Consider the following 144179-nt stretch of genomic DNA (forward strand, 5'->3'; position numbering starts at 1 on the left):
CTCTCCTCCAGTGACTACAATGATATGATTGTTACTTTAATATCCCATAGTCTGAGATTCCATTCATTTTATTCTAGACAATTTTATCCAGTTATTCAGCTTGAGTAAGTTCCATTGGTCTGTTCCTCAAGTTCTACCATCTGTTATCTTCACTCTGTTATCAAGCCCTTATGGTAGGTTTTTTTTATCTCACTTATATATTTTTCAGTTCTATAATTCCTATTTAATGTTTTTATAACTTCCATTTTTTTGCTGAAATATTTACTTTCAATTTGTTTCAAGAGTATTTGTAAATTATTGATGAAGTATTCCTATGATAGCTGCTTTAACATAATTATCAGAGAATTCCAACATTTGATTCATCTCATTATTGGCATCTTTTGATTGTCTTTTCTCATACATGTTGTGATTTTCTGGGTTCTTGGATGAGTGATTTTTTTTTTTTTGTATCTTGAACATTTTAGATATTAGATTATGGAGCTCTGGATTCTATTTAATCAATCAATCAATCAATCAATCAATTTTTTAATTTACTTTTAAAGCAGGAAGTTTCCTGTTGAGATTTAGCACATGGGCTGCTGGGTGTGGATGTTTAGCTTCTCTCTGAGCCCTGCCAATACCATCTTGGCAAAAGTGAAGCACTGACTCACACCGCCTGGTTGCAAATGGGTGGGGTGGAAGTTCAGCTCCCCCCTTACTCCATTGGCAACTTCACAGTGAAAGTGGGGCATCAACTCTGTCTTGTTGCATCTGAGTCAGGGTATAAACTCAGCTCCCCTCTCTCTGCTGATACTGCCTGCTGGGGAAACTGGAGCACCACCTGCTTTTGCCAGGCAGGAGATGGAAGGTCAGCTCCCCACTCCAGCCCTGCCAAAACCATCCTGCAGGGGAACTGGAATGCTGCCTTTCATGTACATCATTAGGGAGGGTTGAATGGAAAATTAACTCCTTGCTCAGCTCTGCTGAAACCATGCTAGGATTAAAGGGTGTAGTTTTTCTGTATTTGGCTGGAGTAGGACAGAATTGCCAATAAGGCTTTCCATTGTGAGGCTACTCTTTTTTCCATCCTTTGTCTAGGGAAAACAGACTTTTCTTGGAGCATTTATTGTCTGTGCCTGTTCATAATGCTGCATTGGAGGATTCTGTATTGCCCTGTTTGAGATCTGAGAGGAAATAAAGAAACCTGGAAATTTATCATTGTGTGTCATTCCTCAAGTCTCCAGATTCCTATGTAGCCCAATTTCTTTCTACCTTCCAAACTATTACTATGCTTGTTTTTTGTACTATTTCTAGGGCTTTTTAGGGACAACCTAGAGGAATGGGATTACTTCATGTTAGTTGAACTGGAAGTTTCCTTAAAAGGCCATTTTTAAACATTAGCTTAGTTTACTACCTGGAATCTCCCCAAAGTTGTCAAAAGTCATGAATCTTGTATTTTAGCAATTTACAGCCCAGACTCTGAACAGATGCATAAACAGATGAATCAAATGCATACATAATAAGAGGAAATAATAGTACCCTAAGTTCTTATAGGGCTTAATGGTTTATTTTTTTTAATTTTTATTTATTTATGATAGTCACACAGAGAGAGAGAGAGAGAGAGAGACATAGGCAGAGGGAGAAGCAGGCTCCATGCACTGGGAGCCCGACGTGGGATTCGATCCCGGGTCTCCAGGATCGGGCCCTGGGCCAAAGGCAGGCGCCAAACCGCTGCGCCACCTAGGGATCCCGGGCTTAATGGTTTATAGAGCACTTTACATATATAATGTATATATGCACATGCTCTTACATATTTACTAATGAAATGTATACATTTACTATATAAAGTATATTCATATTACTTTATAAATATATATGTTTCTCTCAGCAATGCTTCAAGGTAGGTAGAACAGATATTGTTATTAAAAAAAAAAAAGGCTGCTTGTTTAAGTTCTTGCCTAAAGTTGAAAAGTTGATAAGTAGAAGTGTTAATTACAATTTTTGTGCCTCTTAGCCCTGAGCTCCTGATACCAACCCACACAACCTAGGGTAAATGACCCTCTGTTCTAGGAGAAATCTTGTACTTATCAAGTAAGTACAAAGTGTAATTTTGGCTTTTTGAGGCATAGTGGCTTATGGACTTAGAGTCAGACAGATTCAAATTCAAATTCCAGGGACCCTGGGTGGCTCAACGGTTTAGCACCTGCCTTTGGCCCAGGGCGCGATCCTGGAGTCCTGGGATCAAGTCCCACGTGGGACTTCCTGCTTGGAGCCTGCTTCTCCCTCTGCTTGTCTCTGCCTCTCTCTCTCTCTCTCTCTCTCTCTCTCTGTCTTTCATGAATAAATAAATAAATAAATAAAATCTTTAAAAAAATTCAAATTCCAGCTCTACCATGTCTTATTCGTGTAATCCTGGAGAAATTACTTAACCCCGTCACACCTCAGTTTCTTCATCTGTAAAATGGGGACAAATATAATAATATTTACTCCAAAAGGTTGCTTTGGATAATCACATTTAAAGCAAAGTGCCTGGCATAATGTAAGCACTAAATAAATGGTAGGTAGTTACTATTATAATGAGGGATAAATAAAGCAAAAACAAAAACAAAACCTAACCAACAACAACACTGCATTTCCATGAGGAAATAATGATTCAGACTCAAAGCTTTCAAAAGTGGAGAGGGTGCATGTGTTCATTCCTGTTTGGTTGTGTCACACCTCACATGCTGCTTAATAAATCTAGGCATCTCTATAATTTTAAAACTGGAAGGACCTAAAAGGTCACCTATTGCAAGCTTCTCACTTTATAGATAAAGAAACTTAGGTTGGGAGGAGTTGAATGAATTACTTCAGTGTTAGCACCCTTCTTGCTATACCCAGTAAAGTACACACAAGAGTGAGCAGGAAATAAAGTATAGAAAGACACCCCAGATTCCAGAAGGAAAAAGATTTGGGCCAGTAAAACACAGGGAGGTGAAGAACAGATCCAAAAGCTCTAAATACTTCCATACAGGTTTGGTACCATATATGAGGGCAAAGCCTGCATACCATACTTACAGAGATATATAAGGGGGTAGCTTAATTGGTGGGCAACCAATCAAAGTGCCCTGGCCTCCAAAAGTGAGGAAGGCTACACTGGGGTTAGGTTTTGCTAGTGACAGAGAGGCTGTCTTTTGACAAACATTAGTGGGGTTGAAACACGGGAGTAGTGGATACAGAAGAAAAAGTTATTGTCACCACTGCCCATCCAATTCCTAACAGCAGGTCATAATGGCAGGCAAGTATCATCTAGCCAGCCAGCAAAGAGGCATTTAAGTGGCAATCTGCCCCAAACCACACAGGAGACATAAACAAAGTGGAAAACATTCACAGTATTTTTTTTTTTTTTTTTTTTTTTTTGCTTGTAGTTGTACTGTTACTCATTTGTTAAACTGGTCTTAGTAACAATTCCCAGAAATGTGTGGAGATTTTTTTTTATTTGAAAATGATGAAAATTGACTTAAGAGATGAGGACTACTGTTTTTTGTAATTCAATATTTCATTACACATTTTGTCAGTTTACTGACTTTTACGTTAGCTGTGAGCTAGAACAGTAAGTAATTAACAAGCTCTTTTCCTCAAGGTCTTTTTTTTATAAAGTCTTTCTTACTGTTATCAAAAATGTATTTTGCATAACAGTACATTTTTAAAGCAGTTTTTAAAATAAATTCTCAAATTGGAAAGATGAAATTTTGACTTTTTCTATCTTGCCTCTATGTAGTTTCAGATTTCAAAGAATAAATGAAAGTGAAAAATATAAATATGAGATATGTTGAATAAGGGTGAGTGCTCAGTTCTAGTAACGTGCAACAGCTATTAAACATTTCAAAAGATGTCAAAAGCAGTTCTGGGGTGCCTGGCTGGTTCAGTCAAAGAGCTTATGACTCTTGATCTTGGGGTTGTGAGTTCAAGCCCCATGTTGAGTGTTGAGATTACATTAAAAAAAAAAAAAAAAAGGCAGTCCTAAAAACTTTTGTTGCTGTTAGAGAAAAGTTGTGAAGTGGACGACAAAAGCAATTTACAAAATGTACATAAAAAGACCTAGTTTTTATGAAAATGCACATATGGGTATATGCATATACACAGGAAAAACTCTGGAAATTCACTCCAAATGTTAAAATTAATTTTTTTTCTGGTTTCTGGGATTTCATGAGATTATAATTTATGTATTATTTCTTTTTCTAATTTCCTTATGATGAATATGTATTTTAGTCATAAGACAAAGGTTTTCTTTTCCTTTTCTTTCAATTAATAGTTGCATAAATGTGACAGAGAATCAAATTTAAAATGAAAAGCAGGACCAGAGCAAAGTCCAGAAGGACCACAAATGAGAGGTTCTCCAGATTAAACAGAGTATGGGGGCAGGAGTTCATTTGATACTGGAGTGGGGTTTTGTGTTTTTGTAGGAATTCTTTTTTATTGTGTGGTGAAAATGCAACCACAGAAAAATAATTTGCAGTTGTTCTGAAAACTGATTTTTCCCCCTTTTGCTTCTAGAGACTCTCCTCCGAGAAATCATAAAGGCTTAAAGCAATTATGCACTATAGGAAGGGCCAATACAAACTATTTTACGTAATCTCTACACCCAACATGGGGCTTGAACTCACAACCCTGAGATCAAGAGTCGCATGTTCTACCAACTGAGCTAGCCAGGCGCCCTGAAGGCTCTTCTCTTATTATGCTCTTTCCTTTAACAAATACCTAAAGCACTTTTTCTATGCTGATTGTCGTATGGGAGAAAAAGAAAAGTCAGCCCGGATCTAGGAGCTAACAATCTAATTGAGTAAACTGGAGAAGTTAAACAAGAAGAGATTTAGGAATTAAATGACTTAACACAGAGGTCCTATAGCAGTGCAAGGATTGGCTGGTAACTGTACTGTGGTCACGTTCTAGATCAGCATTTTTCAAAATAACTTTCTACAGGGATGGATTAGCACAGTAGCCACTAATCACATGTGGTTACTGAGTACTTGAAATGTGGTCTGTACAACTGAGGAACTGAATTTCTAATTTTATTTAATTTGAAAAGCTACATACAGTTGGTGATTTACCATACTGAAGAATGCAGGCCAAGATTTAGAAGGTATCAAAATGTTGGACTTGTTACTTGAAGAAAGGGGAGGATTTGAATGGCTTTAGACAAAGAAAGGTATTCCAGGAGAGGAAAAAACAGGTGTGAACTATGCTCACTTCACTCTAAAAATGTGAAAGTGTCCAGTGTTTGGATGGGGGGATTGTGATGGGTTGCTACACTGGGCAGACAATCCAGCTGAGAGTTATGATTTGAAGCTGTAGGTGATGGGGGGTAATTGGTTCTTTATTTTTTCTTAATTGAGGTATAATTGATATATAACATATTAGGTTCAGGTGTACAACATAGTTTGCTATTTGTATGATTGTTTCTGATCAGTGGATAAGAACTCTTACGTCGTCAGGCATTATGTTGAATGCTTTAGATAGATTACCTCATTTAATTACTATAACAACCTTTTGAGGAGAATAAAGATTCATTTGGTGGCACTGTAGGGGTAAGAGAAGCAATTATCTTAGAAATATCTCAAAGCTACAGATGATGAGGATGCAGAAGTAAAAAGCCACATTAGGACATTAGGAAATTAGACTCAATAGAACTTGATGTCTGACTACATGTGGAAGATGAATGAAAAAGGGAGAAGATAATCTGTATCCCTAGGGATACTGATGAGGACAAAATCCTGATGAACATCAATATTCTGGGAGTGAATGAAGGCAGTTGAATTAGCAAAAGGATCTTGGGAAGGATGGAGATGGGTAGCAATGTAAACAAGTTAGTGGAGTTGAGGCATTTGATAAAGGTTTTTTGAGAGTCCTGCAGGTAAGTTAAAGATGAGGAAGGAGGGATACCCAACTTTAGTTGGTGGGGCAAGAGACTCTTGATCTTGGGGTTCTGAGTTCAAGCCCCATGTTGGGTATAGAGGTTACTCAACAAAAGATAAGGATGGAGAAGTGGTAGCTGTAGCTAGGAGTTTAGGTAATGCTGACAAACATAAGGTAATGCTGACAAAAAACAGAGGAGTCAAAGGGAATAAAGTCGATTTTGAAAAGAAATAATGCACTTTTTTTTAGTATGTTGCTTAGAGGTAATGAGTCCTTTGGATGATGATGTCTTGGTGGTTGGAGGGAATGTGAAGCTAGAGTTTATGAGGCAGATTATGGCTGGAGAGGGGAAATTGTAATGTGTTGTCCCAGGACAGCAGGTAAAGGAAAAAGAGGTTGAGGATAAAACCTGAGGCAAATACCCACCCACATAGATGGCTAAATGAACCAGAAAGGGAGAAGGTGCGACTGAATTATTTTACCACGGCAATGTCAAGGGAGAATTTTACAGGTGAGAGTAAGTCAGAATTTTCTTGTGTAGCAGTGAGCTCGAGGAAAAAAAAAATACTGAGAAAAGAAAGAGCTTATCAAGGAGATCAGGGAGGAAAAAGTGTAAAGGTTTGTCTGGGCAGTTTAGCAGTGAAGAGTAGAGGAAAAGGAAAACATCTGAGAAGGGATAAACAAAAACCATCTCTCTCCCAATTCCCCAGGTAGGTCAGTTCCATTCAGTCTCAAAGCAGAAAGGAAGAACCTGGTATATAGGAGGGGAAGGAGGTCTGGAGGAAGGTGAGATGAAGCCAGCAAGTTGAGGCTGGCAACTTAGAAAGTAGAAAAAACTCTCATTCCTTCAAATACTTGACAACAGTTCACAACGGATGGTAAAAATACTCTGAGAAGAATGGCAGAGGATGCTGGAGCTGGATGTTTATCTTCTCAGTGAAACAGCAATCCGGACCATCTGCCAAGAAAGAGGAGAAAGAAAATTGGTTTGGTGGAGGGGAGAAAAGAGATTTATAACAGTAATAGCTAGGGCCACTCTTGAAAATCACCAAGAAATGAATAAAATGATTCGAGACTAGATCAACATGATTCCATTTTAGGTTCCCATCTCAGATTTACTTCTGGGAACAGGCAATACTAACCACCACCATTTATCCTGTGGCTATTCCTTGCTTACTATTAATGTTTACATATATTATCTCACTTAATTTCCCAAGAATCCAATGCTGTATTATTAACTGCAATTATTTCCAAGTTATAAAAAAGGAAATTGAGACTCAAAAAGATTTCGCCTTAATTACAAAAAAAAAAAAAAAAAAAGCCCACTGTGTTGCTAGGCACCACTTTCGGGCACAGATAAAGATGGGCAAGGGGCTTGCCTTTATGGGTATTTACTGAAGAAGGGCTGGCGGAAAAGGAAACGAAAAATCGAACCCGGTTATTTCAGCTTTTAACAAATAGTGTGAAAGAAAACTGGTGATACGGCTGATATATATATATGACACAACACTGGAGGAGTGCAGGAGGTAGAGCGGTCTACCTATCAGGGTGGTCAGGGGAGGGTCCTCTGAGCGGACAAGTGAACTGAGAACTCGAGGAGGAGAAAGGTGTACGCGTTTTCCAGGCCAACGAGGAGCTAAGCGCAGAGGCCCTGCGGTAATTAACTAATGTGGCTTTCGGAGGAAAGCTAACAACGCAACTGGAGCTTAGTGCGCGAGGGGATACAGGCCAAGGCTGGAGACCGCGCGGCGGTCGGGGAAGAATTTACGCCAAGGAGGTATTTCAGTTCGTATCGATGGAATAAGGCGTCAGAGAGCAGGGGCCAGGCGGGGCCGCTCTCCCGCGCGGCTTTCCATTGCGTGGAGCTGCCCGCACACCGTGCAGCGCGCCGGCTACCGGCTGGGAGAGTCCAAGCCCTGGGGCCGAGGCGCCGAGGCCCACAGCGGGGTGGGCAGCGCGACCTCCCCGCGGCACCAGCGTCGTAGCAGCTCCGACGGCCCCGCTGGGCCCTTCCCCGCGCCCGCCCCGCGCGGCTACCGAGCAGCCCTCCTCGGCCGTCCTCCGGCATCACCCCCGCCCCGCCGGGCTCCGTTTTCCGTCCGACGAGTCCCGTCTTCCCAAACTTCGGAAAAACAGTAGTCCCAGGAGTGCGGGTGAGATGACATAAATGATGACTAGGGCGAACTCCTTCAGAAAATAGACCTTTTCCTCTGTCTCGTTCTCCCTCATGGCTTTCCCGAAATAACTTGCTTCCCAGTATGCACCCAAGTCACCCCCCTCCAACAGCGAGACCATTGGTTCGGCCCCTAGGCTACGATTGGCTGAGGGTTTACGCCTCAGTCAGGGATTGGAGGACGTTGGTCCCTTACGTACCGCCCGCGCCCATTGGTTCTTTTTCCCCGTTTCTGGGCGGAGTGGTTAGGGACGGTTTCCACCTTCTTGTTTACGGAGAGCGCAGTTGTAGCGCTCTGCGAGCGCCGGAGCTGTCTCCAAAGTTCCCTTTTGAGCTCCTCGGGCCAATTGGGTTCTTGCTCCACCCTCGCCCTCTCCCTCGCACGCATCCCGCGTGGTACTGCCCACACCTTTAGAGCGGCGGCGTGAGCGGACGGCCGTCGCGTCCTCCGCCCGCGAACGCTAGGCTGCTCCCCCTCGAGGGTGCGCTTGGTACGGCCCGCGCCGCCTCTTTCCCTTGCTGGGGTGGCTGCTCCCCCCCCCTCGGGTCGGCGGCGCTTGGTGCCGCCCGGGAGAACCAGGTCATCGGTCGGTTCCCGTGAAAACAAAAACAATCGGCGGCGCCGCCGCGGGCAGCCGAACGCGGCGAGTGAGGACCAGGGTCGCGGGGCCGGGTGGGGAGAGCGAGCGGGAGCGGCGGCGAGGCTCCGGGGGCGGGGGAGGGGGCATGGGGCAGGCGGGCACGGGCTGCACCGGGCTCCCCCGGCGCCGCGGCTAGCGCACCCGCTGCCTCGGTCGCCGCCGCCGCCGCCCGCGCCGCCCGCCTGGGGGACGAGGAGCAGGACGCGGCCTCGGCCGGGCCCGGGCCGAACGGCTGCGGACACCCGGGCGCCGGGGAGCCGAGCGCCGCCGCCGCCGCCTCCGGGATGGATCAATGCGTGACGGTGGAGCGCGAGCTGGAGAAGGTGCTGCACAAGTTCTCGGGCTACGGGCAGCTGTGCGAGCGCGGCCTGGAGGAGCTTATCGACTACACGGGCGGCCTCAAGCACGAGATCCTGCAGAGCCACGGTAGGGCGGCCCGGGTGGGCGCGCGGGGCAGGGCCCGGCCCCTCGGGCCCCGGCGGGCCAGGAGGGATGCCCCTGCCTCCCCCGAGACGCGGAGACCCCTCACCCCACCCCGCGCCCCTGCCCCTGTGACTGTTCCTTCTCCCGATTTGCCTCGAACCTGCCCCGACCTCGTTGTCAATTAAGAGTGAGCGCTACCCACCCGGAAACCCAGCCCGGAACGGCGGGGTCCAGCCGGGTTAGACGTGTGTGGGGGCTGGTCCGTGGCCCTTGCAAACTGCCACCGTCCCGGGGTGGGCGGCCCTCGCCCCCGCCCGGCCGGGCGCGCTCAGGTCCCCGCGGTCGAAGGTGCGCTAAGTGCGTTGGACCCAAGGCTCTGGTTGATAAGAGGGTCAGTGCCGGAAGCCCCTTCTTCTGCCCCAGATCCTTAGTCCGGGGACTTACTTTCCAAGTCTTTTTTTTTTTCCCCTTCTTCTTCTTTCCGTTCTTTTTTTAAATTAGAAAGTCGAGTGTTATTCTTAGCTGTGGGTTAACAGAACAGCCGTTGCTGCAACTTCACGATTTGACTCTTGTGTGGAAGCAGCTCTTAGCTCCGCAGCAGCACAGACAGGATTCCTAGGAAACGAGCCGAATCGAAGTGTTCAGCTCTCCTAATGTAGCCTGAGGAAGAACAGGCAACTTTCCTGAAGCAAATTGTGGCGCAAGTTGTTAGATACTTGTCTTACCTGGTCAAGTTTTTACTTGTTTTCCTTTTAGAAAACACGATTTTCTGTAGAAGGTGGTCTGCCTAGATTATTTCATTATTGCTCTAGGACCTGGGGGCAGATACTTTGTGGAAGTTAACTTGTGGAAGCTGGTTGGGGAGGGTTTTTGGTTTGTTTGTTTGTTTGTTTGTTTTTTTAGTAACATTAGAGGTCTGGTATCCTTAGAGTAACATATTCATAGTGGTGATTCCTCCTGCTCAAGAAATGAAGGACTTTATTTAATGGGTTCATTCAAGAGTTTGGGGGAGCCTTCTCAACTCCTAGGCTGAACAGCAATTTATGGAAAGTTTGGTAGCAGGGATGAAATGCTGTTACATAGGGTGAGGTGAAGGCAGTGGTGCAGCTGAGCCTCTCCCCTCCTTTCCTCTCCTACATCTTTCTTTCTAGACTCCTTTCGGTGGAGGGGAAGTGCTAGCCCATAATAAAGGAGTCTGAAAACCTCTTATTCTGAACATGGCAGTCACTTTTGAAGTCCAGATAAGAAGTGAGCCTGCAACCGTAGTGGGAATGGGAGTTAAAATATTAATATGGAAAAATAAGCAGACCAGTTGGCTGCCTGTGAAGGGGAAGCTGAGGTGGAGTTGAATGGGGGGTCCTGGAAAGGCTCTGGTGAATTTGATTTGGGGCATGTGAGATAAAGCTGAAGGGCTAGTGAAGACAGAATCAAGAACTTAATGTTCACTGGTGGCTAAAGATGCATGGTTAGAATTGGGGAAAGTATGATCGAAGATGGTTTCCTAGTATTTCTACAGAGGAGAGTGAAGGAGGTCACATAGGCAGCAGGGAAGAAAGACTGTAGGGTCTAACCACACCTTGAACGCCTCTTGGAGAGAGAGCTGGAGGAGCCAGCAGAAGCAGAAAAGGCAGGAGCTTAGAAAAAGAGAGGTTGTGCAGCTTGTATTTGGCTATTGGAAGTCAGTGACCCTCTGTGCTTGCAGCTTCAAAGAGTTAAAATAAACTAGATTAGTGGGTGTAAAGAAAAATGTGCGAACTGAAGTGTAAGGAGGCCCAAGGCTGTTTAAGTACAGGAATGGGAGGGGTGTGTGCGTGCCTGTGTCCCTCTGTCTCTGTCCACCTTCCTGCCCATCTGTTACAGGAAATCTTTGTCTTGTTAAAGACTGGAAGGCAGAGAATGAGTGAAGGTTCTAAACTTGGAGAGATGGAAGGAACGTTTCCTTTTTAGGTACCAGGTCAGAGATTGAGGGGTTGGATAGGCAAAATTTGAGAGAGAAGATGGAAAGTAAAATATCTTCCTACAAAAAAGGAGGGGGGTGATATTAATTAAAGGGGAATGTGATTGCAAGCCTCATTTTAGGGAATTTGGGGCCTATCTTAGATGGATAAAATAATTGGCAGAAAATGCCGAAGCAGGAGTTTGCTTTAGACAGATTGTTTTTGCTTGGTATCGGAGTTTCGCAAGGAATATATGGTGTGAGGGTATATGGTGTGAGAGTATGCCATACTATTCAAATGGTCTGACTTGGTGAATTACATATGTTCCTTTCTCAGCCACCTATTTTTTACTGTCTTGTCTACCAAGTTGCAGTTTGGGATTAGTATTTCTTTGATTTTCTTTAATTTTTTAATAATAGGATTACGTGACTAAAGGCAGTTATGAGACACGAAAGAAAAATAAATACCAGGTCTGGTTTCCAAAGTGGACTCTTTTTTTTTCTTACAGTATTCTTATGTGTGAAGGCAGACATCGTGCTTTGATATCTAGATTATAGGAATTTTCAAAGCAGGTAATTTCTGATATTCTTTGCTAGTGATGTGGTGGATATTACATTTGTATCTTAGATATACTCTTCCTAAAGTCATGTCTACTGAAATCTGAATTTAGAACTCCATTTTCAAGTTTGAATATATTTGGGCAATTGATCTTGTGAGCTCCTATGATCTGAGAGAGGGGCTCCAATTGGGACCATCTGTCTGGGCTTTGGATCTCATTCTCTGGAGTTGTGATAATATTCTTGTAAGAATATGATGTGAATAAAGTAGAATCTTGGGAACCGTATAGATCATGGTATCATACTGATGGTAACTGCCTGATTCAGAAATACCTTTTTAGCTATGGTCAAGGGATTAGTTAAATTTTTAAGGATGATTTATATTTTCTGATGTTTATATGCTTTTTTTTTTTTTTAAGATTTTATTTATTCATGAGAGACACAGAGAGGGAGAGAGGCAGAGACACAAGGCAGAGGGAAAAGCAGACTCCATGCAGGGAGCCCGATGTGGGACTCGATCCCAGGACTCCAAGATCACGCCCTGGGCTGAAGGCAGGGGCCAAACCATTGAGCCACCCAGGGATCCCCTATTTTTCTTATGTTTAAATATCTTTTTTCCAAAGTGTGTGAACAACTGTACTAAATGAGGACAGTTAGAATAGTTTATGGTGGAAACTGATCTTACTAAATGGGTTATTTAGTAAGTCTGTTGATGACCCTTGTCCACTCTCACCACTTTTATTCCAGATTGTGAATAAAATCTGGCCAAAGGGGGCTCACCTGGCAACTGGCCTACACACAGTCCTGCAGTGAGCCCTAACATTTCTTTCATCTGCTCTAAATTGCCTCTACATAGGCTGAAATTCTTTCATATAAATTTTCTGTAATTAATTATTTTAAAATGCATTTGTCTTCATTCAAATCCTTTTTGGGAGAAGGGTGATGTGGATGGTCACTCACACCTGGTGTATTAGTTTGTACTCTGCCATTTAATCTACCCCTAACCAAGTCCAGTCTGGGAAAAGGAAAATCTTTTTTTTTTTTTTTTAATTAATTTATTTTTAATGGGAATGTGAGGCCTAAGTCAGAGGAGTCCTTTGAGAGTATAAGGCTCTGACAGTTAAGTGCAGGCTTTGGCTAGGTCATAGCCATGGAGTTTTGGTATTTGAGGGGCAGCAGAGCAGTAATAGAAGAGAGAAGAGGCAGTAAAGAATCACAGCGAATACTAAAAAGAAGTTCTGAAGCCTGATCATTCTTCTTCCTGAAGACTGATTGACTTAAAGGCTTTCTTCAGGCCCAAGAGCTGCCTGGGGAACTTCAGAGTGATAGATTGGATGATGGGGGAGTGATCCAGAACCTGCTGAGTTAGGTGTCTGAAGTAAAAGGGATTAAAGAGGACTGTTCACAGCAAATGAAAGGTCTGTGCTGAGGTGTTTGGGATGGGAAAGGAATACCATTTTTAAGCTTAATTTGCTAGAAGTTCAAGGATTGTACCAAGCTCGGATTCTTAACCTTACTTTGATTAAACTTTAGATTCTCTTAATTTTCTCAACTTTTTGGAAAGAGGAGAGAGCACTGTTATTTAGTTGTACCAGCTTTTCAGTGAGTTTACCTGTGCATATGAAGTTTGGTCTAATTTAAGATGCATTGTGATTGATACTATTTGGTGATCATTCCCAGTGTGCCCTTGATCTAATTTGGGTAATGCACTGGTGCTTCTCAAACTTCACTCTCACATGTGTGCTCTTATTTTTCAGATGGGTTCATGGTTTCACTTAAGTAGATTTATCCTCACTATAGGCACTGATATTTGTGAAATCATAGATTTGGTGTATTAGATAAACTATTAAAAGTAAATTCATGACTATTAAAATACTTCACATACCGCTAAAATCACCATTCACGTCAGTAGTGTGGGAATCATTCTTTGGACAAACCTTGATTAACAGATAATATGGATAAATTTTTGTGACTTGACTTGTAATTATTTGTATGGTTTTTAGCATTTGTTTTTTTTCTCTTAGCAAATATATTTCGTTTCCCATCGGCACTTGTATGGTAGAAGGGAGAACAGAAAAGAAGTATATGTCATGTATTGCTGATACTCTATTTTCACATTTGGTAAGTGGAGATTAGACTGAAACAATAGGGTAGCATTCATAACATGTTTGAAGTGTACTAGGAAAAGTACAATCTTTGTAGGAGTCAAGGGTGTGTCGTATTTTTAAAAGTTATTTCTAGGTTAGGTGGCTACCTGGGTGGCTCAGTTAGTTAAATGTTGATTTCAGCTCAGGTCTTGATCTCAGGGTGGTGATTCAAGCCCCATGCTGGGCATGGAGCTGGTTTTTATTTTTTTTATTTTATTTATTTTATTTTTTTTTGAAACAAGCTATTTCTGGGCTGTTATAGGGAGTTGTATCTGAAAATGATTCTCAATTTTCTTTTTAGTTTTCTAAATTTAGATTTTATTTATTTTGAGATAATATGTTCAAATGGTATAAATTCAAATGACAAAAAAAGGATACCCAGTAAGAAATCTCCCTCCTACTCTCTTTTTATTTCTGGACTACCTAGTTGCCTACCTCACAGATAAATTCTAGCTTCCAGGAAAATTTTTAAGAAAATTCAGGGGAATAATAATTTGTCACTATTCATTTTTACTTTGAGGCATTGGACATGCAATTCTACTTACTGTGATTTAGGCTTAGTGTTATTGCAATTTGCAAGTTGGTAAAGACAACTTGATTTGTAGGAGTGGTCAACACATATATTAGCTTCTAGAACATGCGTGTTTGTGTGGTCTGACTCTTAGTAATACTCATTCAAACCATAATCCTCCATCTTTCTTTCTTAGGTGAATCAAAGAGAATTTAGTTACCAGTTGCAGAACTGCTTCCAGTTTTTAAAATTTGAAGGTAACAAATGAGAAAGTAAATAGGCAATTATAAGCATGAAAGAAAAAGCAAATTGTGGTGGCCACGTTTTAAAATAATTTCTGTGGTATGACTTGTATCAGTAGACAGAATATTGATTCAGGATCACATGGTAGGTGTAACTCTTCATTCTAGAATTGGAGTTGTATATATTATATATATATATATATATAAATAGGCATACTTTTATATAAAAGTGTGTATATATATATATATAATATATAATATATAAAAATTTCTGTGCTTTTCAGAGCCTACCAGGGTTGAATATATTCTATTGAATAAATATTAAAGGATCAGGATTTGGTAGACAAGCAGTTTGTTTATTCAGCCTTATTGTTTGGGGTACTTGGAGTAGGCTACAATATCTGATCTCTCAGCTTTTTACTGAATATTTAACAAGACGCTATTAAGAGAAGAAGGTCTTTAAATTTGAATTGAATAAAATTTGATATCTACATTTAACGTCTATTTTGGAAAGCAGCAGATAAGTCGGTCAGAAAAGTTGGAGTGAATAACAGTAGTCATTGTTCAGATACCCTAAGAAAAGAATAGACCAGTTAGCAAGCTACCTGGGCTGTGTTAGATGGTGAGAATAGTAGGTTAGTGTGGGTATTTCCAGTTAGGTTTAGAAGCTGATTTAACTTTGCCAGCCATTCCTTTCCAGCCTCTTAGGAGATAATTCTTTGTTATTTGGCACCTTACTTATTCAGACTAGTTTGTTACTCGGGAGTCTTTTGATTGCAGGTGACAGAATAGTTTTAATTAAAATGGACTTTGTTCACTTGTGACTAAATAGGCTAAGGTAAGGCCAGCTAGCTCCAAAGCAGAAAGAATGTCATAAAGACTAATCTTTTTCTCTTCCTCACTCAACTGTGCTTTCCATGGTTGGCTTCATTCTCAGAGGAGCTTTCTCCACATGGAGGTAAAAGTGGCCAGTGGAGTTCATATCCTATATCACAGTGATCCCAATGACAGTAATATGCTGTTTTTTTCCTGCATTTTCAAACATAAAATTACCAGGGAGTATCTATATTGTCTTGGTTTGAGTCATAAGCCTCTCCCTCAATCAGTAACTGGGGTCAGGGCATGGAATCCATTGGCTACCTTGGGCTCTGCCTGACCCTGTGTCAGGAGATGTACGGCAATGGAGAAAGCTCTAGAAAGGAAAACTTGCACCCAGACAAAAGTGATAGATGTCTGTTATAGTTGAGTAGCTACAAGTTATACCAATAACAATGTCATGAGGTGTTTTCTATTTCTATTTTTCAACTTTTGCCTTGCCTCCTAACTATAATCTTCATATAATTCAAATACTGAGTTGCTAGTGCAACTTAATTTGTAGATTTAAAAAAATACAATTTGGTTCATGTTACCTTTAGGAATTTACTTGAAATTGCTTGTATGCGTTACATAGTAAAATAATTTTCCTAAGGTTATTTTATCTTTAATGTAGTTTATAACACTGGATAATAACATTGGTGAGAGAGAAACTTGGCAACGCTTCTGTGATATGATCATATGAGGGTATATAGAGAAATTTCCATCCTTTCCATGTCTTAGTCTCTTAGTTGTTAGGAGAGTGAAAATGGTGTTTTGGTAAACTGTTCACTTGGGACATTAAAACTCTCTTGTTTTTATTTGGGGTCCTGCTTCTTCATCTGTAAAATATTTGAAAATGACCCTAAAATGCACTATAGAGGAGAATTCTAGAGCACTCTAGTCGCTTTGTACTGGAGCCCCATGGTGCTCTGTGTAATTCCTAGAAGTTGATAGATACCAGGGACATGATGCTCTCTAAACTGGAGATTTTTTTTTTTTTAATCTTCAAGAGTTTGTAGAAAAATGGCAGAAACATCTGGCCTTCCTCTTAGATTAGGTGCTAGTCTAATCTCTCAAGGAACAGAGACTATAATCTCCAGCAGGACTTGAGACTTTTAGAAATATACTTTGATCTTATTTGGGTTTGGTGATTATATGGCTCAGCTCAGAATGGTTTTTAGGGAACAGCGTTCTGGGAGTCCATATGGCTATAGTGCAGTGTCTTCTAACACTTAAGATTGAACCTGTATACTAATTTGTCATTTTGAGGCATTTGTGTCCGGCTGTGTATCATCTTTGATGAGCTTGCTCCATCTGTGGGGTCCATATAGGTTTAATATTTCATTATTGATTATTTGAAGGTATTCAGAAGGAGATAAGGAGTGACTTGGAAGAACCACCCTATGTGGCCTCATCCTTCTGGAACTTGGAGGCTGTTTAGGGAGATAAGAAGATGAGTCTGCCACTTAGAGAGTAAGCCACAACATTTTGTCCTTATGAGCTCAGGAGATCTGGGTTTGCCACTGCTACTTTACTGGTTTTATAATCTTGCTTAACCTGTATCCTCTTTAGTAAACTGGTAATTTATGTCGCAGAGTTATGGGAATTGAATGGATAATGGATATAAACTGGCTTTAAAATCTGAAAAGATATATTTGTTGTGTTTAATGTCTGTGCCTTTTTGTTTTTTAAGGTCTATGCCTTTAAGCAGTGTTTTAATTGGGATACTTTGATATATCTTTATACTGGTGTATGTTAGCTACCATTCTGTGCCCAGTGGTCTGCCTGACACCATAAGGAATATTCAAAAAGCATAAGAAAGTCTTCAAGAAACTTTAGTTGGATAATGAGATCAGACTTTTACATTTGAGATGGGGGAAAAAACCATGACCATGATACAGTATAAATAGCAGTGCTTCTTTTGGTACAAATACTAGCAGATCAGAGAAATGGGAAGAGAAGAACCTGTTAGAAAGAACTGCTGGTGTGTGTGTGTATAAGAGAGAGAAAGAGAGGTTTCAATTGAACTTTAGAGCACCTGGTCAATAGTTATTAATTGCCAATTATATGTGGAACTAGGCTAAATCTTGTGGGAGTTACAAAGGGCAAGCAATTGTTCTCATGCTCTAAGAACTTTCTGTCTAGTTAGGGAGATGACACTGGTATGTTTTTAACAAACAGTGCCTGGTAATGCAAGGCCATGTTTATAGGCTAATGCTGACTGAATGGTACAGGCAAGAAGGAGTGGGATTGGAGATAGAGAGTCCTCTAACCTGTCAAGTTTCAATAACCGAGATTGAATGTGGATAGTAGGAAGCCAGAGTGGTGGTTGGAAAGAACAAAGGTGCAGAGGAGTGAGAGTACAAGAGGCATTCTGGGAACAGCAAAGGACCAGAGCGGGGAGAAATAGGATAAAAGAATTAAAATTAAATTAGAATCAGGGTTTATACAGTCACAGATACCAGGGAAAATAGGAGACTGGGAAGATCTTGAATGACTTGGGTGCGGGGTACATTTTGAACAGGGACTGGACAGGGACATGATCTGAGACCATTTAGCAGCATTTAGGTTGATTGGAGTTGTAAGTACTGTTTGGCTAGAGGCAAGATGACTAAGTGTCAACTTAGACCTGATGAAAGAGGGATCTGTCTTTGGGTAGTAGTGGTAGAGGTGTACAGGGACCCATGCATGGGATCTCCTTAGGGAGGGAATTAAACAGGACTTGATGTTGTGGTTGTAGTCTGGCAAGATGGGAGAGAAGGGTTGGAAAAATCAAAGGTTATTCTAAGATTTGAGCACGAGTGGACAGGTAGACCATACGGAACCAGGAAGAAAAGTTTATGAGAGGGGAAGGTAAATTTTGAATTTGATTTTTAAGTGTGATTTTTATACTTAAGGACTACAAAAAACCTTATCTGGTTCAGCCCTTCCTTTCAGAAATACATAAGGATATGGCTAGAGATTAATTCTCTGTATTTTGAATTTGAAGGGAATGAATAGGCTCTCCAAAGTGGGACTGTCTAGCAGACATGTAAAAACTGGTGCTGTGTGTCCTCTTTTTCTTGTCATCTCTCTCAGTTCTTGCCTCCTCATGTATTTTTGAAGCCTTCCATTTCTTCCCTATGCCAGTCATTTTGAGCTCTCTGCACTAGAAGTGCTATTAGTCTGTACCATGTAATTTAGCCTTTTTTTTTTTTTTAAGATTTATTTATTTATTCATGAGAGACACAGAGAGAGAGAGGCAGAGACACAGGCAGAGGGAGAAGAGGGCTCCTTGAAGAGAGCCTGATCTGGGACTTGATCCTAGAACTCTGGGATCATGCCCTGAGCCAAAGGCAGATGCCCAACCACTGAGCCACCCAGGCATCCCTAATTTAGCTTTTAAATATAAATTTACTCTCTCTCTCTCTCTCTCTCTTTCTTATGGTTGATTTTGCAGCACACTAGACTATGATTTGGTATACTGCATCAGGACACACCTGAGTCTGCGTTCTGTTCTGAGAGGTCTGGGGTTGACCCCCAAAATGCTGTACTTTGTAGATTTGCCACCTCTTAATATATTGAGAAAAGTTTGTTTTGTTTTCAGTGTATACCACCTCTAGGAAAAAAAGAGTATGTTCTATTTGTGCCTTTTCCCCCCCTCCTCTGAGTGAATCTCTGTTGAACAGCTGCTGTGTCCTAGGTGCTGAAGTAGCTCAAAAGAACCCCCAAACCCCAATAGACCACAGTTTAGTTTGCTACTTGCAGTATGAAATGGTCCTTTTATTATTATTATTTTATTACCAACCTTACCTTTTCAAGTTTCAAGTTTTTCTGTTTTAATGTTTTGCAAGCATATCCATGTTCACCTTGCCAGTGACTTCTTCAGAATAAATCTTGGACCCTTTTTTTCTTTATCTGCTTTTATTCCCACCCTAAATTTCTTTTTTTTCCCCACCATAAATTTCTTAATCTGTCTAAAATATTTGATCCGTACCTTGAACATTGCTGACAGAGGCATTCAGTAAATTGACTCTAAATGTCATGGTTCTCCCTTCCTTTTGACTTTAGTCTTTTTTTCCCCTCTGTTTTGTCTTTTATCTAGTCTCATTTTGTTTAAGTTATTAAGACTTTTAAAAATAAGAGTGGGATAGGGGAGCCTTGATGGCTCAGGTGGTTAAGGGTCTGACTCTTGAATTTCAGCTCAGGTCCTGATCTCAGGATTGTAAGATCAAGCCACGTGTCTGAGCTATATGGGGGTCTGGGGGGAGGGGTGGAACCTGTTTAAGATTCTCTCACTCTGGCCCTTTCCCCCTTAAAAAAAAAGAAAAGAAAAGAAAACCAGTGGGATAATGTACAGTATTTTTTTTCCCCTTATAGCCTTCTTTTGGCTTTTCCTATTGTAATTTTTTTTTAGGAATTAATCTAGAATGCATTCTGGAGTATAGCTCTGAGGTTTGTTTTCATTTAGGTACAGTTAGGATTATGTTTACTAAACAGATTTCTTTGTAGTCTCATAAAAACTTGTGTGCCATTTTATTTTCCACTTAATTCTAAATTTAAGACTTCTGTCCATTTTATGAAGCAGAGTTAACTTTTAATAATGCAGATGAGCTCAAATGCAATATATGTAGTATTTATAAACTTGAATATTTTATTTATTTATTTATTTTTAAACATTTTATTTATTTATTCATAGAGACACAGAGAGAGAGAGAGAGGCAGAGAGACACAGGCAGAGGGAGAAGCAGGCTCCATGCAGGGAGCCTGATGTGGGACTCCATCTCAGGTCTCCGGGATCACGCCCTGGGCTGGAGGCGGCGCTAAACCCACTGAGCCACCAGGGCTGCCTGTAAACTTGAATATTTTAAAATTTTTTCTGCCTCCATGATATTCATAAGATTGCTAAGTCAGGTCTTAGTGATTTCTAGGGAATACTACTATTTGCTTCTACCAAAATATTCTAGTCCTAGGTGGTGATGTTTTCAGCCATTTTGGACATCTGAATAATAGTCATCAGAGAAATGAACTTTCTGTGTTGTGCTTCACCATTTTTTTATAGTGTGCTTTTAATTATAGGGGGGTCTCATCTCTCATGTGTTTGACTCTTAGGCAGCATGTACTTCATCATGTAATTGACACCTTTACACTGACTTTTATAGACCAAATTAGAACTTTTGATTATCTGTCCATGAGAAGACATATCAGGCTATACCATTATAGTGCTGCCTACCAACCAGCTGTTTAGTTTTAGCAATATTATCTTTCTTTAACAGTGTGTACAATTATTTGAGAGTTTTTTCGTTTCTGATATCCTAAAAATAAGTGGCAAACAAAATCGAAAATGCAAACACTGAGTAGGGATGAGAACATTAGTTTTCAATCTTAATATCTTTGTCTTGATTGTGTTAGATGAGCCAAAATGATGAGTAAATCTTGTCATATAATCGGACATATGGTTGTCTTACTTAAGCCATGTGATTAGTAATGAAGGAAAATAATTGAACAAGTAAATGTACAAAATGATAGAACTATATTGAATAGTTACTTATAAAACCAAGCTATAATTAGGAATTTTGTAATTTTTCCCTTTGTGAGAACTGGGCAGTCCTTTTACTGTGTCAGTTTGTTCTACCTTCCTACATTCTGACTTGGGTACAGTTTTATAGGAACATGTTATGTACCAAAGTTGAAATGTATTTTGTTTTTTTTGACAAATCTTGGCATAGCTTTCTTTTACAAACACAGAAACTGTTACTCAAAACACAAGCCTATTAATTTTTTCCCCATGTCCACTTACATATTTTAGGTTCTTTTTTTTTTTTTAATTTTATTTATTCATGAGAGACAGAGACATGGGCAGAGGGGAAGCAGACTCCCTGCGGGGAGCCTGTTCAAGGACTGAATCCCAGGACCTTGGGATCATGACCAAAGGCAGATGCTCAACTGCTGAGCCACCTAGGTGTGCCCCATATTTTAGGTTCTTGAGGGAAGGGATTGGTCATTACTTGGAAAAGGGAAGGTACTTAACAACTGCGGGGGACTCTCTTCTAGGAGTGTGTTTTATTTGGATATTGGAGTGTGTGTATTTATTTATTCAGTATTTGGAAAATTTAGACCATAATGCTATTGCATAGTACATACTAAATATCCTGGAAGGGAGTAGAAGATCAGTGAGGTGCTGAGTGTGAAACTGCTGGTACTTCAGTGGGTATTAGTTCAGAGTGTGTTGGTAGTGCCAGAGTCTCCAATGCTGAGAATATGTAATTGATTAGGGGCCCTTGGCTGGTGCAGTCAGTAGAGCATGTGACTCTCCATCTGACGGTCGTGAGTTTAAGCCGCACATTGGGCATAGAGCTAATCACTGAAGATTAAGCAATCATATTTTCTATTTTCAAGTAATTTCATGGAGGTGATAGACAAATATTTACAATGATGTATGAAACTCTGATAGGTAAATACAGGTATGGGATGCTATGGAAACAAACGTTTTTCTAATTTATTATTTCTTTGAAACTAATGGACATAATTCCTGAAAGGCTAGGGAGTGAAGCCTTAGGGCAGAGCTTGAAGTCTTAGCTGGGCTTGCTAAAAAATGGTTTAGAGTGAACTCAGATATGTTAATTTAGTTTGTCTGATTTTGGAAGAGACTATGACTATTGCACTTTCTGAGAATATCATCCTTAAAATATTTTATGTTGTATTGAAAGACCAACCGTGTGTGTTGGTTCTTTGCTTGGATTTAAAATCTCTCATGGACGTACCAATTATTTTAGCTGTTGAAAGTGATTTTTTTAAAGATTTTATTTATTTATTAGAGAGAGAGAGAGGGAGAGCGAGAGGGAGAAGCAGACTTCCTGCTGAGCAGGGAGCCCAACATGGGGTGCGATTCTAGGACCCTGAGATCACGGCCTGAGCTGAAGGCAGATGCTTAACCAGCTGAGCCACCCAGGCGCCCCTCAAAGTGATTTTAAAAAGTACTTTTGTGATACAGCCACTTTAGAAGACAGTTTGGCAATTTCTTACAAAAGTAAACATTACTCTTACCATGAGATGCAGCATTTTTGAACCTTGGTATTTACCCAAGGGAGATGAGAACATACTCATACAAAAACCTGCATACATTGTTTATAGCAACTTTATTCATAATTGCCAAAACTTGGAAGCAACCAAGATGTTCTTCAGTAGGTGAATGGACAAAGGGCAGTATATGCAGATAATGGAATTTTAAGTGCTAAAAAGAAATGAGCTGTCAAGCCATGAAAAGACATGAAAGAGTCTTAAATGCGTATTACCAGATAAAAGAAACCAATCTGAAAATGCTACATGCTATGTGATTCCAACTATCTAACATTCTGAGGAAGGCAAAACTGTGGAGACAATGACTGCCAGGGTTGGGATGGAAGAGAGAAATGAATAGGCAGAGCACAGTTGATTTGTAGGGCAGTGAAAATGCTCTGTATGATACTATTGTGATGGATATATGCTGTTATATATACATTTGTCAGAATCCATGGGTGCAGCACCAAGGGTGAATGAACCCTAAGGTAACCATGAACTTTGGGTGATAATGATGTGTCAGTGTATGTTCATCCTTGTTTTTTTTTTTTTTTAAAGTACTGTTCTGGTGGGTGATGTTGATAACGGGAGAGGCTATGCATGTGTAGGGTAGCAGGTATATGGTGAATCTGTCCCTCCCTCAATTTTGTTGTAAACCTAAAACTCTCTTTTAAAAAAGTCTTTTTTTTTTTTTTTAAGATTTTTTATTTATTTACTCACGAGGGACAGAGAGAGAGGGAGAGAGAGGCAGAGATACACGCAGAGGGAGAAGCAGGCTCCATGCAGGGAGCCTGATGTGGGACTCGATCCCGTGTCTCCAAAGTCAGGCCCTGGGCTGAAGGCAGTGCTAAACTGCTGAGCCACCTGGGCTGCCCTAAAAAAAGTCTTAAAAAAAAAAAAAAAGAGTACATGTAGTCACTAAGTGATGAGCACTGCCTCAGAACTGTTTCTTTCATTGTTGTGTATGGGTCATGAGCCCGAGAAGGTTTATTTAAAGCATTGAAATACGCAGTTGGGGGCACCAAGTGGTTCAGACTCTTGATTTCAGCTCAGGTCATGATCTCAGTCATGATCTCAAGGTTGTGAGATCCAGCTGTGCTTTAGGTTCCATGTTGGGTGGGGAACCTTCTTGGGATTCTCTCTGTCCCTCTTCCTCCCTCCCCCCACTCTCTTTTGCTCTCTCTCTCTCTCCCTCTTGAAATAGAGAGAGAGAGGAGAAAGAAAGAAAGAAAGAAAGAAAGAAAGAAAGAAAGAAAGAAAGAGAAAGAAAGAAAGAAAAGAAAGAAGAAAAGAAAAGAAAAGAAAAAGAGAAAGAAAGAAAAGAAAGACACAGTTGGCACATGACTTCAACCTGGGTAAGGCCACCACAGTGGCCAGCTGGGATTCTAACATCTTCACATATAGTTTAGTTATGGTAAAGATGACTATCACAGTTGTTCCCCAGCTTTATTTCTAGGAACTGAATCTGTTTAGATTTCTTTCACAGAAAGGTTCTTCTAGAAGCAGTTTTTGTTTTCAGACAGAGAAATAAGAACATTAGTCCCTTTAGGACTTAGAGATTTGGTCTCAGTCAGTTTGATTATTATAGTGATTTCTAAACCTGTTTTTACCTTTGGCCGCTTTCCACTAAATCCATTTGAAATGCATTAGTGGAATCTTTCTCTTTGAGCAGGGCTTTCCCAGGGTTCTCTTTCAGATGATTCCATTATACTTTTCTTACGCTTCCAAATATGTTGTAGAAATTATTTTTCCTTGGGGCATACTGAGAATTCTCAATGTTAATTAATTGACCTTATGCTACTAGTATCTGTCATTTATAAACTTTAAAACCAAAAAGTGTGGGGTCTTATAGATGGTTAAGGAAAAAGAATATATGACAGCAACACCAAACTTCAGACCTTTAAGTTACTAAGATTTGAAAATATCAGTGGATTTCAGGTTTGGGGCATGGAAGTTCAGTTGGTAAATTCCAGATGACCTCTGTCCTCCAGTTTGGTCTTTGCTTTTTTGTTTCTTCAACTTTTTGCTTACTTTGTTGTCTACTGACTGTAGAAACAAACATGATGGAATGGGTAGGACTAATGGCTTGCATTTTTAAGATTTTTAAAATTGAGAAATAGCTCACATCCCATAGAAGTCTCCCTATTAAAGGGTGTGACTCATTGGCTTTCAGTATATTAAGAGATGTGCAGCCATAACCATTATCTAATTCCAGAACATTTTCATCACTCCCAAAGAAACCTTATGCTTATTAATATCACTCTCCATTCTACCCTTCCCCAGCCTCTGGCCTCCATGAATCTACTTCTGTCTATGGATTTGGAGATTTCATATAAATAGACTCACACAATATATGATCTTTTGTATCTGACTTATTTCAGTCAGCACAGTGTTTTCCAAAGTCTTCCATGTTGTACTACGTATTAGTGCTTCGTTCCTTTTTATGGCTGAATAATAGTCCATTGTATGGATAAACCACATTTATCCATTTGGGCTTTTGGATTGTTTCCACTTTTTGGCTAGTATGAATAATGCTGCTGTGAACATATGTTTTCATTTCTCTTGGGTATGTGTACCTAGCAGTGGTACATACCTGTGTCATATGGTTACTCTGTTTAACTTTCTGGACTGTCAAACTATTTTCTTTAGCCACTGCACCATTTTACATCCCACCAGCAATGTGTGAGGGTTCTAAATTCTCCACATCCTCCCCAAACTCTGTTGTCCATCTTTTTTCAGTATAACTAATCCTAGTGGGTGTGAAGTAGTTCTCATTGTAGTTTTGATTTGCATTTCTCTTTTGACTAATGATGTTGAACATAATTTCCTGTGTTTATTGATTATTTGTCTTATCCTCTTTGGGGGAAAATGCCTATTCAAATTCTTTGCCCGTTTTTATTTTTTAAAATATTTATTTGAGAGAGAGAGAACAGGAGGAGGAGCAGAGGGAGAGGGACAAGCAGATTTCTGTGCTGAGTGTGGACCCCAACACTCACTTAGTCCCAGGATCTTGAGATCATGGCCTGAACTGAAACCAAGAGTCAGATGCTTATCCAACTGAGCCAGGTACCCCTGCCCATTTTTAAATGGGGTCATTTATCTTGCTGGGTTGTAACAGCTCTTTATACATTCTGGATATTAGACCCTTATCTGATATATAAGCTGCCAATATTTTCTGTCATTCTGTGGGTTGTCTTTTCACTTTCTTGGTGGTAGTTAAAGCACAAGAGTTTTTAGTTTTGATGAAGTCCAGTTGAACAAATGAAAGAATTATTTATTTCTCTGTCTTTTTATTTATTTTTGTTGTTTGTGCTTTTGGTGTCATACCTAAGAAACCATTGTCCAATACAAGGTCAAGAGTACATCCATTTTCTCCTAAAAATTTGATAGTTTTGGCCCTAACATTTAGATAATCATTTCATTTTGAGTTAACTTTTGTATATGGTTTGATTCCTTTGCCTATGGATATCTGGTTATTCCAGCACCATTTGTTGAATATGGCATTCTTTTTAACTGTTCTTTCCTTGATTTATTTACCAACCATTCAAATACTTAGATTAATAGTATGTGAGACTGTGAAAGGCATATGATAAGACAGGTTCTTATTGTAAACTATATATTCCAGTCTTCCTTCAGGATGTATATATACGAAGTTGAGATTGGTGATGGAATTATCCGTGAAATTGTTGAGTGGGATATAGTTTAGTGCCAGAGGAATGGTGGAGAGAACAGAATTCATTAGGAATTGAGAGACTGAGTAAGTCTATGAGCAGAGAGGTTCATAGACGAGATGAAACCACTGGGGTTAGGTAAGACTTAGATACAGAAATGGCCAGAGTTAGAGCTACTGAAGCAGATTCTTTTGACCCAAGGTGTATGGAATACCTTTTAGACAGATTTTGGAATTTTCCTTAATTACCAAGTCTTCTCTTAGCCTCAATTATTAGAAGTTGGGAGCACCTGATACATACTTTGTGCAATTGTATCTAGAGATGAGGGCAGTGTTTATTTTGGCTACATCATATTGGGTTGGGTACCTTATGGGCACCCAATATCTTTCTCTCTTTGCTCATCTTTTTATTTCTCTCAGTGGTTGTCACTGAACTAGACTTATATTCCTTCTTCACAGTCCCTACAACCTTCGAGGTTTCTTTTCTTGAAACTTTAGAGAAACTATTTTGTTACAGTCACTGGTAACTTCCATATTGTAAATCCAGTGATCAGTTCTCATTCCACATCTTGACATAGCAGAGCATTTAGCACAGTTGGTTACTCCTTTGTCCTTGACACATTTTCTTTCCTTGGCTTCCCCAGCACCGTACTTGATTTTCCTCCTGTGTGACAGTGTTTTCAGTAGTCTTTGTTAGTCTTCTTTTCCAGTTCTACTTCATCTTGATCTCATAAACTTGGAGTTTCCAGGACTCCCATCTTTTATCACTTCTTTGTGTTTGTACCAGCTCTTTTGATGATTTCATTCAGCCTCATGGCTTTATTTATTTATTTAAAGATTCACTTATTTTAGAGAGTGAGAGACCATGGGAGGGGGGAGGGAGAGAGAATCTCATGCACACTCCTCACTGAGTGCAGAGCCTGACTTTGGGGCTCAATCCCTGAGATCATGACCTAAGCTAAAACCAAGAGTTGGACACTCAACTGACTGAACCACCCAGGTGCCCCTAGCCTCATGGTTTTAAATATCTACGTGCCAGTGACTCACATATTTGTATATCCAGCTCTGGTTTTGCTCTTGAACTCCAGGTTTATAGATCTAACTCACTCCTCCGCATGTGCACTGAGGTGACTCACATATCAAATTTAACAAGCCGGAAACTGAACTCTTTATCTCTTCCTTCCTCTCATACCTGCTCAACTTTTAATCTTTATCATTCTAATTGAAGACAACTCCATCTTTCTAGTTGACTTAAGCTTAAAAGTTAGGAGTCATCTCTGAGTCCTTTTATTCCCTCAGTCAGGAATCCTGTTGGCTTTACCCTCAGAATATATCCAGAATCCAGCCACTTCTCACCACCTCTACACTTTACACCTTGGGTTGAGTCACTGCCCTCTTATCTGGATTGCTGCCACAGCCTCCTGACTTTTTGTCCTGTTTCTGTTCTTGTACTCCTGTCTTGAGCCAGAATGACCACACTAAAATGTGTCCATTTATACGTGCTCTCTTCAAAACCTTGCAGTGGATGATATACCTTTCATTCAAAATAAAAGCTAAAGTCTTTACCATGCCAAAAAGGCCCTGCAAGATCAGGGCCCCCATTATCTCTTAAACTTTTTCTCCTCCTGTTTTTCTTTGCCAGACATCTGCTTTAGCAACACTGCCCTTTTTGCTATTCCTCAAATAATCTAGGTATATTTCTTTTCTTTTCTTTCTTTTTTGGTATATTTCTATAAGGATTTTTTCCTCTCAGCCTAGAATGCTTTCCCTGAAGAGGAGGAGAAATAGTTTTTCCTTTAATCTTATGAGTTCTTGACTGAGACTCCTATAATAAAAGGCAGATTAACAAGAGAAAAACAGTTTATTAACATGTATACCGTATGTATACATGGGAGGTTCCCAAAGAAAAAAGACTAACTCAAAGAGGTGACTTAGAATTCAGGCTTAAATATTATCTTCAGGTAAAGACGAAAGAAGGGTGTAGGGAGGCCAGTTTATCAGGAAAAGCACAGTAAACAAGACTAAGATTTTTAGGGAGATATAAGTCTAAACTTTCTTCATTGATAAGTTTCTTATGATTTAGAGCCATTCTTTTTCTGGTGTAGAGAGAGAGACACTTTTACTAATGGAAATTTCTCTCATAAATGTAAATCTCCCTTACAAAGGGAAATTTGTACTCTGTTTTCAGAGCTTTTCCTGTATCTGCTGCTTCTCACAATAATATGCTTGAAACAATCTTTATGCCAAAGAAGCATATTTTGGGGTGGCAGATTCTGCTACCCTTCATCCCCACAGTAGCCCTGTGGCTGATTCCCTCATTTCTTTTAAGTCTTTGCTCAGATATCACTTTCTCAGTGAGGTCTATTCTATCCATTCTAAAATTGCAGTTGTTCGACTCACACCATCCAACTCTTTTACTCTACTTTTTCTCCTCCTGTAACATATCATCTTTTGTCATATAACTGACTTATTTTGTGTTGTTTATCTTGCTCACCAGAAGGTAAGTTTTAAGGCAGGGATTTTGGTGGTTTTGTTCTACTGGTGTACTTGTCACATAATGAATACTCAATAAATGTTTGTTGAATATTCATTGAACATCCTAGGGCTGCTGTACTTTTGGGATTGTTCTTGTTCAGATTCTTGAGCCCCATCCCAGACCTCTTGAATTAGATACATGGGGTGGAGGTCCAACTCCTTTGTTTTAACTAGTCCTTCAGGTGCTTCTGATGTAAATTAAAGTTTAAGAAACACTGCTATATCATAGTGAGTAGGAGTTCAGAAACCAGACCTGTTGCTCAAGGGTGGGGACTTGTGATATATGAGGTAATCGATGAATGTTCGTTCTTCCTCCGTCATCTTCTCCCTTTTTCCTGAGGACATAGCATTGGGAAAGAGGCTATAAACTGTAGTAACTTTCAGTTGATTTATTGTGTGTATCAAGGTCCCCAGGATCACTTTTAGGTTCCAATGATCGCTAGGAGGACACATAGGAATCAGCATGTAGTCACATTCATGGCTAAGATTTATTACAGCAAAAGGGTACAAAGCAAAAATCAGCCAAGGGAAAAGGCTCATGATGCAAAGTCCAGAAGAAACCAGGAGAAGATTTCCAAGGGCCCTCTCTCAGTCATGCCCTGTCATGTCACAGAGACCGGACACATATAATTCCTCCAGCATCAAATTGTAATAAGTGTGAAGTGTTGTCTACTAGGGAAGCTCATTAGAGACATAGTGCTCAGAGTGTTTACTGGGGACTGGTCATATAGGTACCCTCTGCATAGCATATACCAAAATTCCAGACTCTCAGAAGGAAAGCAGGAATTCAGCATAAGCCACATTGTACAGATTGGCATAGTGAGCCACTCTTATCTGTTAGGGTGGTGGGAACCCTGATAAGAATGGCTCACTATGCCTTATAGATGGGAATATGTTAACTCTTTTTCTGCTATATTCACTCTTTTCAACATGGTATCCAAAGAAGTTTGTTTTTGTTTTCTACTTCTTTATGTAGAATATAAAGCATTTAGATTAAATCTCTCTTTAGAAATTTTAGTAACAATGAAAATGTTTTGAGAATAACTTGAGCAGTTTAAGTGGATTGAATACTGAGTTTATTCAGTTAGACATTTTCTGGAAATGCCTTGGCAGTATCACTCACAGTCTGTGCTATTTTAGTAATTACAAAAGTGGCTTATTTCATAGTATAGTTTTCTTACTTATTCCAAAAAGTAAATTAAGATAACATTTTTTCAACTGAATGCTAAGAAAGTTATCTATGAATGTGACCATCTGCCTCAAAGCAGATATTTTTCTTCACTTCCAACTTTCATGTTCTAAAGGGCCTACTTGAAACTTGCCATCTTTGAGTTTTGCTTTCATGAGTAACCAATCTTTCTTTCTTTACTTTTTTATAGGCCAAGATGCTGAATTATCAGGGACACTTTCACTTGTTTTGACACAGTGCTGTAAAAGGATAAAGGATACTGTTCAAAAATTGGCTTCAGACCACAAAGACATCCACAGCAGTGTTTCTCGGGTTGGAAAAGCCATTGATAAGGTACGGTGTTGAAGGAAGTGTTTGGGATTTTTTAACATCCTCCTTCATCTCCTATCACTGCTCTGATAACATTTGCTTTCTCCAATTTTTTATGCTGTTCTTTTTATCCTGGCCTTTCATAACTTTTGCAGGTTTGGTTTTACTATGTTATTCTGAAAGTATTCTGTTACTGTTTAAAAAAACAACAACAACAACAACAACCCACCACCATGAAAACATTTGCTTAAATGACTATAGTTCCTAGTACCATGAAGAGTAAATTTCCAAAGAAATTTTTACTCCTGTGAGGGAATGTGTTTACAGAAAGTAACTTCAACTACTTCCTGAGTAGTTCCCTAGCCGTGACTGTCTCTCTTCTGGGGCGATTAGGATAACACCCTTGCATTTGTCTCCCCTGCATCACCCTGTCGTCTTCCTGTTTGAATGCTAGTCCAGTGTTGCTTTCTCTGTGAGTGAATGGGTTGGTTGGTAGCCAGCAGGGCCAGTCCACTTCGGTTGGGTGATTGTTCCGGTGACAATGACTCTTTGACTTAGTGGTTTACTTATAAGTGGTTATTTTTTTAGCACTGGGCCAGTTATGGTCTTGGAGTTCATAGTAGGGCCTTAAAAGGGCAGGGCCTAAGGTTACCATGTGATACCTCTGACTACATCAGCCATTGCAGAGTTTGTAACTGTTTATGGATGTTTTTGTTGACACATTGTAAACTTCTGGGAAGGTAGGAAGAACTTTTAGGTGAGCTCTTTGTAGCAAAAGCAGTGTATGAGTTGCTTAATCTGAATGTAGGAGGGCTAATTGCTATGATGTAGGTAGAAACTCAAGGAATCTAGAGGGTGACTTCGTCTAACACATAGGTAAGCCTACCTGTTAGAAATAATCCTATAGAGCAGTAGTATTGATAGGCTAGACTTGAGGCAGAACTCTCCGTTTCTAAGGAGATATTGTTAACTGGTAGGTACATTGTGATCAGACTGTGTAGAGGGGCTCTAAGGATTGGGTAGCTCTGATATACAGAAGTGTTAGTAACCTTTCAGAGAACTTTCACCACTCCCATAGTGCTGAGAGTTTTAACTTGGCAAAAGAAGCCTGAGAAGTAGTCTTGGCAGCAGCAACCCCATCTTTGGATTAGTGATAGCATTTGCTAGCAAAGGCTGGGAAGGCAGTGAGTGTTCTCCAAAATAGCTTTAAGGTTGTGATGCCTGTTTGGTGACTCAAAGAGAATGAACACAGCTTTGGAAGTGGCTTTGGCATGAGACTTTTGGGGGGCCATGGCTTGGAAATCTTCAGTTGGTATGTACTAGCTTATGGGCTCACTGGAATGGTCATGGGGCATTTTAGAGAGGGTTTTAAATCACTGTGGGGGAGGGACCTTCATGTTCTCTAGGTAGTGTTTAGGAAGCTTCAGGTTTTGGTGGCTGACAGTAACCAAAGCAATATCGTGATTGATGGTTCAAACCCCTGGAGGTTCCAAGAGGCATCTACTTGATCACTAAACTGCCTGTGGTTGGGGATCCCTGGGTGGCTCAGCGGTTGAGCCTTAGGCCCAGGGCCTGATTCTGGAGTCCCAGGATCGATTCCCACATCAGGCTCCCTGCATAGAGCCTGCTTCTCCCTCTGCCTGTGTCTCTGCCTATGTCTCTCATGAATAAATAAATAAAATCTTTAAAAAAAATAAATAAATAAACTGCCTGTAGTTAAGACAGAGGGTGGAGACAGCAAGACCAGAAGATGCCGTGATAGTGGGAAGAGCTGAAGACATCCCAGATTTGGGATAGGTGAGGATGCCCACAGCAGCCATATCTCAAGTGCTTGGATTACTGGCCATTAGGATCTGGAGCATTTGGACCCATAATTCATCAGCTTTGTATTCTGCCACTGAGGGAGTGACCATGTGTTACATTTCCTGGATTGTGCCTGGTGTCCTATCAAGTTTTTAGAACTGAGGCTCCTGGGTGGCTCAGTTCGTTAAGCGGCTGCCTTCAGCTCAAGTCATGATCCCAGGGTCCTGGGATGGAGCCCCACATCAGACTCTCTGCTTGGCAGGGAGTCTGCTTTTCCCTCTCCTCCCCCTTTTCTCTCTCTCTCTCTCTCTTTCTCTCTCTCTCCCTCTCAAATAAAATCTTAAAAAAAAAATTTTTTTTTTTTTTTTAGAATCTTCTTTTTACTCTTATCCCCCTAGCTACTGATGACTTGCAGAGCATATCTTCCTGACCTAGCAAATCTTTACAGGTATTCATAATGGTTGTCTGATACATTGGCTAATCTTTGAGATAAAGTATTTAAGTGTATTTGGTACTAGAACAAAAGAATCCCTTTGACAACGGATACCAAGGGAATGCATAGTGAGGACTCTACATTCTGGCTTTTTTGGTGGGGATGTGTTGGAGGCGAATGTTCCTAATTATATATTTTATTTACTCATTTCTCTCTTGAGGACATTTTGTGATGTACGTGGAGGTTATAAGGGCTTTTACAAGTAAAAAAAAAATTTTTTGTAGTTGCTGTGAAAGTAGTTTAGGTTCTAGGTGACCTGGATTCCAGACTCTTCTGATCCATCCTACGAAACTACATTGCTAAGTTGATACTGATAAATGTTTGTTGAATTAAGGTCCCGGGGCGCAGAAGAAAGCCTGGACTTTCTTTGGGGGGGAGGGGAAACTAAAATTTTAATATGTGCACACAGTGGCCCAATAATGAAATTGAGACCTAAAGAAATAACCAAAGCAGACAATTTTTATACATTTTAGACGAAGACACTATAAATTTGTGAGGAATTGACTGGATAAGAAAACAGATGTTTGAGAGTTTTAATTAGTAAGGAATTCTAAGCAGAATTTAGGCTGAGGTAGTAGTTAGAAAAATATAACAAGGTTTGTTTATATAGCTTTCTTAGCTTTCAAGTTCCAATCTCTGGTGATAGGATGTCTTTTCACTATATAGGGTGCATATTTTTCATATGGGAGATTTATTTCCTGCTTTCAGAGGGACAAAGGAGAATCTGAATGTCCATGCACCAGCTGTTTCTCCAGTAACTTTTATTTAATTATTATGCTAATTGGGGTGGCCTGCCTTTGGCCTCAGTAGTACTTCATAGATGTTAATTCTTTTAAAGATGGGAAGCCTGGATTTTCTAGCCCAGTTCTCTACCATCTTCAAGTGCATTTTCTTCCTCCCTCCTCCTTTTTTTGGGGTGGGAGCATCTCCCTTGGCCTGAGCTGAAACAGGAAGCTCTTACCCCACTAAAACTACTAGATCCTGTGCTTCTCACATTCTTGAGGAAGTCTGTGGAGGTTCTTGTTGTACAGGATTCTACTGACTTGTCTTCCCTCTCTTTTAGTTTGGACCTGGTGAATTTGTACAAGCTCTAGGGCCACCTGTTGTAACAAGGCTGGGTGTACTCCTGTGGGCTGGTGGTGAGCAAACAGAATGAAGCTGAAGCCATTGTGGCACAGGCTTTTAAGTATCACAGACAGACTTGAGTAATAAACTGGAATGCTGTCCAGCAGCCTGTGAGCACCCTGTTATGGACACGTGTTCCCACCCTGCCGAGAGAAGGACAGAGAAGCTGATGACTCCTTTATGAGCAGGCTGGTTTTGAGTGAGGAACATTAGTAAATTTTTGACATGCTTAATGATTTTTTTCCCTTTAATGTTTTGATGCTTGTTTTAAAGTTCTTTAGTCATCGCTAATGTAAGCAAAAAAGAAGTTTGTGGTGATAGCCAAGGCACTTGCTGGCTTTTAATTATTGTGAACATAAAAAAGTATTGAAGATTTCTGCCTTAATGTGTTGGCTATTTTCAGATGTCCATGGTATGATCACTATTTAAATATCAGCTGTTGAGTTCTGTGGCAAATTATTTTTAGTAAAAATAATTGTGTTGGGCTATCTTTAATTTCCTCTCCCATTTTAAGAACATCTAGAATCCTCTCCTGCTTAGGGCATTTACTTAAGTGTTTTACTTAAATCTTTTAACTTTTTTTGAGTTCACTTCCTAAGTAAGAAAAATCAATAAAATGATTACTGCTTTAGGTGTGTTTATGCGTGTATATTAAAATACTGCCAAGATTTTAAATTGTCTAAATTTAGACATTGCTGTGGGATAGTTGAAAGCAAAATACATAGTCCATGTTCTTTTGAAGAGTATGGTATAGTCTAGTCATGTAAGAGTGCGCTTGTACACGTGAAAGATCTGGGAAGATTCTAAGGCAACAGAAAATTAATGTGCACGGGTGGCCTCTGCTTACTGTAAAGTGAAGGGAAGGGCATTTAAAAGATTACTCTTGTTTAATCTAAGTTTTGTGGAGTTGGTATCTTAAATATGACCTGTGGGGTGGTCAGGTGGCTCAATCGGTTAAGTGTCCGATTCTTGATTTCAGCTCAGGTCACGATCCTTGGGGTCGTGAGATCGAGCCCCACATTAGGCTCCATGCTAAGTGCAGGGTCTGTTTCTCTTGCTCTCTCTCTCTCTCTCTCTCTCTCTCCCTCCCTCCCTCCCCTCCTTCCTGTACCCCTACCCCTGCTTGCACGCATGCAGTAAATAAATAAATAAATAAATAAATAAATAAATAAATAAATAAATAAGACTTGGAAAAACAGGTAAGATTTAAAACAGAGTGAAGTGTGGTTTTCTGTAGGGTTGAGAAAGATTGAACAACTGAGGAATGCTGGACTCCTGTGTAAGACTCTCGGGGACTGACTCAATTGGAGTAGGTGCCTTATTGGGAATAGGGCAAGATCAGGTTGATGGAAGGCCTGAGGATTTGACTCAAGGAGATTAGGAGAAAAGGGAGTGGATGATATAAGCAGTTGAGGATTTGCTTTTCCTCGCTAAATAGGATGAAATTAGACTGAGAAGTCAGGAACAGGAAGATAATAATAACACTGATAATAATAACACTTGAGTGTTGACCATGTTCCAGCTATTGAGCTGGGTGCTGTACCTATATTTATATCTCATGATGCAGGTACATTATTTCCATCTTAGGACTCGGATATTCAGTAACCTACCTCAGTTGTACAGTTTGGAAGTGATGAATCAGGGTTTGGAGAAAGATTTCACTCATGAGTCTGTTCTTAAACACTGTGCTATACTAGGAAATCAGTTAGGCTGTTGCAGGGCTGGTAGTGTTTTAAGGAGGGAGATAAGGGTTAAAAATAGTTTTTAAAAGTGTCAGCCTAAGCTGATCTTCTGCCAGTAGATGAAGCATTTACATGGGTGACGCAAAATGCTGACTGTGTTAAAAAAAATGGAGTAATGCTATAAAAAGTGAAATAGAATATTTAAGATAATTCTGGGTGAGCCATCTGGAACTGCCTTTTATGTAGGTATGACTGGGGTATGAGAAGAGAAAAAGATACCAATGGGAGAAAAGGTATTGGATTTGGCCTTAAGTAGTAGTTGAGATACAGAGTGGGTGAGATCAGGTATGTACTAGCTCTAAAGTTCTGTTATTATGTAATGGGTAAATCCATATGTAGTAGAGAGAGGTTACTCTTGACTCAGAGTCCTCTCCTTGTATCTTTCTCATTAGAGCTCTTATGGAAAGAAGGGCTGGGAATATGTGAGCCTAGGAGTGATTAGTAGCCCTTGAAAGAATCTGGTCTGTTGTGGGAAATAAAATTCTTCTGCAGAGAGAAAGGCAAGAGTGAGGAGGGAACATATTTTGAGGTTCAGCTACCTTCTTACCTACCCTTGGTTACCTGACCCTTTCTTCACATCCAGCTTGTTTGGGCAAAGATTTCTGTTTGTAGGAACCAAGAGTCCTGACTCATACAAGCAACTAGATGCTCTGTGGGTCTCTTCACTTGTATCAGGCTCTAGTTTCTGTGAAACAATATTGGTTTTGTCTTTTTCAATCTAAAGATCATTCTCAGAAGAGGAGTTCAGTTCTGCTTTCTTTGCCATCTGTTAACACAACATCATTAGCTCTAAGCTCTGGGCCTATCTTGTTCTTATTCTGCTCTGAGCAGATAAACTACATTCTTTAGTTAATAATGATAATTGTTTGCATTATAATCTAGACCACAGAGGAAAGCCTAGACCTTTGCCACTCAGGTCTCATATTAGGATGCAGAATCAAAGAATTCCACTGGGCCTGGAGGTGGTATGCACCCACTTTTGCCTGAGGCCAGAAGATGAAATAGCTTTACTTGATCTAGCATCCAACTCAGGTTGGGTTGAGAGGGAAAAGGGACCTTACACCCATTAAGTTGTGCCACTTAATACAGGATGTAATTGTAGTCAAGTAATTTTTAAATGAATGAATTTGTTATTGATGCCTCTGTTAGTATGTTTTTTGTTTTTATTTATGTTTTCTAAAATGAAGACTCTTTTAAATGTAGAATCTCCGATTCAGCTACCGTTGTGTTGAAAGCTTACTGCAGGGTAGGTCCTGGTAGATATTTTGGTATACATTATTTAATTAGTCTTTACCAATACTTTGTAAGATAGAGATAATTGTGCACAGATACAGATGTGAAAACTTTGATCAAAGAACTAGAAAGCACATGGAGGAACTGGGTAAGTACTCAGATTTTATGACTTTGAAGAAACTTCCTTAACTGGAGTTCTTTGAGAGAACTAGCTCCTGATGCCCTTAGACATCCACTGTGTGTCTGAATTTCTCTCTTAAGTATCTAGAGCGGTAAGAGGTATGTGTCATCTTTCATAGAATTGGTAAAATAGTTCCTCAAATTTCTGTCATCTGTTCAGATAAGGAGGCAGTTGGGAAAGCAGATTGACCAGAGCAGAAAGGTATGTAAAGTAATACGTAAAATAATTGTGAGGGGTAGGGATGCAAATGTGACAGATGGTTGGATTATGGAGCATTTTAAGGATTTTTAAAAGCCCAGTGCAGTAGTTTGGCATATCTCTGACCATCCCACATTACTCTCCCCTTTGTTTATAAAGTAAAAACTTACCAACATGGCTCCCATGTCCATCCTAACCCCTTTCTTTATCTGGCACAACCTACCTCTCAACTTTGAAAATCAGAATAGAAGTATGAATATCATACAGAGTGGAACATTTAAGAAGGTCTACATCTAGAAAATGCATCTAGAAATACTGATTTTGACACACTACTGATATATGCCCAGTATGGATTGTTTCATTTAAGACCATGTGCCTCATCATCAGTTTTACTGATATATGCCCAGTATGGATTGTTTCATCTGAGACCATGTACCTCATTATCAGTTAGGTTTGCTAAATTTTTCCCTGAAGGGCTTATACTAAATTATCATCCTACCAAACATATATTAAATGAGAGTCTTATTTTCTCAGTTCTTACCTACACTTCGTATCATCAGACTTTAAATTTTCTTAATCAGATGGAAGTGAAATATTATCTAGTTGTATAGATTTACATTTCCTTCATCACCTATAGGGTTGAGCATCTTTACATGTTTTCAGTTATCAGAATTTCTCCTTTTTGTGAATTTCTTGCTCATTTTTTGTCCATTTTTTTCAGTTAGGTTTTTTTGTCTTTATTATTGATTGGAGGAGTTCTGATTGTTTTGTTCTCATGTTGGGAAGAATTAAAAAATAATACCTCTTTTATTTATTTATTTTTAATTTATTTATGATAGTCACAGAGAGAGAGAGAGGCAGAGACACAGGCAGAGGGAGAAGCAGGCTCCATGCACGGGGAGCCCGATGTGGGATTTGATCCCGGGTCTCCAGGATCGTGCCTTGGGCCAAAGGCAGGCGCCAAACCATTGCGCCACCCAGGGATCCCAAAATAATACCTCTTTTAAATGTATATAAAGTATGTATGTATATGTACGCATGTAATATAGGTATCTTTTCCCAGACTGGGTGGAACCAGAATCCAGGTCTTCTTATTTCCCTGTTAAGTATCTTTTGTGGTCTCTGTCTTTACTGCTAAAGCAGATTAACTGGGCGCTTAGAAGGGAAATTGATTCCTGGTAGGTGCAACAATAGCACATTGTTAGGTTCATACACCAATTTTTCTTCAAAAGTAGGTGGGGGATTTTTATTAATAGTATTAAAGAATTCACACTTAAGAATTAAAATAAATACTGAGTTTTATCGTGTATTGTTACCATTGTTTGCTCAGTAATTATAATTTTAGGAGCACCTCGGTGACTTGGTTGGTTAAACATCTGAGTCTTGATCTCCACTCTGGTCTTGATCTCAGGGTCATGGCCCCACAGTGGGTATTGAGCCTACTTTAAAAAATATAATTTCGTTAACTGTATATCAGAAATGTATTGGTTTTGGATGGTGAGCAGTCAAGCCAGTCCTTAAGGTCTAACCAGTTTGTAAGCAGTACATGAGATGTGGCCAAGGAGATAGGTTGATCTATTTAGATTTCATAGTTTCATAATGTTTTATTAAAGTTATTTACTCCTGTCTCAACTTCCAGATATTTATTTATTTATATTTTTCAAAAGATTTTATTTGTCTGAGAAAGAGTGCCCGAGGAGAGGCAGGGGATCTCAAGCAGATTCCTTGCTGAATGCAACCCCATGCGGGGCTTGATCTCATGACCCTGACTGAAATCATGACCTGAGTGGAAACCAAGAGTCAGATGTTTACACAGCTGAACCACCCAGGTGCCCCTTAGCTTCCAGATTTTCAAACTTAAAATCATGAAAAATATGAATTACATTGAAAGTCATGAGATAGTATATGAATTAATGTATCCTTGAATTTCTTTCTAATCTGTAACATCGTCACCAGGCAGACACACCCTTAGATGTGTGCTTTTTTGCTTTTGATTCTTGTTTGAATCCTGCTTTCACATTTAAGAACATCTTAAGTCATTTTTTCTTTAAAAACATACAAGGAAAAAGTACAGTAAGACAGAAGTACTAATAATAGATATTTCTTTTTATTAGCCACTTCTTGGCTTGTTTGCAATGGTACTGGTTTCCTGCAGCCATGCAAACGAGTTTGGTCACCTAGCAACAGAAGCTGGAACTGATCCTAACACTGATGCAACAGAAAGAACGCAGTTATAACAAAAGGAGTTCTAACACTATATTGCATTTCCTCAACCTCTTTTTACAGTTTTAACTTTAATTTTTTAACTACAGGTAAGCAGAAAATAAGCTATGAAAGTAATTTGTTTTTCTACCTTGATAGTTTAAACTGCAAAGTCAGAATGGTAGAAGGGAGCTCAGAAAATTTCATCTAATGCATTGCTTATTCATGTTTAGTTATATTTTCCAAGACTATCAAATAAGTTATAGAGTTTGAATACAGTGACGATATCTTGAGTGTAAGGATGTTTGATTTTTTTTCTTACCCGTATAACAGTGACCAAGGTATATTTATGGAAATAAAGGTATGTGGGGGCCATAGTAAAATTGTTTAAATTTGTTTAAATACTAAACTTTCATGTTTTAACACTTTCAGCTGTACGAAATTAACTTTTTTATGTATATTAAGGGAAAATTTGAAGGAATTCTTTTCTTGAGCTACTATCTGTGATAGTAGCTATTAAAATTTGGACTTAATCTATATTGCCAAATAAACTAGTCTCTTTTAACATGGTCCTTTGAGATGACAAGTGTGTCTTTTTTTTTTTTAAGATTTTATTTATTCATGAGAGACAGATAAGGAGCCAGAGACATAGACCCAGGTGTCCCACCAGTGTGTCTTTCAAAGTTGTTTCATTTCTTTCCTGAAGAATAGACAGCTTATAAATTTGTTGGAGGTTGATAAGTAGAATTCTGAAGGCTGTGTTTGGATTGGAGGAGATTGATAGATCATTAAGGAAATTTTCTTGTGTAGTCTCAGTGATTCTTGCTTATAGGGTACACTTAGACATTAGAGAAATACAGGCAGATTCCGGAGTTTGTTATATAAATCATGTCATCTTCACGGACGCCTGGGTAGCTCAGTGGTTGAGCACCTGCCTTTGGCTCAGGTCGTGATTCTGGGGTCTTAGGATCGAGTCCTGCATCAGGCTCCCTGCAGGGAGCCTGTTTCTCCCTCTGCCTATGTCTCTGCCTCTCTCTGTGTGTCTCTCATGAATAAATAAGTAAAATCTTTTAAAAAATAAAAATAAATCGTGTCATCTTCAGATACTCATTCCTTTATTCATTTGAATGGCCGTTTGTCTAGGGCAAAAATATGAGACAGCATATGTGATATCATTCACTCCTTATGGCCTCTGCTCTAGTCTGGAAGAGGAACACAGTAGCACCATCTCTACTAGTGGACATAGATGATGTAAAAATGTAATAGTCTACTCAGAAGCATTGGTGGATTATAATAAAGTCATCTCTCAACAGACAGAATCTGATAAACTGATTTAAAATTAGCCTTATGCAAGCAGTTGTGGTTTTTTTCTTCAGTGCTAGGGACAAGCCTATTTAGTATGTGTGTGGAAGCTATTGCTTTAGCATCTAGGTACTTCGTATTATTAGTTTCTTTAGGTTACATACTAGACCACAAAAGAAGTCTGTAAAAAGCAAGTAAATAAAAATTAAGACTGACAGTAATTTTACTTGTTCATTTTTGGTTTTTGTGTAATTCTGAGTCTTATTATATGTGTTTTGTTTTAGGCTACTGAATTGACATCCAAAATTAGAGTAGATAGCTCTTTAAAGAAAGATGTGCTCAATATTGGAGAGGAGAACTCTCCGTGTAGTGGTAATCGTAAATGATGGGTGCTTAGCAGTTTCTGCCTGTTCTTGTATGTACTATAAAATAATCCTATGCTTCTCGGTCTGATTTAAGTAGTAATTGTGGGATTGTAATTTCAGTTAAATCTAAATAATCTTGTCTAATTAAATTTATGTGCTAAAAAATGAAATTTATTAGAGGGTAATGCCTATGAAAGATTTAGGGAATGAAAGTAAAACTGGTTAGGGAAAGTTTTTTTAAATTTTAATTTAATTTAAATTTTGTTAGTTAACGTAGAGTGAGTGCACTGTTGATTTCTGGAGTAGAATTCAGTGATTGATCACTTACAACACCCAGTGCTCATCACAACAAGTGCCTTGTTTAATCCCCATTACCCATCTAGCCCCTTCCCCACTGATCCCCCATCAGCCCTCACTTTGTTCTGTTATTAAGAGAATCACTTATGGCTTGTTTCCCTCTCTCCTTTTTTTCTTTTCCTTCTTTCCATATGTTCATCTGTTTTCTTTATTAAATCTTTCATATGAGTGAAGTCAGACAGCATGTGTCTTTCACTGACTTATAAGTAGAGCGTAATACACTCTCACTCCATCCATGTCATTGTGAATGGCAAGATTTCATTCTTTTTGGTGGCTGAGTAATATTCCATTGTGTATACCTACCATATCTTTTTTATCTGTTCATCACTTGATGGCCATTTGGGCTCTCTCGATAGTTTGACTGTTGTTGATAATGCTAATAAAAATATTGGGGTGGGGCATTTACCCCTTCAAATCCTTTTTTGTATCCTTTGGGTAAATACTTAGTAGTTGTATTTATGATCCAGTAACTGGATCGTAGGGTGGTTCTATTTTTAACTTTCTGAGAAACCTCCAAACTGTTTTCCAGCGTGGCTGTACCAGTTTGCATTCCCACCAACAGTGCAAGAGAGTTCCCATATCCTTGCCAACACCTGTTTTCTCTAGCCACTTTCAAGATACTTTTCTTTGCTTTTAGCTTTCAGCAATTTGTGAGGTGTTTGGGTGTGGATTTCTTTGAGTTTATCCTTTTATGAGTTTGCTGAGCTTCTTGAATCTGTTGGCTTGCATCTTTTGCTAAATTTGGGAAATATTCTTCAAATATTTTTCTACATTACTCTCATTTCTCCTTCTGGTACTCTGATGACATGCATGTTAAATGTCTGTTGTCCTACAGGTCTCTGAGGTTCGGTTCATTTTTTCCAGTCTTTTCCAGTCTTTGTTGTTTAGATAATTTCTATTAATCTTCATTGACTTTTTGTGTTGTCACTTCCATTCTGATATTGAGTCCATTCAACTAGTTTTTTTTTTAATTACTATATCCTTTTCTTTGCTAAGACTGTCTTTTTTTTTTTTTTTTAAGATTTTATTTATCTAGAGAAGAAGGGAAGAGCAAGCACAAGCAGGAGGAGTGGCAGACGGAGGGTAGAAGCAGACCAAGCAGGGAGCCCGATGCGGGGCTCAGTCCTAGGACCCTGGGATCATGACAAGAGTTGAAAGCAGACGCTTAACCAAATGAACCACCCAGGCACCCAACTTTATGTCTTTTGTTTGAAATTATTTGCTGATGCTTTGTAAAGCAGTTTTATAACTTTAAGGTCTTTGATGATTTCAGTATCTTTGTCATCTTGGCATTCGTATGTGTTGAACTATCTCTTCCCATGTAAGTCTAGATTTCCTTGGTTCTTTGAATGCCAGATGATTTTTGGATTGTATCCTGGACATTTTTAATACAGCTGACCCTTGAACAACACCTTGCACCACTGAAAATCCACATATAACTTTTGACTCCCCCCAAACTTAACTACTGGTAACTTACTGTTGAGTGGAAGTCTTACTGATAACATAAATAGTTGATAACACATATTATATATATATATATATATATACATAATATATACTGTATTCTTAAAAGTAAGCTAAAGTGTTATTAAGAAAATCATAAGGAAGAGAAAATACATATACAGTACTGTAGTGTATTTATCAGAAAAAATGCACACATAAGTGGATCTGTGCAGTTCAAACCCATGTTGTTCAAGGGTCAGCTGTATTAGAAGATTCTTGGTCTTGTTTAAATTCTGTGGAGAATATTGATGTTTCTGTTTTAGCATACAGTTAACATGGTTGGATTTAGGCTTTAAGTTCTGATCATTTTTCTCTGAGTTATAGTTATAATATTAGAGCTATTCAGATATATCTTGTTTGTGTGCCATCTGATGGCCATTCTGGAACCTGGAATCTAGTTCTGTCCCCTAGTTAAGTTTTCAAAGTCTGGTATGTTGCTTAGGGTCAGCCCATGCATGTGCAACTGGAGTGAGCCCAGGAGTTCATAAACACAACTTTAAGGGGTTGCTTTTCTGAATTCTTTGCTCTCTATGAGAGGACTTGCTCTTGCTAGGACTTTATGGTTCCCTGGGGCCACTTTTTTTGTAATTTGGCCAGAAAGCTGGGGCTTTGTTACCCTATTCTTCTGTACATTTACCATGACCATGCCTGTACCTATGGTTATGGAGTGGAAAGACAGAAAGCAAAGATGCAGTACAGGTTTTTGCCCCCTCTTCTTGGGACCACTGCTCCTCTGATTGGAGAGAAAGAATCCCCTCTGCCAGAGTTTTAGGTTTCCTGCTGTAGTCAGTATTCTAAAGATATCATCCCAAGATTCTTGGTCCCTGGTTATTCAAACATTAATCTAGGTACTGCTATGAAGGAATTTTGTGGCTATAATTAAGGTTGCTAAGCAGTAGACCTTAAAATAGGGAGATTAGGTGAGCCTCGTGTAATTTACAAGAGCGCTTAAAAGCAGTAGAGCTTGGTAGAAAGAGAAAAGAAGATTCAGAGTGTGAGGGATGTCACCACTGTTATTGGCTTTGAAGATGGAGGGGACCACAAGCCAGGGAATGTGAGTGGCTTCTGGAAGCTCAAGAACAGCTCCTACAGCCAGTTAGGAAAACAGGACTCTAGTCTTAAAACTGCATGGCACTGCATTCTGCAACACCTTGAACAAGCCTAAAAGCAGATTCATCCCCTATTCCCCAGATAAGAGCCTAGGTCATTGACACCTCAGTTTCAGCTTTGTGTGGGACCTGGAGCAGAGAAACTGCCTGAGCCTATTGTACTTCTGATCTGTCAAGCTGTGAGATAATAAAATTGTGCTGATTTAAGTTGCAATAGAAAACTAATGTACCTGTATACACACTGCCTTGAGCTAGAGGTACAAGAAAACAGATAGAAAGAACATGTGATTTCCCTTCCTCTCTAGGTACTAGGAGAAACCCATTCCTGTTTCTCATGCCAAAACTAGAGGACTTCCCCTGGAACTCTGTGTCCATTTATTGGTGCCTGGTTCTCTGTTGTAGCTGTATTGCATCCAGGCTGAGAGGTATTGGAGGGAGAAAAGTAGTAAACTCCCCACTAGTCCTGTGACCCTCTTCCCATTCCACTTAGATGGTCCCTGACTTAGGATGATTTGACTTACAAATTTTTTACTTTATGATGGTGTGAAAGCGATATGCATTTGGTAGGAACTGTACGTGGAATTTTGAATTTTGATCTTTTCTAGGGCTAGCCATATTTTGTAGTATGATATCCTTGTGAATATGGGGCAGGAGCAGTGAGCAGCAGCTCCATCCAGCCACATGATCACAAGGGTAAACAGCCATGTGATCACAAGGATAAACAACCAATACACTTGGAACCATGTTATCTATTCATGAGAGACACAGAATGAAGCAGAGACATAGGCAGAGGGAGAAGCAGGCTCCCTATCTGGAGTCTGATGCGGCACTCAATCCCAGGACCCTGGGATCACAACCTGAGCCAAAGGCAGATTGCTCAACCACTGAGCCACCCAGGTGCCCCACTTAGAACCACTTTATACTCGTATCACCATTTTCACTTTCATTATGGTAGTCAATAAATTACATGAGATATTCAATACTTTGTTATAAAATAGTCTTTTGTGTTAGATGATTTTGCCTAACTGTAGGCTAAGGTAAGCATTCTGAGCATGTTTAAGGTAGGCTAGGTTAAGCTATGATGTTTGGTAGGTTAGGTATATTAAATACATTATCAGCAAATGTTATTTTCAACTTTGGATGGGTTTATCAGGATGCAACTCCATAATAAGTGGAGGAAGATGTGTAGTCAATTTTTAGTGTTCTCAAATGGCTGTTGGCCTTCATTCTATCTGGATTTTATAACTGTATTCAGTAGGATAGATAGGGTGGAATGTGCTTATTACATGATCTTACCCGAACTGGAACTTTCAACATGTGTGCTTTTAAAAAAATCTTTTATGTGGAGAGTGGGAATCTTCAATGATAATCTCTGCTAATACTTTAACGTATATTCTTTTGGATTTTTTCCTAAGCTTTTGCAAGTATTCCTTTAAAAGACAAAAATGGGGTCATAATTTTGTAAAACTTGATTTTTTTCACTTCGGTGTCATGGATATTTTTCCATATTAGTAGATAGAATAATGAGCTTTACTTTTTCATTAGGAATAGTAATACTAATAATAGTAGCAACTACCATTTTATTTAACCAATAAGGGAGTATATTAATTTGCTGGGGCTGCTATCACAAAGTGCCATAGACTGGATGGCTTAATTTTTCTACAGCTCTGGAGACTAGAGGTTCAAGATCAGAGTGGTAGCAGGGTTGATTTCTTCTGAGGCCTGTCTTCTTGGCTGGTAGATAGCCATCTTCTCCCAATATCATCACATGGTATCTTAGTCTGTTTGAGCTGCCAAAACAAAGTGCCATAGACTAGGTTATGCAAACAATAGAAATTTATTTTTCTCACAGTTCTGGAGACTAGGAAGCCTAAGATCAACGTGCTGGCTAGCCAATTCATTTCCTATTGAGAGCACACAACCTCCTTCCTGGCTTACAGATGACTGCCTTCTCACTGTGTCCTTGCAGGGTAGAGACAGCAGTCTGGTGTTTGTCCCTTGTTTTCTAAGAGTACCAGCCCTAGTGGTTAAGGCCCCTACCTTTATAACTTCATTTAACCTTTTATCACTTACTCACAGACTGTCTCCACATACAGCCACATTGGTGGGTTAGGGCTTCACTGTAGGAATTTGAGGGGGGGGGGGCGGGGTACACACAGACATTCAGTCCATAACCTATGGTCTTTCCTCTGTACCTATCTGTGTCCTTATTTCTTCTTTTTATAAGGATAGCAGTACTGTTGGATTACCCCCCCCCCTTAATGACCTCATCTTAATTTAATGAGGTGCTGGGAATTAGGAATTCAACATGGGAATTCTAAGAAGATGCAGCCCATAATAGGAAGGTACTGTTATATTCTCCACTTAAGAAAGCTCAAGCTCAAAGACCTTGATTAATTTGGCCAAGATCACACAGCTAGTAAGAAAACCCAGGATTCAAATCCAAGTAGATTGGCCTCAGAGCCTACTCTCTTAATTATCTGGCCAATCTCCCACCCCCAAACCCTCCCTTGGCACAGCAGTTGTTGGGCTGGGCCATGATTCTTTAATCCTGTGTTGGGCATATGGGTTTTCTCTCTTTTCCAGTCAGATAGTGCTGCATTGAATATGTTTTTATAGGTAGCATTGTACACCTGAAAATATTGCTATATTGCTTAGAAATCAGTTAATTCACAGAAATGGTTAAATGTATATATTTTCCCAAAAATGTACTCATTGACTGTTCCAGCACTAATCAATGAGAGTGACAAGTTTTAAAAAGGAGCAGTGGAAAAGCACTTCCTTTCATAGGCTGCAGATTATTTGAACTGGGTCCTAACTGTGAATATTTGGAGTGAAATGAAGAGCACTCTTTCTGTTAGGTGAGGTCCAAATCATATATCCTAGTCAATTCATGATTCATTTTCTTTTCAGAATTTTGATTCTGACATCAGCAGTGTGGGAATAGACGGCTGCTGGCAGGCTGACAGTCAAAGGCTTCTCAATGAGGTGATGGTGGAGCATTTCTTCCGACAAGGAATGCTGGACGTAGCTGAAGAGCTCTGCCAGGTAACAATGTGTCTGCTACCAGTGTGCCAGTGTGTGAGAGGATGAAACAAACGAGGGGACTCCTTGGGAGTTTTTGAATCTTCTACCCATAGATAGATTTTTAATATTTTAAGTTTCAGGGCTAACTTCATTTTACTAGGAAGTCTCTTTTCTTTTCTTTTCTTTTCTTTTCTTTTCTTTTCTTTTCTTTTCTTTTCTTTTCTTTTCTTTTCTTTTCTTTTCTTCTTAATTGGTAAAGACTATGATCCTAGAACTTCTTATTTGAGTTGCTTTTTCCTTATTCCTGCCCCATCACATTGGTCCCAGGTTATCAAGAAGGTCAAAAATGATACTACCTTCCCCATTTCCTCTTTTAATAGGGAAGGTAGGATAGCAGAAAAGAAGAATCTGGCCCAACTTGTAGCATTTTGTTTATCAAATAAGTTTAAAGCTAAAATTTACTTCAGATGAGCAGCTTTTGTCTTTTATTGCTAGTAGACATGAGCTTAGGGTTCTCAGAATAGTTCACCAGAATCACCTAGTCAGAATGGTGGCAGCTACCATGTATTGAGTCCACAAGCCAACTCCTGCCATTATTCTTCACTGCAATCCTGTGAGGTAAAAATTGCTTCCATTCTACAGATAAGGAATCTGAGGTCTGGAGAAGTGGCTTGCCGGAGGCCATGCAGGTTCCTTAGCAAAGGAACTAGGATTCAGTCCCAAATTCATGTCCTCAAACTTAGTCTAAGCCACCATGCGCTATTGTATTTTCTGTTTAGAAAAATGAAGGATTATAAAGACGAAATAGTTTAAAGCCAGACTGTAAACAAAACCTCTAATCTAAACCTATTTTATGATTTTTTTAAAGATTTTATTTTTAAGTAATCTCTATACCCAGTGTGGGACTTGAACTCACAACCCCAGGATCAAGAATTGCATGCTCTACCGACTGAGCTACCCAGGCACCACTTCTATTTTAAATAATTCAGAAAAACAATAACTCAGGTCTTTCTCTGTATGGGAATTTTGTTTATGTCTATTAAATCCTATGTTGTTTAGGATTAAGCTGATTTATAAGTACAAAGACATAAAATACCAGTGGCTTAAAAAAAATGAAGTTTATTTCTCTTGCACAGAAATAGGAGGTAGTAAGCCACCCACAGCATATATTGTAGCTGTGCTCCATGAGCTTTTAGGGACCTACCCTCCTTGTAGCTCTGCTGTTTCTAAGGTGTCCCTTGTCCTTATTGGGAACACCTTAGAAAAGTGTAGCTAGAGTTCTGGATCGCAGCCAGAATTCTAGCTACAACTTTTGGTATGCCAGGAAGGGATAAAGAGTACATGGTTATGTTTTACTGACCAGAACTTATATCTCTGCAATGTCATACTAAGCTTTATTCCATACATTGATGTACTCAGCTCTGTATGGAATTCATAAGGGTTCTACTACTACTGGAAAGAATGATAGTAGGGCTCAGTCTTCAGTCTGTACCATAGAAATATATGGTAAAAATTATTTTTAATGGCTTGCGCCATATTTTATAATTTAGAATATGTTTTTATTATATCTTTTAACCTGATTACTGCTAACAAAAGTACTTTCTACTTTTTCAGGAATCTGGTCTTTCTGTAGACCCAAGTCAGAAAGAACCATTTGTGGAGTTAAATCGAATATTAGAAGCATTAAAAGTCAGAGTTCTGAGACCTGCTCTGGAGTAAGTTTCTGTGTTTGTTTTCTTCCAAATACTTGGGGAGAAACTCTGTAAGAAAACTTAATTAGAAAACACATTGAGATTTTGATATATATCCGTACATCTATACATCTCACCTAGGATGGACTTCAGAGAAAGCAAGGAAAAATTATTTTCTTCCTTTTAATTAAGTAAGAATGGGGGATGTGCAAATAGGAGAAAATGGTCCGAGCTTTCTTTGCTTATCAGTTGATCTGAATTCCCAAGGTAGAAAAAGGGTTTCCTGTATCCAAGCCATTCCACTACTATAGACTAGCATTGTAACTGAAGTACTATTGTTTAGATGGTCTGAGTTTGATATTTGAACTTCCATAATGTGTGGGATTCTGTGCTAGCATTCTAAAAAAACAACTTAATTGGTTATTGGAACTAAGTGGTATGCATAAAGACCAAAAATACTGTTACAAAGGAGTTCTGTGCTAATTATCACTGTAAAATGTAATGATTCATTTTGAACTGGTCATTGATATGAACTGTCTTAAATTACTGAGTAAGCTGTGATAAATAATACCCTCGAGCAGGATCAGCAAAGTTTTTTGTAAAGGGCCAGAGAGTAAATATTTTAGGTTTTGTGAGCCACATGAGATCTCTGTCACATATTCTTTGATTTATTCTACAACTGTTTAAAAAATGTGTAAAAAAAAAAAAAATCTTGGCCATCTGGTGTACAAAATGGACAACAAGCCATATTTGGACCTTGGCCATAATTTGCCGACCCCTGTCCTAGAATTTTTTTTTTTTCATGAGAGATACAGAGAGGCAGAGACATAGGCAGAGGGAAAAGCAGACTCCCTGCAGAGAGCCCGGTGCAACACTCCATCCCTGGACCCCGGGATCATGCCCTGAGCCAAAGGCAGACGCTAAACCACTGGGCCATTCAGGCATCTCTGTCCTAGAATTTTGTAATGTGAGGATTACCAGGTTGTTGGAAAGAAGGAAATGAAGGAGGGCTATAAAATAAAGGGAAGAAACTGCTGAGGTTCTAGGCATAGAATTCTGATATTTAAAAATTGGAAGTATTTGAGATCATTGTTTTCAGAAAAAAAAAATTGGGAAGATTCTTGTTGATTTTTATGAAATGCACATTTTCTTCTTCCATTAACACACTTAATTCTTCATAGCTTAGTTTTCTATTTCTGATCATTTATCAGTTCTTTTAAAATTTGCATAGTTCTAAGACCAGCTCAGATGATCATGTAGAGACAGATTTCTGTGTAAGTTTGTAAATGATAAATTCTGCTATAAATTATAAATATGAGGCAGGTAGGTACTGTATCTTTAAAAATAAACGTCAGGGGTGCCTGGGTGGCTTAGTCAGTTATGTGTCTGCTTTTGGTTAAGTACCTGCCTTCACCTCAGGTCATGATCCCAGGGTCCTGGGATCTAGCCCCATGTAGGGCTCCCTGCTCTGAGGGGAGCCTGCTTCTCCCTCTCCGTCTGCTACTCCCCCTGCTCATTTGCATGCACATTCTCTCTCTCTGTCAAATAAGAAATTAAAAAAAAAAAAATAGACATATACCATTGTGTATGGTGCACATTACTTTTACAGTTTTTTTATTTTTATTTTTCAGCAGAGGTTAGATTTTGACACACCTGGGAGATTAAATTCTGCCAAGTACCACTAATAACTCTTAAACAGAATATGGCAACAACTCTTCTACCTACTTTCATATTTCACCTATATGATTAAACATCTATGGAGAAGAGTAAAGGAGCCTAAATAGAGAAATGTATGGGTTTCCCAGTTGTTTTATAGTGATTTAGAAATAATATTTGAGCTGTTCAAGGTAATAGTCATTTATCCATTAATTTCTCAGGCTTCTCATCAAACTTTTACCAAGTCCTTACTATGTGCCAAAGACCATACTGAGTGCATTTAGACCACCTCACCTCTCAAAGTATTCAAGCCTTCTTCCTTTTGGAATGAAGAAAATTTATAACACCTTTTTCACGTTGTGCTTTTTCTGTAAGAACTATTTCCATTTTTTTAAAAGATTTTATTTATTTATTCATGAGAGACAAGAGAGAGATGCAGAGACACAGACAGAGGGAGAATCAGGCTCCTCTCAGAAAGCCTGATGTAGGACTCAATTCCAGGACCCGGATCATGCCCTGAGCCAAAGGCTCAACCACTGAGTCACCCAGGTTTCCCAAGAACTGTTTCTTACTGATAACTATATCATATATATCAATTATTTCTATAAATGTTTTCTGTTATGTGGCACCTCAAGCAGTGCCTCTCAGGCAAACAGAGGGTTCATTCTGTCCACTTGGTAGTAATAGTGGAAATCACTACACAGAAAAAAATTTTCACTTCATTTTTCTGGGAATATTGCCATATTAAATAGTATCAGCATAGGGGAATGTCATGGCAATTATAGTTAACTCTTTTTGAGTGCTTACTATATATCTAGCATTGTTCTCAGCATTTTACATGTATTAACTTATTTAATCCTCATATTAACCCTATGAAATAAGTACTTGTTTTACAGAGGAGAAATTGGGGTCTGGAAGTGCTTTGTGGAAACAGACGATATGGAGTCAAAAGGTCACATGGGAAATGCCTCACATCATGTCCCCTGAATACTCTTCTCTAAGAGACTCACTTTAGCACATTCCTGGGGCCATCAGCAGTCCTAAAGAAACTCATCTAACTTCGCCAAACTCCTTGTTTGCCATGCATATTTGACCAGAGAACCCTTGTTCTTGTCTCCCTACTCCCAAAACACTTAAAACCCACAAAATTGGAGTTCTACAGAACAAAAGTTTTTAAATGATAGCTTAATGGAAATGCCTGATATACTCAGACTTTCCAGTTCTTGCCTATTACCAGTAGATACAATGTGGTTATTTCCTCAGCATCTTTAACATGCAGGGTACAGAGAATTTACTTCATTTAGCTTGTAGCAAAAGTTGAAAAATGTGGGACTTCAGGAATTCTGGTTCAGATACAAGGTGGAGAATAGCTTTCAGTTGTGCAGCACCTTCTATTTGTACATGCTGGGAGACTTGTGTCCTGGAACCCTCCCTGAGGGGCCGCAGCAATTCTCCCAGGCAGGCTGGCAGTTGAAGAGGCAGAGGCCAACCACAAAAATTAGTATGGATAGAGGCCATGGAAGGAACTTCGGAGAGCATTAGCTATCTCCTGCAAGTAATACACGATGGAAAGGAGGCAGAAGAAAATGATGATATGGCAGAGAGAAGTGTCAGAACAGCTAATTATATACAGAGATCTAGTTAGGACACAGCCTACTCTTTTGTTCCTGCCCCTTATATTTCTGAGTTTGTGTACAGATTTTTCTTCTCATCCAGATTGCTTTATCTATTTTTTAAGTTCTTCTTGGCACCTAGCATAGTACTTTCTTCATAGCTTACTGCATACTTCAATAAATGTTGGAATAGTTCAAAGAACTTTGAATAGATGTGACCCCCTCCTTCACGTGGTAGATAGAGGTTAAGCCAAAAGTAACCAGTGCCAATGAGAGAATAATAGTAACTTAATACAAAGAGGTGGAGAAATATTAGAAGAATAGAAACCGTCCTTGTAGGTATGTGCCAGTTATTGACACTTTGGAAGTGCTGTCTTCAGGTAAAACGAGTTGGTTGCCTTCCTAAAGGTGTTTCAAAGAGTGGTATTACCTTGGTGGATTTGCCACAGCCTAGGATCTGACTTAAAACCTCGCAGACTTGGAAACCTGGATTTTCAACGAGAAGCAGTCCTCCTAGCACTCATTTAGAAGAATTTGCAGTTCTGTTTCGAAAGCCTCAGTAGAAGGCTATGAGGGAACAGAAAATAACTGAAAGGTTATGAGACAGAGTGAATTAAAAGATTTTTTCAGAGAAGAGAGGAAAGTACTTTGTTAGTTTAGACCACACAAGATTTTAGATTGGACAGGCCATGAACAGTATCAGGCAGGCTGTCGAAAAATGAGAGGACTCCCATCTCCAAGCCTAGTGATTAGGTGGGGCTAGAAATAAAAACCACAGAGGGCTGTGGGATGAGCTTGCCATTGTGGTCTCTTTGTGGTATGAATGGTGGATCTAAGAAGAAGATCCTTGCCAGACTTAGAGAAATTATAATACCAGTGAAGAAAACATAGTTTATACATGGAGAAAGATTTTAGAAAATGAGACTGAAGGGAGCAAACTGGAGTACCTGATCAGAGAGCCTTGACTACCGCTGGAGATGAGGGTGACAATGATTAAGCAATTTCTGTATCTGTTTTCTTGTTTTTAGTTTTGGCTTCCTATAGGTGGGCAGTCTTGCTCACTCAGGCATTTTTTTAAATAACCACATATGACCACAGAAGAAAGAAGGCTCTGATAGATATACCATTGGAGGAGAGAAATCAAAGTTTGAACAAGTTGGATTTTTTTTTTTCCAGAGCTTGAGTCTTTGTTTTCATTTTTGTTCATTTTATTTTATTTTGTTTTGTTTTGTTCAGGATGGTTCTTAATCCTGAAAAGGCAGAGAGGTAAGTTAAGGGATACATTTTTTTTTAACTTTGTTTATTCATTTGAGAGAGACAGAGAGAGTGCATGCACAAAGGGAGAATGAGAAGTAGGCTCTCGGCAGAGCAGAGAGCCCAATGACAGGCTCTACCCCAGGACCCAGGATTATGACCTGAGCTGAAGGCATGCACTTAAATGAGCCACCCAGGTGCCCTAGGGAATACATTTTTAACTCACTGTGCCCATGCATTAAGTCTGGTGAAGAAGGAGCTACTCTATTAAAAAGAAGCTAATTAAAAATGGCAGGAGGTACCCAGTGGAAAAAATATAGAAGATAGCTCAGGAGACTGTAAAGGCCCAAAGGGAAGAAATACCTAGTGTGGTAACATCATTTTCTGTTGTCTGTTTTATGTCTGTTGCTAGCAAAAGTTTATATGCAGTTCTAACATAATAGGTATTCTTCAGGAAGAAGAGTAGACATGACTATCTCTTACTGGGATATATCCTCACCAAGGACTTGAGCATTATTGGAAATTAAGTGGGCAAACCATGGCTATAGAGGAATTGAGAATCTCTTAGAATGAAGGGCAGAATTGAAATAAACTGTCCCTGAGATTGTTTAAAAGAACAAGGAGCTGAACTAGGCCAGGAAAGGGAGCCAAGAGGGAAATCCCTGGAGTTTATGTTTATAAAATACTGATCTCTATTTAGGTTGTAAAATCTTTTGGGTTTGTGGTAGGAAATTAGCAGTAAATAAAGCATGTCGTGTTTAAGTCCCCCCCCCCCTTTTTTTAAGATTTATTTATTTTATTTTAGTGGGGGGAGAGGGAGGGACTCTGCTCCTGGTGTGGAGCCTGACATGGGGTTCGATCCCACAACCGTGAGATCATGACCTGAGCTGATACCAAGAGTTGAATGCGTAACTGACTGAACCACCCAGGCACCCCATATTTAAGTACTTTAAAAAATATATCACTAATCTGTAGAACTGTGCTGTCCAGTATGGTGGCCACCTCCCACATTTAGCTATTGGGCACTCTTAACCAGACACTGCATTACAAGAGGCTCAAGTTAGAAATGTGTATGTTGTTTTTTAAAGTATATCCAAATGTGTAATACTGTAGTTTGTGTTGTTTTTAAAATAGCATGTAAGAAGGACCAAGATTCACACTAGTTCCCAGGTGAGTAAAATGTTAGTAGTTCCAGTGACGGATTCAATCCATATCTGAGAAACTGCCATTTGAAAATATCTCAGAATTGAGAGGTTAGCCATTCTTTTTGGTCTCTAAAGCAGAGTTATAGAATTCTTAACTCTTTTGGCAGAACTTTGATTTTTGTCATTTTTGCCATTCTCTGAATTTTTTAAGCACTTGACTTGGTCACCGGTAACATTCAGTCAAGTCCACACCTGTGTAGTAAACACGTGTCATTAATTTCCTAGAATTTCAGCTTTTACCCCCCAAGAATATAGCCCTAAAGGAGACCATGAAAAGAAATATTTTTGTAAGCCTTTAAAAATGCTGTGAAAGGTTATAGTGGAGTGTCTCTGGGAATTGGCAAGAATTATTCTTATTTCATTATTACCAGAAAAAGACACCGACCCAGATTGGCAAAATTATGAGAGGAGAGGGGTAAATAGATGAAGCTGTCAGCTAGGTTCCTGTGGGACAGGAGCTAACTATGGAGGTGGAATCTTGTTTTAATTATTTTTGGAATAACATGGAAATTTTAAATATGGAACTAACAATGTGCCAAGTCTTCTCAGAGGCCTGGCAGTTAGGATAATTAGCGCTTAATGCTTTGTGGGATAATTGTGTGGATGTGGGTTGCTTCTGACTTAGTCACCTAAGTCAGTAGTATTGTATGAGGTCTTTTTATGGGAGAGGCACAAAAGATCTCTTTATTAGAGAATGCATTGATAGTGAATGGAGGTAATTGTGACATCAGTGACGTTACTGGTGCCTTTTGTGAGGGGGTGGTCTAACAGTGTTTTTTTAAACAAGGAATTGGTTCTAAAACTGATGGTGTTTTCATGGTCCACATTGGACATATTGAAGATTTGGGAGCAGAATTAAAAAAACAAATCACAGTGGAGTTATAATTTAATTAAATGTCTAGTTAGCTTGATTGTGATATCACACAAGTTGTTTTCTTTTAAAAATTAAAAATCGAAAGCTTTCTGCTGGAAATGCCATTATCTAGAATATAGCACTCTATTCCTTAACATTTCCAGTAGTTTTTTGTGTGTCTTAGTCATGTGTCTTCTGTTGACTTTATAGATGGTGGGTTAAGTTTTGGGGGTCAGTTATATTTTGTGCTTTTGTGGTTTCCTATGCTTTGTAGTATTTAGATTTGGTTTTTACCAGGTTAATTAAGGCTGTGACTGTCTTCTATGCTGAGAGAATCAAATACCCAAATATTCAGTGTGAGCTTCTAGCTGAAAAAACTGATTATTTTTTTTGAAGAGGATTAAATGATACATGCATATCATCGTATTCCCAAACAGTTGGTGCTATAAAAAGCAAAATAGCAGTGAGTGTTACATGGAAGCCCAAATAGCTCTTGTCTTTTAAGTATAATTTTCGTATTAAAAATAATTTCTTGAATGGGACGTCCGGGTGGCTCGGCGGTTGAGCATCTGCCTTTGGCTCAGGGCCTGATCCTGGGATCCCGCATCGGGCTCCCTGTGGGAAGCCTGCTTCTCCCTCTGTCTGTGTCTCTGCCTCTCTCTGTGTGTCTCTCATGAATAAATAAATAAATCTTTAAAAAAATAAAAATAATGACTTGGAAGAACCACAATAGAGTTTAGAGTTTATCCATTCAATGAATACAAATTAAGTAGCTTATTATTGAGTATCTGTTTGTGCCTGTCTCTGTGCTCAGTGCTTTAACTAGCCCCTTCATTTGATATTCACAACCCTTTGAGGGCTTATTTTACAGTAAGGAAACAGATATTAGATAACTGAGTAACAGATTGTCCAAATTCACACTGCAGAGCTAAGATTGAAGTTCATGCATAGCCAACTCTGTTAACCTGTACTCTTTATCCGTATACCCCTTCAAAGTAAGAGGGTGTGCCAAGATGAACAAGACAGAGTTCTTGCCTTATAAAAGATCAGAAACTGTCCTACCAAATAGACTGTGAGATGAGCCATGTGAGAGGTTCAGATAAAGACATTTAGAGTTCTGTGGATAGATTATTTAGGAAAGTTGTAGAAAATTTAGTAATTGAGCTTGGGCCTTGAGTTTTTCAACTCTATTCTCAGCTGCTCACTTTGTTTGATTGTACTTTTGCAAAAGTTAACCAGCACCTGCATTGGGAGGTAGGATCATGGCTTCTAATTTCATAAAACAAACAGATCTTCTATCTAGACCAGCTTTAATTCACCTGGACACATCACTTGATGGTAAAGAAGGTTGCTAGATTAGGTTATCTGAATATATTTGTGTTTTTCTTGGCATGCACCTCTATCTCCATTCTATTCTCAGCATGGCTATTTTCCTCCTTTAAATCTTCACACCACATGACAAACGCCTCTAGTTCATCCTGTTGGCCAACCATTGCTTTCTCCCTTGACACCCACCCCTATGTTGCATAACTTCCCTCCTGGCATAAACCTCTTGGTTTTCCCACAGAACTCCCTTCCTCTCAGGGGGAAAAAAAAAGTGGAGAGACAGGGATCTCGGTGAGAGAAAGAAAACTAATTTTATTTCTGAATCTTTAAGAGTTGTGCCACATGGACTTGCTCAGTTCCTCAAACATTGCAACTTCCTCCATTGTGCTGCTCTGGGCCTTCCTGGTGTCTATAGAGTAACCTTCTCCCTGTGAGATGTTCTTTCTCTCCTGTCTGTCTTCTCTACTAAGCCTAAGGACTGTCCTCTGCACAATTTCCGTATGCCTGCATTTCATTTACCACAGTTGAGGTAATTATTCCAGTCCACCCCTGCCACAACAGCAAGGTTCAGATTTCAATTACAACTGTATTAACTATAAGTAATTGCATAAACTACAAACTATCCTCCCAACTCTTAGAGTCCACAAATCACTACATAATAACAGATGTGCATCATGATCACAGCCAACCACAACCCTTCTTTTCAGGTCCATTAGTGATTGGTCACTGTGCACCTGTTACCTTCAGACAACAAGTGTGTAGTTGTCTTGCCTCCTCATCTCCCAGAGGTGAACCCACAATATATTACAGAAATGGAGAGTTAAAAGAGGAGCTTGGTCAGCAAAGGTGAATTGCTAGAAGTGAAATTGAATGTAATTAGATGTGAAAAATAACAGCGGCAAGGTGAAGCTAGGATGAGATGTGGGCCTACATGAAGTTATGATAGAAGCCATAGTGAAAAAGCCCTGTGATTATAAAAACCAAGGTAGAGGCATTTTGACAGCTTTTAATTTAAATTGCACTAGGCAGGTTTCTTTTCCTAGAAAAGAAAAGTAAATGGAACATTTACTTCTAGTTTGGATTGAAGAGTGTTTAAAAAAAAAAAAAAAGTCTCCCCCCCAAAAAAAACAATTCTCCATCAGTTTGGCTAACATTCAGGATGTGTTGAAGTCAGTTGGCTCTTTGAAAAAAACAGTGAATATGAGGAGGTTGAAGAACTTTACTGCCAGTCTAAGATGGTTTCATCAATTCAGAAGTCATCATGAATTGACTAATGTTGTGCTCTCTGGGAAGGCTGCTCATGTGGATAAAAATGCTGCTGTGAAATGTGTACCCAGATTCCAAAGATTAGTTAAGGCAGGTGTTATCATGATTGTCAAGGAAGGCAACCATCAAAAATTTAAAGAACAAAAGATACAGGTTCATGAAGTGATTGTGAAGGATGTAAGGGATGGATGAACTTGCTTATAGGAGACAACACAAGAGCGTAACTTTAAAACCCATGTTTACCTGGCCAGTTAACTGTGGCCAAGGACTTGGGGTCAGAAAATACAAAGGTGGGTGCCAGGGGTACAATCCTGGGGTATAAGGGAGAGGTGCTATAAGGCAAGGGTTTTACCTTAATACTTAGATGTGCTTACATGTTTGGGGGCAGAGATCCTTAGTTTAGAAAAGGACATTTTGCCAGAAAGGGAGAGCTTAGAAATGTTTAATCCCTTGCTTTGTAAGATACAGGCTTAATATAATATTCAGAAGTAGAATGAAGATAATATATTAAGAATAAAAAGTTAAGAAATATGATTTAAGAAACTTGACAACCTCTATTCTGTGAATTTGAGTTTTGCATTCTCCCCATACTCCTCCATCTCCTTTTTGTAATGGAACATCTATTTACTTCCCTTAAAATCTCTTGGTGGGGGTGGAGGTCAGGAACTAGCAATGTTAGTATTTTTCTGATTATTTTGTAGCCTTGTTTATAGCTAAACTTGAAAGTGGATAAAAAATAAATGGTAAATTGGGAATGACATTGTCTAAGTAAATACCTCTCTCAAACATATAGAGTTTGTGGAGCTTAAGTTCATAATGCATGGCTTGAATTACCTTTAGGAAGTGTAATTTGCAATTACTCTGTTAGCTCTTTGATGAAAAAAGGAAGTTAAATATTACTTTTGCATTTGCTTAAAAATTTATTACTTTCTTAACTATAAAAGTAGTATATGTTCATTATAGAAAATTTAGAAAACAAGGACAGCAGAGAGTGTGTGTTAAGTAACTGTCCTTGGACTGCCATTAGCTACTACTCAATGGTGTGTCCTGTTGTTTCTAGACTCCTGGTTCTGCTCTGGTAGTTGGTGCACTGTTCTAGGTTGTCATAGCCCATGCCATAGCAGATGGTAAATAATGTGTGCAATCCAACTTCTCTGGAGTCATTACTGTTAAAAATTCTGATAACTGGAAGTTAATTTTTCCTACGTATCCCAACTTTTCCCCCCTATAATATTATATCCTGAACAGTTGCCTGTGAAGATGAAATAGATTTTCTTCCTTTGTAAATTGCCTACTTAAGGACTTTGCCCTTTCTCTGCTGCATTTCATTGTTTATAAAAATTTGTAGGTACTCTGTTAGCTCTCTTTTTGACTCTACAAACTCTAATATACCTCATATCAGAAACAAGAAAAAGCTTGCTGCCTCTCCTTACTTGTTAGTAGGAACACATATGCATTTGTAAGTGAGAGGGGGGCAGGGTAAAATTTGGTAATAAGTAACCTGATTTAAATGTATTCCTTGGCCCAAGTGTTGTCAATAGATGAATGGATAAAGAAGATGTGGTATATATTCATAATGGAATATTATTCAGCCATAGAAAAGAATGAGGCCTTGCCATTTGCAATGACATGGATGGAGTTAGAGAGTCTTATGCTAAGCGAAGTAAGTCAGAGAAAGACCAATACCATGTGATTTCACTCATGGAATTTAAGAAAACATGAGCAAAGGAAAAAGACAAACCAAGAAATAGACTTTTGACTGTAGAGAAAAATTAATGATGACCAGAGGGGAGATGGGTGGGAGGGTTGGGTGAAATAGGTGATGGGCATTAAGGAGTGCACTTGTGATGAGTAGCAGGTGATGTATGGGATTGTTGAATCACTATGTTATATACATGATACTAATATAGCACTATGTTAACTATTCTGGAATTAAATTTAAATAAAAAATTAATGTACTCCTTGGAACTCAAAATCAAGAAAGGTGCCTGACAAACTAGAGATTGGCAAAAACACAGTACTTTTAGTACTGTTGGTTGGTGTTGGGCATTCATGAAAGATTGCTGCCAAAATTGGGGTCAGTGGGATTTATCCCTGACTTGGTGTTGCAACTTGACTGCATGCATGTTAGTGCCAGGCAAGGAGTCAAGCCTTATTTAAATTTAAGTAAATACTAACCAAAGTCCAGGTGGTTAATATTTTTAATAATAACTTTGATTTTTTGGTCAGAAAAGTTTCATGATTGGACTCTAAGATGTGAATGTATCAACGAGTTGATTAGGATATTCATTTGTGTACAACCCTTAGGGTAGGATCCTGTAAAAGTACAGTTCTGTGAAGTCTAATCCCAGTCAACTGATCCATTATGAATTAATTGAAACATTTTACTTTTGTTGTTTGTAGAGCTACTCCCTAGTTTATATTCCTACCCAGTTAGGTACCAGTAGTCCTTCGTGAAATGGGTTAGGTGGGGACTATTTGTCCAAGTAAAGATCAAATTAAAGAAGAATATGATACAGCTTCTACATCTTGATATGTTTACAGGAATAAAGTAATGCTTCCTTACCACTTGATTGCAAAGTTGATTTTTTTTTTTTCAAAGTTGATTTTAACAGCTGGCCTGGTGTACATTTTTATTCTAGTGCCCACCTGAAGTGGTGGTCCCAGCCCAGGATTGTTTGTGCTATACTGTAGAGGCTTGAGTCCCTGTACTTCAGATCATTCAGAATTGAATATTGTTCTTTTCCTCATTAGCACTGTTTATACAAATCATTTTGGCACATATATATGTAGTTCTGCCTGCTTAGAGTGAAAGCACCTTGAGGCAAACACAAGTGTTTGTTGTTTTTGTTGTTGTTGTTTTTAATCTCAAAGTGCATAGTACAAAATCTTGCACCCCCAAAAAGTCTGAAAATAGATGGTTCCCATTCAGAATCATATGATTCACTTATAAATATGCCATGCCAGTTTAATAGGAAAGGGGTAATGGTTATGGGCAATTGAGTAGTGAGTGAATCTCATGGCCAACACCTGCTTTAAAGTGTGCCCTTGTATAGTTCCAGGAATACCATGTGACTCATCAGAGTCATTTTTGTCTTGGTTGGTAAAACCTTACTAAATGTGTAACTGTCATCTGACTTAATATTTTTTTCTTAATTTCACTGGCTGAAGCGTCTCTTTGGGTGTAGTTATGTTTATTTTCTTTACAAAAGTCTCTGGGCCAAGGAATTGATGTTACCACTGATTTCCACAAGATGGCAGATCAAGCCCTTTTATTGTATTTGATAGGTTTCAAAGAATTTTTGACACTCCTTGCCTATACTCTTAATTACATTGAATCTTTTCTGCTTTTTCTTTAGATGGGCAGTATCAAACCGAGAAATGCTCATAGCCCAAAACAGCTCCTTGGAATTTAAATTACACAGACTTTATTTTATTAGCTTATTAATGGGTGGAACTACAAATCAGCGAGAGGCATTACAATATGCTAAAAATTTTCAGCCATTTGCCCTGAATCATCAAAAAGGTGAGTCTGGAGTAAGATGTTTTTGGTATTTTTCTGTTTGCTTGGGTGTGGAGCCCAACATGGGGCTGGAACTCATGACCTGAGATTAAGACTTGAGCTGAAATCAAAAGTCTGACACTTAACCTAGTGAGTGACCTGGGCACCCTGAATGTTTTTGATACTTGGAACAGACCTATAGCCACCACTGGGATTTAAATTTAACTTAAGGAGATCTAATACATGTTTGCTAATGAACTGAAACAATTATATATGATAATCACGAAGGAAAAAGGTCTAACAGGATCTAGAACAAAAGTAAAACATTGAAGCCTCTTGGATGAAAAGTCAGAGACATTGTATTTTTGGATTCCATATGTAAGGAATATGAGAAGGAGCAAGGCAGGCACTTGCTTTCCCACCCTCCCCTGCCCATGTTGCTAATACTGCCACTACAGAGTGTCTGAGGGTACTCCAGGGTGGCAGCAGTGACACTGAGCTGAGTGTGGCAGTACTGGCATATCGGCCAGTTTTACAGTCAGAGATATGTGATGACCTCATTTATGACCTCATCTTTACTCCTCTAGACAATGGTAGATATTCTGTGCTGTGTATAAGAATAAAGTAACTTCTAGAAAAAAAAAAAAAGAATAAAGTAACTTGGAGTTCATATTTAGTGTTTTCCTTTTCTTCCCTTTTCTCTCTATACCATTTCTCTAATTTAGTAGGTTGAAGGGAGAAACCAAGCTTAAGGACCAGAATTTTAAAAGACATTGTTAATAATTTAGGCTATATCAATTAGGGGAATTTTTGTCTTTCCCAGCCTCCTACCCACAAGTCAGCCTCTATTTCAGGTGTGATTATTCACACTTTGAAACTGCTGCTGTTTTTGTTTAGACATTCAGGTTTTGATGGGAAGCCTTGTGTACCTGAGACAAGGGATTGAGAACTCACCATATGTTCACCTGCTTGATGCAAACCAGTGGGCTGACATCTGTGACATCTTTACACGGGATGCCTGTGCCCTCCTGGGGCTCTCGGTGGAGTCCCCTCTCAGCGTCAGGTATGGAGATTGGTTGTGCTATTGAAATATGCATTGCTTTGTTTCAGTTTTTCTTAATGTCTTGTCTAGTTCTTGATGTTCAACTTGAAGAGAACATTTGTCTTTCTGAGAAGAGTGCAGTTGCTGTTGCAAGAGATCATCACAATTTGCAGTGAAACAATTTTAGAGCAGTATGATCAGTGAACCTCTGGGTGTCCCTGAGAGCCTTTTCCACTGTGTTGATATTTGATGACAGATAGAGCAGGAATAGTAGTGGATTAAACTGCTTGAGCCCTAGCACAGGTCAGGGCAGGTCCCAGACTCCAGAGGACTCGCTGTATCAAGGCTGTTCTTGAATACACAGTAAAAATTATTAGTTTTATTAGATCCTGACCTTTTAGTACACATCTTTTTGATATTCTATGTGACAGAGTGGGAAATTCTCAAAAAGCACTTTAGTTTCAAGCCAAAAAATCACGCTTATCTCACAAACTCTATGTTGTGTTCCATGAGCCAATAAACTAGTTTTTTTTTTTGTTTCATGAAACAGTTATTACTTGAAAGAATCACTAAAAGATAAACTACAGTTAATTACACTTAGGCTTTTGGCAGATATTTTTTCACATGTATGAAGTGAGCCTGTCATGTCAAGGAAAGCAACTTTATCTTTTTGTATCTTTTAAGTTCATGAGTTTAAGCTGAGATAGAAATTTGAGGAAACTTATACCTGCCACTGTGGGCTGACAGCTTCCCAGTACTTTTCTGATAATATTGGCAACATTAATGAATTTTGATTTTTTTTTTGATACTATATACTGAAATGTGTTAACACTTAGAAGATCTTAATTCGCTATGGTCTTACAAAATCATGCATGAGTTAAAGATTCATTCACAGTATGAGATGATTGGATTTAAATGTTGCAGGGTACGAAAAGATTCAATGATAAGGATTCAGATTCCACTTTGCAACTAACCTTTACACTATTCCTCATTGAATTTTGGTGTGGCATTAAAGACAAATATCACAATTATCTGAAAAGCCAATTAAATTACTATATATCTGTTTAAAGCTAGATTTTTTTTTTCATTTACTTCAATCAAAAGAACACACTGCAACAGATTGAATGGAAAAGATATAAGAATCCATCTGTCTTCTATCAAACGAGGCATTAAAGAGATTTGTTAAAAATGTAAAACAGTGCCAGTCTTCTCACAAATTTATTTTTGGTTTGGAAAATATAGAGGTTTTTTTTTTTTTTTATGACATGTAATATATTTCTTTTTTTAAATGAATTGATGTTTTAAAAATTTCTCAGTTTTAATTTCTAGTATAATAGTGATAGGTATAACCCACAAAAACAAATGCCTTTTGAGATTCTTAATATCTATGCATGTAACTGTGTCCTGAAACCAAGAAGTTTATAGACCTAAATTAAGAAAATAATTTCTTTAGCTCTCTCCTATTTATTTAATTCCTTAAAGTGTTTTTGAATCCCTGCTGTGTACCAGTCATTGTATGGGATACAAAGATAAATAAGGCACAGTCTGCATCAAATAAGGTGTTCCATCTGAGCATAGGAGACACTGATGCAGTTAATTATAATGCACGACTAGGCTGTAGGTCAGGTTTTCTGGGGGAACAGATTGTGAAGTGGTGGAGATTGACGTGCAAGAAGTTTGTTAGGATCAGCCCCTGGGGGGAAATGAAAGCTGCAGAATTAGGCAGAGGGTAAGTTGGACTGCAATGTTATCAAAGACCTCAGCCCCTCTCTAAGGAGCTCTGGAGCTATGATGGGCATGTGCCCCAAATTGGGGCAACAGAGCTGTGCTTCCGTATCCTCACACAAAGCAGTCATCTATGACCCTGGTCAGGTCACATGCTTCAAGTGAGGATACTTGTGAAGAGGGTCTCAGCTGAGAGTTGACTACCAGCACTTCCAGATCTAAGAAATGAGCACTTCTGCCCAGGACAGGGGCAGGGGTATCCTGGTCTACGTGCAAGAAACTGTTTCAGAATGTCATTAATGACTAATATGCAGAATCTGTTAATCTGGTGGTTTTGTAAAATTTAAAGCTTTTAAATTTTTGTAAAATTTAAAGCAGAGGGCCCTGTGTCCTGTCCAGTGACCTGGGCCCTCTGCACATGGGGATTGGAGGAGTTGACATTTCCTAGGACCAAGCTGTCTGACACATGGCCTGGCACTGACACTTCCTCTTCTGTTCTCCCAGTTTCTCAGCAGGTTGTGTGGCATTGCCAGCTTTAATTAATATCAAAGCTGTGATTGAACAGAGGCAGTGCACTGGAGTTTGGAATCAGAAAGATGAATTACCGGTGAGTTCCACTTTCTGTTGGTTATTTTTTTTCCTGCCATTAGAAGAACATGGATGTTAAGGGTTTAAAATGCCTATTTTACCTTTTAACGAGAGAGCATTATTGCAGCTGTTCAGCCAGGATTCTTTTATGTTATGTGTAGATGTGATTAAACAATAGAAATGGGAAGGTATAGTACATTTTGGAGGCACTGGAGTATGTTTTGGGGGCTTTTTTTTTGTTTTTGTTTTTAATTTTGACATAGAGTAGCAGTGAAAGCTCATGAAGGAAGACGTCGCAGGTGTGTCTGTGGTATACGCTGTTGCACGCAGTATGTTCTGCCCTGTAGTTGATGAAACCACGCATACTATGATTTCTTTTAATTCAAAAGTAGTGAGTCTTTTGTTTGAGTTTAGTTTTGTCTTAAGCATTGATCTTTATGAGATTATGAATTTGTACTTACTAAAATAAGCATATAGTTGTTGACATAAAGGTTGTCCCTGGGACACCTGCAGCCATCAGTGGCCCTCCAATGCTTGTGTGCCACTGCTCTCATGGAACAGACCATGACGAAGCAGCAGCTCCAGTCACTTGCCCACTCTGTTACTTCTCTAAGCAGTAGTTTGTCCATCTCTAAAATGGGAACCATCCTTCTCTTTATTGGACTCTTAAAGGCTAGAGATAACATTGGTGTGCTTAGAATAATATGGGATACATAGTAGATACTCTCCAGTTTTGCTGCCATAGTAGTCATGACATGGAGTGACAAAGGTCATTATATGTGAGTTTCCACCAGACCTCTGACAGTAGGCACTAAATTTTGACTAGAATTATTATTCCTGTCAAGGTTGTGTCATAGATCCTAAAAGGCTAAGTATGCATTTGGTTTTTGGCTGCTTTTCTGCCACACCTGGGCACAGGTTTATCTGCAGTTACCTTCCAGCTGGTTAACTCTGTCAGTTGGTTGCCTCAGCTACTCCTCAGAGATCTGTTTTGATTAAAGACACAGGTGCATTCCCAGTCCTGAGTGTGGTCAAGATACAGGCAGCACCCCTACTTGATTGCTGCTCATTTGAACAAGTGAAAAGGACTTGAGCCATCACTTGCTTTGCTGAGGCAGGTGCCTGTGAGAATCTGGCAGCTTCCCAGCTATGTTATGAACATCTCTGACATTTGTGCACTAGCACAGAGCATTCTGAAATCAATTTACCCAAAAAGCCTGTGTGTCAGGGTAGTAAAGCAATGGGATGTGATCTGGTTGTTTTTTCTCAGGATTATTCTGTTAACACAGAATAATTTGTCAGCTTTCTTGAATTTGGACAGTAGAATTTATATTGACAATGATTTTAGAAGGAAAGAAAACAAAGAACTGAGATTTGTGGAGCCACTGTCATGTGCCAGCCACTGTGCTAGGTGATTTCATAGCTTTTGTTTTTTTTTTTGTTTGCTGTGAAGAGAAATAATCAGTACACCTACCATGGGCTCTGATGTACAAATTGTGAAAGGTCTTGTTGAATTTGAGCTTCAGGTTCTTGATTCAGGTGGTTTCTCTGGACCATTACACAAAGAACATGGGAAATGTAGATCTGAAGCTTGCACAAAACTTTATCACCTACCTAAATGTGCCACAAAACAGAGTTTCTGGTGGGTTTTGCTCTTAGGGTATATTCTGACAAATTTTCAAGAGCATTTGATTTCTAGAGCATTGCCTTCCCTTTGACTCCTCAGACATCAGATGTTGGTTTGAAAAGTAGTGTTATAAGTAATTTTGAAGGTTAATTAGAATTATAAAGTAACACTTGGATCCCTAAGACTACCCATCTTTGAGGTAAGAATGTTGTAAAAAGTCAAGTTCAGATGAGTACACTGGTGATGTTTTGGCTGCCCAATGTTTATTAATATGTAGATGGTTTTCTGAAATACAACTTGAGCCTTTTTACTCTTTTTAAGATTGAAGTGGACCTTGGTAAAAAGTGCTGGTATCACTCTATATTTGCCTGTCCCATTCTGCGTCAGCAAACAACAGATAACAATCCACCCATGAAATTGGTCTGTGGTCATATTATATCAAGAGATGCCCTGAATAAAATGTTTAATGGTAGCAAGTAAGTGTCTGACTTTTTAAATGTTGGCAAAGACATTTTCTTTTGGAACTTAGTGGGAGGCGTGGTCTCTGAATTTTTGTTTGTTTTTTTGGTCAGTCTTTTTATTCATAAATTTGGTGATTAGATTTTAATCTTAACTTTTTTGGGTAGGCAGTACATTGTTGTTGCTCCCCCCTGCCTTTACATGAGTCATAATATACTATATATGCTTCTAAACTTTGCTTATTTTACTTATTGATATATCTTGGAGGTCTTTTATATGCTAAAGAAAGAGCCCTCATTCTTTTTTAAACCTGCAGAGTGTCCTAACATCTGGAAATATGAGAATTTATTTAGCCAATTCCTTATCAATGAACATTTAAATTTTGTTGTTTTAAAGTGAATTATCTACATGTGTTATATAAATTGTAAAATTGGAATCGCTAATTCAAAGAGTATATACATTTATAAGTTTTATACCCATAATGGACCCAACTTACTAAAAAAACCAAAAAAGTCTAAAGCCTATTTCTCTAGCTTACGGAGTTAAATACATCTTTCATTGGAGTTCATTTCACACCCATTATGGTAAAGTCTTTCTTTTAAAAGAAGGTCCTTGCATGTAATGAAGCTGTTGTGCTCTTCCCAGACCATTCAACAACCCTGGTGGTGCAGATCGATGGTGACTAGACCATACAAGTTCTGTGCGCCATTCTTGGTAGGCTCCATGCTTCGTAGGCTCAGCAGTTGGTGTCACATTTGCTGCACTTGAATGGATTGTGTGACCAAACAGTTGAAACTTGTTTAAAGACAGGAAAAATCCAAACTTTGTAGAACTGGATTTACTTTTAAAACCACAAGAGTAGTTTTCAAAACCATTGTCTTTGTTTTGTTTACAAAAACTAATTTTCCACTAAAGAAAATTAGTTTTCACTAATTTCCACTAAAGAAGAGCCTTCAGTTTTGTGTCTGGCTTGATTGGTATTTATTTGTGACCCTTTAGAGCTTGGCTGTTATATTAAGGAAAAGCACAGTTAACCCTTAAAACAAAATACAGATGTGTGTGTGTGTGTGTGTGTGTGTGTGTGTGTGATTGTTAAAGGCATTCTGTAGATGAAAATTGAATGCTCAGTACTGATCTTGTTCCTTGACTCAGTGTTTTTCTTTCTTGTCTTCAGATTAAAATGTCCATATTGTCCAATGGAACAAAGTCCAGGAGATGCCAAACAGATATTTTTCTGAAGAAATAACTTTAATTTGGAATTTGTAAGTGAAAATGAATTGTGGCGCATTTCAGAAGAGAACGTTCCATTTAATGCAGCTAACTGAGGACTCCCGTGTTTATATAAGCTAATGCTCCAGAAACTTTGCCAACATTTTAGTGTACACACTGAGGGGAGTGCTCCAGATGAATATTATCATAGGGCTTTATTATATTCTTGGTCTTCATTTTTGATCAAGTAAATACACCAGCAGTTGTCATTCAATGCAGGTTTTTGTACTTAATTATATGGTGATTTTTTTACTTTTTAAGAGCAGAAACAGAAATCAACCTCCCTGCCATGTGTTTAATATTTCTCCTGCTTTTACTTTTGTCATTTCTTGATAATTGTAAGGTTTGAGAATGTTTGTGAAAAAGTTTTACTTCCTGTTATGTATACATAATTAAATGAAAATTCTTGAGAAAAAGTTTGAAAAACTGAATTGTGGTTATAAAACTAATTTGCATTTTTTTTGCTTAAGGAAGAAAGCTGTGATAGATTCCCAATTTGCTTTTTGATGTTTTCCTCTGCTCCAGCTCTCACCGAGAAGTCAGCAGACCTGCATTTGAGCTCTGCTTGTAGCCCCAGCGGGCTGCCTGTTTCAAATTCCATCATGAATTTAGCAGGTTGGTGTGAGAAGTCTTCCACTAGAACAGAGTGGAAGGAGTACTATTGTTCCTTTGCTTTTATTGCCAAGAGGTGCTTGTTTTAAAAGTGTGTTCAATAAAATGAAATTCTGAAGTTAGAGGTGTTCTTAAGTTAATATTGCTCTCTTGGTCTTGGTAGCCCTATTCTCTGAAATTTGCCTTCAGGACTTGGCTGTTTCATTTATATATCATCGCAGACACAGTGTTTTGTGTGTGTGTGTGTATATATGTGCACCAGCATCAAACATTGTGTTTCTGGAAGGGAAGAAGCATGTTCCAGTCCTAAAATGCAGTTACCAGATTTGTTACTTTAAATCCTTCAAGTTAGAAGTTAGCATATTTTCTGTAGTGCAGAATATGTTTATTGCTGTTTTTGTATTTGAATAGTATACTGTTCAATGCCTCTCTTCAAAGTATATCATCTCATTGACTGTGAATCTGTATATTACTCTAATGGATACAGATAATGATCTTTTCTCTTGTGAGGTATCTCCATTTAATGCACTGTCCAGAAATAGCCATGTGTAAGAGTCTTTCTCTGTATGATGAACGAACTACATGGAAAGGACTTCTGTGGACATACTTCTGACTTAAATCCATTAAGTCACTTCATTATGAGAAGAATGTTATATGGAAATCACCAAATATTTGCAACTTTATTTCATCTGACATGGAACTGAACATTACTATAGGAAAACTTTGATGAGAAAACAAAGAAAGAAGAAAATAACAGAAGGAAAGAGGACCGTGACACTTTGCATTTTAAGTCTCAGATTGGTTTCTTTTGTGGGGAGGGAAAAAATAGGTGTGGTGCTGAGTTCCCTGGAAAGTGTCAGCATGTGCAGTAGTATACCAGCCCAGATAGTTTGTCCTGAAATGTTTATCTGGGAAAGCTGGGATTTGTCTCCAGGAAAGCCCTGCTTGATTGCTGTGTGGTCGGGCTTTCTCTGAGTGCTGTTGTGTGCTGCGTAGGTTAACCAGGAATGGCCATCAGCCTGCTCAGGATGCTGGCTTTGTCTGACCCATGTCTTGGCCTCACCGGGACATTAGCTCTGTGTTCTGCTTCCCTGGTGGAACCCTCCCTAAAGTTTCCTTCTCTCCACCAAGGCAGTGAAGGCAGAGAGCAGGGGGAAGCTCCTTGGACTCCATAACAGAAGGTAGAGAATCCAGGCACCTCTGGCTGAGGATGTAAACCTGGTTTATGACCTATATTTTTCTTTGAGTTCTAATCCAGAGTATTTTTTCTTACTATCTTTTTTCTCACTAGGCCACATTTAGCTTTACTCACAACTTCTTCTCATATTTCCACTTAAAAAATATTGAGGTTTCACAAAGACTTCTATAATAATAGAGGCTGGCAGTAAATATTTGGGGGGCAAGACGCTTCACGTAGCCAGCTCAGCCCATCTTTCAGGACAAGAGCCAGAGCTGCTCCGCCTTGCCCCTCTCCCGAGGTTGGGAATCCTGTTGACAGTTTTCTTTGCAGCTCATGAGACTTTAAAAAGAGCATGCATTTAACTGAAGCATTTTATTTTACAGTTTCCTATGTAGGGTCCTTATAGTCCTGCTGAGCACAGTAGGGCCAGAAATTTGAAACTCTAGATTTGACAATTTAACATGAAAATTATCTTGTGACCTTTAACTAAATGCATGGACTTAAAACATTGGCGACTAAATGTGAAGGAGAGGTGGATTTGAAAAGGCCAGACCTTAACCAAAGATGCTGAAGTACAGCATATTGTCCTTTTTACTCTAGAAATCCCTTAAGCGTGGTGTCAGGACCGTATCGCCGAGGCTGTGTATGTCAGCAGTGCCGGAGGATGCACTTTGTCACTCTCTGCCTCCATTAGCAAGAGGTCATGATAGAGCCAAGGGTTTTTTTTTTTTTAATAGACTCAGTATAATAATATACATTGAAAACAGAATTGTAGAGTGGTTTCCTCAATTTCCATAGGAACCATTCCATTTATCAGTCATGGACAAAGGCCATGGGACTAAGCTAAACCAATTAAACCTTATTAGAACCTTAGATTCTGATGTAGCCAGAGCGCCTGTGCTTTCTGTGCTTTCAAGTACAATCTGAAGTACAGTGGCTAAGTTTGTCTTTCAATCTCTTTTCTCCTTCGTGTGATCATCACAAATACCATTTCTTTTGTTTTGGTGGTGATTATGTGAGACTTCTAATACATAAATGAACGGGTATTGGTGCCTCTTGCTTTTAAAAATGTTAAAGAGAAGAGCCACCTCATATTCATAGGGTGTGTGAGTATTTTGTGAGTGTATGAGCATTTAATTGAAAATAAGAAAGTTACGAAGTTAATCTTTTGATTTTTCTGTAGCAGCTGATGTATACAGAGACACTAAAACCCACACCAAATTATGTGGGGAATGAGGATCCTTTTTCTCTCCAGGTAGTCCCACAGGTATGTAGTTTGTTCAGTATTCTTTATGCTGTGAGTTATTTCCACCTCAATGGTTCAGCCTTTGGGACAACAGATACTGCAGAAACCAAGAACTCTCTTGGTTATTCGCACAAGACAAGCTGCTGGTAGACATTAGCCCTCTGGTTTTCCAGCTCAACTTCTGATTAGTGGACTGACAGTCAAGCTGGTCAGTTTGCTTAGTCAGCAGACTCAGGTTATTTTCAGGGAAGGCATGGTTTGGTTAATTTCATCACTAGGATGTGTAAGGTGAAGACACAAACCAAATACCTTTCATTACTTAACTCTACGTACATTATCCTTGGTAACACTAGAATGCTGTGGTCTTGCAGGAATGTTAGCAAGGAACACATACATAGAAGGCTTGGTGCTCCATAAGCCTGTCCAGCTGTGGTGGGTTTTATGTGGTACAATAGTGTTTACCATAAGCAGGTACAAACTTCATGAACTGTTCTTATTGAACTATAATTGAATAGATACCAAAAATAGAATGACAAATGTATTTTAATAGCAGATGAGGCGATTAGTTTTAGAGTGAGTTTTCCACTGTTGATTTTACTTCAAGAGATGGGGAGAGAAAACAAAGACTTGTTTTCTAGACATTTCACTCTACAGTGCTAAACTGTAGTGAGCATATGCTTCATTTACTTCCAAAGAGGCAACAGCAGCTGGAATTGGCTTACAGCACATGCTTTGTTTCATGTTGTGGGTGAAGATTTACACTCTTATTTTAGCAGTCACTTAACATTCTCCAGCAAGGCAGATGTGGGGTTCACTAGGATTTAGTGCCTGATCTTTTCTTTTGGGGAGGGGTGGGAGTGAATGTATTGGGGATGGGAGGGAAGCAGGAGAAGAAAATGGGAGTGTGAGTGAGTGTGCATGTGTCTGAGACTCACCGTTCCCCCCACCTGTGTCTAACAAGGAACAGGCATTTAATGTATTTTGCTCACGACTGCAGCGTGCATGTATTTTTTTTTTTTTTATCTCCTCCATGTTTTCTTAACTTACACTAAAAAGATTCATCAAATCATCTGTTCAGATGGCTCAGGATTGTATTTCTTTTGCTTACGCTGTGCTCTTGGGTTCTATAGTATTTCTATAATTATGTAACAAGAATAGTGTTGCACTGTAATCTATCATATAGAGCTATATGTATGGAAAATTTTGATCAGTTTTTTAAGAAATGTATCCTGTTTGCAAAGGCACAATAAAGTTGCATCTTATAGACTATAGGCAATAAAGCTAACAATAAACCTTATTTAACACAAACCATATTCATACTCTCTGTTCATTTGATTTTGGAAAAAGTCCACCATATCCAGTAGTTTCAGGGATTTCATTTTGACTTAAAAAGTTCTGATATACTTAATTTATAAATTTCAGACTGATATAAGAGTTTTGGAAAACTATAACAAATGCTTTGTTAATGTGTGTATTCCTATGTAAAACACATGGCTTCTCCTGTGTATATTTTTAAAAATTAAAGAAATGCACATTTAAAAAGTGTTTTGTGGAACCAGTCTGTATAAATGTGACAGGTGACAGAGGTATAAGGGAGGGAGTATGGAGGTGTCAGTTGTAAGAAGAGAACATTGCTGCCTGCATTTGCTAAGGATCTGCATGTAAAGAATTTAAGAGAATATCTTTGTCTCCATCCCATCCTGTTTCTGCACCATCAGCAGTGTAAGAAGAGGTGGCTGGGTACCATCCCCAGTTTCTAGGAGGGGATTGCATTAGTGTTTGCCAGCTCCTGCACCCTGTGCATGCTGCATCCTGTGGATGGCAGGGAGCCCTGTGACTGGAGTGGTAGCGTATCACTGGGAAGAGGAGCCCTGAAGCAGCTCTCCTTGGGCTGCTGGTGGGGTGGCGCATGTACAGTCTGAATTGCTAGGGAGAAAAACAGGGTAATGTTTCCTACTTGGGAACAAGTGTGGATCCCACTCAGTTGCATTTGGAGTCAGGGCTCAGGTGGTATAGGTGAGGCCTGGCAGGCCTGGCCAAAGACCCCACCATCTATCCCTGCAGCATTTGGGGCTCTCTCGGACTCAAAGTGTGATCTCTGGCAGCATGAGCATCACCTGAGAGCTTGTGAGAGATGCAGAATCCCAGATTGGCTGCACGCTTGTGAGAAGACTGGCTTCCTTTGCAAGTGGCCTATTGGATGCTCCTTATTTTGTGAAGTATCCTCCCTCCTCAATGGACAGGTAAGGATCACATGTACTGAACAAAATTTACCCTTTTTTTTTTTTTTTAGATTTTATTTATTCATGAGAGACACAGAGAGAAGCAGGCTTCTCTCATCATGCAGGAAGCCTGATGTGGGACTCAATCCCGAGACTCTAGGATCACGTCCTGGGCCAAAGGCAGGCACTCAACTGTTGAGCCACCTGGGCGTCCCAAAATTTACCCTTTTCTTGATTGCTAAGTTCTAAGTTGCCAAGTAAAGTTAAATTTAGTGCCCTTGAACTTTGTTTTAGTACAGTGATTTTAAAAACCAGTGCATTTCTTTAAGCATCCAGGCAATTGAAGGGAGTGTTGTGTTTTTAGCATGGCAAAATACATTTCCCATCCCCTTCCCACCAAAATGGGCAAGGATGACCACTAGAGATGTAAAATAAAGGAATTTTGTAATGGCAAGATAAAAACTGAAAATGTACCTTTAGACTGAACAGTAGGTTGGTAGAGATGCTTGGTGATATAGTATCCTAGCAAATAGAAATGTCAATTCACAGAGGACCCACTTGACTTTTTCTGGCACCCAGTAAGAAAATCTCATAATCCTATATACATGTCAAGTTTATAGTTCTGAAACAAGTTTTACAAAACTAATGCTTCTGATGTGTGATAACACTGATATTTTCAATTTGTTAATGTTAAGACTTTTAATATTTATTTATTCATGAAAGAGGCAGAGACAGGCAAAGAAGCAGGCTCCATGCAGGGAGCCTGATGTGGGGCCCGATCCCTTGACTCTGGGATCACACCCTGAGCCAAAGGCAGATACTCAACCACTGAGCCACTCAGGCATCCCATTCTTAAGACTCTTAATTTTATGACCTGCCAATAGGTCAAAATCCAGAGTTTTAAAAACCTTGCATTAAGGGATAATGAATGGTAGAATGATCCATCCACAAAGCTACTTTGAAATCCCTGTCAATAGATCATGATGATCATGATAGAAAGTATTTTATTCATTCTTTAAAAAAAGGGGGGGTGGTATTTATTCATGAGAGATACAAAAAGAGAGGCAGAGACATAGGCAGAGGGAGAAGTAGGCTCCATGCAGAGAGCCCGATGTGGGAGTTGATCCGGGGACTCCGGGATCACGAGGCCCTGAGCCAAAGGTAGACGCTCAACCACTGAGCCCCCTAGGGGTCCTTTATTCATTCTTAAAAACAAAAAACAGCTTTCAAAAAAACTTTTCTTTGTAGTGGGGTGCTTCTTACACTCCAATGAGTCTTCCATGCTAACAAATGTAATATACCTAAACACTAAGTATTGTCTAAGCAAGAACTCCTGTGTGTCAGAGAAAAAATTTTACTTTTCTTGGGAAAGTCAAAGTGCATCATCAGGCTTGTGCAATAGAATTCTTTAGTCTAATAACTCAAACAGGTGTGTATGTTAAATGCAGAATACATTTAACATATAGTGGTATGGCACCTTCAATCATTCAACATGGGATTTTTTGAAGTGCCAGGTGCTGAGAGAAAATAGGGTACTCAGCCTCCTGGAGTTTAGGGACTGCTCATAGGTAGAGAAAAGTAGAGCACCAAGCACCAAGGCCCTTCTAGTGAGATTAGTTCCCACTAGTGAGCTAACTCCCAGAAGACTGATGAGAGGGAGCAGAAGGGAAACGTGTAGTAGCGTATTTTTAAGTCCCACTCTGGCTATAGTAGGATGAGAGGTAACGGGAGGGGATGGGGTTAGAGCAGTGGAGGCTAGTACAGTAAGTAAAGTGAATGTTGAGTATTAGAGGGTCTGTATAGCATTGTGAACAAGACAGGTATGGTCTCAGTAAGGGCCAAGATAATGTGAGAGTGAGAAATACAATGAAAAACCAGCAAGGAGATGTTTTTGTTATAAAATGTCAGTGCTCTGAACCCTTTTGTAATTCAGAGAAGCAATAAGGTGGGGTCTCTGAAGTGTGGGCTTCCTTGCTCTGGTGTTCTAAAATACATTCCCAAGTCTTTGTGTTGTCTACCTTTTCTAGAAGGGTGAATTTTTAACTTCACACTCTCCTGTTGGTTTCTACACTATGTGGGCTGTGTGATTTTTATGCCAATTTCTAATCAGGAGGGATCTTTTTAACTCCACTTGAAAATTGCACTCAGCTACTGTCTCAGGGGCCGTCATGCAAGTAAAGGGCTTTGATGTTGTTTCAAACCCCTCTAAGAGAAAAGGGCTCTTTAAAAGGAAGCCTGTTATTTGAAAGTGTTCAAAACTAATCATTTCAGGAGCTTTTCTCCCCTTCTGAACAGGTTAGAAATGCATTTTAGGTTTCCTCTTATTCTTAAGACCATGTTGCTTTTAGTTGTTTTAGATCAGTGAGCTAATCAGCTCTTTAGGTATTTCACAGGAAATTACTAAATTGTCCTGAAAGCTTTGAGAGGTAGTTTGGGGAATTTGGGCCAATGGCTTTTGGCTTTCCTAGTGTGTACCAGTTAGCCGCATGTGAGGAGCAGGCAGTCTTGGGTTTGTATGATGGCTTCCTGCCATCAGGGGCCCAGGCTCCTGTCATTCTCCACATGTGGCCTGTTTTACCTTCACATGTGGCCTGTTTTACCTCTTTGTTAGTCATAACTGTGCTCCAGGCAGGAAGGAGGAAGAAGGGAGTGGGAAAAAAGCAGCTTCCAGTTGAATTAGCCCCTTTGAACAGTCTTTCCTGGAAGCTCCACCCAGTGATTTATTAGCCACACTTGGCTGCAGGGAAGTCTGGGAAATGTCTGGGCGCATCACCACCCGTAATATCATGAGGGTTGTGGTAGTAAGGAAGAAAGGGAGAACGGTTGTTAGGAAAGCAACCTGAAGTCTCTGCCACACTTACCTGTGCCTTTGAGCCGGGAAACAGATGAAATTTCACTCATGTAAAGGAATTAAGCCATCTGCACCTGCCCTGAGATATTAGACAAATGAAGAGTTAGCTGTCACTGAACCATCTTCTTGAGCAGCATTTCTTGGCCCCTAGTGGTATTTGTGTTAGAAGCAGGGCGCTCACCCTAACTTCAGACAGGATCTCATTTGTTTGATTTCAGAGCAGGTGGTGACCTTTGTTCTCTACCTTGGGCTGCATAGGTGTAAAAAAAAATGGTTTTGAGGTGCTTATATTTCTGATGGCACAGCATAACAGTTGTCGAATCACTATGTCGTACAGCTAAAACTAGCATTGTGTGTCAACCATACTTTACTTAAAGAAACATATTAAACATAGCAGAGCAGGTAAGCATTTGGGCTATAGGATTAGACCTGAGTTCAAATCTTAATCCACTAGGTTCTCCTGTGATCTTGGGCAAACATTTGAAACTTCCTGTGCCTTAGTTTTCACATCTGTAAAGAAGAATGGTAATAGTTCCTACTTCATAGCTCTGATGAAACCCAAATGAGGTAGCGGGCCCATGGTGAGTGCTCAATAACTGGTAGCTATTATTTTATTTAAGTTAATAAAACGTAAGAACAAATGACATCCACAGATCACAACCACCTGAGAGAGTAGGAAGAGTAGAAAAAGGGAATTAGTAACTGGGATGCAGAACTGAGGTTGCCCAAAAGGATGAGGACTTCAGTAGGTGCTGAGATGACACAATAGTATAGAGCACATGCTTTTTCTATCTTTCAACCTTATCCAGTAGCTCTAAGAATGGTAGAGCTCTCTTGCAGCAGGGGGTGAGGGGATACAGGAGGGTGGCACTCAGGATGTGAAGCTGAGGGGAGCCTCAATGACAGCAAAGACTGTGTATATCTGGGACTGAGCTTTCTTGAGTTGAGATGTGTATGAAGGGTTGTCCTACTTTAGCACTGGGATGCCGAGATCCCTGGGTGTATACATAATGTGTCCTGTCAGAAATAGTTACCATTTTTGAGAATAGGGGTTGGGAGAATCAGAATCCAGAGTGTAATAGGAACTACACTGGTTTTGAAAAATGCACTACATTGTTTTCAGTATACATTTTGTTACTGTGTTCCAGAAGCTGTTCTAGGCCCTTAAAAATACATATAAACTCATATTCTTCCCAGCAACCCTTTGAGGGAGGGACTATCATTACCTCAATTTTACAAGTGGGGAAACCAAGGTTTTGAGACCTTAAGTCATTTGCTAGAGAACACGGAGTCCGTAGCAGAGCCAGAAAGCTGTTTTCAAGAGCTTTTCTGCTTTTAATATAACCTAAGGCAATCGTGGCCTCTTCAGTTCCTTTGGTGGAGAAACATAGCTCAAGCCTTCTTTTAGGAGCAGAGTAAGTGTTGCCTGCCCCTGGTGATCACAAAATTGAGGGTGGGGGGGTGGAATTTGTACACAGCCCTGGGGCAGGGTGGGTAGGGGCTGCTTCTTGCTGGTGAAAGAGAGAGACTTCTCCCAGTCCCACTGGTTGAAGAGTCATGGGGGATAGTCAAGTGTAGCATGGGCTTTCTGCAGGGCAGTTTCACAACTAGAGAAAGAAATGACGTAGGTCTGTGGTTCTTTCTTCCACAAATGGAATATGTTTTTTGTTAAATGAGTGAATGTTTGTTAAATGAACCACCAAGGTAACTGCAAAACAGAGAAGTCATTTTTCTACTTCCTGTTTCTTGGGGTCCAAAAATGTGTTTTGGGCATCTCCCACCTGGAGAAATTTGTAGAACCATTGATTTAGGCTAGAAGTTGGCAAGTGAAATATGACTTGGACCTGAAGCTGCTGGCTTTGAACTGTCAGGTGCTCCTGCATGTGCAGAATGAACAGTTGGATGTTTGTGGTCACCAGCAAGTCCTGAGTCTAAATTTACAGCCCACTGTTAGCATGCTTTTAGCCCTGTCTGCAGATTTTTAAAATTTTCTCTCTGGTCCTGAGGGCCAATTCTAATGGATACCTTTTCCTCTGTTGATTTTTAAAATCTTTTTAAGTAGCCTCCATGCCCAGCATGGAGCCCAACATGGGACTTGAACTCACAAACTTCAAGACCTGAGGTGATGTCAAGGGTCTGATGCCCAACCAACTGAGCTACCCAGGTACCCCCCCACACCCCATGCTGATATTTTTAATCTCCAAAATAGTGTTCACCATTTTAGTTATGGTAAGTGAAACTCTTTTTTAAGGAGTATGAAAAAAATCAGTTAAGTATTGATCTCTCTCCGAGCCTCCCCAGGGTGGCTGCCCAGCTACTCATCACTTGAGCTGCAAGTTGAAGAGGAAAAGCCCTCTTCCTGTCTTCACCCTGGCCGGGGTTCTTTAAATCAGCACTCCACAGCCATTCTCTCAAGTTTCTCCCATGAGGAGACAGGATGTTCCTTGTCACCCTTTCCAGGGAATTCAGGGACAGCTTCCACAGGCAGCCTCCGAGCCTGGAGCCCGCTCTGAACTGGGTCTCAGTCTCCATAGCGGCTCCTGGTTCTGGTCGCTGGATAGGTTTGGGGAGCAGGAGGGCAAGGACAATACCTTGTCTCATGGGAACTCTAAGGTTTCACTTCTGCTTTTTCACACTTGGGACACTTTTCCCTCTTGATTTCTGTTCTTTGAAAATGTCTTGGCTTTAAAAATTAAGGTTGCAAATGACAGTTTTAGGAGGGCAGGGAAAGTTCTCTACTGACCTCGTGCTGGCTATGTGAGTGTGTTCACTTAATGATGTCTCAGAGCTGCTGTACACTTAGGATTTGGGCACTTTTCAGTATGCATATTTTACCTCAACAAGGAGAGTGAAGATTTTATGATTTATTATTATGAGAGGAATATCAGCTCATCTGTTGCCATGAACAAAAGACAAGGTGATGCAAGATGAGGCTAATCAGTTTTCGCTGATGTGGAAATGGGGAGTCCACAGTGAAAGTGGGGACTGGCCCCATAGTTTTACTTTTCGGATTTTATCCTATGTTATTATAGTAGTGAAAAACTGGAAACTAGAAAATTAAATGCAGAGTAATAGTTAAATAAAGTTGGCAGAATTGAAAATGGAGAGCTACTTCATTGTTAAAAAGTATGTCATAAATGTTTTGTTTATTAAATCCACTTATAAAAAGCATAGAACAATCCCATTTTTAAAAACCAGAAGTATATACATCACATATATGCAGAGAAAATAATCAGGAAGAATGTAATAAGACTGGATTACGTCTGAGGTAAAGAATTACGGGTGATTCTTACTTCCTTGTCTAAGTTTTTCCTTCCAATGAGCACTCATTGCTTGTTCAACTTAAGAGAGGAAATGCGTGTGTAGGGCAGCGGAGTTGGCTCTGAGGCTCCTCACCAGAGTCCCTTCTGTGACATCCCCACAACTGCTGATGGAGGGGAAGCCAGGGCCTGTGCTAGCAGCCCTTAACAATGCGGCCTTTACAAATCGTAAGGTGTCTTTGATGTTTTCGGGAGCATGTTCACATATGCTATCTCAGGTTTAGAGATTTAAGAGGACCTCTGTTCAACTATACTGATGCTCAGATCATACTTGCGGTGGTCTCTCCTCTTTCATGGGCTCCCCCTGCGGCGCAAGGGCTGGGAGGGCAATTTTGCCTCCACTTGGGGATTTCCCAGAGATTTTCTTCAGAGATGGAGTTTTTCATTTTCCAGGATTCGGTTCACTCCTCCGACTTTATTTGAGAACTTCCTATTCCATTACAATTCCACACTTCAGTATTAAAAAAAAAAAAAGTCTGATACTATTCAGCTACATTACAGAACTCTGTGAAAGGCAGAAGTTCTCTTATTTCATGACCTCTTTGGGGCTGTGGGTATAGTCATAGGTCTATGACTGCTGCTTAAGAAATAACTTGTGCCCTTATGGTTTGAGACATAGTACCCCACCTGCTGAAACAGAGGCCTCCAGAATAAAGACCTGAGTGATTGGAAGAAGAGCCCTGAAACTTGCTGTGACTCTGATCAAGCTGCTCCCCATCCATGGATGTCAACTGAAGAGGTTTGGACTGAGTCATGCTGAGCACCCCCGCCGCTGGCCCCTGCCCCCATCACCAGCTCTAACCACCAAATTCTGAGAACATGGCTCATGGTAGCTCTGGCCTGTCTGCCCTTTACCCCAATGCATGCACACAATGGTATTGTAACGCTTGTGGTGTACTGTAGATATACAGTCTTGTTTTGGGTCAATTAAGGAAAACACATAAAGAAAAAATCACCTTCCCCCCCAACCCCCACAAAAATAATAATGAGAATGGATACATAAGAAAAGAAGAAGTCCGGAAAAACCAAAAGGGAGGGACTGTTGCTGTTCTCATAAAGAGAATTCTATTTGGTCTTGTAGTGGCTGTCATGCAGGATCCATCTCCATGTTAGACATATTTCTCTGAAGGACTGGGCTTGCCTCCTGGTCTGACCACGGGCCTGAAAGAGAGGCAGGCAACTAACCATTATTGCAACAAGAGCCCCCGCAGTGTGCTACTGCATCCATCCATGCCTCTCTACCCATCCTAGCCTCCCAGCCCCTACAAGGTCTGAGCACTTGTCCCTGGAACACCAGCAGGGGACTGGGTGAATGATGTCAGCAACCCTGTCGAGAGCTTTACATTTGCCATCTTGCTGTCACAGCAGCCTGAGGATGGGGGGCATTGGGAAAGAGTGAGAACTTGCCTAGGGTCACCTAATTAGGAGGTGATAGAGCAGGTTCTGAACCCAGTTAATCTAGTTTCTGGGAGCCTTGTCAGGGGCACTCATGGAGGTGAGAAAAGCTGATAACCAAAGTCATCAGTTGAGTTGATTCTCAACCCCAGGGAGGATGTGAGCAAACCACCACCATCGGTGAAACAGAGCTACTTTATCTAACACAGAAAACCCAAATTTGATGTGACCCTAAAAACGTGTTAATTCAGGACTGGCCTAGCACCTCCTAAATGGGCTAATTCATCATGAACGTCATGTCTTTGCACACCGTCCTCCAAACCTCTGGAAGCTAAGCTGCCCTCAGGCATCACTGAGTATGTTAACTCAGGCATAGGGATCCCTCAGATATGTTTACTCTATATAGCTTTGTATTCTAGGGCAGGGTTTTGTTCTCAGTTCATTTCAAACTGAGAATTTTCAGAAAAGATAGAGACACGGTGAGATTCTCCTCTAAAAGCTCCCAACTGCACCCCAAATACTTGTAAATGTTAAAAATCTTTCTCTGTTTTTAAAGGGTCTTTATCCCCTTGTTATGCCATTTATAATACAGACATTGGAAAGTCATTACATTTTCAGCTGTTAAAAATAATGATATATTAAAAAAAATAATATCATATGAGGTATTGAACTTGGATTCCTGAAGAGAAATCTCAAGGAATGCGAAATGCAAACCATAGGTATAAAATTTGAAATATTTTCATCTACTGAAAGGAACTGATCATCCTTAAACATTCTCATCCCCCAAACCCAATTGCAGGAAGAAGCCTGAGCTTTGGATGGAAGTTGCATTTCTGCTATTTGCAGACAGTGTGGCCTTGAACAAGTCACTAAGTGTCCTAACCCTCAGTTTCCTCATCTGAAAAATGGTAACTACTTGAAGGATTGTTATGAAACTTGAAATTTAAAAAGAAATACATATAAAACAAGGAACAGGTACTCTGTAGACTTTTATCAAATGGTATATTATTTTGATAATCTGAGAGTCATCATGTCTCTACTGCCTGGGGTAGGTTTCCTGATCTGACCTGCTAATCTGTGATATGTGACCATGGTATCTATCACATGGGATTGCTGTGCAGAGAAGAGAGATCCTGAGTGTAACTCCCATCATGGTGCAGGGCTGGAGTGGGGCTAGTTAGACGTTAGCAAAGGGCTGCCTCGGCCTAAGTTCAAAGGACAGAAGAAATTGAGACCTCTCTCCCAGCCACTGGTCTTTGGTTTTTTAAATTTTTTTCTTGATCATTTCAGAATGACCATGGGCTGGAATTGGATGGGAGAGTTACTTGAGCTGCCAGGTAGCTAACTGCTCCTGCTTCTGGAGCCTTGGTGTTAAATCAAGGCCCTACATTGGCACAGGGAGATTAGGAGCCTAGGCCATTGTTTATTTGGTTCCCCGATAAAAGATTGGCTCTCTCTCAAAACATTGGTCTCTCAAAAGTCTAGAATAAGCCAATAGGGGGGAAAAAAGGTTTTCTTAAGAAAACAACAAAACCCAGCTGGAATCATCCAGATAAAGAGACCTCAGTTCTTTTGAAGAGCTAGGATTAATTGGGGGGAATCCTTCAGACAGGATCTTTGGTGCTAGATCAGAAAAGATGGAGATTTACCCAAGTCACCCGGCTCTCCCGAACAGTGCAAATTGTGCCTCTATTTTCCTCAGCTTGCCAGCCTTGTGCCTCTCTTTGCTCAAGAACTCTGCTGACTCCTTGCTCCCAGAATTCCACTGCCATGGCCTGTCTCTGGGAAAGGTTCCCACCAACTGCTTCCTGGGAAGCTAGGACCTGTGCATAGGCCTGCCCAGAGGGGAAGGAAGAGGTTATAAAAGACTCACCTGGGACATTTGCAAACACGTCTTCTGTTCCCTGATAAGAAAAAGAAGGGGTAAAGTGACTGCCTTACCACCAGCAATAGTCCCCAAATAGAGTTCCTCCTTCCCTTTTCCTATTTCTTTAGGATTATAACTCTTGAGAGCTTGGTAAGAGCTTCTTTTCCAACCCTCTTCTCATCAATTTTAAAAACATTGCAAATACAGATGTGGGTTAAGATGGGTTAGTATAGTCACCCACAGTGGGACCCAAAGTAGTAAGGGGTTCACCGGGAGGTGGCCCAGGGTAAATCTCAACCGGTCATGGTTCTGACCCAGTCTTCATGGGCACTAGTCCCAGGGCCACTGGGGCACCTTCTCCTGAGGGTGTTTGTAATAAGCCAGAATCTATGCACACCCTGCGCCCTAGGCCAACTCAACACACCCGCTGCTGCTCCTGGCATAAGGACTCTGTCTTCCTGAAAACCTCCCAGAGAGTGGAAAGAGGAAGAGGAGGAGGTGTCTCGAGCTCAGTCTCCAGGAGAAAAATGGGCTGTGCCTGACCCTACAGGGCAGCTGGATCCCTGAAATCGCCATCCTCTGTCGGGCAGGGGCTTCCTGGAGCAAGCAGCACAAGAGTAGGGAGTGGAGCTGACTGCTTCCCCCAACTCGCGCGCGTCCCTAGGAGCTTACTGTGGTTGCAGATGATGGTGATGACCAGTGACAGGAGAAGGACGGCGCAGGTCCCAGCCAGGGGTGCCCAGATGTAGATTTCACAGGCGAAGTCTAACCCACTTGTTTTCACTGAAGCCACGGAAGACGCTGACATTAGGAGCTGGCCCAGGATCCTCCAACCCACACCACCAGCTCGGGCCGGGCCTCGGTTTCCCCACCATCCGGACAGCTTTCGGCGCCGCCTCCAGGATCAGGGCTGGCCCCGGCAGGGGGCTCTCCCCGCGGTTCGCACCGCCCCTGGCCGGTCGCCGTCCCGGGAGCCCGGAGCCCGTCTCACCTGCGCTGCCCGCCGCAGGCCGGCAGGTCTCCCCGCGCGGAGACACCGGCTTGGACGCGTTGGTGGGCGCCCGCGTGGGTGGCCGCGGCGCCGGCGTAGTGGGGGGCTTGACTGCGGGGGAAACCGTGGTTGGAATCGGGCGGAGGACTGGACGCTAACCCTTCCCACTGCTTCGCGCCTCCGGCCAAGAGGGCCCCTCCTCCACCCGCGCTGACCTCTGCGCTCGCGGAGCGGGGATGGCTTGGCGACCCCCAGGATTCGCGCTCAGCCCGTCGCGGCGCGCGTGGCCGCCTGCTGCCCCGCGGGAGCCGCTCCCCGTCCCCCAGCCGTTCTCCAGGGTGCAGCCTGCGAGCCCGTGGGCTCGGGCTGACCCGCGTTTCACTGGCGAGCAAACTCAGTAGCCCTCCCAGGAGCAAGCAGACAGGCGCCCAATCTGGAGCCCAGGCCCTTCGGACCTAAGAAACCATCTTCAGTCCCCACCCCGTCGCACCTTAGCCTCAGTTTCCCTGTCTGCGAAATGCAAGCAGTGTTACGTAGCGCCCCCCGCCCCCCGCGCCAGGGCGCTAAGAGGCTCGAAAGAGGGGCGCCCGTGTGAAAAAAGTGGAGGTGAGCCCTACACCCCACACGCAAAGGACCGCGTCCCCGGCGCCCGGACCTGGCAGGAAGACCGGCACGAAGGGGCTGAAGTACAGAATGGAGTTGCTCAGGACAGAGCAGAAATAGTAGCCCTCGTCCTCCTTGCGGAAGCGGCTCAGGGTGAGGCTGTAGGTGTTGTCGGGCTTCTTCTGGCCGGAGATGTGTTTGGTGTCCAGGCCCTCGGCCGTCTTGGCCCGGCTCTGGGAGATGTACATGAGGAAGACGGGGCGGGCGGCTGGCTCGTTCCTCTGGTAGAGCCACGAGCAGCCCGGCGCCGCGGTGGGCAGCAGCACCTGGCACTGCAGCTCCACCTGCGCGTGCAGCCGGCCCACCACCTTCAGCGGCGTCATGCGGAACCGGCTGGGCCCGCTGGCCGCCGCGGCACCTGCGGGGCGGCAGGCACGAGGCTGAGCCCGGAGCCCCGCGCTCCCCGTCCGTCCCGCCCCCCGCCCTCCCCGAGGGGCGCAAACTCACGGAGCAGCAGGGCCAGCGGCAGGAGCAGGGCGGTCACCCGAGAGGCCATGGTGCACTCCGCGGACACGCGCTGGAGCCGGTGGGACGCGACGCGGCGGGGCGGGGCGGGGGGGGGGGGGGCGGGAGTCGCGCCCTCCAGCCGGCCTAGGAGCCAGATTTTGCGATCCGAGGATGTGATGTCACCCGAAGCCCTGCAGAGTAGAGTCTCGTGGTTGCCACCTTTCAGCCCAGGGAGGAGGCTGGGGTCCGCGATCTGGGCGGTGGAAGCAGGCTTGCAGGAAGCTGGGGGTGGTGGGGACCCGCAGGCCTCCTGATGAAGAAAAGGGCTTGCAAGTGACCCCTGGAAAAGGCTCCCTCGTGGGGGGGGGGGGGGGGGAGACAGGATTAAGCGAAGTTAGGAGAGGTGAAGGGGAGAGTGAGCGGGAAGCAGTGTCCACGACCCGTGTAGTCACGCACAGGGTCTCCAGCAAGATGGGAACTGAGCGTTGAGCAGGGGGAGGCCTTGGGGACCTGTGTGAAGCCCGGGGGAAAGCCTGCAACAACGAGTTTTCCCTCTCAGGCTGCGCCACCTCATATCCCCTTCCTTTTAGCCTGTTGCTATCCTGAAACCTTCCAGCCCCGGTGGATGCCGTCCTCCCATTTCCTCGGGGTGCCTGAGCCTTCCCACTTGGAATCCGGTGATGAACACGCCTCACACTGTTGCTACTTGATTCCAGGGTCCACGTGGCATTATCTGTTCTCTGTGTCTGCCCCACCTGTGGGTTTTGCATGGTGAAGGCTGTGTTGCAGACACCTTTCCCCACCATGTTATATCATAGCTTGGGCTGAGCTGTGTTTGTAGAACCGAAGTGTTGGATGGGCTATTTTTTTCTTTTTTTAAAAAATCATTACTATTACTTTGATTTCAAAGTGTCCTCTCTATGCTTCTCAAATCATCCAAGGTGCTTAAGCCTATGGGGAATATTTAGCATATTTTCTTTTAATTCCAGTCTAGTTAGCATACAGTGTTATCTTAGTTTCAGGTGTACGATATAGTGATTCAGCACTTGGATATATCACCCTGTGCTCATGGTAAGTGCCCTCCTTAATTCCCATCGCCTATTTTGTCCATCCCCACACCCACCTTCCCTCTGATAACCACCAGTGTATTCTCTATACGTAAGTCTGTTTCTTGCTTTCTCTCTTTTTCCTTTGCTTGTTTGTTTTGTTTCTTAAATTCCAAATATGAGTGAAACATGTGGTATTTGTCTTTCTCTGACTCAGCATCATATTCTTTAGCTCCATCCATGTCATTGCAAATGGAAAGATTTCATTCTTTTTTATGGCTGAATAATATTCCATTATATATACACCACATCTTTTTTATCCATCTATTGGATAAAACTTTTTATTCATCTATTGATGGGCATTTGGGCTGCTTCCATAATTTGGATATTGTTGATAATACTGCTCTAAACATAGGAGTGTGGGACGCCTGGGTGGCTCAGTGGTTGAGCATCTGCCTTCAGCTCAGGGCCTGATCCCAGAATCCAGGATCCAGTCCCAGGTCGGGCTCCCTTCAAGGAGCCTCCTTTTCCCTCTGCCTGTATCTCTGCCTCTCTCTCTCTGTGTCTCATGAATAAATAAATCTTTTTTTAAAACAGGGGTGCATATATCCCTTTGAATTAGTTTTAGTTTTTTTAAATATAAAATTTTATTTATCTTAGGGAAAGAAGGAGAGAAAGCATGAGCAGGGGGAGGGGCTGAGGGAGAAGGAGAGATAGAATCCTAAGCAGACACCCCACTGAGCCTGGAGCCCCACTTAGGGCTTGACTTGGGGACTTGCACACCGGGCGCCTGGTGGGGACCTGTGTGAAACCGGGGGGAAAGCCTGCAACAACGAGTTTTCCCTCTCAGGCTGTGCCACCTCATATCCCCTTCCTTTTAACCTGTTGCTATCCTGAAACTGCCTGGGTGAATGCCCTCCTCCCATTTCCTCGGGGTGCCTGAGCCTTCCCACTTGGAATCCCATGATGAACACGCCTCACACTGTTGCTAGTTGGGGACCCCGCGACCATGACCTGAGCCAGAAATCAGGACCCCACGATCATGACCTGAGCCGGAAATCAAGAGACAGAATGCTCAACCAACAGCCGCCCAGCCACCTATACAACATTTTAGACACATGAGATTGTACCCTGCATGTCTTTTTCTGTAACCTTCCTTTCTTAGCTAATAGCAAAAGAAGAAAAGCTTTTCACATGAACACATGTGTATTTTATATCGATGTTCCATAATTTAGTTTTCCTGTTAATGAACATTATGTGAGCTCTAGTAGATACAATGTATCTGTATTGTTGAGGACTTGCTCAGTACATGTTACAAACATACAAATGGAAGATGAGGGATGCTGGGGAAGGAAAACCCTTTGTAATGATGGTTATGACTGTGACTCATGCAGGGCATCCCCTGGCATATAGATGTGTGTGTGTGTGTGTGTGTGTGTGTGTGTGTGTGGCTGTATAGACACAGTGCTATCCCTTAACTCACATGAATGAGGGTGACAAGGAAACAGCCATGTGCAGGCAGGCCATCTTGGTCTCCTGAAAGAGAGCTGCAGCTGACTTGGAGACCTTCCAGCCTTGCAGCTAAGAAAAGTGTCAGCCATGGGGGGTGGCAGTCCCTTTGTACAGAGCATGACAAAGGGTGGGGGGGATGCCAAGGCAACACATGAAACCTACCAAGGAGGCTTTGTGACCCCAATGATATTTTTTACAGAATGTGGTGGATTCTCAACGCAACCACAATGACATCCGCCTCGCAGCATACAGGAGAGCAGACACAGTTTGTGAAAATTCTGGGGATGCTTGCTTGCAGTAGGGCCAGCTGTGCAGGGGGCTGGGTGGGGCCTGCCCCTCACTGCCAGGTAAGCTCCCCTCCCCCAAGTTGCAGCACTCAGGTGGGATGGCAGGAAGGCATGGGAACCACTGCAATCCGTCAAGCAAGTCCCTTATTTTTAAAAACATCCAGAAAGAGATGAGAGTAACCAATTTTTGTGCCAAATTAAGCAAATCTTTGTTTTTCTTGAAGTGTTTGTTCTTAAAACATGGAAATACAAGAATCTTAATTTACATGAATTGAAGACATTTGGAACATATAACCAGGCAGAGCAGTGGTATGAATTGAATCAGGGCTCTGGACCGCAGCTCCTAAGACCCTGACTGCAGGGACAACTTGGAATCAATGGCCTGCTACCTCCTCTTGCCAATCCCGGACTGTGAAGACAATACTGTCTCCTTGGAAGGAGTTAGCTTGTTTGGGCCTAGAAAGGCCTCTGAGTCCTAGAGCTAACAGAGTCTTGCTTTATCTCAATGACAAATACCTGTCAATTCCACCTCAATTGTGCCACTCCTACTTTTTCTGGAGAATGTTTCAATATATAGAAACATTGTCATATTGTATGTCTTTGAGTTTGAGTTGTGGTGACACATACAGATTTATTTATTTTAAATGTTGTATAGTAGTATCATCTTGTGAATATTCCACAGTTCAGTGGTCCTCAAACCAGAGTATTCATACCCTTGGGGGGACAAGGAGGCTGGCTGTCTTTGGGATACACTGTATTTTAAGGGGCTCATTTCCCAGATCTTCAACTTTTGGTTCTCTTTCCTAAAATGGATCTGCCCAGGAGCAAATAAATGTCTGTGTCTAGTCTTTGTGCCAATCCTCTTTCCCCATCTCCCCTTTCATAATTGCTCTTCTCTTGCTTTAAAACAAAAAGGCAGACCTGCTACCATTCTGTACATTACTGTGGTGCAATGCCCGGGAGGTGCAAAACTCTCTGGGACAACAATCAAAGGGGAAACACCCAGATATTTTTCATTTTGTGTCCATTCCCTTAGTTATGAATAAGCATTTCTCCTGAGGAATGTCCCCGAGATCCTGACAAAGAGGGTGTCTGGGAGAAATGCTGGAGCTAGAGTATCTCGTGGCCAACCCCTGGGCCTCATCATTTTACTCACCTCTCTCTGTAGAGCCTCAATGCAGAAGCCAGACAGTTGTTATGGGATGTGCACTTGTTCCTAGCATGTTCATTAGTATTGCAAAAGGAACCACACTTTCTCTTTTAACACAAAGTCTGATTTGCTAACTGCTTTGATATTAAAGACTGACTTTGCCAATGAAGTTAGTTGGCAGCATTTTTATTTGCAACAAATTAAATTAGGTATATCCTTAGCTCTGAAATTTTGATGAAAACAAAGCTTAAAGTCTATGATAAAATAAAAACATTTAATTAAAATATTATTTTGGCAGATTTATATTGAAATTAAAAATATTTCTATGTCCCCAACCTCTTCTAAGTTCATTAGTGTGAAGGCAATTGCTTCTAGGTGAGATAAGAGTGGTACAATTCATAGCTACTGAATAGACATTGGTAAAGCCTATTTTAGTTGGTTTCCAGAAACTGAGATGTGAATAACTCTAAGGATGGTAATCAATCCACTTACAGGTCAGTAGTTCCCAAGTCTTTGCTTTCAACACAATTGAAAAAAGACCTACTAGAATTGGCAACTCTTATGTGCTGAATTGTGTGTGTCTCCCTGAAAATCATATTTTGAAATTGGAACCCCCAGTACCCTCAGAAAGTAACCTTACTTGGAGATTGGGTTTTATCAAAGGTAAAGTCAAGTTTACATGAGGTCATTAGGGTTGATTGAAATCCAGTATAACTGGTGTCCTTATTAAAAGGGGAAATTTGGACACAGACACATGCTGTGGAAGAATGTCAGGTAAAAAATAAAGGCAGAGATCAGGGTGATGCTTCTACAAGCCAAGAAACTCAAAGATGGCTGGCAACTCACCAGAAGCTAGAGGAGAGAGAGCAGTTTCTTCCTCACAGCTCTCACAGGAGATGAACTCAGCCCCTGTCTTGGACTTCTAGAACTGTGAGACAATACATTTCTGTTGTTGAGACACCTAGTTTGTGGTACTTTGTTAAGCAGCCCTAGCAAATGAATACACAACTAATAATAGATCCTTAAGATGACTTTCTGATGGTAGCTCACTACGTGGCTTTATGTTTTGTAAAAAAAATGTTGTTTTTTTTTTTTTTTGGAAAAAAGTTAAAAGATTTAGCAACTGTACTATTACAAAGCCAACAATTTATTTATAGGGAATGAGATTTTTTATATGAAAAAAATCTCCCCAAAAGTAGGAAAATAATTGGTGTTGTACCTTGTCTTATTTTAGCAATAAGTAATCATTTCCAATGGGTTCGTTAACTAACTGGATCATATCCATCTCTTTAAGAGCTGTATTTTCCCCTCAAAGTTATTTTTTTAATAAAAATTCTTACTTTGAAATAATTGTAGGTTGATGATGCAGTTAATAATAAATAATATAGAGATCTCATATACTCTTTACCTAATATCCGCCTAAGGTAGCATCTTGCAATATCACTATCACCAAAGGCTATTTTTATATTTAACACTTAATTTTCAATATTTGTAATTTATGCCATTTTTTAACAATCTGCGCTACTAATAGCAATAAAGATGGCATAATCTAAATAAAATTTTAATACTTAAAAATTCATGGTTATAGGAAATTAAAATTTCAGTTTATACGCTTTTCTGGCAGAGAAGTATGATCAATAAAAGATCTTCAAGCATAAAAACATACTACATTAGAATAAACTTCTATTCAAGAAGATGGGTAGAGGGCATCCCAGGTGGTTCAGCGGTTTAGCGCCGCTTCAGTCCAGGGCCTGATCCTGGAGACAGGGGATAGAGTCCTGCACCGGGCTCCCTGCATGGAGCCTGCTTCTCTCTCTGCCTATGTCTCAGCCTCTCTCTCTCTCTGTGTGTCTCTCATGAATAAATAAATAAAATCTTAAAAAAAAGAAGATGGGTAGAATTCATAAATTAGAGGGGGAAAAAGGGATGATGAAAAATTTCCAAAAGTTGAAGAAAATGTTCTTGCTTTTATTTATTTTTATTTTATATTCTTGCTTGTAAAAACAAATGATGGTTGAAATAAAATTGATATATTATTTATTTATAACCTATCAGAAACAGCGATGTAGAGGTTTTATCTTAAAACATCAACATTTACAACACACTGGAAATTATATATTTTACAACCACTTACGATGAAAATGTTTGACATGAAGTTAAAACTGAGTGAAGGAGTATACCTATGTTCATAGCAGCATTAGTCACAATAGCTACACTGTGGAAGTGACCTAGCTGTCCCCCGGACAGATGAAAGGAAAAGCAAATGTGGTATATCCACACAATGGATTATTATTCAACTTTTAAAAAGAAGGAAAATTTGACATACACTACAATATGGATGAACCCTGAGAACCTTATGCTGAATGAAATAAGCCAGTCACAAAAAGACCAGTACTGTGGGGCACCTCATGGCTGGGCAGTTGAGCATCTGCCTTCGGCTCAGGTCGCAATCCCATGGTCCTGGGATTGAGTCCCCCATCAGGCTCTCCACGGGGAGCCTGTGAGCCTGCTTATCCCTCTGCCTGTCTCTGCCTCTCTCTGCGTCTCTCATGAATAAATAAATAAAATCTTAAAAGAGAGAGAGAGAGAGAGAGAGAGAAACTAGATTGGTAGTTGCCAGGAGTTGAGGGTGAGGGGGATGGAGTGTTATTATTTAATAGGTGCAGAGTTTCAGTTTTGCAAAATAAGAGCTCTGGAGATAGATGGTGGTAATGTTTGTACAACAATGTGAATGTATTTAATACCACTAAACTCTACACTTAGAAGTGGTGAAGATGGTAAATATTACATTATATGTATTTTACCACAATAAAAACTTAAAAACAAGTGAAGGAGTACACAGTCTTTCGTATTTGGGGGGGGATACAAGAGCAATATGTAATGAGAACTACCACTGTTTGTTAACGGATCTTTAAGGCTATTTCTAGTTTTTGCCATTATAAACAATGCTACAGTGAACATCCTGGTAAATATCTCCTACAGTCTAGGTACAAGATTTTCTCTAGGGTGTCAGCTTGGAAGAGGAATGGCTTCAAGAGGATGTTGTCCTTGAGAGCAGTGACTTGGAGCTTGAGCTTTTCTTCAACCTCCACAGCTGTTGGCAAATTTCTCTCCAAAGTGAGGGTACCGGTTTATCCTCACTCCAGCTGTAGATGCATTTCCATTTACCCACATGCTTTATAATTCTTAGTTTTGTCAGTCTTTTCAGTTCTGTCACTCTGAGAGATGTAAATTGGTATCTTGTTGTTTAAACTTGCATCTCCCTAATTGAAGTTGAGAGTGGGTGTGTTGTCACATGTTGGCCATTGGGCTAACCTCTTCTGCAGAGTGCCTGTCTGCATTCTTTGCCAGCTGTTCTGTTAAACACTTAAAATACACATTTTTTTTTTTGGCACTTAGAGAACCTGACTTCTTTCTGACCAATTGTGCAGTACTGATATCCACAATAAATGAGGCTTCAGCTCCTCTTTTTGTTTCTGGGCTGTTGTGGGTCCTGCTGTACCTCACAGTTGAGGCTCTGGCAAAAAACACCCAGTACCAAAATAAACCTATAAAAATGCTCATTTCTCATTCCTCCTTCCCTTTGTCTTCCTCCCTCCCTCCTTCTCTTCTCTCTCTTCCTTCCTTTCTTTCAATTTGTTGTCTTGATACAGTACATCCAAAATAAACGTCAAAGAGTCAGTGGAAATTTTACTTTTTACACAAGATGTTTCATTCTTTGTTTGGGTGCTGGTGGAGGATCCATAAGTAACCTCAACTCAACCCTAAAGCTTTCACTCTCAAGTCTTTTAACTGTGACCTTGCCGGCAGGAAGCCCCCCCATGCCACGTTCTGGGGGGATCTTAGTGCTTCTCTTCAGGTACCTGTGGGGTGAGCCGTGGAAGTGGGACGACACAGCAATGGAAACATTGCAGGAGAGGAGGGTCATAGTTTCCAGAGCTCACCACCAATGCCCCAGTGCAGACAGGGCAGGCTGCAGCACCCTGCCCCAGTAAGAAATCCTCTCTGGGAAGAGGAAGATGGGAGTCTTGAGTGCAGGGAGAGAAAGGCAGAAAAGATCAAGCTTGGGAAGGAAAGAAAAGACTGAGATGAGAAGCCCCAGGGCTTTTCTCCTCCCTGCTTCCCTCCTCCTTCTGTCCCCCAGCTTCCCCTCCGTCTATCTGTCTTGGCAGGGATGGGATGAAGGAGGTTAGAGGGCTTCTGAGGATGGTTTGCACCTTCTCAGTTTAGCAGGAATGAGAGAGATGAGCTGCCTCTCCCCCCTTCAGACATGGAGGTGTACTGGCCATCAGGAATGTTGATACAGGCCCCCAGAGGCAGAGCCGGGGGAAATAGGACTCCGTTCTGGGGAGAATGTTTCCATGACCCCCCAGGCGGTGGTGCAGTGGAGAGGAGCTACAAGGACCTGGGGTGCCAGTGGGATGTGCTTCACGGTGGGTGTCCTGCTTCAGGGCACTGCTTCTAGTTCTGCAGGTCCCCCTGCTGAGAGACACGCCAGCAGTGGGGACAGGCAAGGAAACACATGACACCAGGTGGGGGTTGCCAGGATGTGGTGGGCGCAGTGAGGACAGGAGCCCAGCCCAAGTCGCCACCCTTAGCAGGGGTGGAGGGAGGTTGGGGGAGGGCGACAGGGGCGGGGGGGGGGGCAACCTGTGCAGCTGTGCTTGTACCCAGGCTTAAAGGAGGTTACAAGTGCAGGGCTGGGGAGCCAGGCTGAAGGCATAGTGGCTGGATGCAGTGCAGTGTTTGGGGAGCCAGCACCAGCCAGCTCCCTTGAGGGGAAATTGATGGAGGAGAGGTGGAGCCATCGGAAGGAGCTCAAAAAGTTCTCCTTCCCTTCTCAGTTGCTCTTTCAGCACCATTTTCTGGGACAGCCTTGGCAGAAGTCTAAAATATCCATCCTGGTTGATCCAGAGCCTGAATCCCTCCCAACCATTTCTCACAAAATTCATTTTTCTGGGTGTCCTTAACAGACACAGCCAGCACACTTCCCACTCTTACCCCAGGAAAGAGTGGCCTAAAGAAAGTCAGGCCCTCATTTTCTTACACCATACACAAAAATAAACCCCAAATGGACGAAAGACCTAAATGTGAATCAGGAATCCATCAAAATCCTAGAGGAGAATACAGGCAAGAACCTCTTTGACCTTGGCCACAGCAACTTCTTGCTAGACAGGTCTCCAGAGGCAAGGAAAACAAAAGCGAAAATGAACTATTGGGACTTAATCAAGATAAAAAGCTTTTGCACAGCAAAGGAAATAGTCAACAAAACCAAAAGACAACCTACAGAATGGGAGAAGATATTTGCAAATGTCTTATCAGATTAAGGGTTAGTATCCAAGATATATAAATAACTTATCAAACTCAACACCCCAAAACCAAATAATCTAGTCAAGAAATGGGCAGAAGACATGAATAGATATTACCCCAGAGAAGACATACACACGGTCAACAGACACAGAAAAAATGCTCCACGTCACTGGGCATCAGATCAAAGATCAAAACTACAATGAGATACCACCTCACACTAGTCAGAATGGCTAAAACGAACAAGTCAGGAAACAATAAATGTTGGCGAGAATTCAGAGAAAACCGAACCCTCTTACACTGCTGGTGGGAATGCAAGCTGGTACAGCCACTCTGGAAAACAGTATAGAGGTTCCTCAAAAAGTTAAAAATAGAGCTACCCTACCAACCCAGTAATTGCACTACTAGGATTTACCCAAAGGATAGAAAGGAAGTGACCTGAAGGGGCACCTCCACCCCAATGTTGATAGCATCAATGTCCACAATAGCCAAAATATGAAAAGAGCCTAGGTGTCCACTGACAGATGAATGGATAAAGAAAATGTGATATATATATATATATATCACATGCGTACACACACACACACAAATGGAATATTATTCAGCCATCAGAAAAATAAATCTTGCCATTTGCAAAGACATGAGTCTTTTCTGAGAAATGAGTGAAATGAGTCAATCAGAGAAAGACAATTATATGCTTTCACTCTTATGTGGAATTTAAGAAACAAAACAGGATCTGTAGGGGAAGAGAGAGAGAAATAAAACAAGACAAAATCAGACAGGAAGACAAACCATAAGAGACTCTTAAAGTGCAGGAAACAAACTGAGGATCCCTGGAGGGGAGGTGGGTGGGGTGGGGTAACTGGGTGATGGACATGAAGGAGGGCACCTGATGTAATGATCACTGGGGTATTGTGTGCAACTGATGAATAACTGAACTCTACCTCTGAAACTGCTAATACACTCTATGTTAATGAATGGAATTTAAAAAGTCCCCCCCCCCCAAAAAAAAATAGAAGGTCGGGTCCTGGTTTTATGTCCCTGCACCCGTAGGGACACAGAACTCAGCGCAGAACACAGAGGCAGAAACTGCCAAAGCGGGGCGGGGATGGAAAGAGGAAGGAGCGCCTCAGGGCCTCTGGCCCAGGAAGGAGAGAGGAGGGATCTAGAATCCAGAGTTGGAAATGAACTCAGGAAAGACCCAGCACAACAGATTTCCATTGTAGCAGTTCCCCGAGGGTAAGCATTTACTACTAGTAACTCGGGAGGGCCGCGCCCACCGGGACCAACCGCCCAGGTCACCCGGGCTCCCTGCCGAGAGGCCTCCGCGCCCCCCGTGGACGGAAAGCTGTCGCGCCGCTCTGTCCGGCAGGGGGCGATGTTGCTCTAGCTTCGACCCTGTGAGCGGGGAGGGAGGTCATCCGAGTCGGGGCCCGCCGGACCGCACGGCAAACTGCAGCAAGTGCGATTCCTTCCCAGCGCGCCCCAGGCCCCAGGTGCCCGGCTGCAGCCCCCGCCCGTGCCCTTGGCCACCCCGGCTCCCAGGTCCTCCTACAGGCTCCTGAGAGCCCTACTTTTCTTTGGGGGCCGGGATTACTCCTGGGGAGTGGGGTGGGGTGGAGGGCGGCGTTTGCATTTTTACAGCGGATCCAATGACTGGCTGAGGACGGAGTTTCTGGCTCAGGGTTGGGCGCGGTGACAGCTCGGGCAGACTGTTCCAGAACGTCAGCGCTCCGGCGGTGGGGAGGAATGCTCGGTCTGAGACCTCCTCTGCTTTGCGCCCGGCTAGGATTTCTCCCAATTCTCCATCCCGAAAAGGGACAGGCTGAGGATCCCGGGGGCCGGACCGGAGATCCTGGGCGGTTCCCGCAGCCGGGAGGCCCGGCCGGGGGTGACCGGGTCGCGGTGTGGGGCGCCCCTGGCGGGGACGGCTCGGCGGGCGCGGGCTCCGGGCGGGGGTCCGGGGCCGGCGGGGGGGCGGGGGGCAGCACGGGCCGGAAGCGGATGGGGTCGGTGCAGGGCGGCGGGGGGGGCTCGGGGGCCGCGGCCGGCAGGTGGAGCATCCGGCCCCCGGGCCCCGCGGGCGCGCGGGGGAGCGGAGCCTCGGGGCGCCGCGGAGCCGGGCCGTCGCCGTTGCTTCGGCCTTTCCGCGCATTTCGTTCGCCGGCTCGGCGGTGCTGGGGGCGCAGCCCGGCCCGGCCCGTTCCTCGGGGCTCGGATCTTCGGTGTTGGTCATTCCCATTCCCACGGATCCTGAGCCCGTGAAACCCAGCGGGCAGGGGGTGCTGCCCTGAATCTGTGACTCTGCAGATCCCTCAATTTCTCTCTGCCTCCGACCGACGTATACACAATCAAAATTTAACCTAAAAAGTTTTGCCGTCTTTTTTTTTTTTTTTTTCCCCCGCTTTGGCTAAAAATAGTTTGGAAAATAGAAAATTGAAAAGGAAACATAATCACGCATGGTGCCAATAATGAACTATCATCACCCTCAATTAGTTTCTCTGGTATTGTTTTTTGGCCTTTTTTATTCTAAGCCTGTGCTGATGTATTTTTAATTTTTTTTTTTTTTTCCGTCAGTGTCATCGTATTTTCTATTCAGGTTTCCAGCCTGCTTTTAAAAATTCTTATATCATGTTCGTCTCTTTTATAACATGTTCGTCATGAATCTCACCTGATACCCGCGTAATAGTCTGCTCATATTTTGACCTATTCGTCCCTAGTTAGTTGGACACTTAGGTTGTGTCTACCTTTTCATTAGGATACAGTGATTTCTAAATAGTATGCAATTTCTTTTCAAAAGTTACTTATTTTTTCTAAATAGTATGCAATTTCAATGTTTATTTCTTAATTACCCCTAGAGTTCTTAGAAGAGGCTAACACTTTTTTAAGTGGATCGATTTTTTCCCCATTTGTTTTTGGTTTTATTGTCCTGTGGTCTGAGAATGTGGCCTCTTAAGCTTTCTGGAATATTTTGAACTTTTGATTGATGGTTGATTTTGTAAATAACCCTAGGCATAGTGTTGAATGAATGAGTACAAAATTCTATATGTTAGATGAAGCTTAGTGAAATATATTACCCATACTTACTATTTCCTTTATTCTTATCTACTTGATCTGCTAATTTCTGCAAGAACTGTAAATTTTCAAAGTATGTTTGTGGATTTACCATTTCTTCTTTATATGTCTAACAGTTTGCACTTTATGTATTTTATGTATTTATTAAATGTTTTCCACCTTTATTGAGAAATAATTGACATACCACATTGTGTAAGTTTAAGGTGTACAGTATGATTTGACATATGTATGTATTGTGAAATGGTTATCACACTAAGAAGAGTTGACACATCCATCAGTTACATTTTTTTTCCTGTGAGTTGAGGACATTTAAGAGTTACTCTTAGCAACTTTCAAACATACAATACAGCATTGTTGATTATATTCACGATGCTGTACATTATATCCCCCGAACTTATTTATCTTATAACTGGATGTTTGTATCTTTTACCATTTTATTTCCATATTTTAAAGTGATATTGTGAAGTGTGAAAATCACGTGGCTGTTTTAATATATAAACAATTGGCATATGTATCTTTTGGATTTTTTTATTTTATTTTTATTTTTTTAGATTTTATTTATTTATTCATGAGAGACACACAGAGAGAGACAGAGACAGAGGCAGAGGGAGAAGCAAGCTCCATGCAGGAAGCCCGATGTAGGACTCGATCCTGGAACTCCAGGATCACGCCCTGAGCCGAAGGTAGACACTCAACTGCTGAGCCACCCAGGCATCCCATCTTTCGGATTTTAAATTGTTTTCTTGGTCTGGACTTTTGGAGGCAAATGGTGAAAGCCTAACTGGTTTCTTAAGGACTTGACAAATGCACGCTGTTGGCTATCACATGGGAGTGCTTGCTTCATTGAACTCTGGTCCACTGCAGGTATAAAAAGAACAGAAACAAAAACAGGGCAGTAGTATTTTTGAGGTAAGAAATGGGAAACTTCAACAAATTTGCTTTGATTTTTATTGAAGTTGACTTTTTCCCCCTCCAGGTCTAATGATCATAGAATTTTCTTTGTTGTATGTGGATTGTTTGTTCTTGTGCTTCTGTTTTCTGACTTGTAACGTCAAATCTTACATTCTAGGAATTATGCTTGTGTTTATTCAAATATCGCAAAACTCTTTATTGAAAAAGAAAAAAATCTAGCCCATCAAACCAGATACCACGAATATTCCCTGACTGCCTCTCCCTCTGCTGCCCCTGGTCCTGAGCAGAACTTTCAGTGGGGCACACAAAGCTGGTGAGGTGCTGTAGAGCCTCAAGCTTATACAACTGAGGTGTGTGTTTGGATGTGTGCTTTAAAAAAATTTGTCTAGAGTGGTGAGATTTCAGGGTAATTGAGCTTGAAATATGGGGGAAAGTGATGCCCAGTGAGATGACATTATTTTCCTAATATTGATGGATTCCTGTTTCATTGTTCCTAAGATAAAGGGAATTTGGTGGAGAGGGGAAAGTTAGGTGTAGGAAGCTGGAGTCTTTTGCTTTTTCCAGGACTAAGGAGATAAGGAACGGCCTAGTCTGTCATACACAAGTGGCCCCATCCATTTATTGAATACTTTCAGTATTCTTTTACTGTCCATGTGATCAATAGAGATGACCTTTCTTTCATTTCTGATATTAGTAATTAGTGTCTTCTCCCTTTCTTTCTTGGTTAGCCTGACTAGCGATTTATCAATTTTATTGATCTTTCCTAAGGACCAGCTTTTAGCTTTATTGATTTTCTTTATTGTTTCCCTCCTTTCCATTTCATTGATTTCTGCTCTCATTTTTATTTCTTTTCTTCTGCTTGTCTTAGCCTTAAATTGCTCTTCTTCCTCTCATTTCTTAAGTTGGAAGCTTACATTATTGATTTTAGATCTTCCTTCTTTTTTAATACAGCCATTTAATACTGTAAATTTCCCTCAAAGCACTGCTTTTGCTGCATCCCACACATTTTGATAAGTTGTATTTTCATTTCATTAAAAAATCTTTAAATTTCTCTTGAGGTTTATTCTTTGACCCCTGTGTTATTAAGAAGTATGTTGTTTAATCTCCAAATATTTAGGAATTTTCCAGAGATGTTTCTGTTACTGACTTATAGTTTAATTTCATTGTAATTTGAGACCATGTTTTGTATTATTTCTATTCTTTTAAATTTGTTAAGGTGTATGTTATGGCCCACAATGTGGGTCTGTTTTGGTAAATATTCTATGTGACCTTGGGAAAAATATTGTATTATTCTGCTGTTGTTTGATGGAGTATTCTATAAATGTTAACTAAATCAAGTTTGTTAATAGTACTGCATCCAGGACTCCTTAGTAATACTCATTACTGATTTTCTGCCTGCTGGATCTATCAATTGCTTAGAGAAAAGTTTGAAATATCCAACAATGATAGGGGATCTGTCTCTGCAGTCAGGCCAGTTTTTGTCTCATGTATTTTGACGCTCGCTCTGTTAGGTGCATACTTGTTAGATTGTTAAGTCTTCTTAGAGAACCGACATCTTTAACATTATGTAAATGCCCCTTTTTAATCCTGATAATTTTTCTTGTTCTATAGACTGCCCCATCTGAAATTAATATAACTACAAAAGAAACAGCTTTCTTTTAAATTATTTTTAAAGATTTTATTTATTTATTTGAGAGAGAGAGAAAGCATGTGCACAAGTGGTGGGGAGGGGCAGAGGGAGAGGGACTCCCTGCTGAGCAGGGAGCAGGGACCCTGGGATCATGACGACCCAAAGGCAGATATTTAACCGACTGAGCCACCCAGGCAGCCCAACAACTTTCTTTTGATAAGTATTAGCACAATACAGTTTTCCCGATCCTTTTGCAACTCATCTGAGTCTTTACCTTTAGACTTCTTGTAGACATTTGGTTGGATCTTGTTTTTTATATCCTGACAATCTGTCTTTTAGTTGGTGTATTTAGACCATTCCCATTGAAAGTGATTATTGATGTGGTTGGATTAATATCTATCATATTTGTAACTGTTGGTATTTGTTGTCCCTGAGGAATCTATATAAATAACTATTTCTTAATGTTTTTCCAGCATGTGTCTGAGCAACATCATGACTGGTTATGTGTCCAGCAAAATGTGCTTCCTCACCACTATACACAATGAGGCAGTTATTAAAATATTTGTGCAGCACTGTCCATAGAGTGAATTTTTGGAGAAACCCCACTGTTCATCAATGAGGCAGTGGTAATTTAAATCATGGTTCACTGACCTAAAGGAATACCACGTAACAATTATAAGTAAGTCAATAATTTATATGTTCTGGAATAAAACAAATTCTAACATATATTAATTGGAAAACGAGTTGCAGAATGATATATACGTTATGACTCTTATATAAAAATTATGTGTGTGTGTGTGTGTGTGTGTGTGTGTGTGCCTGTATAAATGCACAGGAAATACTGTGGTATTATGCCAACTGATGGTGGATTTGGGAAACACTTATTTGTGACTAGTAGCAAACTATTAGTTTTTCTGACAAAATTATATTCATAAGATTTTTATTAAACTTTAAAAAAATGAAATGAAAAATCCCTGGGTGGCTCAGCGGTTTAGTGCCTGCCTTCCACCCAGTCCAGTAATCACTCCAGTGATCCTAGAGTCCCAGAATTGAGTCCTGCATCGGGCTCCCTGCATGGAGCCTGCTTCTCCCTATGCCTGTGTCTCTGCCTCTCTCTCTCTCTATGTCTCTCATAAATAAATAAAAATCTTTTATTTTTTAAAAAATGAAAAGAGATGAAAAGTGTTTTCCTCAGAAGGAGGTCACCTGATGTAAGAAACTTTCTCTAACCTCAGCATTTGGATACCCTTGGTGATCCTGAGCCAGAGGTTCAGGAGCAGGGATGTTCCTAAGCACTTGCCAATTCCAGCGCTGCCTCTAGGACTTTGGGCAAATTTACTGAAGGTGGATACTCTGTAGGTCACAAGGACTGGGGTCACAGCTCACTAGGGTGGAGTTAATCCATCTAGGATTTGGGGTGGGGGTGGGGTACAGGAAACCCTTATGGGAGAGGGAGGGAATCTGATGAAAATGTGAAAGATCCACTCAATGGACCTACACTTCTTGCCCCTGATTTTCAGGGGCCCTGGGGCCAAGCAGCTTTGGTGAGGTCACAGCATGGCTGTACTTTGGAGACAGGCATCATGAGATAGGGATTACTGAAATGCCTTCCTTCCCCTGGAAGTCCTGAAAGGACAAGAGGGCTCAATACATGCTCCAGATTGGCAACAATCTGTTAGTTACTTGCTAAGGAAGAGGAAGGTTTACTCTGTGACTCAGTTAACCAGTTCAATGGTGTGTCAATTTACATAGAAGGAGCCAGGATTATAGAACTCCACAAGCCTAGGGGCACAAGAGGATCCACCCTCATTTAACTTAGGACCCAACACCAGAAAATGCTATTTCTGTTTCTTCTGAATTCCCCTCAGAAGGCAGAAATCACACAGAATCACTTGTAACAATTATGCCCCCAAAGTAAGCAAGGTCATCTCCTTTGGGAAAGTAGGGTGAGGGTTTTACACTTCCCTTTAGGGCATCACCTTGGGTTTTATCCCTGTGGTTTAATCAAGGTGAATTTCACTAGTGTGTGACCTGCAGTTTAGTTCCCTGACATCTGGAATCAAGGGTGTAAAGGGTGTGTACATGCAAGGGACATCCTCATGCTTTTAGGCGATGGCTGGGTGGCTCAGTGGGGCTCAGTGGTTGAGTATCTGCCTTTGGCTCAGGTCATGATCCTGGGGTCCTGGGATTGAGTCCTGCATCAGGCTCCCTGCATGGAGCCTGCTTCTCCCTCTGCCTATGTCTCTGCCTCTCTGTGTATCTCTCAAGAAAAAATAAATAAAATCTTAAAAAAAAAAAGAGAAAGAAAAGATATTTTTAATACATCGAAGCAACAGAGGATCATGATCCATACTATATCAGACTATTACAAAATAAGAAAATAAAGACATAACTCAATTAAAAATGAGCAAAGTACATGAACCAAACGTATCTATATAAAAAGACACTAAACTTTAAGTGAATAAGGGGAATGCAAATTAAAACAACTGATATCACTTTATACCCAGATTAGCAAAAATTAACAAGACTAAAATACCAATCATGAATATTTGGCTGAAGAACTCTTATGCAGTGTTGATGGGAATACAAATTGGTACATCCACTTTGGAAGCGATTCAGCAATATCTAGCAAAAATGAAGCTACTCACCATTACCCCCAACTCACCCTCCCTTTCCAACCCTAGCACTTCTGCTTTTAGGTTCATCACGCAGAGAAATTTTGAAGTATAAGAATGGTCATGGAGGTAACAAAGAATAGAAACTGGAAATTTGTAATAAAAATTGGAAAAAACTTAAATACTGAATAATAAAGGAATGGATAAATAAATGGTGATAAATAACAAAGTGAGCAAACTAGATCATAGACATCAACACAGGTAAATCTCAGAAATGTGCCATTCAGTAAAGTAAACAAATTTCTAGTGTGTATACAGTCCGACATAATTTATAAAAAATAAAATCACATGCAGAATAATGCTCTGTATTATTTCTTATTATCATTATTTATAAATACATACTTACATAATAAAAGTATTATAAGTACAAAAATATAAAAACCTGATTTGGACCAGGTGGAACCCACAAACTCAGGATGAAGATACTCTGGTGGTGAGTGGTAGTGGAGGCTGGAATGAGGTGAAGTAAGTATTAACATTTTACATCTTGAAATAACTGAAGAAAATTTGGTGAAATGTTAAATTGTGTAAATCTGACAGTGGGTATCTGGGTATCTGTTATATGACTTTCAGTGTTTTTCTTTATATTTGAAATATTTAATAATTTAAAACAAAATAGTCAAATATTCTGTCCCCCTTAGAAGGCTAATAGACTAACATATGATGAGTATCTGTGGTGTTCGAGACACTGTTTAAAGTACTAGAATTTTCAAGGTTAATGAAACAGCCTTGCCGGCTTTGAGTGAGGGTAAAATTTAGGCTATTCAAAAATAGCCAGGCAAGTCATCTATCTGGAAAGGGACTAATATCCAGAAAATATACAGAACTCACACAACTCAATATAAAAAAAAAAAAAATTCCATTTAAAAATGGGTAGGGAAATTGAATAGACGTTTTCCCAAAGAAGACATTTGGATGGCCAATAGTCACATGAAAAGGTGTTCAACATCACTAATCATTAGGGAATTGCAAATAAAAAACAATGAAATATTACCTCATACTTGTTAGAATGGCTATCATCAAAAAGACAAAAGATAAAAATGCTAATGAAGATTTCGAGCAAAGGGAACCCTTGTGTACTATTGGTGGGAATATAAATTGGTGAAGCGATTATGGATAACAATATAATGATTCCTCAAAAAATTAAAAATAGGGGACTCCTGGGTGGATCAATGGTTGAGCGTCTGCCTTTGGCTCAGGGTGTGGTCCCGGAGTCCCAGGATCGAATCCCACTTCGGGCTCCCTGCATGGAGCCTGCTTCTCTCTGCCTGTGTCTCTGCCTCTCTCTATGTGTATCTCTCATGAATAAATAAATAAAATCTTTTTAAAAAATTAAAAATAGAACTGCCATATAATCCATCAATTCCACTTCTGGAATTAACTTCAAAGGAGTTAAAGGAATTAACTTCAAAGGAAATTAATCACTATCTCAAAATAGTATCTGCATCCCCATGTTCAATGCATTGTTTAAAATAGCCAGGATATGGGATGCCTGAGTGGCTCAGCAGTTGAGCGTCTGCCTTTGGCTCAGGGTGTGATCCTGGAGTCCCAGGATCGAGTCCCACATCAGGCTCCCTGCATGGAGCTTGCTTCTCTCTCTGCCTATGTCTCTGCCTCTCTCACTCTGTGTATTTTCTCATGAATAAATAAATAAAATCTAAAAAAAAAAAAAAAAAGCCAAGATAATGGAAACAGCCTAAGTGTCAATGGATGAATGGAGATATATATATATATATATATATATCTATCACAATGAAACACTCAGCCATTTAAAAGAAGGAAATCCTGCCATTTGTGACAACATGGATGAAACTTGAAGACATTAAGCTAACTGAAATAAGCCAAACAGAGAGAGACAAATACTGTATGAGGTGGGAAAAATGGTTAGAAGTGTTTTTTTTCTATTTATTATCAAAAGGTACAAACCCATATATCAAAAGACACAAACTTTGCATTTTAAGATAAATAAATTCTGGGGATATACTGTATCATGGCAGCTATAATTAACAATACTATTTTGTATGTTTGAAAGTTGTTAAGAGAATAGATCTTAAAATTTCTCATCACAAGAAAATAATTTATAATTACATGAGATGATGATGTTAACTAGACTTGCCATGCTGATCATTTCATAATATACACAAATATCAAATCATTATGTTGTACACCTGAAATTAATAATGTTGTATAGCAATTATATCTCATCAAACTGGGAAAAACAGTAGCTTGGGTCACTTGCCTGGGATCACATAGGCAGCCCAGGCCTACTGGATGCCAGCCTTTGCTCTAACCATTGAGTCATGCTGTCACTCAGGCTCCAGATTCACCAACCCCCCTAGCCTCTTCTCCTGAACCATTCTGCATAGCTGGGTTTACCTGATTTGAAAGGGCCAGCTTAATTTTTTTTTCTTCTCAAATAATTCCCAAACTCAGACTTTTTATCAGGTTACACATGTTTTTCCCCAAACATTTCTCCAAACTCACAGGCTTTCTATTCCTCAAAATCTAGAGAAACAACTCGCTATGTCTAGCAAGCGTGGGGAGCAGGTAAGTCGTTGGAGTCAGGCTGCCCGGGGTTGAATCCTAGCTCTCAGATGTAGTAACGCTGTGTGATTTCAATCATGCTTCTGAGCCTCTCTGGGCCTTAGTTTCCTAACCTGTTAAAGGGGTTAGTGACTACCATCCACCCTGTTAGTCTATCAGGAGAGAAGCAAGAAAAGGAACGCACCTCATAGCACTGTGCTGGCACCTGGGAAGCACTCTGCAGAGGGGATTTTACTATTCTTGTTTGGTGCTGAGGAGGCAGATGGGGTCTCGTCTTGTCAGGCACACTTAAGCTGAGACACAAAGGTTCCTTCATGCCCTGGCCCAGGCTGGGATGCTGGATGTGTTGGGGACACTGCAGCAGAAAGCAGGTGGAGGGATTGTTTATAAGCCCGTGTGGACCCTCACTGAAGTGGAACATCTTCTCTCACAGGGCAAACCCCTTCAGAGCCCTTGGAAAATTACAGTTTCACTTTTAGCAAGACCCTGCAACAGTTGAGGGGGAAGCCCCCACAGTCATCAGTCCTCCATGAAGGGAGAGTCCTCTTGGTGGGGCTGCACTCTTGCTCTGCCCACTGCACTCTTGCCTTCCCACTGTTTAATTCCTTAGCTCCATCCTGTCCCACCTTCTTTATCCTTTTGCCTTTTCCAGCCCCGCTCCTCTCTCTTTCTGGAGAGTTGGTGGAGTCTTGGCACTGCTCACAGGTCTGCCATGGCTTTGGTGAGGAGTTTCTTCCCAACAGCCCCGGTGCAGTCTCTCTGCCTGTGTCCCTGGACAATTCTGTGTGGCACTGTCTTAGAGTACTGGTTCCAAGCAGCCTGCCCTGATTTGCCCCCAGGAATGGTGGAGATGAATTAGGGACCCTATCTGGGGTGTTAAGTTCCTGCCCTGTAAACAGCATAAGCTCTATACTTTAGCTATCTAACACAGAAAAGAGGTCTGTGTACTACAAGGAAAGATAGTTCACTTGGGAAACACAGAGTTTTAAAATGCTACATTGTTCTAAAGTGTGATCCATGAAAGGAATAATTGATAAGCTGGACTTCATCACAATTAAGCACTTCTGCTCTGCTAAGACAATGTCAAGAGAGGGGTTAGACCAGCCATGGTCTGGGAGAAAATATTTGCAAAAGACAACTCTGATAAAAGGCTGTTATCCAAAATATACAAAGCCCTCTTAAAATTCAATAATAAAAAAGCAAATGACTCAATTAAAAAATGGGCCCAAATCTTACCTAACACCTCACCAAAGAACATAGACAGATGACAAATAAGCATAGAGAATAATACTCCACATCATATGTCATCAAGGATATATGCAGATACCATTACAGACCAAGTAGACTGGCCAAAATCCAGAACACTGACACACCCGATGCTGATAAGGATGTAGAGCAACAGGAACTCTCAGCCATCGCTGGTGGGAGTTCAAAATGGCACAGCCACTTTGGAAGACAATTTGACAGTTTCTTACAAAACTAAACATACTCCCATGCCCTGGTATTTACCCAAAGGAGTTGAAAACATGTCTACACAAACACCTGCACAGATATTTATAGTAGCTTTGCCAGATCTTGGAAGCAACCAAGATGTCTTTCAGTAGGCAAATGGATAAATAAGCTATGGAATGTGTTGGCAATGCAATATAATTCAGCACTAAAAAGAAATGAGCTATCAAACCATGGAAAGGCATGGAGAAACCTTAAATGCACATTAGTTAGTGGAAGAAGCCCATCTGAAAAGGTCACATACTGCCTGAGTCCAATTATGTAACATTCAAAAAAGGCAAAACTGCAGAGATGATAAAGAGTAATAATTTCCAAGGGTGAGGGGGGCAGGGAAGGATGAGCAGGTGCAGCAAAGAGGATTTGAGGACAGCGAACTGCTCTGCATGATGCTATAATGGTGGAGACATGACATCACACATTTGCTCAAACACATAGTATGTACACCAAGAGTGAACCTGAATGGAAACTATGGACTTCAAGTGATAATGATGTGCCAGTGGAGGTTCATCGGTTGTAACAAACATAGCATTCTGGTGGGGACTGTCGATCATGGGGGAAGCTGTGGCACATGTTGGGGCAGGAGGTATATGGGAAATCCCTGTACCTTCCTTTCAATTTTGCTGTGAACTTAAAGTTGCTCTAAAAAAGAAAGTCTTAAAAAAATGTAGGAGTCTTCCAATACAAAATTATCATACAATGCTGAAAAAATATTTCCCACCTATAACCCAGCAGGAAAAAAAAAGGTGATACATGTTGTGGGTGAAAGTGAGGTAAAACTGGTACATGCTGGTGGCCTGGAAAACAATTTAAAGCTATCAAATGTTTATACCCATATGCTCAGTAATTCCAGTCTGGAACGTTTCTCTAGTAGATATAATCTTCAATTTGGTACAATAAGTAAATGTTGGAAAAAACTGAAATGTTTAGAAGTAGCAGATTATTTAAGTAAGGTATGATAATCCATCCAAAGCAATTTTACACATTAGAATTGCAAAGCATTATAATTATGAAAGACTTTATAAAAACAGTGGACTCTATAAAAACATATATTCCATGCAATTACAACTATGTAAGTAATACCTTAAAAACATTAGAAGAAAATGCATCAAGATTCCTTTCCCTTGCTCTTTTTTCTAATTTCAAAATTTCTGTAATGTATAGTACTGCAGTTCTATTACTTTTACAAATGAAAAGCTTAAAAAGAACTCACTTCCTTTCTGGGGGTAGTGATGCTTGGTGCAAAGCCACACTCCGCCTTCGACACTGCCTGCAGGGCTGGACATTTTTCTTTTTAGGGGCCAGACTGAGAAGTGTGTGTCACTCCTTGCCTGATACTATCTGTGCCATTTATTCTGATGTTGTCTTATCATTCTCCAAGTGTTTACTATGTTTATATCTTTCTCCGTAATTAATTTTTAAATGTTTAAATTGTGGCAAAAGATATATAATACTGAGTTAACCATTTTCAGGTGTCTGATTTGGTGGCCGTAAGTACATTCAAAATGCTGTGCCACCATCACCACTGCCCGTCTCCAGAACTTTTTCATTTTCCCAAACTGAAACTCTGTCCCCATAAAACACTGGCTACTCCTTACCACCTCCCCCTGAACCCTGGCATCCACTGCTCCCTTCTGTCTCTGTGGATTTGCCTAGGCACCTCACCAAAGGGGAATCAGACAATATTTGTCTTTTTCCTACCACCACTTTTAAAGCACTTTGAGGAGGGTGCCTGGGTGGCTCAGTGGTTGAGTGTCTACCTTTGGCTCAGGTCTGATCCCTGGAGTCCTGGGATCGAGTCCCACATCAGGCTCCCTGCCCAGGGCAGAGCCTGCTTCTCCCTCTGTCTGTGTCTCTGCCTCTCTCTCTCTCTCTCTCTCTCTCTCTCTCTCTGTGTCTCTCGTGAATAAATAAATAAAATCTTAAAAAAAAAAAAAAAAGCCCTTTGAGGATAAGGACCAAGACCCTGATTTGTTTTCATTTTAGACATAATGTTTATTTGGTCATTTATTTAATATGTATTGTGTTGGGCGGGGGGTTAAGCAATGTTCCAGAGACACACGTGCCCTCGGAGGCTGGCAGCGTGGTGGGGCAGAGACAACAGGGGAAACAGGGAGGAAGGAGCTGCAGAGTGTGAGGAGGGGGCACCGGCACTCCAGGGGACCTTCTGGATGAATGAAGGAATGGCAGGGGAGGAAGGCTGAGGAGGAGCCCTGGGGGTCCAGACAGAAGGAGAGGGCACAGAGCCTGAGGAGGGAGGGGCCTTCTGCAGTGTCTGTGTGTGTGCACGCGCACGTGTGTGCACACCCACGTGCAGGGGGCCTGTGGCACCTGTATTCTAAGTGCAGCAGGGAGCTGTCGGGGGATACCCCCACCCCAAGACGATAGAAGGGAGCACACAGCCAACCTGCCAAGGCTTTGTGCTGGGCACTGACGGCCACTCTCCTTCCCCACATGACCTCCTGGGCCAGGCACCCCGAGAAGCCCCAGATTCCTGGTGCCTCAGACACTGCGATCACTGCAACCTCTCCCTACGCCGCAGGCAGCCAAGTGGATGTGGCCCACCCCTGGCTCTACCCTTGGTCCTGGGTCTTTGTTCACGGCTGGTCGGCTGTGTGTACAGGGTCTGGAGGGCGATTGTTATCTCCAGTTTGTACAAGTGAAAACTGAGGCTCCAGGGCAAGAAGCCACCTGCCCAAGGTCAAAGAGCGAGTGAGTGAATGAAGAATGAACCTGCCGCCGAATGAGCAAATAGGAAGACAAGAGTGTCCGACCCCGTCCCCCAGCCGATCATTCCCTCCTAGGAGCCTCAGGGAGGGCTTTCCATGGCTCCCCTGGGCCCAGGGAAGAGAGGGAGAGAGAGAGAGGCCCGTGGGGAGAGGCAGGAGCCAAGGGGGGAGCAGAGCCCACCACAGAAGATGACAAGAAGATTCTAGTCTCTCCAGAGCACGCTCGAATGTACTTCCTTGTGCTTCTTTCCTGAGCCTCATGTTGAGCTTATTTCCTGCAAATGCAATGTCCTGCTTTTCCCTTATTTTTATATTTATTTATTTTTTTTTAGATTTTATTTATTTACTCATTAGAGACACACACACACAGAGAGAGAGAGAGAGAGAGAGGCAGAGACACAGGCAGAGGAAGAAGCAGGCTCCATGCAGGGAGCCCGATGTGGGACTTGATCCCAGATCCTGGGATCACGCCCTGAGCTAAAGGCAGATGCCCAAATGCTGAGCCACCCAGGCGTCCCGTGCTTTTCCCTTATTATTTGCGTGAACATCCTCAGAGTCTCTTAGAAAATCTTTACGACCTCCATTTCTGAGCTTTGAATAATCGTCTACCAAGTAACTGGACCACAGTTTATTAAAATGGCCTCTTATTATCAATCATTTAGGTTGTTTTTGATATTTCTGAAATACATAAATAATGCTATTAAATAGTTCCAATAACACTGAGGGTAATAGTTCCTGAGGACTAGTCTCCAGACTGGGTTTCCAAGGTCTGAGTAGTTTCCTTGGGCCCTCAGTTTTGACCTTCCCCGGTGCCTAAGGCGGGCCGGGTGGGCAGGCCGAGGAGGCCAGGGACAGAACTGGGATGCCGCTGCATCTGTGTCTGTAAATGAGCTTATTCTTTTAGCCCCAAGCAGTGGGGTAGGGTTGGGGGGTGGGAGGCACTGCTCGGGCAGGGAGGGCTGCCCTACATAGCATCCCCACATAAAAGGACAGGTGTGCAGGTGGGACCTGGGGTGACAGTCGTTCTGCCCGACTCCCCCTGCTTTTGGGGGGAGGGTGACAACCTGCATCAGTTCTTTTCCAGCCTCTCCTTGGCCTATTCCCTTTAACTCCTTTGGGAAAGAGTCCCACATTCAGGGATTCATTGCACATTTCAATCTGACCCCATTTGAAGCACAGCCCCAGAGTCTGTAACTGTCACAGCAACGCCAGGCACGCAAAAACAGAGGCTTGTGGCTGGCTTGCGGTTGCTGTGATCACATCAGAGTCTGAGAACCGCTGCCCTGGCAGGTGTCACTCAGCGCATCCCAAGTGGGAAGAGCCCTGTGCCAGGTGGATGTCCTGAGGCTCTGAGAGAGACTCCAGCCCTGGGAGCCTGGGTTCAAGCAAACTCAGCCTCCTATTGGTTGATTCCCTGGGGGCCAGACATCTCTAGGAGGAAACTGACAGAAAATTTACGCGGAAGCAGTGGCACAGGAGAGGAAAAGTGCTGTGACCCTTCCTCGCCTGCCACTTCCAAGTCCATGTGGTCAGCAGACCATAACCAGAGGTGAAGGAGCTTCCCAGAAGAGGCCACTCCCTTCCTAGTGGCTCACCTCCAGCCCATTGATCTGTTTATTGCCATTACCTGACCCTATCAGGCTGTGTGACTCAGCACGAGTCTGCCAGCCATTCCCAAAGACACATCACAGAGAGCATCTGCAGACCTTGTCCTCAAGGAAGGGACATCAGGCACAATGCAGCCTCGAATGGAAGCACATACCTGAATGCATGACACCGACGCTGGAGTTTTGAAGGAAAACATCCAAGAGAGCTCCTCCAAGCTTTGATAAATCAGTAGACCAAGCAGACTTAGACACCTGTGTTTTTAGGTTTTTTTTTTTTTTTTAGAAAGTCTCATTTATGTTATATTGATGTACCCTTGAAAGACAGAAAGGAAGTGTGGTCTTGTGGGGGAGCGCTGTGCTGGCAACACCAGGGCCTGTGATGTCTTCTTAGCTCTGCCCCTTGTTGTCAGAGGAGTCCATCTGGGCCATGGGAATGAAGGCAAGTCACACCTGCCCCCTTGGTTAGCTGACTACACTTCCCCTGCTGTGTGTGGTAGGGTGTTGGAGTTATAAAGCCAAATTGCTCCTTCCAATAAACACAAAAAACAAAAAAACAAGAATAGTGACTAGAGTAGAAGAGTGACTTTCTTGCAAACAATGAAATATTCTGAAAATCTGTGATATCTGAGGGTTTGTACATGAAGAGGAAACAGAAACCGCTGATCATAATGATACCATTAAAATCTGCATTGGTTCAAGGCCAGGAGGCACCAACAGACATTTCTGGGAAAGCAGATTACCCAGGAACTTGTCTGGACCCTGTCACCTGAAAATAACCTCAGCTTGTCTTCTTAACCTTCTCTATATGGGTACCTTACTTTGTCACTGCTGGGTGTGAAGTGTAGCAATTAGAAATACCCACTTCTTTAAAATAAATAGAGTTCAAGGCTATTCCTATAAAATATAGTGTCACTTGCTCCCTTGTATTGAGGTAGGTTTCCTTGAGTGGACTAGAAAGGGATGGAGTGACAACTGGGAATTGGCCATGGAAATGGTCACATGTGGATATCAGTGTGAATTTTGTGGCAGCAAATTGCTCATCATGGTGCATTAGTGATTCAGAACTGCAGTCGAATGTAAGCTATTGAGCACACTTGCTTTAGAGGGGTTCTTGGAAGCTTGCAAGGACTTCCTTTGAGAAAAGCACTTTGTGGTAGAATTAGAGAATGTGAGTTCCCTGTCACAGAGGTATTTAAATGTGGGAAGGACAAGCACTTGGCAGGGCTGTCACAAAGGGCCCTCAAATATTATTTTGGAGGCTGAATTAGATAGTTATTTTCCCAACATAGAGGTCTAAATTCTAAAGGATCAGATTTTACCAGTCATGAAGATTTTTAAATTTTAATTGCAGCTTACTGCTGCTTCAGCCACAACCAGAGTAGCAAGAGAACCCACAGGACAGCTATTATGCAGCCTTCATGTTGTGATAAGACTAGGTGAGCTTGTGCAGGACCCAAGATTAAATTACTCTTTCTTTCATCCCCATAGGTTGGGGTGGGGTGGGGGGTGGGGACAGGACATGCTCTTGCTGAGCCCGCCTCTGAAGGGAAGATTCCCTTTTTTTTGTGGCCCTGGACTCAGAGTGAAACCCCCATAACAACTGGAGATGATGAGCCTGTGTTATTTGGAGCCAATGTGGAAGTGGGAAGTTCTGTTCAAGTATATTTTACACAGTTATAGCCTTCAATACATTATTTTCTCATGATCAAAATCAGTTGTCTTTTTTTTTTTTTTAAGATTTTATTCATTCATTCATGAGAGACACACACACACACAGAGAGAGAGAGAGGTAGAGACATAGGTGGAGGGCAAAGCAGGCTCCTTGCAGGGAGCCCAATGTGGGACTCCATCCTGGGACCCCAGGATCACACCCTGGGCTGAGGGCATGTGCCAAACCACAGAGCCACCCAGGCACCCCTCAGTTTTCTTTATAGAGAAAATCTAAGCAACAGCAGAGCAAAGAAGAGAGGAAAAGAAAATACTCTTGTAGTCCTAACCAAAGATACAACCAGCAGCTCCTACTGTATCAACTTCCAGATTCACATTCTCTTTAAAATGGGGTCACACTAGTTCCTCTAATATTTCATAACTTTTAATTTTAATTTTTATTTTATTTTAGAGACAGAGAGCATGAGTGGAAGAGAGGGGCAGAGCTGGGGAAGAGAGAGAATCCCGAGCAGATTCTGTGCTGAGCAGGGAGCCCAACTTGGGGCTCGATCCCAGGACCCTGAGATCATGACCTGACCCCAAACCAAGAGTCAGATGCTTAACTGACTGAGCCACCCAGGTACCCCCATAACTTTTTAAAAATAGTCATTCCTGGGGATCCCTGGGTGGCTCAGCGGTTTAGCGCCTGCCTTCAGCCCAGGGCATGATCCTGGGGACCCGGGATTGAGTCCCACGTTGGGTTCCCTGCATGGAGCCTGTTTCTCCTTCTGCCTCTCTCTCTCTCTCTCTCTCTCTCTGTCTCTCATGAATAAATAAATAAATAAATCTTTAAAAAAAGTAATTCCTTTCATGCCATTAGATATTTTCATATAAATATGTATATATGTATATGTATTCAATTTCCCAATTTGAAACTTCCAAAATTAAAATTGCTATATAGTTTTGTCTGGCTATACATGTAATACACAGATGTGAGTAATCCACATGCACGGACAAGAAGGTAAAAGTCACCTGTGATTTGCTCCCTCCCCCAATTCGTGCAACAGTCAGAGCTAACACTATGGCATCTACTCTTTCTAATGCATGCTTCTAAAACACAGATAATTCCTCTCCTCTCCTGAGTTCATATAACATCTAATGTTTTATAACCTGATTTTTATTTTTTATTTTTTTATTTATTTAAAGATTTATTTATTTATTTATTTATTCATGAGAGACAGAGAGAGAGAGAGAGGCAGAGAGAGAGAGAGGCACAAGCAGAGGGAGAAGCAGGCCCCATGCAGGGAGCCAGATGTGGGACTCGATCCCAGGTCCCCAGGATCAGGCCCTGGGTTGAAGGCTGTGCCAAACTACTGAGCCAACCGGGCTGTCCTATCTTTCCAGTTGTTAAGCATCATTGCACACCATGATGTTAATGGCTCTCATACATTGTATGGATGTATTCTTATTTATTTCAGTGGTGGATACTTAGATTTTTAGCATGTTTTCAATATGCGCACAATAAAGGGATTGCTGTTATAATCCTGTGCATAATCATGGTAACCTTTTCATGATAGATTCATAGAAGTGAAATTGCTGCATCAAAAACATACATAACTAGGGTGCCAGGCTGGCTCTGTTGGAAGAGCATGCAGCTCTTGATCTCAGGGTCATGAGTTTGAGCCCCATGTTGGGTGAAGGGATTACTTAAATAAAATTAAAAACAAAACAAAACAAACAAACAAACAAAAAAACCATACACAACTCTGGGCTCTTGATACCTGCTACCAAATTGCCCTTGGTAATGGTGGCACCATTTGTCAGCATTCTCATCTATCTGAAATACTGTATTCTGGTATAGTCTGGTCTAATGCCTTTTTAAAAAATGCATTCCTTTTTAAGATTTGTTGTTTAAACAACTCCAAACTATCTTAGAAACAAGTTCATATTTAATTTTTATTAGAGTTTATTATTCATAAAATGACTCATCTTCTGGTTTCTTGCTTTCAGTATGTTTTTAAAAATATTCACTTATTTAAGACACTTGGACTTGTCTTTCCATGTAAGATGTGAAGGGCAAAAACTTCATTTTTTTCAAACAGTGAACCAGTGATCTCAGCACTTTATTATGTAACCCAGTCTTTCCTCTTGTATGTGAATGCCACTGGTATCATGTACTCCAAATATTCTGATGGGCTCCATTCTCATTTCACTTCATCTTAATTACTGGAATCAGTAATTGTGAATTGGCCAGTATGGGTCAGGTAGCTGAGAACCCTATTGGGGTTCTCTTGCCTTTGAGAAAGAAAACCTTCTTGATTCCAAAAAGATGGGTGAATCACATTCCTCCATCTCTGAAATTTTTCCGTCTGCTGGGATTTAAGGATGGGATACACAGGACATCACCGTGAGGATGCAGGAATCCAGAATTCAGAACCTAGGTGACCAGTAATGAAGCTTATGGGAAAACCAAAGCTCCCCTTCTCTGGGTGGGGGGCAGGAGGGAGTCCCAGGAAAAACTGAAGACCAGCATCTCGGATTCAGACACTTTGAGAAGCCAGCCAAGTTCTGGGACCCTGAAAAGAAATTAAAAAACAAGAGTTTGGGGAGGAGAAGGAAGTACCGTTCTTAGGCTTTTAAATAAAAAATTTTAAATTTTTTGTTCATTTATTCATGAGAGAGAAGGAGAGAGAGAGAAGCAGAGACACAGGCAGAGGGAGAAGCAGGCTCCATGCAGGGAGCCCAACACGGGACTCGATCCTGGGATTCCAAGATCAGGCCCTGGGCTGAAGGCAGGTGCTAAACCGCTGAGCCACCCGGGCATCACTTTTTTTTTTTTTTTTTAAGATTTTATTTATTTATTCATGAAAGACACAGAGAGATAGAAGCAGAGACACAGGCAGAAGGAGAAGCAGGCTCTCCTCAGGGAGACCGATGTGGGACTTGATCCCTGAACTCCAGGATCACACCCTGGACCGAAGGCAGGCGCTCAACCGCTGAGCCACCCAGATGTCCTGAAATGCCATCTTTTTAAATATAGAAACTGATAATATGTTTAGCTACTGTACAAATTCTACTGTGAAAAAAAAAAAAAGTTTAAACGAGGGGAAACTGTGCTCTCTCATATAACTGTCCTGCTGAGCAGCCTGGGTGTTTACACCACGAACCCACAGCCAGAGCAACACAGTGTCTTTGGGGTGGTGAATGGTAATTTTAGGCAGATATAGAGGAGAAAATAAAGTACCTGGAGTGACTGGAAAGCTAAAAATAGAAAGCGATGATAACGCATCAAGTAAGATGAAGGCTACAGTACCATTGAGTCCTGATGTACTAGGGGACAACTCGACTTGAGTGGGAAACGTGTTGAATGCTATCAGCTGCTGTCGCCACTGGCATGCCACTGTTTCATCCCCATTCTCCCTTCCATTGCTATTTCACCCTTTTGTAGTGTTCTGTTTGCGTGTGTAGATTTGTAACCTGCCCCAAATCCTTTTTGAAATTAGGGAGTGCAAGAATAAATAAAAATAATGATTCTTAGGTGCTTTCCAATGGATTATAAAATAGAACTTTAACTGTCAGTTAATTAACAAAAGATAAAAGGAGGAATTCTTTTGCTTCAATTTCTCATGACTTCAGTAAAACTAGTTTCTTTTCTAGGGGAACATTTGCTTTTTAGTGCTCATGCCCAGTATTGGCAGGCAGTTGGGTCTCCTTCCACAGTGGCATCTGCCCATTCATGTGGCTGTGTACCCTCAGCCCTGGTTTCCTGCAGGTGATTACTTGCTTTACAAAAATAGGATCATATTTTAAATTCTTCCCTGCATCCGACATTTCCTCCTTAAGGATTCCTGGCAATCTGACCAAATCATTCTCAAGTCATTCTTTTGATGGCATTCTTATTTTAGGGCATGTTTAGATCACATTTTACTTAGTAATTCCCTATGGATGAACTTGGGGTTGTTTCCAGTTCTTATTTGTCCTAAATGAAATCAAAAGAATCATCTCTGGGGTGCCTGGGTGACTCAGTGGTTGAGCTTCTGCCTTTGGCTCAGGTTGTGATCTGGTCTTGGGATTGAGTTCTGCCTCGGGCTCCCCGCAAGGAACCTGCTTCTCCCTTTGCCTGTGTCTCTGCTTCTCTCTCTCTGTGTCTCTCATGAATAAATAAAATCTGAAAGAAAGAAAAAGAAAGAAAGAAGAAAGAAAGAAAGAAAGAAAGAAGAAAGAAAGAAAGAAAGAAAAGAAAGAAAGAAAGAAAGAAAGAAAGAAAGAAAGAAAGAAAGAAAAAAGAAAAAAAAAGAATCATTTCTATATACTTATTCCTATGCAGTAATCAGTAATGCTTTTTCTTTATAGGGACATATACCCTGGATTGCTGAGGCGGAGTATGTGATTTATATTCAACATTGCTAGATATTACCAAACTGTTTTTCCAAAAGGAAAACAGCTGTAGTGTCTCATGATACCAGCAGCCACTCCTGTGAGAGCCCTTGTCCATGTCCTCTCCAGCAGTGAGCACTATCACTCTTTTACATTTTCACCCACCCAGTGACATTTGTCTGCAAATGACAGATTTCCATTTTCCTGGAAAATGTATTCTTAACCTTGACTGAGTCACCACTCATTCTCTGAAGATGAAACTTTGATGTAGAGATCACGGAGGGAGAGATGAGACCATGTGAACGAACTGTCCTCTCTTAAACACGCAGGCACACTCAAGGGTCTTAATGTATTTGGATGCTAATGGCAGGGCAGGGAAGAGGGTAAGGAGGTTTTGAGTGAATATCAGCAGGGTCTGTCCAGGCTCCACTGTGGGACAGCTGTCCACTGAAAGGCCCTGTATGGCACAATAATTGGAAATAGTTTACGAGACAAACATCCCCACCCCACCTTACCCACCCCACGCAGAAGCACACTCCCTCTGAAGTGACACAGATTAAATCCCAATAGCGTTATCCCTCTTCCATTGATAAGCTCCGCAGGTGCCAGATAGGATGTTGAGACCTGTTGGGCAAACACTGGCCCCTCTCTGAGGCCCATCGCGCCTTCCTTCTCCACCTCCTTCATCCCCAACACCTCAAGGTGGGCCGTGAGAGATGGGACGCTGAGTTTCTGGCCAGGTGGACTCTGAGTGCCATCCAGGAAAGGGCTTCTGCAAAGGCCTACTTGCCTTGTGGAAGTTGCCCTTCTGTCCCCTTCCCAAACCAGATGTGTTAGCGTGGCTGTGGGGACAATGATGGAGTAGAAGGAAGGTGCAGCTCACACCCCACCTTGTCCTGACCTGCCCACCCAGAGGCTGGGAGGTCTCAGGCCAGTCCTATCTTTTGTGCTGGGTGAGCCTCCCATTGCTGTCTGTTCCCTAGGCCACCTAGGCTCCCCGAGCATAGCAGAAGCCTGGGATTGAGTGAAGGTAGAGGAATAGGAGTCACGGCCTCCCTTTTGCCTGGCCTGGCCCCATCAACATCCAGTAGGCCAAAAGCTGGCCCTAGGCTAGACCTAGACAGCAGGTCTAGCAAGCAGCCAGCTTTCGGCCCACAGGATGCTGAAGGGGTGCTGCAGAGGGGTGTGTTGGGGAAGATGGGCCTCCGCCTCCCCACCAACACTTCAAATCTTCCCCTCTTAGCTTTGTCCCCACCCAACCGCAGAGACCTCCACAAAATCTATTGTGAAAGGCCTCATACTCCTCCATCTGCAGAGCACAATTTTGTGTGAGGTGACAATTCATGCCTTTTGCTTGGGTTAACATCATCTGGGTACTTAACTGTGCACCTGTTTACCGTCTGACCAGGGCTGGCTCTAGGGCAGGCGACCGAGGGCACTCACTCTTGGAGTCACACAAGTGCCCAGGCCTGTGTCTGTGTCCCAGCCCCACATGATGGTGTGAATGTATGGAGTTAGGGATAGAGTCTGTGCTAAACCCATTGTGAGCACCAAGAACTCTATAGGTGCTCAGTTAATAACTAGTTTGTTGAGTGTATGTTCTCCAAGGGGTTTGTTGACTGTACCTGCCAAAGCAAACCCTGAGAAGTTGAGTCCTCACAGCCTTGGGGTGGGCAGGGGAGGGCTGGGCTGGGGAGCTGGCACACAGGACCGACGGGGTGCCTAGGGCAGGCTGTCTCCTAGCTTGGCAAGTGAGCTCCTTGCTTCTCTCATTTATTCATACAGATTCTGACCTCACTGATGGGGAACGCTGTCTGTATATGCCGGTGGTAGGACAGGAGATCAGGGACTGGTCAGTAAGGAGGGATCTGGGGGCCAGGCTGTGTCTGTCCTGATTCCCCCAGTCCCAGAACTTAGCAGCAAATAAATAATTTGAGCTGGCATTGAGAAGCCTGAGGAAGAGGAGCACAAAGTGCAGAGAAGGGGCTGGTGATTAGCTCACTTGTTAAAGGGGCCAGGATGGGACATGGTTTGCAATTACAAATACAAAGAAAAGTAGATTTTTTTTTTGTTCAAATTCAAATGCCCAAGCTAACCTCAGATGGGTACTTGAGCATAAAAGGCAGTAAATGAATGGGAGCAAGCAGGATCCAGGAGAGCCAATGACACCGTGCAGGAATAAAGTCCTTTTCCAGCACTTCGGCTTTCGGCATGACGACAATCACACGGGTCAGGCATACGTCTGTGCATCCCAAACCGATGTGGGTGGGTGGTGGTGGTGGATATGGCTTCCTTCTGTTTGGGCCAAGGCACTGAGTTATGCAGCACGGGACTCCAGGAACCAGTGACTCACAGTCACCAAGGAGTGTCAGTGACGCATCTGAGGAGGTTTCCCAAGAGAGATGGAGGAAATCTCTTTCGCCCTCCACCCCTGGAAAGACCTCCGAAGACAGGGCTCTTTCTCTCTTTCCCTTTGACTGGGTGGTAGATTCAGATCAGCTTCGCAGCCCACATAGGGCTGGGGATCACTTTGTGAAAACAAGTTGCCCACTTCCTACAGGTAGAGACACAAGTTGCGGGGGTGGGGGGGCGCGGGGGGAGATGACTAAGGATGAAAGGGAGGGGGTGGTGTAGAAGCCCCCTTCCTCCTTTGAACTCATGCTGCTGGGGGCCGCACCTGCAGGCTGGCGCCCAGAATTCTCTACCCTTGCTTCCTGCTGAGAGGAAGGCTGGCCAGGGAAGCAGCACTGTCCCCAGACCCTGCTATCTGCAAGCCCCACAGCAAGACAGAGTGAGACTATTGCTGCTCCCATTTGCAAAGGAGGGAATCGAAGCCCACAGGTGTTACAGGGGCTTGCCCAGGTTGGCATGACCGGTGGACTTAGGCTGTGCTGTCCTGCAGCCTCCGATGTGTCACATGATTTCCATTGCATGGATTTTTAAAAATCATGACTCATGAACAAATCTCTCATTGATAGCTATTTAAGCGGATTCCAGTTTTTTAACATTACGATGATCAGAGCCTCTTTTTAAAAAGAGGCTGTTTCTTTTTTTCCAAACTTTTTAACCCCCATTATAAAAGTCACACATGATTGTTGTAAAAATTTGCATGACACAAATTGCACATTTGTACAATGCAGGAGTGGAAATTCCTCACTTAACTACCATAAACAGCTTGGAGTATATCCTTCTGGATCTTTTTCTATGCATACACAAATATGATCAGAAGCATCGATATATTATTAGAGAAAAAAATCAAATTTTCAGAATAATAAGATTCAATTTTTATATTCTATATCTAATGTATTACATATTACATTTGATAAGATTTCAATATCTGTTTAAACCAATACATGTGGGAAAAACCTGGAAGGACAAGAAACTTTCAATATTAATTTTACATATCTCTGCAATGCTTGGTACTTGGATATTCAAAATATCTCTTTATTGGAGTATAATCTGTATCTATATCTATATGTACATATGAAAGTTGGCATATCATGGGTGTACAGCTCAGGGACTTTCCACGGACCCACAGGAGCAGTTCCCAGATGGGGAAGCAGGACATGCCAATCCCTAAACTTCATAATTCCTCCTACTGATCACCCCTGCAATAGGGTAACATATCTTGACTTGGACATATATTTACTTTGCCTGTTTTTATCTGTGCTTGAATTTTAACAGTGGCCATATATTGCATTTAAAACAAGGATAATCAATCAGATGTTAAAATATGTAAAAGATGTAGTGGTCATGATTTGATGCCCACATGTATGGATCTAGCTCATTCCTTAACAGTTGTTTGGAGTCCCTTGTACCACAACTGATCTAACTGGCTTTTTTCTGATGGACATTTGGATTGTTTCCAACTTCTAGCTAATAAGCAGCACTACGAGAAACAATCTGATGTGTATTTCTTTGTGCATGTAACTTTGAGATGTGTGTGTGTGTGTGTGTGTGTGTGTGTGTGTTTTAAAGATAATTGCCTGGAGGTGGAATTGCTAGTCAAAAGATAGCTAGATTAAAAAACATTTAAAAAAATATTTTGCTGTAACGGACCTCCAAAAAGTAGTAAATGCTCAGTTCCTTTTTCAAAACAAAAGTCAGGTGCTGAGTGCAGACCTCTTCACCGCAGCCCCTGCTGTTGGCAGCCAAGCCTGCTCCAGCTCTCTGTGTAGATCAAGTCATAGCAGGTGCCTGCTGCACAGAAAAGAGACAGAGTGTATCCCCCTCTCCCGCCTTCCCTGGCCCTGGTCCCCCAACCTCACCCCATGTGAGTTTGCAGACAACTAAACACAATTGCAAGGATAGCAATGGGGAGATGCTGTTATATAGCAGAGCTTGAAGCGGGTTGAGAGACCTAGAAGGCCTGTTCTTATTTCCACTGTGGACTGGGTGTGAGCCTTCAGGAAAGGCAGGCCGCACATCTGGGCCTTAGTCTCTTATGACTAAATGAGATGTCTAAGAGCAAGAAGCCCACCTTATTTTTTACTTATTATTTTTAAAAGTTTTTTTTAATGTATTAATTCATGAGAGACACAGAGAGAGAGGCAGAGACATAGGCAGAGTGAGAAGCAGGCTCTCTGAGGGGAGCCTGATGTGGGACTTGATCCCAGGACCTTGGGATCATGACCTGAGCCAAAGGCAGACGCTCAACCACTGAGCTACCCAGATGCCCCAAGAAGCCCACCGTAGATGTGAACCCTAGAGGACTCGGGCCCAGGCCACCCTGGCTCCTTTCTCCCCTCTCCAGGGCTCTGGGAGGCAGCCTGTCCTGTTGTCCTCAGAGCTGATGGACAGGGGGCGTTTACTTTCCAAGCACCTCCTGCATCTACACCCTTCTAATTCCCACTCACCATACCTAGTCCTGTGCCGCTCACTCCACGGGCAGTATCTCAGATACTGTGAGAGGGCCACACTGCCCCCTCCCCTCGAGCCATCTTCCCTTTCCTGGTTTCTTTTTCTTTTTTTTTTTTTTTTTAATCTTTATTTATTTGTGATAGTCACAGAGAGAGAGGCAGAGACACAGGCAGAGGGAGAAGCAGGCTCCATGCACCGGGAGCCCGATGTGGGATTTGATCCCGGGTCTTCAGGATCGCGCCCTGGGCTAAAGGCAGGTGCCAAACCGCTGCACCACCCAGGGATCCCCCTTTCCTGGTTTCTGTGGCTGCCAGAGGCCTCTGAGCAGAACCTGGTTTACCATTGCCCTTCTTCAAATGGACCTCCGAGGTAGCCAGGAAAAGCAGGTGAGGCTCTGTTTTCTGTTGGCCTGTGCATGGTGCTTCTGTCAACAGAGCCTAAGGCTGCACTCATTTTTGGCTCAGAAACTCTTATACTGCAAAAGCCCTGGGCGGGGAGCTAAGAGCAGATCCCCGGGGTTTTTCAGAAGGCACAAGATCTTCATCTCAACTCCCTCTTCCAGCTCAGTGTTTTCCCCTTGCATTTTCTGTCCCTGTCAAAGCCAAGAGAGAGACTCTTATGCCCCTCACCTTCTCTTTAGGATAAGGTCACCAGTCTGTGGCTAGATGTCCATCGGGTTCCACTCTGCAGAACTAAACAGGTGCTAGTGAAGGTGGCATGGAGTGGCCAGAGGAGGTCAGCCCCTGGGGCCCCAGCTGCCTGGCTCTGGGTGCTTTGGGCGCTTCCCAACCTCTCAGACTCTCTCTGTGCCTACAACACAGATGACAACATGTTGTGGGGGCAAATGAGGACAGGCACATTTTATCCTTGTTATTTCTTTTCAGCTGAGCATCAACATCTTTGCCGTACAGATGGGCTTTGTGCTTTTACATCACAGGAGCCATTTGCATCTTTTCTTCAGGACTTTATTTTTACAACCAAGACATTTTCATAAAAAGAACAGAAAGGGAGAGAAGAAATATACAAGCCATGGGAGGGCAGAAATGAAAGCCGGAGAACTTCCTAATAGGAGATAAAATGATTTTCCATTCTCAAAGCCACAATTTCCCAGCTGCAGAGAACGTCCCCGAAGACTGAAATAACTATGGGAGTCAGGCTAGTCCTTCACAGAAAACGCATTTCCAAGCTGGGTCTGGTCTTTGAGGTTCCCGGTAAAGGTAGTCACCCCCAGCCTGGGAAGATCAAGGAGGAGCCAGCCCAGCTCCATCCCATGAGAGACTCAGGACTCCAAGTCACTGCCCTACCGGGGCAAAGCAACTTGAGAGACGGTGGCTGGACGGCCAACACAAAGGTCCTGGCCCAGCCCAGGGGGACTATGGGAGCTGGAACTGGTGTCATGGTGGCATTTCTGACTCACTCCTCCAGTGTGCTCCTAAGTTGCAGGAAGTGCCCTGGGGCCCTGAAGCTTTCTTTCTGAGACTTCCTAGGACCAACTAACAAGTTGCTCCTATGCAAGAGGCCCACGGAAAGAACTTGCAGCAATTAAAAGCAGGCAACTTCAGCAGGTCTGTGAAATTTCCACATTGAGTGAGTTGAGCGTGGCCCTTCTCTCTCATTTTTCCAGATCTTTCTTGTTACTGACCAAAGTATTTTTGTAGCAGGACACCAAAAGCATATTTCTTTCCTCATTTATAAAACCTAAAAACAACAGCAAATCGAGACACCATTTATTTTCAGGGAAATGATATGAATTTCCTGTAACAAAGACAAATGACAAAGGAAGGATGCAGGGCTCCACTTCCAGTAAGGAGCCCAGGGCCAGGAGTTTTCTGTTAGTATGTTTTAAGGGCCCAACTTACTCATTAAAAAAATCTAAGAAGCTCAAAAAACAAAGCCCAAAGAACTCTAGCTTTGAATAGTGTTACTTCCTGAAGTACCTTCTAAGATAAGCTATTCACAAATGTACATTAAGGGGTCAGAAGAAGGTGGCTAGTTGATGGGAAGATTTTCTAGGTTCAGTTACGGGCTGGGGAGTCTCTGCCCCAAATTGCAACTGGCGTTTGGCATAGCTGATCTGTGAGGCCCATGGACTCTTTTGCCCACACCTGGATTACAGTAGTAAACCTAGAGGTGGTTTCCAAACTTTTTTAAAGCTGCAAACCCTCTTGTTCAAATGATATCTCACAGGGGAGTGTAACTACAGGTGGCCGATGACAGTGGTACTGTGAGCAGAGGATGAGGGAGTTCACGGCCCCCCATGACCATCCCCCAGTGCCTTCCCCACTTCAGGGGATCCTCAGAACCTCTGGGTTTGCCAAAGCATGAGGTTCCCTAAAACTGGCATCAAATCACTGGGGGAACAAGTTAAAATGATGGGGAGTAGTGCCTCAATGGGGACTCATTCTCCATTAGAGGTCATCATGGGGAAGATATTGGACAGGACATTCTGCAGATCTAAGCTCAGATGAATACACTCAGGTTACTATCTCTTAGGTAGAGGATAATTTCTAAATTCCAGCCCATAAAATTGTGAAAACTGTACAACATCAAAATTATAATTGAAAATCGCCCATAAAATACAGCAGACATGTCTCAGTGACTATCAAATAATCAAGCAAATATATATACAAATATAATGTATATAATAATGTAGAGAATATAATACAGAATTTATATGGAGATTAAATTTTTAAGTATTTAGAAATACATTTTCATCTTGGTTGTTTGGCTTGTAGAGTTGACTTTCGTAAGTGACATGAGTTTGTGTTTTGACTCCATGGGACCAAAGATTTTTATTTATTTATTTTTTAGAGAGAGAGAGAGAGAGAAAGAGAGAGAGAGAGAGAGAGAGAGAGAGAGTGAGCAGGAGGAGAGGCAGAAGAGAGAGAGGGAGAAGCAGACTTCCCACTGAGCAGGGAGTTCTAAGAGGGAGCTTGATCCCAGGACTCTGGATCATGACCTGAGCCAAAGGCAGATGCTCAACAGACTGAGCCACCCAGGCATCCCAGGGCTGAGCACTTCATGAGTATTATCCCAGTAATATCCATAAGTCCTCACAAGAGCCATGAGGTTGGTCCTGTTTTCCTATTTGACCGATGAGGAATCAAAGGCTCAGAAGGGTGAAGTGACTCGCAGTCACATGGCTGGTGAGTGGCAGACAAGATTCAAACCCACAGCTGGAGCCAGACATTTTGAGCACAAGGCCATGTTGCTCTCTTCCATCTAGAGGCATGATAGGCTTTCTTTTTTTCCCAAATACCTCTAGATGGAGGGGATTGTCATTAATGAGCTAGGTAGACGTGAAAGAGTATTTCGAGGAAGAAAAAGCGATCCAATAAGACTGCCTGTGGCCCTACTGAGGCCTGGAAGTCCCTGAGGCTGGGAGCAGCCCGTGGCCGCTGGCCTCCCAGGGCCTCTGGGTGTCTGCTTGTGCTCACACAGCTCAGTGGGCCCAGAGAGCCAGTGCTTTTTAGCTCCCATGTCTATGTGACTCAGCCTTTTGATCTGCCAACTCCTGGGGCCCAGGTGGGGTGCAGGGTGGAGGCCAGGACCAAGGCAGCCCAACACCCCACACCAGCAGGGAACCGACTCATCTTCCAATCCAATTAGGTTCTTTATGATCCCAGATGCTTGAGCAAGTCTTTCAGCTGGTCTGTAAAAGTAACCCTTCTATGTTGTTTGGGACCAAGTCAAATGAAATGCTAGGTGGAAAGAATTTGGGGGTATCCTAGTGTATTCTATGCTAGCAAGAGTTGATTGTGATCATAAAGAGAGCTAAGAACTAAGTCTTTCTGTGCCTGAAATACACTTGAATGACTCATCAGTATTTTTGTTTGTTTAGACGATCTCTCCTCCTGAACTCTATCGCTCCATCTATTTATTCAGTCTAAAATTGTTTGCAGGTGGTGTCTGGTTTTGGCTCCCTGTAGGGGAGGCTGTGGCTGCAGCAGGGGCTGAGGAAGCCAGGGACCCCACCCAGGGCCACGTCACAGGCACTTTTCTGAGGCCCCAAGCACTTACTGTTGTAGGAGGCGAAGCCGGGCTCTCCTCCGCAGGCCTGGAAGAAGAAAACAAGAATGCGGGTTGGCATGGGCTGTGGGCCGCTGACAAGCCCCAGAAAGCAAAGAGGGAGATGACGGGGGCCGGAGTGGGGGGCAGCCGGCACCTCAGACCACTTCCCTGGTGCCAGGCTGTTTTCCAATGTTAACTCCCTTAAAACCCACAGCAAACCTATGACTACTACTCTTACTCTTATTACCTCTATTTGGTAAATGGGGAAACTGAGTCACAGAGCATGCGTGGTACTGAATAACTTGCCCAAGGTCATGCAGCTAGTAAGAAGTAAAGTCAGAATTTGAACTCAGTTAATCTACTCCTATGTCCTTAAACATGCCAGTTTGTCCTTCACAGCAGGTCAGGAATGAGAGGTGTGCAGTCTGGGGGTCTCAAGCTAGGGCATGTGCATTCAGGGCATGTGCAATGTTTCCCATTGGGATGTGGGAAGGAAGTGTGAGCATGTCTATTTACAGGTCTGTATCATCCTTTATTACATTTAATAACATACTTAACATATGAAATAAGTACACCTAATTGCAGTTCGAGTTTATAATTTAACAATTTTTTACTAATGAGATCTATTTGCAGTTGGGGTTCATAATTTAAAAATTTCTTACTAATGAGATCTTTGATCAAAAAAGTTTGTAGAGCACGGAACTTTAACGGGGGCAAATGGATCCTTTTGTGAATGGCAATTTTATGCAAAAACGTGCTCTTGACACATTTCTTTCAGGAGAGGATCTATAATTGCTCTCATAAGTTTAAAGGGGTCTGTGACCTATATAAAAGAGCCACTTATCTTGTCCATGCCCCTGCGAGCCACCATCTCCTATCTTATAGAAACCCTGAGAGGGTCAGTGACTTGCTTGTGGTGGCACAGGTAAGCAGAAGAGCCAGGGGTAGAGCCCAGGGCTCTTGGGCAGCCATGCCAGCCTCTCCTGAAGCTCCCCCCCTCCTTCTTATGAAGCCTGGGAGCCCAAGCAGATGATCTCAACTCCAGGTGGCTGAGGGAGGCTGTCACCTACAGTCTCCCTGCAGTGTCACAGAGGAGAGCAGCTCAAGCTTCTGGGAACATAACCCAAATTCCACTGCAATGTCTCTGGGTACTGCTTCCATACTGACCACCCATGGGAGTTCCCACTTCCAGAGCTCATACCCCACAATGGGCCCTCTGGGTGGGACTTTACAAACAGCAACCCTAGGAGGTAGGGAACATTGCCACTCCTGGATGGGATGGCTGAGGCTCAGAGAGATCAGGGCATGTGCCCGAGGTCACTAGATCTGCAAATAGTGGAGCTGGATTCAAACCCAGGTTTATCTGACTCCAGAGCCAGGATGGTCTCTGATCCCAGCGGCAAGGCCTCTGTCCAAGAATCACCTCTGCAGCTAGCATGGGGTGGGGGTGGGTGTAAACTTCCACCAGATTGCCATCTGGCCTGCTTCCCTGGAGAAGGAAGGACTCTCACCGACACCTCCAACAGCAAAAGGAGTCACCATGGTGGCCCAAGAGGACACAACTTACGGTGTAGGTGGATGGCCACACCCAAGGACACCAGTAGAACCAGGACTCCCGCCACCAGGAGGCTGAGGGTGAGGAGGCCACAGGATGGGGCTGGAAAAGATGCACAAACCGAACATCTGAGTCACGCATATAAAAATACAAAGACCGAAAAATCACCTGGAACTCCCATCGTTTGCATACTTTTCTCATCTCTTTTTTCTCTGGATAGTTTATACACATTGAGATAATTTTACATAGAAAATTTTATGTCCCACACCATCATTTTAAAAATTAATTAAACTCAGGAGCTGCTTGTGTTCAAAGGAGATAATTTTCATGCCTGGTAATGAGATTTTTACGATTTATTTTTAAAACTTTTATTTTAATTACACAAGAGATAGCTGAATATATTTTCATCATAAAGGATTCAAGTATATGGTGAGAGTGTTCCTTGGCATCCTATCTCCTTCACAGGAAAAAAATGCCATGGTTAATTTGGGACCTTTCTCTGTGCATTTACACATACATAATTTACACAGACACATACAGGTTTTTCTAAGCATACAGTAGCTGCATATTGTACAAATTGTTTTCCAAACCATTTTTTTCCCTCACTTAAATATATCAAGGGAGCCTGGGTGGTGACTTTTGGTTTCGTCTCTGGTCGTGATCTCAGGATCCTGACATCGAGACCAGAATTGGGCTCCACACTCAGCACAGAATCTGCTTGAGATTCTCTCCCTCTCACTCTGCCCCTTCCCCTGCCTGTCTCTAAAATAAATAAATAAATAAATAAATAAATAAATAAATAAATAAATAAATAAAATTGTTTTAAAAAATGTGTCAGCACACTTTTTCTAGCAGAGTGACATTTGAAGTATGGACACACCGTGGATTATTTAGCCATCAGATGGGTATTTTTGTTTCCTATGTTTTACTTTTACAAATCACTCTGCAGAAAACATCCTGGTACATTTTTCCTAATGTGGGGGCCTGCCTGAGGCAGATACAGAAAACAGGAACCACCAAACCATAGACTGTCCATTTGAAGTTGTAATAGACACCATGAAGTGCCTTCCCAAAAAAGCTGCACTGATTTTTTCATTCCTAACCACCAGTTGTGCACCTTGCTGGCCCTCGATATTATCAGAGTGTTTTGTTTTGGCCAGTATAGTTGGTTCAACATGACATTTCACTTCAATTCCCCAATTATTATTATTTCCACCCCCCCACCCCATCTTGCACCTCTCAGTGTCATCTCAAGGGACAGCCCTAAGCCTTAGGAAGCTGGTTCTTCTCTAGGGTGGCCATACAGTTTCATTCATGACAACACCTTTGAGCTCTATCTGGGTGCCCCTCAAGGTGTCCTATGTATGCCACCTCTGTTAGTCATGCCTTCCCTTCAGCCAGGCAAACATCCCTATTTTACAGATGAGGAAACAGGTTCAGAGATGCTGAATCACCTGCCCAAGGTCACATAGTATAGGCGTGGTAGACAGGGGTTCAGACCTACGCTTGGCTGACTTACCACTAGGGTACACTGTCCCATGGCCCCCACCCCCAAAGCAACCTCCCCTATTTCTCCCCCCACCCCCCACTTAGCCACTTTCACACACATCCTGGCTATTCTTACTGACCTATTAATATTGGATTTGCATTTTTGCCCTGGGATTTTACTGAGGGTCGATATAAGAAATGATGCAAGAACTTCAAAGACCTTCGTCTTCATCACTTATAAAAGTGTTAGTGAATTCACTATTGTTCAGTAGTCCTTACAGAAGATTGAACAGAGCAGATTTCTTCTCTAACTTAACACTGGGATGAAGGCTTTGAAGCCTGGAGCCTGGGGGTTGTTTCTTTATATCACTATGGGGGACAGGGGTTTTGTGCCATGTTATTAGGAGTATGGTCTTTGGTGCAGCTGGCTTTGCTGCTTCTCTAGGGCCACAGCACAGATCAGTTTTGGCACCCTCACCTTAAGGGCCCTGTTGTATTTGCCTTTTGTGTTGGTTTTTTTTGTTGTTGTTGTTGCAACCTACCTGAAATCCTATAGGCTAAGTTATGGGGCATACATACTTTATCAAATGAGGTCATTCTATCTCCACTTTTATGGTCCCTAAGACTTTGCCCTGTGGCATATGGGTTCTGATTTTCTTTTTTTACTGTGACCTCATGGGGTAGCTTCCTGCTCTCATCCCCTGAATCCCATTATATGCCTCTCCTAAGGCTCTCTCTGTTACTTTAAGTATTTAAGACCAAACAACCCCAGGTAGCACAAGTCAGCTCTAATGTGGTGGCTTGTCACCTGCTCCAACTACATAATTGAATGGTTTTTAGTATATGCACAGAATTGTGCAACTAACAATCACCACAATCTAGTTTTAGAATATTTTCATCTCACCCCCTCTAAAAATACTGCATCTCTTAACAATCACTCCCCATTCCTTTCTAACCCCCTCCACCCCGGTTTTAGGCAACCATGAATCTACTTTCTATCTCTATGAAATATCATATTCTGGACATTTCTTACCAATGGGCTCACATAATACATGATCTTTTGTGTCTGGCTTCTTTCACTGTGTAATATTTTCAAGGTTCATCCATATTGTAGCACATATCAGTAATTCACTGTTTTTATGGGCAAATAATATTCCATTGTATGGATGTTCCATATTTAGTGGATCTTTTCATTAGTTGGTGGACTTTTGAGTTGTTTCTACTTTCGGGTGATTATAAATAATGCTGCTAAGAACACCAGTGTGCAGGTTTTTGGGTGGACATATCTTCCTTTAGGTTTCGCCTTGTGATGATTTGTGTGAGCGTGTCCCCCACTAGACTGTGAGCTGTTGAACAGCAGCACTGTGGTCACCCTCAACTTCCTTTCTGGCCCCAGCTTGCCAGAGAAACAGGCTGGAGTCCACACATGGGAAGGGCTGAAGGAAGGAAAGAAGGATAGAAAGGTGGAAGAAAGGATGTTCAGGATGGAAGGATGGAAGGAAGGAAGGCTGGATGAAAGGATGGATGGAACAAAGGATGGACAGAAGAGAGAATAGATGGAACAGAGGATGGAAGGAAGGAAGGAAGGATGAAGAATGGAAGGAAGAATGGAAGGAGGGAGGGAAGGAAGACATCCTGCTATGCTTCTGAGGGTCCAGGAGGATGGGAGAACTCACCCTTTTGGGTCACTTGGCTGGGGAACCGGCACACTCTCTTCTTGGGGGTGGTCTTCCTGGTGGGCTGGGCTGTGGTGGGAAGGACATCAACTACAGGAAGCAAGTAAGACACATTTCTTAGCTAGGTAAACAGTGTGTAGATTTCCAGACAAAAGTTAAAATCTCATGTTTTCCATCCAGGTACTAAAGGCCCTATGATTGCTCCCTGGGTTGCTGCAGGGCTCCAAGGTTACAGAGCAATAGAACTTTCTAGGTGTTTCCTCAACTCTCATACTATCTGAGGGCATGGGCAGGGGGTTGTTTTGGTGTCCAGGAAATAGAGGGGCTCTGCACCCATGTGCTCCTGAACAGAACCCCAGCAGCCCTGATTAACCACTGTGTGACTTGGGCCTATCACTTTTCTGTGCCTCAGTTTCCACATCTGCTGAAATAAAAATGACTCTCAGTTCCTGCTCGGGGTTGTCATGAGAATTAAAGGGGACAGCATGCCCAGGAAATTGTGCAGTGGACATGGCTCCCCCTGGCCGAACACCTTGAGCTGAAGCCAGAGTCCCCAAACCCTTGAGAAGACCAACCCCTCAGCCAATCTGCCAATTTCTAAGTGATGGGAGAAAGCCATAGAAAGGAGGTGGGTGCTCTTTACCGTAGGTCCAATACCATGCAGCTTGCAGTGGGGATTTTCTTTCCTTCTCAAGTGTCTTTACAAATCGTTTACTATCAGATCTGGAAGGACCTCTAGTCTCAACCTTTAATTTCAAAGATGAACACCAGCCATGTGAGGGGCTGGCCCTGAGGCCCCATAGTTCAAAGCCCCCGCCTGGGCCCTCCGACCCCTCTCCTGACTCCTGGGTGGGTCACTCCTCTCTTTCATTCTAATCCAGTGTCACATTCTGATGTGTTGGGGCAGGGAAGTGGGACAAGCACACAGAGCAAAGGGAGACACTTGAGGCTTGGAGGTGCTAGGAATGTTAGGAGCGCTGGGTGCTGCTGAATCCAACACTTTTCTGTGTGTGTTGAGCAAAGACGTTTCACTACAATGATTTTCTGCAAAATGGTGAGAGAGTGATGGTGACACCATAAATTTAAACTCTAGTGTCAGGGAGACAGGGAGGGGCACTCTGGCAAAATGGTCATTTCGGAGATGGCATCTAGACGTAAAAAGCGCACATTTCGGGGCAGCCCGGCCCAGCGGTTTAGCACTGCCTTCAGCCAGGGGCATGATCCTGGGGACCCAGGATGGAGTCCCGCGTTGGGCTCCCTGCATGGAGCCTGCTTCTCCCTCTGCCTGTGTCTCTGCCTCTCTCTCTCTCTCTCTCTGTGTCCATCATGAATGAATAAATACAAAATCTAAAAAAAAAAAAAAAAAAAAAAAAAAAAAAGTGGACATTTCGGACCCTTGCCAGCCAAGCACTTCAACTTAAGCTTATTTAACCCAACAATGTGGGGACGGGTGCTAGTACCCCATTTTATCCCCAAGGTGGCCTAGGCACAGAGAACTGAAATAGCTTGTCTGAAGTTCAGGAAGCCTTTCACAGGACTACCAGGATCTGAGCCGAGAGACTCGATTCTAGGCTCTCATGACACCACACTGCCTCAGGAGCAAATGCTTTTTGACAAAAAGTTAGGTACTTTAGGTCAAGGCCCTTGGCCACTGGAATGCTGAGGGAAAGGAGTATAAAAGAGAAAAAGACACTCAGTATGGTGCTCACAGACTGTGTGGGAGCCTGGCCCTCTGCTCAGGGGGACCCCGTATTGTTTTCTCCTTTCCTCATGTCCCGAGAGAGTGCCTTTTGCTTTATACACAAGAAGGCACAGAGGTCTCTTGGCTGATCAGTGGGAAGTCTGCAAGGGAGCCAGCTCTATAGGACCTTAGTGTCTTGGCTGGGCTCGGTGGTCTGGGTCTGATGAGGGGTTTGTGGGGTGACTTGTTTCATTTTAATTTTCTCTTCCCCAGAGCTGGGTCCCCTTGATTCCTCCCGACTACCCCTGCTCCCTGTTCAAAACGTCCCACTTCTCTTTGAAAAGGACATAACTTTTGAGTCCATGGTGTGGTTAAGCGGCCTCCTAAAGGCCTTGTCTTTCCTAGATGCTTTCTTTACCACCTGAGCTTCCTCCTTCAATAGGTACTGACCTCTGTGGGGAGGGGCAGGGTGTGGCTCTGGACACCCTGTCTCTGGGGAGGTGATGCAGTTGCAAGCACATTCTTTGGGAAGGGTCCTGCTGTTCTCAGGGAGCTGTGCAGTGTGAGGGGAGTTTTGGAAATAACAAAGCCAGGAGCGAGTGGGTGGTGGTGTAGGTAGAAGGGAAACTTCTAGAAATCAGTTTTGTTTATTTCATCATCTACCTTTCTCAGACCCCAAAATCTCATGAGTGGGAAAATGTGGGGCTTGTAGAGACAAAAACAATAAACCAAATAAAAACCCCAACTCCCCCCACCCAAAGCCCAATTTTCAGTACAGGAATCAGGCGACATCCTGCTGAGGATGTCTCAGCTTCTCGCCCAGAGATCTCACCCCCAACCCCTGCCTCCTGACCCACCGAGGACCCAAAGCTGGTGAGATGTGACAGCAACCTCACTCTGTTTCTGTCTTCCTGATTGTGCTGCTGTCCCAGCCATCCCTGCTCTTCCCCTGCTGAGTGGTCTAATTCCTGAGGGGGGGGGGGGGTGTCATTCTTCAGCCCCCAGCCTGAGATAACCCAGGCAGGAGGTAAAGGCAGGACCCCCAGAGGAGCACAGGGGGTGGGCCGGCCATTGGCTACCCTGGGAAGGGAGGTAAAGCCAGGTGCAGGCCTTTGAGAATTTCTACCATGATTCCTTCACACCTCCCAGAGCTTAATCCTCACTGTCCAAGGGTGCAGCCACTTGCCACGTGTGCTACTGACCAGTCTGACTCAAGGTGTGTTTTGAACACTTAGTACGAAAAGGGAATGTGAGATATTTCTGTAATAATCTTTATATTGATTATAAGTTAAAATGATAATATTGTTGATACATTGGGTTAAAAATACAGTATTTAAATTAATCCCACTTGTTTCTTTTTATAATGTGGTATTAGATATTTTTAAATCACATCTGTGGCTTATAATAAATTTCTATTAGGCACACTGACTTAACTGCCAGAGATGCAGCTTCTCAGGGTTTGAGGGGGTCATGGAGGCCAACAGCAGCCACATGATACAGATGGCAAAACTGAGGCCCAGGGAGGAGTGGGACCGGTGCAAATGCACACAGTGAATACACAGCAGGATTTGCAGCTAGGCCTGGGCTCCATTCTCCTACTCCCTATACCTCTGGGAGTAGGTTTGAGCCATAGCACCCCATTCAGAACATAAGGACAACTGCTGGCCCTAGAAATGCTTTCTCCGGGGATGTCCAGGCAGTGAGGACATTCTTTTCTGATGTGCACACTTGATGGGAATTTCTAAGGCCACTGTCAGGTCAGGGAACGAAGCCCCATCTAGGTAGAGCCTCAGGTAGGGCTGATGTAGCTGAAGGACAGCACTGCCTTATCCCCAGAAGAAGCAGTAATGCTTCTAATCACCCTATCTGCAATAGGAATCGGTTTCCTACCTCCCAGGGTAGATGGCAGCAGGAAGTAAAATGCCTACATGAAACACTTGCATGTGCTTGGCCCTGGGTGAGTCTGTTCCTTCTAGCTACAGCACTATTGCTCCTGGCTGGCATCTGCTCCTGTAGAGGGGGGCTCCCTGAGAGTGGAGGCAGCTCCAGTGCCAGGCACACACCCAGCACACAGTAGGTGCTCCACACTCCTCGATATCACTGAGTTAGATTCTTACCCACAGTCAGCCGAGTTCCCTTCCCGAAAGTCAGCTGGGGGTTCCCAATGGTCATGCAGAAGTAGACGCCACTGTCTGCAGGATTCAGTCTTGTGAGATTGAGAATGGACCGAGTTGTTCCCGGAAACACAGTTAGCTTCTCTTGCTCCGCCATTTGGTCATACACAATCCCTTTTGTGGGATCCCAGAAGGCCAGAAACTCGTGGTGGCTGTCCGGGCTGGGGGCCTGGCGTTGTCTCAGCCAGTAGACACGAGTGCTGGTGGGGGAGGTTCTGACTTCACAGGACATTGTCACCATTTGGTTGGTCTGAACCATTATGGACACAGGGACCTGCTGGAGTACTGAGCTGCCACGGAGAGCTACAAAAAGCAGAAGGAGCAGACATCATCAACGTGTTTTCCCTCTGAGTCAGACAGAATCAAGCATCGAAAGGAAAGTTGTGGAAGAATCTGCCCAGTTCCAGGGTCCAGCTAACCGCAGCTGATGGCTCGTGGACTCAGAGCTCAAGCGCCCCACCTCCCCGGAGACCATCTGCAAGGCAGGTGTCTCCTATGGTCAGTTTGACAGAGGGGATGGGGAAAGAGCTGCCATTTATCGATTGCTTGCTTATATGCCTGGCTCTGCATAAATTATCTTAATCCAATCTCAAATTTATTTGGGGATTTTTTTATCCCCATTACACAGATGAGGATACCAAGGCATGAAATTACTTGTTCAAAGTCCCACCAACAGCTTGTAAGTGACCTTACTCAAAGATTCAAAGTCTGAAGTCAAAACTGGTTGCTTTTCACCTTGTCCTGTTGCCATCTGTATACAGATCATCAACAGGCTCAAAGTGGGTAAAGGAGACTCAGGCAGCCCAGAGGAGCCCTGAACCAGAGGCAGCGCCCAGCGCTGGGCTGGCCAATCTTAAAGAGGACCAGCCACGCTTTCTGGACAGTGATGACAACCAGCAAGAGGAACTCACTATTGCCATAGGTGCAACTATAGCCTGTCACCCCTCAGCCTAGCAAGTGATAGGTCACTGGGTCCCCATTCCCAAGGCGAAGGGCAGACACCCCAGAAGCAGCACCACTGGGGTTTCATTTTCATCTCAAGATGGGAAGCACTGGCAAGTAGGGTGTAGTTCGTGGAGAACTAGACCAGAACTCCGAGACCTGGCCTTGAACCCAGGTTCTGCCCACTATCTGCAGTGGGATTGCAGGAAGTCAACTAGTTTGTCTCTGCCCTTTAAGAGAAGTGCAGCTTGGGGTCATTGTCTTGCTTGCCTCTGAGGGTTAGAATGTCCAAGAAAACCTACTGCAAACTGTAAAATACTCCACGTGGGTAAATCATTGTCTAAGTGTCTCATTCAACAGGGGTTGTTATAGGCAGCCGATGACATCTTAGGAAAGATCTGAATGGGTCCTTCACAGCCAAGTCCAACAAACAGAATCTAGCCTGGTGAGCCTTCCATTTTAGTTGTGGGGCAGAGGGAGATCCTACAGACCCAGAGAGAGACCCAGGAGCAGCAAGAAATGGGAGGGCACAGACTTGGGTGGGCAGAGGAGGCCAGAGGATGTATGTGTGTGTGTGTGTGTGTGTTTACCCAAGGGGAGCTGGCCTATTGAGGTTGTGGCCTAGAGTCACAATCCTGCCAATGCTTGTATCTCAGGCTTCATGGCCCCATCGCGGGCCACAAATGTAAGCTTCTTGACTCCACTCACACACCACTCCGAGCTTCTGCGTTCATCAAGAATGAAATGGTACCTAGTGCCCAAGTGCCTAATGGCCCTGCTCTTTTCTCCCTAAACCCCATACTGTCTTTTCAGCAGAGCAGAGGTTCTTCACTGCTTGGGGGTCATTGGCATCTTGGGGAAGATAATAAGAAACTGCGATGCCTATCTTTACTGAACTGTGCCCAGCATCATGTCACTTAATCCTCACCAGATCTTGTTTTACACCCATTTTACGCATGAGGAAACAGAGACTCAGGGAAGTTAAGAGCATGCTCAAGGTCACACAGCCTGAATATGGTGGATCCTGATTCAAACTAAGGTCTGGGACCCCAGAACCTGAGCTTTGACCTGCTTCCTGAATTGAGGAGACCTGTGATCCTCTCCTGAATTGCTGTCATGTTCCCCTGTGCACATAGTGAATCTGCAAATACATAGACTCCTGAAGTTCTTCCAAGAAAGCCCGGAAGTGTCTTCTTAAGGGACAAAGGGACCCCAAAGGACCCTCGGCTTTTTGTGTATGTTCCCCTGTGTCCTGTGTCCTGACATGCAGACTTGCAAGCTGCGACACAGCCTGGTCTCTCTGTTGTGTCCCTGTTGTGCCACCGGGCTGTGGCTAAGCCCCATCAATGTGCCAGACACAGAGCCAGGCCTTGCTACCCAGGTAATCTCACATGATTCGTTTGACCCTCTCCCAGTGATTCCATTCTCAGAGAGACCTGCTGTTTCTAAAATGATCAGCTATAACCACTAGCTTTGAAGAGCCTCCATTAGCTTCTACTTGAGATATGGTTGAGCTCACTGGGTCAGAGCAGGAGGCTGACAAACCTTGCCACCTTTGGCAGGATGGCCAGCTTTGGGCTTTTAGGGTAAGAGAGCAATCAGCCACAGGTTACGGGGCCATTTGGGTGCCTCCAAAAGGCAGTCTGATTGGGCTTGTGAGAGAGCTGGTGGAGATGCCCATTTGCAACATTCCAAATGGAATGGGCTTGTTCTGGGGGCCACACCACGCAGCGCACACACAAGCCAGGGAGTACTGGCGAAACGGGGAACCCCCAGACAATACTCTGTCCTACCTGTCCCAGAACTGGCAGTAGACTGGTGTTCAGCAGATTGTACCCCTGGAAGTACTAAAAATGTGTCTATGGACCCTGGGCCAAGTGTGGGACACCAAGGCCAGAACAGAGCCTCTGGAATCTTCCTGGGGTCACATCCGTGTAGGAACCCTAGACAAGGGCGTTTTTTCCTTCCTCTCTATTTCTCCTTCCCCTTTCTCTTTTCTTTCTTCTTAAATCCTATCCTCCTACCTCCCTCTCTTCTCTCTTCCCTCCCCCTCCAGGCTTTAGGGGCAAGTAGCCTCAATCCTGGGTCTCCAGGGATTCCTGAAGTAATGAATTCGGGGAATGGATTTCTTTTCCACCCTCAGGGTCTCTGCCTGCCACGCCGCCTCCTGCCTCTCGAGGGTCCCCACAGTCCTGGCCTCTGGGCTCTTCATCCTACCCGGACAGCCCTTCCCGGGTCCAGGGCAGATCACCCGCCCCGCGCGCCCCGCGAGTCTCGGCGACTTACCTGCGAGCTGCGCAGCCAGGAGGAGCCAGAGCCCCGGCTGCATCTTGGCAGGCCTGGGACGCCAGGTCCCGGCGGGACTCGGCTCAGACAGTCCTGGCTGGCGGTGGGTGGGGAGCGGGACGGGGCGGGGCCGCTGGGGTGGGTTGGTTGTGGTTGGGGGTGGGGGTGGGGGGACGGGAAGGACGGACCCAGCTGGGTAGGGGAGGGAGTCTGGTGTGAGGCTGGCAAGGTCTCCGCTTCATCCTCCCGGTATTTCAGAGGTCTTTGGTGCGTTTCCAAAGAGCCCGCTGGGATCTCTTGCTTTCCAGTGAGGAGGTGACACCGCCGTCCTGCGCCAAGCAATTGCACGATCGCCTCCTGCCTTGGGCGGGTCATGACTCCCCAAGACAGCTGAGGCGACTGAGGCTCAGAAAAGTCAGGATACTCAAGGTCCCACAGACGTGAAGGGTGGAGCTGGACCCTAATTCTGGTCACTCTTTTCTCTTCCTCCTCTTCTCGCTGCTTTTTTTTTTTTTTTTAACTTTTCTTCTTTTCCAGAGGCCTTCAGGCTCAGTGGGGTATAGAGTTACTAAGGCCCAGGCTTTGGCCTCAGAAGACATGAACAGATATTTCCCCAGAGAAGAAATACAAACAGCCAACAGACACATGAAAAAATGCTTAACATCACTCAGCATCAGGGAAATAAATACAGATCAAAACCACAATGAGATATACTAACTCACATTGGTCAGGATGGCTAAAATTAACAACTCAGGAAATAGCAGATGTTGGCAAGGATGCAGAAAGGGGAACCCTCTTACACCGTTCATGGTAATACAAACTGGGGCAGCCACTCTGGAGAACAGTATGGAGATTCCTCAAAAAAGTTAAAAATAGAGCTACCCTACCACTCTGCAATTGCACTACTAGGTATTTATCCAAAGGATACAAACAAAGTGATGCACATGCGCCCCAATGTTTATAGCAGCAATGTTCACAATAGAAAAGAGCCTAGATGTCCACTGACAGATGAATAGATAAAAAAGATGTATTGTGTGTGTGTGTGTGTGTATATATATATATATATCCTAAAGAATGTTAGCATCAAAAAGAATGAAATCTTGCCACTTGCAATGATGTGGATGGAACTAGAGGTTATTATGCTAAGTGAAATAAGTCAATCAGAGAAAGACAAATACTGTATGATCTCAGTCATATGTGGAATTTAAGAAACAAAACAGATGAACATAGGGGAAGGGAAAGAAAAACAAAATAAGATGAAAATTGAGAGGGAGGGCAAACTATAAGAGATGCTGAACTCTAGGGAACTCGAGGGTTCTCTAGATATTGAGGGTTGCTGGAAATGTGAGTGGGGTAGCTGGGTGATGGGCATTAAGGAAGGCACGTGATGCCATGAGCACTGGGTGTTATATGTAAGTAATGAATCACTAATTTCTACTCTGAAACTAATTAAAAAAAAAAAAAAAAAAGACCCAGGCCTTGCCCTCAAGGGCTCACATTTGCGAGGGAGGAAGGGCTGCTCCTACAGCCCAGCCAGAGGCCTGAGTCTCCTTCAACAGTTTCCTTGTTCCTGTGAGCAAGTGTGAGACTGAGTACACACAGGGCAGACAGCCCTGGGGAGACCCACACTAGTGAGCTTTTTTTTTTTCTTCCTAACTGAAGTGAAATTGACATAACATAAAATTAACCATTTTAAAGTGTACAATCCAGTGGTAGTACATTCAGATTGTAATGCAAACACCTACCTCTGTCTAGTTCTAAAACATTTTCATCTCCCCCAAAGCAATCCCTGTACCAAGTATGTAGTCACCTTCTATTGTCCCTTTTCCACAAATCTTCAGTTCATCTCTATGGATTTACCTATTCTGGACATCTCATATAAACGGAATCATATAACATGTGGCCTTTTGTATCTGGTTTCCTTCACTCAGCATAACATTTTTGAGATTCATCCATGCTGTAGCATCAGTACTTCATTCCTTCTTATAGCTGAGTAATATTCTGTTGTATGTGTATAAGATGACTTGTTTATAGATTCATCTGTTAATGGACACTTTGGTTATTTCTACCTTTGGCTATTGTGAATAAAGCTGCCATAAACATTCTTGTACGAATATGTATTTGAGTACTTGTTTTCAGTTATTTTGGGCATATGCCTAGGAGTGTCATTGCTTAGTTGTATGGTATTTCTATGTTTAACTTTTTGAGGAGCTGCCCAACTGTTTTCCATAGGAGCTGTTACATTTTACATTCCCACCAATAATGTATGTGGGCTCTAATTTCCCACATCTTCACCAACACTTGTTACTTTTTAAAAAAATATATCTATCCTAGTGGCTTTGATACGTTATCTCATTGTGGTTTTGATTTGCATTTCCAGAATAATTAATGTTAGACATCTTTTCATGAGCTTATTGGCCATTTATATCTCTTCTTTGTATGTCTATTCAAATTCTTTACTCATTTTAAGAATTGGGGGATCCCTGGGTGGCGCAGCGGTTTAGCGCCTGCCTCTGGCCCAGGGCGCAATCCTGGAGATCTGGGATCGAATCCCACGTCGGGCTCCCGGTGCATAGAGCCTGCTTCTCCCTCTGCCTATGTCTCTGCCTCTCTCTCTCTCTCTGTGTGACTATCATAAATAAATAAAAATTAAAAAAAAAACTAAAAAAAAAAGAATTGGGTTGTCTTTTTTTATTGAGTTATAAGAGCTCTTTATATATTTTGGATACTAGAGCCTTCTTTGATATATGATTTGCAAATATTTTCTCTTGTACTGTTGGTTGTCTTTTCACTTTTAATGTCCTTTAACACACAGAAATTTAATTTTGATGAAGCTCAATTTAAGTATTTTTCTTTTGTTCCTCATGCTTTTGGTGTCACATCTCAGAATCCATTGCTAAATCCAATATTTACTTTGATGTTTTCTCCTACGAGTTTTATAATTTTAGCTTTTATATTTCAGTTGATCCATTTTGAGTTTGTTTTTGTATATAGTGTGAGGTAGGAATTAAACCTCACTCTTTTGCAAGTTGTCTTGGCATCAGAAGAGACTCTTCTTTTCCCATTGAATTCTTTGCAACCTTGTTGAAGGTCAATTGACCATAAATGTACGGACTTAGTTCTAGATTCTCAATTCTGTTCCACTGATCTATATGTCTATCTTTATGCCAGCAGCACACTATTTTGATTGATATAATGGGATGCTCAATTTTATGTCAACCTGGCTAGGCAACGAATACCCAGATATCTGATTAAACTTTATTTCTGGGTGTATCTGTGAGGTTGTCTCTGGAAGAGATTAGTATTTGAACTGGTGTACTGAGTAAAATATACTTTACTGAGTAAAGTAGATTTCCCAATATGGATGACTACCCTCCAATTCACTGAGGGCCTGAATTAAACAAAAGGATGGAGGAAAGTTAGATTTGTCCTCCCTCTGCCTGTATGCCTAGCTAGGACATCTGTCTTCTCTTGCCCTCACACACTCCTGATTCTCAGGCCTTTGAGCTTGGACTGGAATTCACATCACTGGCCCCTAGGCTCTTAGGCCTTCAAACAACACCCTCTGCTTTCCTTGGTATCCAACTTGCAGATAGTATTTCATGGGACTTCCCAGCCTCCATAATTGCATAAACCAATACCTTAAAATAAATCATATGTGTGTGTGTGTGTGTGTGTGTGTGTGTGTGTGTGTATGGCTCTAGGATCTGAAATATATAAAGAGCTCTTATAACTCAATAGCAAAGACAACCCAATTTTTAAAATGAGTAAAGAATTTGAATAGACACAAAAAAGAGAGATATGAATGGCCAATAAGCACATGAAAAGACGTCTAACATTAATTTAGTATCTCTAGAGGACCCTGACTACTACAGGTAGCTTTGTAATAAGTTTTAAAATCAGAAGCGTGAAAAAAAAAATTGGGAAGTGTGAGTTGTTCAACTTTGTTCTTTTTTTTAAATGTTGTTTTACCTAGCTGGGGCCCCTTATATTTTCATACAAATTGTCATTTCTGCAAAAAAGCCTATTGGTATTTTGATGGGATTGCACTTAATTTGTAGATTGCTCTGGATAGTATTGCCATCCTAACAATATTAAGTTTTACGATCCATAAACACAGGATGTCTTTCCATTTCTTTGAATCTTCTTTAATTTCCATCAGCAATATGTTTTTTAGTTTTCAATGTACAATCTTTGACCTTCTGGTTAAATTTATTCTCCGGTATTTTTTTGGGAGGGGTGGATTCTATTATAAATGAAATTTAAAAGCATTTTCCTTTTTAGATTGTTCATTGCTAGGGTACAGAAACACAACTGATTTTTATGTGTTGCTCTTGTACCCTGCAGGTTGCAACTTTGCTGATTTTATTAGCTTTAGCAGGTTTTGTCTTTTTTTTTTTTTTTTTTTTTTTTGTGGATTGAGATTTTTCTGTGTATAGGATCATGCCATCTGAGAGTACAGATAGTTATACGTTTTTCTTTCCAATTTGGATGCTTTTCTCTTTCTTCTCTAATTGTTCTGGTAAAACTAGCAGTGTAATATTGAATAGGAGCAATGAGGGTAGGTATCTATCTCATTGCTGTTCTTAGAAAAGTTGTTAGTCTTCTGTCATTGAATATGTTAGCTATGGTTTTTCATAAGTGTATTTTATCATGTTAAGGAAGTCCCATTTATTGTTAGTTTTCTGAGGTTTTTTGTTTTGTTTTGTTTTGTTTTACCGTGAATGGCTATTGGATTTCGTCAAATGCTTTTTCTGTTCAATTGAGGCTTTTTCCCCTTTGTTCTATTAATGTGGCAGACCGATTGATTTTTAAAGTAACATTTGGAAACAAAGGTGAGTGTAAAGAACAGTGGGTCAGGTCTCAGAGCATCTTGTTTAGACTAATTTCCTGGTTCTTCCAGTCCCCCAGCCTTGATTTCCTCATCTGATAAATGGGGATAAGGTACCAGCCTTGCCTCTTGCCTACATAACTGGGTTGTCACTGGGGACAAAGGGAATCAAGGATCTAATTTTAAACTGTCAGTTGAGCTTCCAGAGGCTAAGTCAGGCTTTCTCAGAATGAAGAGCAACCTCTGGGAGGGGGCCTGTGTTGATTGTCTCAACATTTAGGTAGGGAGAAGGAGCTACTGGCATTTTGTAGATGGGGATTAGGGATGCCAATGTTCAACAACTGTGGGATGGTGTCAATCAGCAAACAATGAGTACTCCCACAACCTCCAAGATCCTCAAAGTCCTTCCAGGCCTACATCTTGGTGAGTTACTTGCTCACTATGACCCAAGCCCAGAAACGAGTTCCATTTTATACATCAACAAAGCCTTCCTTTCTGCTCTCCGTCTGTGTTTCTCATCTATATTTCATTTTCTGCTTTATCTTAGTACCTGAAACAATATTTAATATTTGTTAACTAAATGTATAGGTAAATGCCTACTTTCCTCTTGAGTTGTATATTTTCTTATTAATTGGTAGGTGCTATTTGTCTATTAGGGCTGTATCAGTTAGGGCTCAATCAGAACACAAACCATTCCAGTAATTAATTAATTAAATCAAGATTTTATTTATTTAAAAAAATTTTTATTCATTTATTCATGAGAGACACAGAGAGAGGCAGAGGGAGAAGCAGGCTCCCTGCAGGAAGCCCAATGCAGAACTCAATTCTAGGACCCCAGGATCATGCCCTGAGCCAAAGGCAGACATTCAACCAAAGGCAACATTCAACCATTCAAGCAGATATTCAATCGGGCATCCCCCATTCCAGTAATTTAAAGAGAAAATTAAATAGGAAAAAATGTAAACAAAATGTTGTTAACTACCAAAAGTGGTACAAGAAGTCTCTGAGGCAAGGATTGCAAACTTTTTCTGTAAAAGGTCAGGTAGTAAATATTTTAGGCTTTGTGGAATATCATGTATAATAATATAGAATACAAATCTCCACAATATTTTATTGATAAAAATATAGTAGGGGTGCCTGGGTGGCTCAGTCAGTTAAGTGTCTGACTCTTGATTTTGGCTCAGGTCATGATCTCAGGGTCATGAGATGGAGCCCTGACTGGGATTCTGGGCTCAGGGTGGAGTCTGCTTAAGATTCTCTCCCTCTTCCTCAGCCCCTCCCCCATTTGTACTTACACTCACATGTTCTCTCTCAAATAAATAAAATCTTTTTAAAATTATTTTAAAAAAATAAAAATAGAATAGTGAGTACCAGCTTTGGAATAAAGTTCTTTAATGAGAAGAATGGGAATGATCCATTTTGTTGGGATAACATTTTGCTTGGTTGGGGTTCAAATGTAAGAACTATTCTTAAATGGGGGGCAGTACAGGAGCCAGAAGGCATCTAGATTTGGACTGCAAGCTGCCGTTTGCCCACCCTTGACCCTTTGAGGGAAGTGAACATGGAAGAAAGTGAGAAAATTAGAAGAGGAGTTCCCCACATGCCTGAGATTTGGACCACTGCAGAGAGAATATGGAACACATTGATCACACAGTTCAATAGGGACCAAAAATTTGTCACAGGGCTTGGACTGCTGGTACATCACACACACAGAGGCAAGAACTTGCTGCTATGGGAAAACCAGCAACCTTGGGAAAAGGAAGGCCCTCCTGTCCCAGTTTACGGTGTCCCTCCAGCGCCCTCTACTGGCTGAGAATAACATCAAGCCAGCTGGCAAAGGAGACCAGTTTCTCTGTCCAGTTGCATGGAGGGGCAAAGAAGCTAAGAAGCAATAATTTGATAACTGACACAAAGATATTAATATATATTGCTGCAAATGTTTTTTTCCCAGTGTGTTGCTTGCCGTAAAAAATATTTGTTTATTTAAGTGGTAATAATCTTGGGGCACCTGGCTGGCTCAGTGGGTGGAGTGGGCAGGCGACTCTTGATCCCAGGGTTGT

At 42.0% G+C, this 144179-nt stretch overlaps 3 protein-coding genes and 1 long non-coding RNA gene across 6 annotated transcripts; 1 reads left to right on the plus strand and 3 right to left on the minus strand.

The window, feature by feature from the left end:
- Nucleotides 1-5017: 5017 nt before the first annotated feature.
- LOC140599996 (uncharacterized) lies at nt 5018-8094 on the minus strand. The gene is made up of 2 exons (XR_012003135.1): nt 7415-8094; nt 5018-6832 (listed from the first exon to the last, which is right to left on the minus strand). It is a non-coding gene; the product is annotated as an uncharacterized lncRNA (long non-coding RNA).
- A 639-nt stretch (nt 8095-8733) lies between these two features.
- On the plus strand, nt 8734-72166 carry RMND5A (required for meiotic nuclear division 5 homolog A). Of its 3 annotated transcripts, none has more exons than XM_072767111.1 (10): nt 8735-9114; nt 29983-30125; nt 46628-46762; nt 48356-48456; nt 60965-61131; nt 62005-62170; nt 64379-64481; nt 66411-66565; nt 67723-67810; nt 68288-72166. In XM_072767111.1, the coding sequence occupies exons 1-9, from the start codon at nt 8973-8975 to the stop codon at nt 67784-67786; spliced, it is 1176 nt and encodes a 391-aa protein (XP_072623212.1). In that variant the 5' UTR covers nt 8735-8972; the 3' UTR covers nt 67787-67810; nt 68288-72166. The 3 variants fall into 3 exon arrangements, with proteins under 3 accessions (XP_025850180.1, XP_072623212.1, XP_072623213.1); XM_072767112.1 differs by having other exon boundaries at nt 68292-72166; XM_025994395.2 differs by having other exon boundaries at nt 8734-9114; nt 67723-72166.
- Nucleotides 72167-79040: 6874 nt separating this feature from the next.
- On the minus strand, nt 79041-84813 carry CD8A (CD8 subunit alpha). The gene is made up of 6 exons (XM_025994671.2): nt 84612-84813; nt 84157-84522; nt 83502-83612; nt 83183-83293; nt 82517-82547; nt 79041-80409 (listed from the first exon to the last, which is right to left on the minus strand). Exons 1-6 carry the CDS (start codon nt 84658-84660, stop codon nt 80358-80360), a joined length of 720 nt encoding a protein of 239 aa, XP_025850456.1. The 5' UTR covers nt 84661-84813; the 3' UTR covers nt 79041-80357.
- A 37611-nt stretch (nt 84814-122424) lies between these two features.
- On the minus strand, nt 122425-137519 carry CD8B (CD8 subunit beta). The gene is made up of 6 exons (XM_025994394.2): nt 137289-137519; nt 134004-134363; nt 130206-130295; nt 127054-127143; nt 125496-125532; nt 122425-123173 (listed from the first exon to the last, which is right to left on the minus strand). The coding sequence occupies exons 1-6, from the start codon at nt 137329-137331 to the stop codon at nt 123161-123163; spliced, it is 633 nt and encodes a 210-aa protein (XP_025850179.1). The 5' UTR covers nt 137332-137519; the 3' UTR covers nt 122425-123160.
- Nucleotides 137520-144179: the final 6660 nt, after the last annotated feature.

The sequence above is a fragment of the Vulpes vulpes genome, chromosome 8, assembly GCF_048418805.1.
Source record: "Vulpes vulpes isolate BD-2025 chromosome 8, VulVul3, whole genome shotgun sequence".
Classification (NCBI taxonomy): Eukaryota; Metazoa; Chordata; class Mammalia; order Carnivora; family Canidae; genus Vulpes; species Vulpes vulpes.

What these genes read in the sequence shown, in the direction of transcription:
- RMND5A (XM_025994395.2), top strand. Translation starts at nt 8,973, where the DNA reads ATGGATCAATGCGTGACGGTGGAGCGCGAGCTGGAGAAGGTGCTGCAC. An exon ending in TTGGAAAAGCCATTGATAAG is followed by an intron (nt 30,126 to 46,627) that starts GTACGGTGTTGA and finishes TTTTCTTTTCAG; the next exon opens with AATTTTGATTCTGACATCAG. An exon ending in ATCAGAAAGATGAATTACCG is followed by an intron (nt 64,482 to 66,410) that starts GTGAGTTCCACT and finishes ACTCTTTTTAAG; the next exon opens with ATTGAAGTGGACCTTGGTAA.
- CD8A (XM_025994671.2), bottom strand. Translation starts at nt 84,660, where the DNA reads ATGGCCTCTCGGGTGACCGCCCTGCTCCTGCCGCTGGCCCTGCTGCTC. An exon ending in GCCTGCGGCGGGCAGCGCAG is followed by an intron (nt 83,294 to 83,501) that starts GTGAGACGGGCT and finishes CCGTGGCTTCAG; the next exon opens with TGAAAACAAGTGGGTTAGAC. An exon ending in CACCATCATCTGCAACCACA is followed by an intron (nt 82,548 to 83,182) that starts GTAAGCTCCTAG and finishes TTTTCTTATCAG; the next exon opens with GGAACAGAAGACGTGTTTGC.
- CD8B (XM_025994394.2), bottom strand. Translation starts at nt 137,331, where the DNA reads ATGCAGCCGGGGCTCTGGCTCCTCCTGGCTGCGCAGCTCGCAG. An exon ending in CAGCCAAGTGACCCAAAAGG is followed by an intron (nt 127,144 to 130,205) that starts GTGAGTTCTCCC and finishes CATCTTTTCCAG; the next exon opens with CCCCATCCTGTGGCCTCCTC. An exon ending in TGTGGCCATCCACCTACACC is followed by an intron (nt 125,533 to 127,053) that starts GTAAGTTGTGTC and finishes TTCTTCTTCCAG; the next exon opens with GCCTGCGGAGGAGAGCCCGG.